This window comes from Meriones unguiculatus, chromosome 18 (genome assembly GCF_030254825.1).
Source record: "Meriones unguiculatus strain TT.TT164.6M chromosome 18, Bangor_MerUng_6.1, whole genome shotgun sequence".
Lineage (NCBI taxonomy): Eukaryota > Metazoa > Chordata > Mammalia > Rodentia > Muridae > Meriones > Meriones unguiculatus.
Genome location: NC_083365.1, coordinates 9,560,147 through 9,694,748, shown reverse-complemented (window position 1 = coordinate 9,694,748; position 134,602 = coordinate 9,560,147). Strand labels below are relative to the sequence as shown.

The window sequence follows — 134,602 nt, the reverse complement described above, 5'->3', positions numbered from 1 at the left end:
GGTTCTCCTACCTGTGCTTCACAAATGATGGGATAACAGGCCTACACCACCACACCCGGTTCCTGGGGGGCTGGAGGCAGGTGCTCTGTCGCCGGAGACACAGTGCAGCCCTGCACCAGGGTCCTGTGAACAAATCCCAGGCACTGTTCTATCGCACAGGTAAGTCCGGCAGATATGTCCGACAGGTGAGGTTTTGGGGACGGGGGATGGAGCTAGACTAGCCCACACTAGCTCAAGCTTGGTGTGCGGCTCAAGACAGCCCTGAACTTCCAATCTTCCTACCTGGAGTGCGTTGATCACTTGTGTGCACCCCCGCACCCGGCCTCTTTCTCGAGTTCAACCACAGTGTGATTAATATTCCCAAGGAGATAGTCAGTTCCTGGACACCAGCTAATCCTGAGTCCGTGTGCTCGCCGGCTGAGGCTCACTCCTTCCATCAGCAAAGCCGCTGCTTGGAGTTCCCGCAGGCTGCAGACAGCACGCTCTCAGCTGGTGCCTGTTGGCGCTGACTGTTTGGGGAAGATTAATGGTTTGCTGAGCGTGAAGACTCCTGCATCGTAAAAACTCATGAGCACCTGTTTGTCATGGTGTTAGGCTCAAACCTAGGCCTTACACATCTGGGCAGTCTCTCTACCACTGAGTTATGTCCCCAGAGCCGTGACCTTAATGGAATAGAATATTTCTCTTCTCTGGGGAAGAGATGGGCTTCCCACTCTTCTAGAATGTGGGTTGTATTTGCCTAAACTAAGCTTTAGCTATGGGTGGGCAACTTGGCAATGTCCAAGAGCAGCTGGGAGTGGTTTAACGTAGCAACACTTGGTCATTTTGGCTGGAGCATGGACACCCTACTGACGTATCCTAAATGGGCTTAAAAACCCATCTGAGGAACTTCCATGCAATTTTGTATTAATGAATAGTCTGGTTTGTTTGTTTGCTTTCTTGGTTTTGTTTTGTTTAGTTTTTTCAAGGCAGGGTGTCTCTGTGTAACAAAGCCCTGGCTGTTCTGGACTCACTTTGTAGTCCAGGCTGGCCTCGAACTCACAGAACTCTGCCTGCCTCACAGAGGCCAGTGTGATCTACAGAGCAAGTCCAGAGAGAGAGACAGACAGACAGACAGAGAATGAATGGGTTCATTTTGGTTCCCACTTCCTGACGCGATCATCAAAGCGGGGATGTTGTGGCAGCAGGGTTTGAGGCAGCTGTTCACATCTACAGCCTAGAAGCAAAGAGCAATGCATGAATGCTGGGTTTAATTCTCTTCCTCCACTTACAGTCCACCAGCCCAGCCCAGGAGCAATGGCACCCACAGTGAGTGGGCTCTCCCACCTCAGCTAAGGTAGTGGAGATAATCCCCCACGGCACGTCCAGAGTCCCATTTCCCAGGTGACTCTGGATTCTGTCAGGTTGACAACACTACCCATCCCAGATGGACAGACATGAGACAATCAAGCACTGTAAACTGTTAGCAGTAAAATCTAAGATGTATGCACGCAGATTTTATTTGCTTTTATTCAAATTTTTGTATGTTTGAAACTTTTATAATAAAATTTTGGGGTATATCAAGTGCCTACCCATGTCTTAGTTAGGGTTTGTACTGCTTCACTGAAACACCACGACCAACAGCTGGCTTCCACCTTGTAGCCCATCACTGAAGGAAGTCAGGGCAGGAAACACTCATGGAGGGGAGGATCATGGAGGCAGGAGCTGATGTAGAGGCCATGGAGGGGTGCTGCTTACTGGCTTGCTCCCCATGGCTTGCTCAGCCTGCTTTCTTATAGAACCCAAGACCACCAGCCCAGGGATGGCACCACCCACAATGGGCTGGGATATCACCCATCAATCACCAGTTAAGAAAACGCCCCACAGCTGGATTTTTTTTTTTTTTTTTTTTTTTTAAGACAAGGTTCCTCTATGTAGCCTTGGCCTTCCTGGACTTACTTTGTAGACCAGGCTAACCTCGAACTCACTGCCTCCCTGGGTGCTGTAATCACAGGGGTGTGGCACAGCTGGATCTTATAGAAGCATTTTCTCAACCGAGATTCCGTCCTTTCAGATGACATAAAACTAGCCAGGACAACCGACATACATCTATTTATAAGTTGGAGTTCTAAATCATCACAGTTTTTCTGAAGATAATCTATGCTTTTAGTAGAAACTATACTAGAGGGCTGGGGAGTTGATTCAGCGGTTGCTGCAAAAGTAGGAGGAGTTGAGCTCAGATTGCCAGAATCCATGTAATAGCCAAGTGTGGTAGCTTGGCTATTAATCTGTAGTCCAGGGCTGGGCAATGGAGATGGGCAGGTCCCAGGACAGAATGAAAGAGCAGGAGTGCTGGTGTTCACCTCACACATTCTCTGCTTTCCAGCCTCTCAGGACGGAGGACATCTGGTGCAGACACAGCTGGCTCAGTTTGTCCCCATGGAGGAAAGGATGGTGTTCTGGCCAACGAGGTCTGACTGGAAACCATGCAGTGGGTATATGGGGAGCTGTGAAACCCACTGCTTCATGCACCATCCTTGAGCCTCCGAGAAATTAAGACCAGACAAGCTCACAAAGCTGTGAATCCCTGGGGGCACAGCACCTGGATTCTGCCTTCCCCTAAGTGTTTCTCCTCGGGAGAGCTGACCTGTCAGTCAAGGCAGAAGTAGAATGATGCCTGTGAGTGCAACTGAGAATGAGGAAAGTGAGAGCAAGAGGAGCAAATGCAGAGACTCCTGCGGGACGTCTGCTTCCTGCCGGAAACCTGTGGCCTCTTGGAGACCATTAAGTTTACTCCAAGAGTAAGGCTGCCTCTAGGCACAGGTTCCAAACAGAGTAACCTTTTTATGTTACTATGTTTTTTCAAAATCCTCCATTGGTATTCATCCTTAGGGCTTGGAAGAAGCCAGAAATTCTTTATTTTCTTTTGTTTTTCCTCTCTCTCTCTCTCTCTTTCAAAGATACAGTCTTTGAAAGCTGTTCCTTTCCTGGCTGTCCTGGAACTCATTACATAGACCAGACTAGCCGCAAACTCATGAAAATCCACCTGCCTCTGCCTCCCAAGTGCTGGGATTAAAGCAGTACACTACCATGTCCAGCTCAGAGGTGTGTTGTTTTTTTTTCACTGCTAAAGGTTTTTAAATTTAAAAAATATGTAAATAACCAGGCAGTAGTGGCACACACCTTTAATCCCAGCACTTGGGAGGCAGAGGCAGGTGGATCTCTGTGGGTGTGAGGCCAGCCTGGTCTACAGACTGATTCAAGGACAGCCAGGGCTACACAAAGAAACCCTTTCTCAAAAAATCTCCCTCTCTCTCTCTCCCTCCCTCTCTCTCTGTCTCATTATATATATATATATATACACATATGTATGCGTGTGTATATATATATCGACATACATATATATTTGTTCGGTAGTATTTGTGAAAAACTATATCCTATAACAAACATCCAAACATTACAAATGCTGCCAAAAGTTACTGAGAAATTTTAAATAATCCAACATTTACTCTAACCTAGGAATGTGACAGTATTACATAAAAATCACTTTCTAAAATGATAAATTTATGAACATTTTAGCTTTTAAACCTGCATTTCTTAGGATCCACACTTACGGTCAAATATATTACACTGTAAAGAATATAAAGTTATTAATATTTACTTTATTTATAATAATTTCTCCCAACTAGCATCAGGGCCAATAGTATACTTAATATAATATAATATAATATAATATAATATAATATAATATAATATAATATAATATAGTATTTATAATATGGTGATGAGGCAGAAGAGTGGAGCAAAAAGTGCAACCTGTAAGGCTTTGTGCAAAGCCTCACAAAACTTGCATGTGAGAAGAACAAGTTGGCAGGCCAGTGAGAAGGCTGAGCCGGCAAAGGCACTTGCCACACAGCATGGTAACTTGAGTTTGATTCCCTGGCATCCACGGTGAAAGGTGAGAAACACCTGAAAGTTGGCCTCTACAAGTGCCCCACACTGATCTCCTACCTAAGGCTGGGGGTGGGGGCTTGGAAGGGACACAAAGGTGTTTAAGAACTCTAAATAAAGTAGGTTTGGTGAAAAATCTAAGTCTGCACTGCAAGTATAATTTTTAAAACCCATTGAATTTTGGACTTTGAAAGGCTGAGAGTGTTTGGATGGAATCATATATCAATAAGTAGCAATGGGAGCCACCATGTCTTGGGTGTTCCCAGGTGTCAGCACAGCAGAGCTTAAAAAGCTACTTCACTTGCTCCCTCATTCTGCCTTCTGAGGCTCTCGATCAGAAGAACCTTACCCTCCTCTTTGAGGTCAGGTCAAAGTTTCACAGAGTGAGGCTACGTGTCCAAAATCACACAGCTTAGATCAGTGACCTAAATGGGATTCGATCTGAGATTCCCAAACCGCTTAACCCCACACTACAGAATCTTTGATGACAGTGAAATTGACTAGGGCAGATGAGTCATAACCAAGATGAGTCACCATGACTCAGAGTCCAGACTGGGCAAATGTGGTCTAAAGCTCAATTCTCTGCATCTCCTCTGACAGAGGCTGCAGGAGGCCCTGAGACTCAGGCCTAACTGAGGCTCTAAGTGCATATATCCTTAGCCCCCAAAAGGCAAACTACCTGGTCCAGAGAGTGCTCACTGAGCTTAGACCAGATGTCGGGTACAGAGATTTACAGAGCATTCTCTCAGGAGCTCTGAAAGGCTTCCCACCCTCCACCTACTCTGAAGGACTCACAGAGATATTCATATCAGCAGCTCCCTGTAGCTCAATGATATAACGATGAGAATTATTCTCGCCGAGGGGAGCTACAGAAGAGTTAGCCCACTGAGTGGTCCATAGCTCAACAGTTATGAGTTATTAAAGGCATCCCTCACTGGCCCCTGCAATGAGTCTGTAGTTACACTCATGGACAGCCTCCCCTTGGACATCATCAGGAACAGGTTGTATTGAATGGCTCCAGGATTATTTCAGCTTGCTGGCACTTTGTAATAACACTTTGTGCCTCTTCAGTTTTATGTCAGGTATGTGTGTGGTGTTAGAGTCTTGCAGACTGGTAGGTGATGTCATTATAGTACAAGGATAGCCGCAGACTGACCGCTCAGTCACCAGACTCAGGTGGGTGGAAGTTTAGTGAACACTCAACAAAGACTGACTGGTCAGGGACACAGTCTGGATTCGGGAACCAAGAACTGTGATGCTGGTCTGCTTTTAAGACAGGCTTTTTTTTTTTTTAGAAAAACCGTAACCAGGTAACAACCAGGTGTGGGAAGCAAGGGGAGGCAGCACTACATCATTCTGACCAGCTAAACAAAGCGTTTCCAACTGACCTTTAATGGCAACTTTACAGAATGCACAGACAATAAAGTCCACAAAGTTTGAGGAATGAAACCATAGAGACATGTTGTGGGTGTAAACATGGTTTTGTTTTGATCCCAGGTGTAGGATATGGGCTGATTCAGGCGGTCCACAGCAGCAAACTATCTGCCTCATGTGGGCTCTGAGAGGAGCCCTTTGGCAGCTGCATAGTTTGTTTCTGAGGACTCTGAAAGGGAGTAACAGCCAGAGCTCAGAGAGTGTTGGGGTGGGGGAGGCTCAAAGAAAGAAGGTGCCTGCTGGTGCTCCCCCCTGGTGCTCCTCGTTGCTGTTGATGCAGTTTGAAGAGAAGTCAGAGATATCCTGAAACGATGATTGGACTTGCCCCAAGGAACCCAACAACCCAAACCAGCAGGAAATAGCTAAAGAGAACTCTGTCCCCTCGCCCTGCTAACCTTTCTCTCCTACCTGGTATTGGGGTGTTGGAAGGGATAGGGGTGGTGGAGAAGAGAGACAGAGGCATTAAGAAATGAAAATAAAATAAAGTTAAGAATTACACCAACAGAGACATAAAAATGTAAGAGGTTATTCTGACCTTACAAAGTGTCAGCATATTAATCATTGGGAGACAGAGCCTGAGAACCTGAACTTAATTTTACCTTATGATCAAGATGAGACTAAAGAAAAAAATGCCTTCAGTTATACTAAAGACAAAAGCAGATGTCAACAGATGAGCTACTGTTATGCTAAAAACTAAAGTAGGTATCAACAGTGGGGCAAGAGTTACACAAAAAGTTAAAGCAGGCCTCAACAATGTAAGTTGAATCATTTATATGCATCTACTAGAACAGAATAATAAAGAGGCAGGACATTATCTCTTGAGTTACTTCTTACTCATCCCTCAAAATTGTTTTGGTGTCTTAATTTAACTGGAAAGAATCAAGATAAATGTGAAAGGGGTATGAAAAAAAAAGGGAATTTGGGGGGCAATATTTCAACTGTTCTGAGCTTTGAATGAAATTCCTTGTTTCCTCAAAGCAAAAAGATGAAAAATCCAAAAATGGCGTTGTGCAGTTCACCTCATGCAGAGGGCACATACTCAGGTGTGATCCTGCTTCTTACATAGTTCCACAGGCAGAACACTTTCAAAAGTATTATGATCAAATATTGAATTTCAAATTTTTGAAGAATGCTGCTGCTTTGTTTCAGGAAGTCTAAGAAATGAGGGACTTTAGCAAAGACCTTTTCCCCTTAGTCAGTTCTCACTTTCATGTTTCCCTGATCTTCAGTCCCTCCTCGGGATGAAATTGAGTAGGCTGCTGTCTTAGTTAGGATTACTATTGCACAGCATGAAACACCATGATCAAAGCAACTTGAGGAGGAAAGGATTTACCTGGCTTATGCTTCCATGTCACTGTTCATTCCTGAAGGAAGTCAGGACAGGAACTCAAGCAGGGCAGGAATGTGGAGGCAGGAGCTGATGCAGAGGCCATGGAGAGGTGCTGCTTACTGGCCTGCTCCTCATGGCTTGCTCAGACTGTTTTCTTATAACACCCAAGACCACTAGGCCAGGGGTGACATTGCCCACAGTGGGCTGGGCCATCCCACATCAATCACTAATTAGGAAAATGCCCAAAGTGCTTGCTTACAGTCTGATCTTATGGAGGCATTTTCTCCATTGAAGATCCTCACTTTCTGGCTTGTGTCAACTTGGCACAAAACCCACCCAGGACAGGTTGCTTTGAAATTCTCTGCTTTCTTTTCTGCCTCTGGGCTGGGATTTGGTACATGCTGGAATAAACTTGAATCTGGTAAATCTTAATAGTCCTGACTACATCTAGAGCTGGGTCATATTTCAGCCCTTCCTATACAACAAAGGTGTGTTGTCTTGTGAATTCTGTGAACTTTTCTTCCACTGTGCCTCTGGAATGGAGTGAGGGACAGAAAAGACCAAATTCAGTAAATGTTCTAATATTTTTAGTGCTTCATAAGATAACATGTCTTCTAAAGGTCAAGCAGATTGTGTTGAAATGAGCATGTGCCATTTTAGACAGCATCATGTTTATGTGACAATATAAAATTATTTCTTCTTTTTAGCTTTATGAAAGTGAAAGAAGGTAAAAGAAAAGCAGGTGAGACAGAGACAGAAAAAAAAGAAAGGGAAGGAGACAGATAGATAGACAGGAAGAGATCCTTTATCAAAAGTTACATTTGCATATTTGTTACCCAGAACTAAAACATAGGTAATTATATCATGAGAGAACTTAGGTTATGCATTTTTACTTAACAATAATGGTTCCTTAAGGGCCATTATACATTATTGGGAAATAAAGTATTAATAGGTGTACAAGACTGAAATTCTCCCATGTAAAGTTTTCCCTGGACATTAAACCTGCAGAATGCAGTTTTGTTAGGAGAGAGCTGCCTGGGTTGCTGAGCTCAACAGTCTTCAGAGATAATTTCAGCTTCAGCACTAGCAGAAGGGGGGCCTCCTCAAAAGCAAAGTCATCAAGTCTCAAACTCAATTTACATTTCACGGCTCCTTGGCATGAGCGCAGAGGCTGACCAATGGAATTCAGCAGGCAGAGGAAAAATGGAGACCCCATCACCATCATGGCAGGACTGCTGGGGCATTGTCCCTCGTGGCTTTTTTAGCCTGAGAGTGGAGTCATGGCCACCCATTCTTGGGGCCACTGGAAACACCACATATTTAAATGGTTGTTTTAGACTGTGGCTGAAGATCAAAACTCCTTAAGAAGACTGCTGTATCCAAAGGCTTCCTCATAGGAAGCAGGAAAAGTGGCTGTGGGTAGCCAGGCACCAGGGACACAGAGAGGGTGATAATAAGAGATGGAAAAATTCCCCAAGAGAACACCTTGGCCTCCCACTGCTCAGCATTAGAGGAATCAGATTTCTTTTTAATCTGACTGGGGACTGAATTTAGAGCCGGACACAAACTAGGCAAAGGGTCAACCGCTGAACTATGCCCAGATCTCGATTTACTTGTAGTGTGAGTCAAGGTCTCATTAAATTTCTCAAACTGTACTCCAACTCACTCTTTAGTAGCCTGTAACCTTGTCATCTCTTGTCTTTGACTTAGAGTAAATGGGACTACAGGCCTGAACTCTTGGGATTGGCCAGACTTAACAGTTACTTCTAGCTCCCTTCTGCTTTGTGGCTAGGAAGAACCCCAAGGCCACCCAATCTTTGCATGAACCCTGCCTGTGAGAATGCAGGGCACCCATGTGAGCACTTTTCTTTTTTTAAAGAATGAATGCATAAAATTAAATGATCTGTATGTACACCTGCTCACCAGCAGAGGGCACCAGATCACATTATAGATGGTTGTGAGCCACCATGTGGTTGTTGGGAATTCAACTCAGGACCACGGGAAGAGCAGCTTGTGTTCTAACTGCTGAGCCATCTCTCCAGGTCCAGGTGAGCACTTTTCAACCCTGTGTTGCACACACAGCATGTTGCCAAACTTGTGGGTGCACTGAGGAAACAGATTCTATGCTTATCTCAGGTTTTGCCAACTGTTTCCTTTTGGTCACTAGACAATGTTCCAGGCCTCATTAATTCTGAACTACTCAACAGACTTATTTTAACCCAAATTTCCACGTAGGTGCAGATGTGTAAATGTCCGAAGCTTGAAGTTAAAGAACGCTGAAGCATCCTCTCCCTTGGCCACACTGACCTGGTCTTTCTGCTGGAATTTCTAGAAAAGCAAAATACCAGTGTTAAAAAAAAAAAAATGGGTATGATTTGAATGGAGAATGTGTCCTCCCAGTGAGGTTTGTTGGTATAATGTTCTTGTGGAACGTATACAAATTACCCTTTTTCACTGAAATGCTGATTTCTCCACCTCACTATCTGCTTTCAATCTGGACATTGCATTGTGATGCTTATTCAAAGCATCACCTGTATCAAGTTTGTGTAAACACACCACCATTTGTTCTCTAAATTGTCAGTTAAACAACCAGCCACAATGTTGCACAATGGAGAGGATAGGGTGAGACATCCTGGTCCGAGGTGGGAGGAAGAGGAAGGGGGCAGGAGAGGAGAGGAAGAGAATCTGGAGAGGTCTGGGAACCACGTGGAGAGATGGGATCAGACCTAAGATATGACTAAAAGCAAGTATAATGGGTGAATCTGAATGGTAGGAAACTATGCAGGCTTGGAGGTGTAGGATGGAGTAACTATTGCCCAGCATTGTGCTCTAGGTTAATTACATAAATCCTAGTCTCTCTGTGGTGGTTTGGTTATGCAGCTGTTTAGGAATAACGGCTCATTAACTAAAAGATAAATCAATAGTAAATAATACCCACAACAGAAGTTTATTATCTTCCTGTCTTGTCTCTGGGCATTACCACTGAATGAGCAAGAATAACCTTTGTCTTAGGTTTATGCATATCTGGAAGGAAATGACACGTGCTTTGGCCTTAAGGTGTCCTGGAACTAAGATGGCCACCCACCAACTCTACAGAGTTTGTCTTCTGTGATGTTCCCTCTCTGCCCCATTTAAATCGCAGTTCCTGAAGCTCATTTCAGGAAGCTCGGAGTGTCTACTGAAGCTGATGTGACAGACTCACATTTAAGCATTTATGACATATTTATTTGTAGCATTTCTAAGCTGGACCCTACTGTGCTACACAATGATATGGCTTTACCTCCGGACTCTTCTTGGGAAATGTTCATCTTATGACTATATATCTGCACGAAAGTTGTGTGGTGTTACATTAGCCACAGTTTGGTGGATTCAAAAAAGTAAAACGCATTTCTTGAGACTGAGGATTGGCTTGCTATTTCTTAATTATTTCAAAATACATCAGAAATCTTACCTGACAGCGAGACTGGATACAGTTAGTATTCCAGAATCAAACTTACCCAGGGGAAGTTACTTGCTGACATGGGTGGAGTTTGAGGGGTGTTGATGAGGTCAAAGTCACAAGAGAGAAAAAATGGTCATCTGGTGGCTCCCAACACGGGGAGTTCTGAGGACGAGCACCTGCAGGGCAACAGTTTCTATGCATGTACCATCCCCCAGCAAGCCATTCTCTCTCCTTCAGTCTCCAGCCTTGCGCTACTAACACTGGCCTTGACCACAGGCTCTGCCACAGTGCCTGACACACAGCCAGCAAGTCATATAAACAGAAGAGTTGGATTAGTGAATTGGGAAATAAAAATCCACAGTTAGTGCCCGGGCTCCAAGATGGTTTGATCTATCATTTGTCTGTTTGCTTTCCAGTTTTCTCCCTGATCTGATCTTCTCTATGAGGAGACTGTCCCTCGGAGATGATTTTCCTGGTTTGCCCTGTTGTTTCCAGGTAGCTTCAGTTGCTAAGAGGCACTGGCTTTGAAAAGAAGAAAAAACTAAGTATTTCTTCCCCTCCCCCTCTTTAGAGGAAAGACATGATGTCTCTGACAGTGGCTGCTTCTCTTGTTTCCAGCTGCTGCCCAGCAGCCTTTCCCAGGGCCCCAGATCTTGCCTTCTTTAGCGGCTTCTGTGTCTGGGCTGCAGGGTGGATATAACCCTCCACTCCTAGGGAGGTAGCAGCTACCTGCAGTTGCTAACCTCGGGATTTTCTCAACTTCATACCTGCTCTCTCAGTATTTTTAAACCCTGTGTATTATTTTCACCATCAGATTCCCTTTGTTGGTTTCATTTTCAAGGCTAATCATCTCAGAAGCCATATACAAAACTATGCTTTTCTGTTGGAGGTTGGTCTGATGGGTATTACTGGCCGTCAAGGCCTACTTACGTTTGTCCTTGTTTTGTAAACCTGCCTAAGACATACCTGATTGGTTAATTAAAGGCCTATACCTGGGCAGAATGAGGTAGGCATGGCTAAGGATCCCGGGCTTTAGAACACAGAGGAATCTCAGGAAACAGAGGGGAAGAGAGGAAGAAGGAGGACACTACCGTGAGTTAGTGTGCAGAGGAAATCATGTGGGCCTGGACTCCAATAATGGCATAAAAAGGCCCAGATGAACAATACAAGCAAGTACCATGGGATTATGGATGGGTTTAGATGAAGATGGTTAAGGAGGATGGCATTGGATGGGGGCTAGGAGGTGAATGGTGAGGTTACTGAGACAGCCAGTGTAGGTAGAAATGTCTGCCCCGCCTACGGTAAATTATAAAATCTAACAGGTGTCTTACTACCTGTGATGGTGGGTTAGATAATACCACCATGATAATCTTAGGGCTAATAATAAACATAGCTCAACACTCATTTTTTTTTTAATTTATTACAACACTTTTCTTTTTTAAAAAACAATTTATTCAATTTTATTTTATGTGCATTAGTGTGAAGGTGTCAGATCCCTTGGAACTGGAGTTACAGTCAGTTGTGAGCTGCTATGTGGGTGCTGGGAACTGAACCCAGGTCCTTTAGGAGAGCAGATGGTGCTCCAGCCCCCAAAACCATGTTTTCTTTAAATCCTAACCTCTGGAGCTAGCTGCGCTTGGTCCCCCTTAGTTCTTTGAGAGAATTCCTGGGAAATACTGTTTCCCATTATTTCCTTTCCTGGTATTTTGTTGTGCTATTTGAGATAAGATTATATCCAGAATATTATCAGTAATCAAACAAGTAAATCTTTTCAATATTGTCAGGATGCCAGCTGCTTTTATATTGTTACGTAGGTATGGTGTCATTTCTGTTAAGATCCCAGCAGGGTTTGTAAGTGAAAATTGACAATTGATTAGATATTTTGTATGGAAGTATAAAGCCCTGATAATGGCTGACAGCTGAAAGAGAAACATGAGCTGACCTTTGCCATCAGATGGTGAATCATTAACATGATGCAGTATGGAGAAAATGAGCACCGAGTTAGTGAGAAACAGGCCTGAACCAGAGCACATCAGGGCCTAAGTCATCTCTAGAGATATATCCATACACACACAAATGCTGGTTTCTTTTTCAAGGTGAAATTATAGGGGAGTTAGGAAAGGATCACCTCAAAACAGGATTCCCAGGATAGCTGGACCATGGTATCATTAAACACTGTGATTGTATCTCTACTTCAGCGTCTAAGCCATGTTTCCTGTGGTGTTCCTCCTTTCTTTCCTCTGAGACAAAAATGTGCATCCTGGCACTCCACTCCCAGCACTCTTTAACCCAGTACAAAGAAATCTAGATGGGAACGCCGAGATTGGCTGCTGGCCAGGGCTGCCTCTTTGCCCTTGACTAATAGGCAAGAACGAAAAAGGCATTCCTTCACCAAGGTTGTCTTAATGAGCAACAAACTTAGCCCAACTTGAGCGGCCAAAAGACAAATTTAACATGATTTAATCCCATGGTTTTCTAGGGGAAAAGAAGAGAGGGAAAGTATTGGAAAACCTGTGTGCAAATACTTCAAGGGAAGAGCAGGTTTAAGTAACTCCAGTACTCGGCACACTTAAAGAGTCGTAGCAACAACAGAGAGAGAACCTCTCACACACTGCATCTTCCCTGGCTCCTTTCCTCTTCTCTTCCTAGCCTAGGCTACCCTGAAGTTCACTACGTAGTCCAGGCTGGCCTCAACCAATGGCAAGCCATCACACAAAGTGATCTCCTGTTTCCAGTGTGCACTGCTCTACAGAGCTTTTAAACAAATTCTTTTGGATCACAAACGTTCATTCACTTTAAAGCATAGCCTCTTCCCCCCTCTCCTTCCAGACTCCTCTTCCCCTCTCCATTTCTCCCTAGAAAGGAGGAACCCTTCCCCACCCACCCCATATAAAAGATCCCCACCACACCAAGTCACATCAGGACTAAGCACATCCTCTTCCGCTGAGGCCATACTGTGTCTTTTCTCTCTGCTTGTTACATGTAGCGCAGGTGGGCAAGAGTTCCCAATCTTTCTCTGCCAATAGTGTGTGTGTCTAATTCCTTTTTTCATAACTTTTGTGTGTTTTATGATTTATTTATTATTTATACAATATTTTGCCTGCATGTCAGAAGAGGGCGCCAGTGGCTCCTGGGAACTGAACTCAGGACCTTTGGAAGAACAGCCAGTGCTCTTAACCTCCAGCCCCTACCAATAGGCTTTTTTTCATGTTCATATTTTACTTTCTTTTTAAAACAGTTTTGAAAAGATTTATTTACTTTTATATGGGTGGGAGTTTTGCCTGCACGTGTGTCTGTGTACATCTGTGCAGTTCCCAAGGAGGCCAGAAGAGGGGTCAAATCCCTTGGAATTGTAGTTATGGGCAGGAGGTTGTTAGCCATAATGTGGGTGCTGGGAATTGAACCTGGGTCCTCTGAAGTGCAGCAAGTGCTCTTAACCACTGAGCCATCTTCTTAGATCCACCCCTTGTAGTTCTCTTATGTGTGTGTGTCTGGCGAGCAGGCTTGCATTGTTGAGGGGTGTTCACCATAGAAGACTGTTCAGACATGGGTTAAAGCCAAGGTACCCAACAACTACACCGAGTTCTCAGTATCTCAGTGTAGCCCTGAGCCTTTCTCAGGATGAGCTTTTGAGCACAAAAATCCTGATCCAGGTTGTCATACTTCTATTAATGAGAACAATTAGCCAGAAGTGCAACTACAGAAGCTAAAAATCACGGTTAGAACATTTAGAAACTTTCCCAGAACTTTGGACTTTGATTGATTAGGCCTTTGTTTTAGTTTTGGCTTCTGGTGCTGTGTAGGTGCTGAGTTTTACAGCCTGAATGCTACTTCCATCATGGAGACAGTTATGCTAAGGCCTGGGGTCTGCTTAGGTTTGGGGCCATCATGTCAAGCATTGCACCTGCTGAGCCAAATCCCCAGCCCCTCATATGTTAATCCTGATGTTGCTTCCAGCAGTTTCTACTCTCCCATTATAACACAATAGGGTGAGGTAATCTGTATGTCTTTTCAAATTTTACCAGCATCTCAGAAATACCATTTCAAGACTATTCTGGTATTCTGAATTTGATGATATAGAACAGTGCTAGAGTGCTTGCCTGGCCCTGTGTTCTCCCCAGGAATGCAGAAAAGCCATAAATAAAAATATTAAAACATATTATATTCTGTAGCTGCAGTTTTGGTAAAATGATCTTCCAGGAAGGTGCATCTATCTACATACTCAGATGTGCAAAAATAATTCGAGCCTCATTCTTTCCAGGAAAAGGAACTGGAAATCTCTCTTTGTTGTGTCCGTAGACAACTTCATCACCTTAACCAAAGAGAACTCAAGTCAAGCTTCCCTGTTCCTCAAAATCTGTTATCCGAGCAGATTGCATCTCTCTGGGCAGGACGCTTGCCTGATGCATTTTCCTGATTCCTTATTAGGCTATCAGAATCCACGTCAGAAATGATCTGGAAGATGTTATCATCTCCCTTGCACACATAATTAAAAACGTGTTTCTACCTCAACTTAAAAGCAAGCAAAGATGAAAAGGTTTTCAAGGACGTACTAGTTCCTACGAGGGTCACTCCATCCCCTGCCCAGAGCCTGCTATACAAAGGGTAACAGACTAAATAATTGTCTATTAGGAAGAGCTGGTTAAATACCAACATTTCCATTAGGTGCAACATAGGGCTACCATTTGCGGGAAAGAGGGAGAGGGAGGAGAGGAGCACCGGTTACATATCCTCCGAGCTAAATTCGGCCTAAGCCACAGAAAGTGCTTACAAAGGAAACCGAACTTGGAAATTGAGGTTAAAAGAGGGAATTTTATAGTGCATCCTTTTGGCCTGTCTGATTTTTTTTTTAAATGCCCATCGGAATAAACTATGCACATGGGGGAGGAGGTCTCCACAAATAGCCGGCAGAGTCATAGATGGGAAAACACAGAACATCTGAACCAAGAAAGGATCTTTCTCGTTTGGCAGAGGACACCCGAAGCTGACCTCGTCGTTTACGCACTTGAGAATCACACGTACCCCACAGCCTCAAACTGGGGACTGCAGGCCCCGAGGTCTGAGCGAGGGGCGGGGGAGAGCCGGAGCGCAGGCGCCGCAGCGCGAGCCTCTCCTGGCCAGCTTCCCGCACCCCTGCCTGCACCTGCTGGGACCCAGCGCACGGCCACGCGCGCGGCCCGAGCTTCCGCTCGCTGGCGCCGCCCCGGGGCTGCTCCGTGACGTCAGGGCTGAGCGAGGGCGCCCCCGCCCGCCGCTCGCCCCCGGGCGCTGCACCCCGCCTGCCCTCCATAAGAGCCAGGCCCGCGCCCACCGCGCCGCAGCTGCTCTGCGGAGCCCGCACGCCCGCGCTCCTCCTGCGCTCCTCCGGCGAGCCGCACCATGCAGCCGGCCCTGCTCCTCGGCCTCCTGGGCGCCGCAGCTCTGGCCGGTGAGTGGCCTTCAGGACCTCGGACAGCTCCCGGCGCTGGCGGGCGCGGTTTCCCCTCCGCCTCGCCTCCCCTCTCCAGGGTGTCCTTTGCCTCACCCCTCTTTGCGTTGGGGAAGCTTGTCCTTGCTTTCCCCGCAGGGGCGGTGCGACCCTGGCCAGCAGAGCCGCATTTTGTGTTCTCTGCAGAGATGCCAGGCTCTCCGTAGCCTTTGTAGTCTGATTCTCTGTGTGTCAGTGCAGTGGGGTGGGGGCATCTGCAGAATTTCCTCTATTATTGTAAAGACGCTGAGTTAGAACTAGATCCGTGTGCATATAATGCATTTTCCTCAGCATGACGTATATGTGTGCGCAGGTCTCCGTGTGTCTGTGTTTACAGGGTTAGCATGTATTTACGTTTCTAAAGAGAGGTAATTCATGTGTAAGTCGACCGTTTTTTAATTTATGAATTTATGAAGCTGTTCTAGATAATTCCTTTTGTACTCTAGAGTAAAAACAAACAAACAAAAAAACACAAAAAGACTGTGTTATGCCCATAAAAGTACCCCCAGAATAGTAAACTTAATGTTTCAGTCAGTTTTGAAAGATGAAAACAGAGGTAGTTTATATTTGACAGTTTGTGTGTGGATGGTTGTGGGGTTGAGTATCAAACTACTCTAAATTTACTCAGAGATCTCTGATGACTTGAAAAGTGTGCTTGTATTGGGACACTAAAAAGTAAGGATAAGGCCAAATTAAGCTAGCAGTTTTCTTTGGCTCTCTGAATGGCCTCAGAGACTCAGTTCTGAGACTGAGATTCCTGACTAGAATTGAGATGTCCATATCCTTTTCATGAATATGAACTTTTGATAGACAAGAATCTCTCATCTTGAATGAAATCACTCAATGTGATTTCATTGACAAAATGAAAGTCAAAGGTCATTTACTTTATTGCATTTACAATGTTCTCAATTTTTAAGAAGCACTCTTATGACTAGCTAATACATATTATTGATTTGGTTACAGAAAACAAACTGAATAATGTAGAATTCTTCAAGTCCAAAGTATTTCAGAAACGCATTGATTGCTTAAGAGGCCACAATCCTACATTGTTTTTTATATTACAAAATAGTGAGTAAAATTTAACTGTGGTGGTTAAAGATACACATACCTCCTATGAAGGAATAGTCTAATAAAAGCTTATATTTAATACTAACTACTTTCTCAGATTTTAGGCTATAATTCACATATCATGCAGCTGCTGCTTAAAAGCGTCTAACTCAGCGCTGTATCAGCTATCCACAGACTGTAACCATCTCCACTATCAAATTTCAGGACATGCTCATCACCCCAGAAAGACAGCACAGTATCTCAGTATCTCCTCATCTCCTCCTCCCCAAATCTGGCAAGGAGGACTTTGAGTAATTTGTTATTTAGCAAGATCATGATAGATACAGAGGCCTCAGGGAGTCATCTAGTTCATTTTCTGCCGTTCAGGGCTTCTTGAAGGAGATCCACCACTATGTATGGTAAGTGTTGCATACTTTAAACATCTATGAATAAACTGACGCTTTAAAAATTAATACGAATAGATCAATGGCAAGACATCCATAATATATGAAGGATTTTTTTTTTGCTATGCAGATCTTGTCTGACTTGCAACTTAGGTGGAATTTGGGGGTGCCCGTGGCTCACTAGCAGAAGAACATGCTTAACCTGTTTTGCAGCTGTAATTTTCACCTGTGATGAAACCTTAATAGTCTTATGGATTCTGACACTCTCAGATTTATTATTTTATATATATATATTTACCATTTGATTATTTTACTCTTTCATAAGCATTATGTTTACTTGTTATTTGCTACAAGATAAGTTAAGCCAGTTTAGGGGACTCAGTATATCTTTAGCTATTACTTTGCTATCAGAGATTCTTTTGGAAGAAATGTACATCACTTAGTCTCACCGAGGCACACGCTGCAGCTCCATAATAAGACCCTAGTTCCTTTCTAGTGAGCAGAGTCTGAGGAGCCTCCTTGGGGAAACTGGGGTGCTCTATAATAGTAAGTTGTAGATTGCTAATTGCCTAGGACGATGAGACAGCTCTTGGCCATCAGATCTGACAACGGTTAATACTTTGGCAGTATGGGTAGTTAAAGTACTTACTTTATATTGGGCAAATAACAGACAGAAGGATGTATGTTGGGCTGCAGTGACACAGAAGGTCCGGGTGACTCTTCAGTCATCAGGGGAGTAATTCTTCCACAGTTACTCTTTCCAGAGAATTTCACAGATTTCAGGTGAAAAAAAGGAAAGTGCAAAAGTGAGTATGTTCTCAAAGTAGCTGTCGTCTGCAGCACAAAAGGCTGGCTCTGGGTTGGGGCTGGGCTTACCTGGGGAGTGACAGCCTGTCATGTCAGTCTTTAGCACTGATGAAAAGGGAAAACAACAAAACCCCCAAAGCTAAGGAGGTTTTGTCTGACCTACATTTGAGGAATAACTTGAAGGCTTCCTTCATAACTAGGCACTTTTCAAACTCTCCCCCACCCCCAGACAAGGTTTCTCTGTTTTGCCTTGGCTGTCCTGGACTTGCTTTGTTGACCAGGCTGGCCTCTAACTCATAACAATCTGTCTGTCTCTCCCTCCCTGCGTGCTGGGATTATAGGTGTGTACCACCGTATCAGGTACAAACACTTAAATGATGTCAATAAAGTTGGATAACAATGGGTCCCTGAAAACAGTTTAGTAAGCTCAGGAGAGAAGGTCCCCTCACCTCCTCTTTTACTTGGTGCAGAGGGTAAAACTTAAGACCTCACGCATGCTAGGAAAGTGCTCTACCCCAGCACTCTACCCTGAGATATATCCCAGGTCCCGTGTATTTTATTTCTGGGTTGATAGGCAATGGATGTGATAGGAGTTTGATGAGGCTTGGAAAGCAAACAATTTGGCAGAAAGATGAGGGTGCTGGTTATAAATAAACTGCATTTGAGTAGCTTTTGTGTCTGATACCTGAGGATTTTGCTCTTGTCCTAGCTAGGTCTTCGGTTCTGGGGACCAAGAAGAAATCTCTCCTCTTTGAGTTTCTTCCAGCATGGTGATGCCTGTACTGTAGAGATGGGAGAGTGGGCAAGGCTTTGAGCTTCTCTAACAGAAGTGATTGGACATAACAAAGGGAAAGTGGAAAGTAAAAGAATGAAGCAGCATTGGAAGAAGGAAGACAAGACACAGGCAAATGCTAGTCACTGAATAACAAAGATGCTTCAAATGCTGATTTAAGTCAAGCAGAATCCCATAAAATCTGGAGCACTATTTTTTTTTCCTTTGAAACATATTGTCATGCACCAGCTGTTAAATGCCAGTTTGGATACTCTAAGCTCAACAATGTGCTAGAGAACTTGATACTTCTAGTGGTGTTTACACAATTGTATACAATGCAGAACATTATAGCACTGAAACAAATGCAGAAGCAAACTGCTAAGTCAAGGTCTCGGGTGATTTATAATCTAATACCCATGTTTTTTGCTGTTGAGGTTGACTTTTTTTTTTTTTTTGAGATAGGGTCTCTCTGTGAAGTCTTGGAAATCCTGTAGACTAAGCTGGCCTTGTTCACTCACAGAGATCCTCCTGCCAAACCCCCCCCCCCCCGCACAATTCTGAGTGCTGTAATTAAAGCTGTGCACCTCCATGCCTGGCCTTTAATATCTGTGTTTTTATGAAGTGAGTTTAGGGGAGGATATTTCCTTGGGAACAGGAGTAGTCCGAGAGAGAGCCACAGATCTGTAGCCATTCAGTAGAGACAGAGGGAAGGGATTGCGGAGGGGACCTGATTCTATCTTGATTTTTTTTTTAAGTTATTATAGCACAGAATGTAGAAAACTGTATAGAGTGAGTGTACAGCTTAACAAAATTTTCACAAATGCAGGACGTCTGTGTAACTAGCACAAGACATGGCAAACTGCCAAAACTTAAGCGCTTCCTCAGATGTGATCTGGATTTGGTTTATATTGCCTGTAAGACAGCATTTGTTTCCACGTATGTTTAAGGCATTGCTGGGGAAACAGCTGTGTGTTTGTGCGCGCACACGTATGTACATGTGCACGCGTGTACAGCAACTAGAATGATGGCCGTTGCCATGCCAACTATGGGTTCTTTGAAGTACTTGCTCTGTATCCCCGCCAAGGGAAACAGGGAGATTTTACAAACTTGGTTCATTCCGCCTCCAAGAAATCAACTCAACATTTTCCATTTTTTCCCTTCAAAGCTGTCCGCTCAGTTCCAGTGGATAACAGGAATCACAATGAAGAAACGGTAAGTTGAGGTGTTAGAGTCTTGACTTGCACGTACGCACTGGATTGCCTCACTCCCTTGGACAGCACTCTCCCCCATGGTCTCTCACAAAGACAAACTTTTGTCCCTTCGAACCTGGGATAAATGACGTCCCTCCTGTAGTCAACACACACATTCCGAGAGGATTCACTCTTCCTGAGGACAGAGGCAATTTCCCTCTAGCCTGCTTAGAAGTGGGCCTTTATTTCCCTTTGATTGTGCAGTGTCGTACCTTGGAGGCTTCCTCACGGTCCTCCGGTCCTCTGCCCTGAGGATCTTCACCCCTTCCAGTCAAGTGCTCAGGCCTCCTGGGACAGGTGCTCCTGGTTGAACAGCGGTCTGGTGACAACAGCTTTCCAACCTGCTTTTGTGCTCTCTCACAGGTGACTCGATGTATCATTGAAGTCCTCTCAAATGCCCTGTCCAAGTCTAGTGTTCCAACAATTACCCCTGAGTGCCGGCAAGTCCTGAAGAAGAGTAAGTGTCCATACTTCAGAAAGACCTTTGTGCCTGCAGTGACTCTTTTCCCTGAAGCCTCCACCTTGCCTGCAAATGCATGCTTGTGGTATAATTCAACAGATAGTGTTGATTGATTGGACTGGTACCTGGAGAGACAGTGATATGATTTCTGGTTCCTTTGTAATTGTCTGACAGTGGGGAAGATCCTTTCTTCCCTCTAGACTTATTTTTTTTTTTTTGCAAAAGGGAAATTGAGGTTGACTGTTAGGCTTCGAGCTATCTGCTAGTTCTTAAATTCCTTGATTTCCTCAGGGTTGGAGAGATGGCTCAATGGTTAAGACACTGGCTGCTCTTGCAAGAAGACCAGGGTTCACATGGCATCCACATGGCAGCCCACAACTGTCTGTAACTCTAGTTCCAGGGATCTGACACCCTCACAGGCATAGAACAGGCAAAAATGCCAGTGCACATAAAATAAAAATAACATACAAATTTAAAGAAATTCCTTGAGTTCATATTTTAAAAAATTTAAAATAGGTCTTCATTTGGGTGGGGAGAGGCATGGGTAGATGAGGGCGTGACTGAAAGAGGGTCAAAAGGAGAGGGGAGGGCAAAACTGAAGACTTGTTCCGAGGCTAGCGGAGTATTTTGCGGAGAATTTTGTCTATACTAAAGAGCTTCTATGGAAAACAAAGTTTGAACAGTGACATAAGCTGTATCTCCTGTTATCAGTTCTTTTTTAAAGTTATTTATTTATTATGTGTACAATATCTGTATGTATGCTTTCACATCAGAAGAGGGCGCCAGATCTCATTATAGATGGTTGTGAGCCACCATGTGGTTGCTAGGAATTGAACTCAGGACCTCTGGAAGAACAGACAGTGCTCTCAGCCTCTGAGCCATCTCTCCAGCCCCTGTTATCAGTTCTTACAAAGCTCTCTATACAGTCCTTGTTATTTGGGAAGTCAAGCCGGTTCAAAGAAACCCTGCTCTGGTGAACCCCTTCCACTGCTCTGGAGGTTTGAGTTAAGCTGGGAACGGCGAGTTCTTCCTTTTTACCTTTAAGATTTCTCAATACAAGGCAAACACTCTTGTGGTTGCAGTACATGAGGGTTCATGCACAAAATGATTCAACAACAACCGTGGACAATTGGCTCAGAGTAACCTGGGTTAACTCACTGTGCCTCAGAATCGCGGCGGGTTCGGGGTGCTGTGAGCCGTGAGGAACCTCACTGCACAGGAAATAGAAGCCTCCCCATCCCACTCCAGGCAAGGCACTCCTGTGTTTTTTGAGTTTATTTTCTGCCTGTAGAGGCAGGGGGTTCCAAGTCACCGCAGGAAGCAAATGCTGCTGCTCTGGCCCATCAGTTCTGTAGCCGCCCTTTCCCTGTCTTCATTTACTGGATTGGTACAAAGGGAAGGGTCTGGCACCTAAGGTCAGCAGATAGCCAGGACTGCTCAGGAGAAAGTCACCGAGTGCCGCACTCCTCTTGTCTCCAAATCCAGGTCCTTAGCGCTCAGGCTATCGCCACCGTAATCCCAGCTTGGCAGCTCTGCCCTCAGACGTTGTTCGTTGGTCCTGCTCCAAGAGCAAACAACTGACTCAGATCTCTAACGAGAACACCGAACAGATACAAGCAGGAGGGCCAGGAGGACAGAAGTGCTCCTCTGGGGTTGCAGCTTCAAGTGTCACCCAGGCTAGATATGAAACCACAGGGATCAAGAAGGACTCAGAGCAGAAGAAGAGCCACACAGCAGAGCCGGGGGGGGGGGGGGCGGGGGGGGGGCGGGGGGAAGGATTCTTAGGAGTTCGTCCTGCTATGCGCTCCTCCTGTGGGGGAGAGCTATACACTCTGTTACCATATGCTGCTGTTCAGACCTTGCATATTTTCAAAGGAAGTTAAGAATTTGAATTTTTATTTGTTTTTGTTTGGTGGTGGTGAAGATCAAGCCTAGGGCCACACTGGGGCTGTGTAAGCATTTCACCACTGAGTTAAATCTCAAGCTAATTGTCTGTCTGTCTGTCTGTCTATCTATCTATCTATCTATCTGTCTGTCTGTCTATCTGTGTATCTGTCTATCTTCTTTCTTTCCACTATTTATTTATTTATTGACAGGATCTTACTGTGTCTTACTGTGTGGTTCTGGCCAGTGTGGAATTCACTATGTAAACAGGAGGTTGGCTTTAAACTCACAGAGATCCACCTGCCTCCTTCTCCCCAGGTGCTGGGATTAAAGGTGTGCACCACCTGCTTAACATTTTGATTATCTAACGTGACACCTGCTATTTAGATATCGCCTCTGAAGTGAGGTCACAGGGAACTCAGTTCTGGGCCACGCCATTCTGTCCTGTTGTAGTTTTCTCTCTCTTGGTCGTAGTCTTTCTCCTAACCCGATGGGCAGCCTGGAATGCTGAGCTGAGTGAAGGAAATGCTCTGTTTGGCCTGTGTTCCATCCAAGCCTCCTCTGTACTCCCACTCTCCTGTACCCTCCTGAACAAATAAGTATTTGGGGAGAAGGAAAGAATTGAAGGGTTTTTGTTGTTGTTTTGGGTTTTTTTTTTTGTTTGTTTGTTTTTTGGCTTAAAGAGGCCTTAGAACATTCCAGTTTCTTACCAGGTACGAGATTTTTCTGGCTAGGGTTGACCCTGGTTGATCTGGTCAGTTTTGCAACACGATGGATGAAACATTCTCCCCTTTTACCCGGAAGCAAGAGTGAGTGTCACGCTTTGGTTACAGATTGGCTAAGACTTCTAATCAGCCCTCCCCCATCTCACCTGCTGGGCTTAGAGCTAAATTTAGGCAGGAGTGTTCAGCTTCAGGCACAAGCTGCTATAGGAAGTACACATTTAACACAGAACAAATAAAAATACTTCTGTTCTTGACACTTAAGACACCTCAGCCCCTAAATCAGATAAAAGGAAGAGCGTGTGGCCTCCACTGTCCTCCAGCAGTTTCTGAGGATGACATGAGAATCTGCCTGCCTGTGTCAGCTGTGAGAGCTACAGACAATTGTCACAGATCCATTGGCTTAAACAATACACACTGATTTCTCATAGTTGTAGCAGCTAGTATACAAGATCAAGGTCAGGTCCCATTTTTTGGTCACCTCACCACCTTGTTAACATGTCCTCCTGAGTGAAGGGAAGTTGTGGCTCTCCTGTGTCGCCTTGTTAGGGCCCTGCTCTCATCACGAGGGCTCCATGTGGGACTTAAGAACGCCCAGCTCCTCAGCTCCCCAAACCATCATAGCAGCGATTAGCATCTCAACATAAGAATTTGGAAAGGGGACACAGGGGGCCAAGGCCACCACCCAAAGTCTCCCTGCTTACTTGTGCCTAACTAGCTCTGCCCCAGCACTGTATGTAATACCATGGGACCTACCTTTTCTCTTCCTTCCTTCCTTCCTTCCTTCCTTCCTTCCTTCCTTCCTCTCTCTCTTTCTTTCTCTCTCTCTCTTTTTGACAAGGATTGTTTGTTATTCAGGCTAGTCTTAAATTCACTCTGTAGCCCAAGCTGGCCTCATAGTCATCCTGACATCATCATGAGCTCTTACATGGTGCAGGGGCTGTGACAAATGAGCTGCCGCTCAAATGCCTATATATAGAAGACCGGAAATATTCCCGCAGCCTTGGGAGTATGAGAGCATTACTACCATGACAGGCCGTGCTTTAACAGAGAGGTGCAAACCAGCTACGGCTTCTTGAATATTTTATAAAACAGATAAATTTTGTCCTTTGTAAATATCAGTTCAATGTGACTCATGAGATCTGCTCCTGCTATGCTTGCTTGCTTTCTAAGCTCTACCTATTAACGAATAATAAACCCCTGTCTAAAAACAAACAAATAGGCCCATCAGTGCTGTTCAAAAGAAATATAGTATGAACTACAAATACAGTTTCAAATTTTCTAGTGGACATATTTAAAAAGTTAAAAGACACAAGTGAAATTAATGTCAAATGTATATCTCATTTTATCTACTTTATCCACTCAATAAATATAAAAAAATGTTATTTTATTACATTTTCTCTCCCTCTCTCTGTCTCATGACATCTTGGGCATCTGGTGTGTATAGTAGGTTTCAGTTCGTCAAACCACATCTCAAGCGTTCCATAACCACAAAGAGCTAATGGTTCCCATGATAGATGGTGCTGATGTTGATCTTTAACTGCCAGTGGCCTTGGCTCCAGGTCTTCTACCTGATCTTGGTGGAGGAGGTTGGAATCTAAGCCTTCCCAACCAACAACAAAGACAGTGTGACCTCCACATCTCTTTTCATAGAGTTCCCTTGGGAGGATGTAGTAAAGGACTTACTGACATTTGGAAAGATGGAAAAGAGCAGCAAATGTCAGTTCTGTCATCTGCTGCTGACTCATGAAACTCAGAGACAGCCCACGGCACTGAAACTTATTCTCAGCATCAAACAAAATGGGGCTTGGGTGGAACCCGAGTGAAGATGAATAGAGGCCCCTTCCATTCTTATCACCAGTTGCAGCCACACATCATTTCATGATTCTTGAGAAGGACATTGTTAGGGCATCTTCTTGCTGTACAAACACCACTAAAGGCACTTATGGAAATCAAGAGGGCTATGGCATCACCACTTGATAAGATGGTGTAGGACCACTGTGAAATCCACAGTCTGTTGTAGGATGAAATGCACTGCACATGACTGAGCTAAGTTAAACTGTTATTTCCTGCTGGATAGGGTCCACACAATTGACTGCAGAATAAAGTCTGATGAATAAGTTTTGAATCCTTCTTTGAATCTTAATAGTTGCTATTTTTGCTACTTAATGTTATTTAGTTGGATTATAGTTAGAGCCCTTCATTTACACAAAGCTAACCTTTCCAATGTACTCAAATATGGAAAGAATGGCCAGGAATTTTATCACTCTTGAGTCTCCATGTCTTTTATACCTGTAAAACAAGGAGGCTGAACTGGATCAATTGTAAGAGTCCTTCTGGTTCTGAATTTCAGTCTTTCCTGAAGTTACATGGGAATTTCAACCTGATTATTGGAAGTCACAAATAGAGAAGCTGGGCAGGTAGTGTGAAAACTGAAACATGTTGAGAGCTCATTAGAATTAAAGTCAAAGAACTTCCATAACATCAGCTTTTCAAAGAACTGAACATATCCTTTAATTATAGTTATGTACCCATTTTCCAGGGGCCGCAGGATTTGTAGTGATCACTGAGGCTGGCACTTGATCCTCAAGCATTTCTGAGGTCGTACTTACTCCTATGTTTTCATTCTAGGTGAGAAAGAAGACAAAGATGAAGAGAAAGGTGAAAATGAGAACACGAAGTTTGCGGTACGATTGCTAAGAGACCCAGTGGGTGCCTCATTAGCCCACAGGCCCTCCAGTAGGGAGGAAACAGGAGCTCCAGTAGAAGACACTCAAGGCCAGACAAAGGCAGATAGTGAGAAGTGGACAGGAGAAGGCGGACACAGCCGAGAGGTAGTGGGTGAACCCCGGGTCAGTCTCCGTACCTCCAACCAACAAGTATCCAAAGAAGCGAAGATACAGCTTTCAGAAGAGAGGGGCGGAGAGGAAAGGGAGGAAGAAAAAGAAGAAAAAGAAGGCAAGGATATCCCAAAGGGAGAGCACAGGGAAGATGCTGGTGAAGAGAAACACCTTGAAGATTCTGGAGAGAAACAGAGCACCTTCTCCAACAAAAGAAGCGAGGCTACAGCTAAGAAAAAAGAGGAGTCAGTGGCCAGAGCAGATGCACGCTCTATGGGGCTCTCTGAGAAGACACACAGCAGGGAGCAGAGCAGCCAGGAGAGTGGGGAGGAGGCAAGGACACAGGAGAAACTCCAGGAGCTTAGCAACCACAAGGAGAGCCAAGAAGACTCCGAGGAAGGGGAGGAAGATGAAGCCTCTGAAGTAGCCAAACGACGGCCCAGACACCACCATGCAAGAAGCCGGCCCAGCAAGTTGTCTCAAGAAGGGCATCCTCTGTCTGAGGGAAGGAGGCATGCTCCTGAGGAGTCGGAGGAGGCAGATGTGACCACAGCCAGCTTAGGGGAACAGAGGGGCCACCGCCCAACACACTACAGGGCTTCTTCAGAAGAAGAACCTGAATATGGGGAAGAAATGAGAAGCCATCCGGGTTTCCAGGGTTCTGAGGGCCTTCAGGGACCACTGTATGGAGGCAGAGGAAGTGAAGAGGAGAGCCAGGAAATGGAGTACAAGACAAACCACCCCAACTCTGAACTTGAAAGCACGGCAAGCAGATACAGTGAAGAAACTGAGGAGGAGAGAGGCTATGAGAGGGCAAAGGGACGCCAACACAGAGGCAGGGGTGGTGAGCCAGCTGCCTATTCTGCTCCTGACACCAGAGAAGAGAAAAGATTCCTGGGTGAAGGGCACTTCCCTGTTCCTGAAAGCCCCATAGATAAGGCAAAAGGGCATCCACAAAGAAAATGGCAAGAGCAGGAAAAAAACTACCTCAGCTACGGTGAAGAAGGAGACCAGGGGAAATGGTGGCAGCAGGAAGAGCTGTTAGAACCAGAAGAAAGCAGGGAGGAAGTCATGTTTCCAGACAGACAATATGCACTCTACCCCACCACTGAAAAGAGAAAGCGGTTAGGGGCGCTGTTCAACCCCTACTTTGACCCTCTCCAGTGGAAGAACGGTGACTTTGAGAAAAAGGACAACCCAGATGACCGTTTTCTTGGGGTTGAAGGTGAAGATGGAAATGGGTTGACCTTGACCGAGAAGAGTTTCTTCCCAGAGTACAGCTACGACTGGTGGGAGAAAAGGCCCTTCTCCGAGGATGTGAATTGGGGATATGAGAAGAGAAGCTTTGCCAGGACACCTCCCCTGGACTTGAAAAGGCAATATGATGGAGTGGCTGAGCTGGACCAGCTCCTCCAGTACAGGAAGAAGGCAGCTGAATTTCCCGACTTCTATGACTCTGAGGAGCAGATGGGACCTCAGCAGGAGGCCGCAGATGGAAAGGCCAGGGCTGACCAGAGAGTTCTGACTGAGGAAGAGGTACAGTTTGAGGCTTTTGCTTAAATTAGATGATGATGATCAATGCTGTCAACATGTCTGACAACGGGGAAAACCGGGTGGGAAATCTCACTGTGAGAACGTGATACCCTAGTCACAGAGCAGGGCTGTTTTCCAGTCACCATCAAGCCATGGTGCCTATCCCTGTCCTTTCTCTCTCACTGTGTTTTCATGTCTTGCTTAGTGAACTAGGAATACTACTGTGTCTGGGATCCAATCCCAGAGATTCTGTCTGAGGAGTACCAGGTGCTGCCTGGGCATGCAGTACGCCTTAGTGCTTGGGCACCTGGTGCCTGCCATGTGATCCCAATGCACATGCAGACCACCCAAACAGCACCTTTACCTATTTTGATCGTGTCAGGTGGTGCTTGAAAGTACCTTAGAGTCACAGGGATTTCTGACTCCTAGAGTTTCTCATTCAGCAAATTTAAAGGGGACCCAGGAATCCTTATTCCTGGGCAGTTTCTTGGGGTGCCCAGTCTGTTGGTCAGGAGAGCACATTTTGGAGATCCCTGATGTTGGCTGGCTCAGGCAGCCTCCACAGTCCCTACCATTCCCCGTTCTCCTTAGAGCACCCTGAACGGGAGCAGTATGAACTGACCTCAGTGCTCCACTTTTCTGTTTCCCAGAGAAAAGAACTGGACAACTTGGCTGCCATGGATCTGGAACTGCAGAAGATAGCAGAAAAGTTCAGCCACCGGGGCTGACAGTAGGAGAGACCGGCCGTTCACTGAAAGACGCCATTGAATCACCCAAACACAGAAAGCAGAGTTTATCATTTATTAAGTGTCCGATGCAGTTGGAAATATCATCCATCTCTGCCAGAATGCTAATGCTGTGTGACTAGTGTGACTTGTAGCACATTCTTCCTGCAAAATAGATGTTCATATGCCTGTGACAATGACTATTGCTGTCTTTGGAACATAAACAATAAAGGATTTACCTGAAACAGAGTTCTTCTTGGTTCTTAGCTTGCTGGGGGCTAGTTAGGAAGAGTGTGATTTTGAAATCCATTTCTCTAAGTATATTCTCAAAGATAGCATTAGAATTTGTTGGTCTTTAAATGTATAACAGAAAAAAGCAAGGTTTTTGAAGCAAAATATTGCAGGATATAAAGAAAGAGAGCGAGAATAAGACATCTGTCCCCGATCCCAGGCTAACAGAGATCAGACGGACTCGAAGAGCCCATTCTATATGCTAACTTAAATTTTTATTGCCTTTTATGTGTTCATTGTATGTGTGGCAGGGGTGGTCGAACAGTGGAAAACCTTCATGAGTTGGTTCTCTGAGATTGAAAAATCAGGTCGACTGACTTGGTAGCAAGGGCTTTACCCAGCAAGCTATTTCAGTAGCCCAAAATATAACTTTTAAAATTCTGAGGGGGCTGGAGAGATGGCTCGGAGGTTAAGAACACTGGCTGCTCTTCGAAAGGTCCTGAGTTCAATTCCCAGCAACCACATGGTGGCTCACAACCATCTATAGTGAGATCTGGTGCCCTCTTCTGGCAACAGGCATACATGCAGGCAGAATACTGTATAATAATAATAAAAAAAAATTCTGCAAAGTAGGAGAGAGAGGGGACAGCTTACTGTAGAGGCCTTATCCAGCGTGTATGATACTCTGGGTTCCAAAATCAGGAAAAAGACTGGCAAGGGGCATGGAGGGGGACAGTACACAACAGAAACACAGGCAAATCCCCTTACTGGCTGTCTGCAGATTGGCCTTGCAGGTCAGGGCCAGCCTAAGCAATAGACTGGAAATCTTAGAAATGCAAATAATTAGATTCCTGCAAACCAGAGACCTCTAGGCGTGAACAGTTAAGGACCGGGCTGAAGACAAGGCCTTGATAGTGGAAAGAACTCTGGGTTGAGAATAAGAACACCAGCACACTATCCCTGTACTTCCCTTGGTACTTGCCAGATTTCTACCGTGTATTCAGAGCTCTGACTCTGTTGTGTGACTTCTGTTGTGTGGCTTCGAGAGAGTTGTTTTCCCTCTTTAGCATTTGGAATTAGATGATGATGATCAAAGTTGATGTTAGCATCAACAAGTCTGACAGCAGGGAGAAATGGGTGGGAAATCTCACTGTGAGAACTGGGATTACAAGCATGCACCACCATGGCTGGTCTCCCAAGGTTATTTCTAACAAGAGTTCATGTGAAACACTCAGCCTTGTGCCTGCTGTGGACCAATGGCATAGGTTATGTTGGCCTCCGCTCTTATTGTCTTTGTAGCTTCTTGTCCCAAGGCAATCGGACAATCGCCTTCTCCCTCTTTAACCACCTCATTTCTCACCAGTGGCAGCCTTGGCTAGGCTATTTTTTATTGTTTTCTGGAAGGTGGCAGGATGTCTGAGGGTAATTTTTATTAACACTGGAGGCCTGGTTCTCCTCCTCTGGCAAGCCGAGACATGCTGTACTAATTCAGCCAGATCCTTGACAGATTAACACCAAACAAACTGAAAACTGAGACCTTATTACATAGGGACCAAGTCAACTGGTGCTGTGCAAATAGTTCTAAACACAGGCACATATTTCAGGAAGCTTTCTTACTGTCTCTTCTCTGAGGTCTTTCTTCCTGGCATTGAGATCAGGACCAGGGTGCAGGGAGTCTCATGGAAGAAGAGGGATGTGAGGATAGAAAGACATGGAGGGGACAGGAGCCCCATAAGAAGACCAACAAAGCTTAAAAAAAATCTGAGCCCAGGGGGTCTGGAAGATACCGATGCACCAACCAAGGACCATACATGGAGAGGACCTAGACCCCCTGCTCAGATGTAGCCTATTGGCAGCTCAGTCTCCATGTGGGTCTCAGAGTGAGGGGAGATGGGGCTGCCTCTATCAGTTACTTGCTCTTTGATCACTTGCCCCTTGCCAGGTCACGGAGGAAGAGGGTCCAGGCAGTCCTGACGAGACTTAACAAGCTATGGGCAGATGGCAATGGTGGAGAACTCCCCTTTCAGTGGACTAGGGGGAGGGGGATAGGTGGGAAGAGGGATGGAAGTGGAACTGGGGGGAGTTGAGGGAGGGGGCTTCAATCGGGATATATAGTGAAAAAATTGTGAAAAAAATTAAAATAAAAAAATTAAAAAGAAGTGAAGCTGTTATTGCCATAAACCTAATTATGTGGTTCTTAGGTCTAAGAGACTGATTTGCAGGAGGAATGTCTAAGTGTTTGAAACTTTGGGCTAAAAGATCCTTACAATGCTGTAAGCAGAGCCAAATGAAGCATTCTAGTGGGAGTCTGGGATTCAGGAATATGGTGAGAAACGTGGAAAGTGGAGGTTTAGCTCATGGGATTTCAAAGGGGAACAAGAAACCAGGAATTGGGCTAAGAGGCCATTTGTGTAATGTTCTGCCACAGGATCTGGCTGCATTCTGGCTGGGTTCTGAGAATCTGTGTAAGACCAATTTAAAGCCTAATGGACAGACTTCTTTGATGGAGGAAGTCTCAAGTCAGGATAGTGTTCAGTTTGGGACAGGGTTGTTAGTTACTGCAATTTTCTGGTTCTGCAGTGAAAAGGAACAACCGGTTGGGAAGAAAGATACAAAATATATCCAATTTGTCAAGGTGGCCGAACAAGTTTACAGCTGCACCCAAGGTAAGCATTTAAGAAGCACTGCCTTGTAACTGGTTGTAACTGGTAAAGAAGAATCTAACACTGGGTCCACTGGATGTTGTCATGAGGGCAAGACCCCACCCACTGAAGGCTCCATATTTTGAAAAAGCAAACTTACTTGAAAGGAGAGAACTTTAACCTAGGATGCTAACGTGGGTTCCCTGCTCTGGAACAGTAACTTCCTAGAAGAGTATTTCTCCAGGGTTAGGAGACACAGGCTGCTGCACCTGTTAAAATGTAGCCAACTCCATTCCATGCTGACAGCAGAACTTGGCAACATTATCGTGGCACTGGTTTTGCAGGATAAAACATGCAGGCTTGAAGAGATCATCATGTCTTCCTCTGGTTTTAGAGAGCTGTTGAGACTACACAACGTGTGGCAGTCAGAATCCCAGCAAAGAAAGAAGCCACTGTGGGAAGCTGTGAAGATTAAGCCCAAGTTTTACTGGAGACTCTAGGATGCTGGACATGCCAGAACCGTTGGACATCTGGGGAGGAAAGCTGCATGCAACGAAGATGGTTCAGGAGACTGCATGTGCTCCAGACAGTAGAGGGGGAGGGACTGCTTAAGTCCCTTGGAGCCCAAATAATCTTATCCCAAGTCTCAAGTGCTAGACATGGACACCAGGATTTGGTGTTTGCTAAGTACAGTCTCTTGGAATAGGAATGCTTTACTCTATGTAACTGTATTACAATTATGGATCTTCTGCCTCCTGAGTGCTGCAGTTAAAGGCTCGTTTTAGTTTTATAGGAGCTCACAGTTACAAGATTGCCTTGAGTCTCAGGTGAGACCTGGACTTTGAAACAGTGTTGGAAAACAGAAAGAGGGCTCAGCAGGTAAAGGCTCTTGCCCTCAAGGATGATGGCCTGAGTCCAATACTCACAATCTACATGATGGAAAGAGAGAACCAACTCTTGCCAATTGTTCTTTACCTCCACATGAACAGTTACACCCATGCCTGCACACAAACACGCATGAACATATGCAATAAATAATGTAAAATTAAAGTGTTGGAAATGTTAAAGACTTTTAAAGTTGGAACAAATGGATTGTATGTGATGGCCAGGAACCCATGAGGAAAAGGTTGTGGCTTAAAAGTGACATGTTTGGGGCCCAGTGAGATGGCTCAGCAGACTGAGAAGATCCCTGAGTTTGATCCCAAGATCCCACTAGGTAGCAGGAGAGAGCCAACACCCTAGAGCTATCTTTTGCTCATGCATGCTTCGGAACACAAACACCTGTACACACACACAAGGAAGCATTTAAAAAAGTCCCGTTTGCTGGATATGGTGGTACCCTTCTTTAATCTCAGAATTTGGAAGGCAGAGACAACAATTTAAGGCAAGCCTGGTCTACATAGAGAGTTCCAGGCCAACCAGAGCTACATAGTTTGATCTGTCTCAAAAAACCACCCCCCCCAAGCAAGCAAAGAAGCAAATGACAAAACACTCCACAACACAAAACTCCTCCCAAACAAAAAGTGTTAAACTTTGCATGAGTAGACAATGGATGGGCTTGTTATGGTAACACTGTCATCAACACTTGATCTACAATAACTAACGAGACAAGCCTCTGGGGGAGCCTGTCCCTGAGGGATTATGGAGATCAAGTTTTCTGAGGTGGAAAGGCGCACCCTAAATATGGGGGCACCATCCCCAGGGCTGGATCCTGTTCTTGGTAAAAAGAAAGACGAGCACCGGGATGTGTGGCTGTCTTCTTCCTGAGCATCCTACCGGCAGCCTCCACTCCTTCTCTGCCAGATTTTCCTTCTCCTCAAACTTACGGTGAGACAAAACAGCTGATAAAGCAATTTAAGGGTTGATTTTGGCTTACAGTTTGAGGATTCACTATATAGACCAGGTTGGCCTTGAATTGCTGCCTCTGCCTTCCAAATTCTGAGTGGTTCTGGAACTTCAAGCATCATTCATGGTGGCAATCCAGTGAGCCATTGCCCCAGTACTTACTGTGATTTTTTTTTTTTTTTAAGTTGCTTCAGGGATGGCAAGATGGCTCAGGGAAAAAAAGTACTTGCCGTCCAAGGCTGACTACCCACATGGAGGAAGGAGAACTAAGATGCTGTCCTCTAATCTCGAGACGTATGCCATGGCAGGCATATGCCATCAGTGACATACATCATACACACATACAATAAAATGCTTAGAAACTGCCTGAAGTACGGGGGATGAGAACTCTGGGGTCAGTATAGCTTTCTAAAAGCCCTATTTAGAAACCTCATATTTGATTAAAATATTTATTCCAATGAGAACTAGGTAAGGGCTCAAAAAGCTGTGGGAACCTTGTGTTAACACAACAGCTAAGTGTGTCCCTTGCTTTTTAAGTAGCTGTCCAGTCTTACAATCTGACCTGTGCTCAGAGTAAAGTGCAAATAACAATTTTGTGTATGATGTTTGGGAGTGAGCAAAGGGTGGTTTGTGGAGCTGGTTCTGTCCTGTTTATGGGTTCTGGAGAACTCGAATCAACAGGCTTTGGAGCAAACATCTTTACCCATTAATACTGCTGGCCCACGCAAATTTTTACTCTCTTAATACAAATTAGTATGTATCACCCTAGAGGTCAAGGTGTTAGGTCCTGGCACTGCACAGCGCTCACAGGATGAAGTGTCCCAGCGCTGAACACCTTGGATCTTTAAGAGGGTGTCTCTGGTATTTGTTTTGTTGCAATTTTTACAGCAAATACTGTTGATTGTTTTCACATGTACTCAAACTATGTCAGGGCTGGTGAGATGGCTGGCAGGTAAAGGCACTTGTACAAGTCTGTACAAGCTTGATCCCTAGAATCCTCTTTTTTTTTTTTTTCCTTTTTTAAGGTATCTGCTAGTGTTTGGTAGGCACGCAGGGCTCCGGTAGCTTGGACCTTAGACCCCAACCTTGGAGGGCACTCGGGGATTCGGAGAATGGAATAGGACATCAACTGAGGTCATTTAACGGCGACCAGCCCCTACTGAGTCTCATGTGTGCAATCCTTCGTTCTTCTTAAACGTGACTTGCCCGTGGCACGTTCCAGTGTGATCTCTAACAGAGACCACAGGGCACCATCAGCTCAACATGGTAACGTTTATCATCTTATTAATGACACGTGGCTCAGAGTAGGAAAATTTTATTCTTTAAATGCAACTGTTTAGAGAAAAAGGAATAAAAACCACGGGTGGTAATCACAGCAGCCATTATCAGAACGGCACATGCTATTAGGAAAGCAATTTTTTTTTCCTCCTGAGATGCTCCTCCTGGACAGGCTTCCTCTAGTGAGCAAAACTTGAGATTCTAAAGTGGACAAGAGTCTTGGGTTTCTCTAGACAGTTTTATTTCTTACAATGGAGATGGGAAAATAATGATTATACTTTTTCAGAGCAGATAAAGGCCACCCCTCACTACAGCAGACCTTTAGAGACCAGTATGAGCAATCCCCAGAAAAAGGCACTTGAACCACACTTGACAAGGAGTGATACCAACACACTGAGAGCTGCTCTGCTTTTCTCAGGTCTTTAACACAATTCAAATAAAGTGTGTATTCACTCTCTGTCACCACAGGTCTGTGTTGACACACACAGATCCTTCTATGGACATCTATCTATGCCAACACCAATACACACTTCTGTATGTCTGTGTCTAGAGAGGGAAAAACCTGATTGTTTAATAATATACAGAAGTTCAAATCACTTTATTTAGAACAAAGGAGAAGATGGGCAAATCACTGCAAAAAGCACCTACTAAACCTTTCTATGCACCAAAATGGGGAGAGGCAGTAAAATAAATACCCAGTCTTCCTCAGACTGTCAACTATTAAAATAATAACTTTAGTATCTAAAAAAGCTTATTCCATTGCAGGGCCCCAGGGTACACATTTTTGGTACTATAAATCTCACAGGCTCACACATTATATTGCTTAGGTGGAAGAGAATGGATGAGAGGAAATTTCCTTTCATTGCTCCCCATGTTTTAGCTAGCTTGTATTCGTTATCTTTGCTTAAAATGTAAGCAAAGTCTTATATATCAACATTTCCAAGGTGCTGACATTCCCAAGGTATTTGCAGACACTTTACTCTGGGTCTGTTAGGAGCAGAGCTGCTGCACCCTTGCATTCCTGCATGTCGGAGCTGCAGCACTGTCTGTATCAGAGGCAAAGGAAAGACTTACTTCTTCCCAGGAACAGGTGCACACATATACTCTTAGGACTGTAAAAAACATTTAGTGGTGACACAGAGAGCTTAATTACCAGCTGCAGAATGCCTTGGACTAAATGTTAATCTCCCAAGAGTTAAGAGCCTGATTCCAAGCACTTCTGTTTTTTAGATGCTGGCTCCTCAGCCTTGTGTGAGTCTAAAGTGCTTGCACAGGACTTGAGGCTGGGGTCTGCGCGAAGGCTGTCAGAGACAACAGTGAAGCCTGAAAGAAGGTACCCTCCACCTCCACTCATCAGCAATTTGGGATGACTCCGATCTGGCAGAACCTAACCAAGACAGGTTTAAAAAAAAAAAGAAAAGAAAAGTCATTCATGTCTTTCTGAATTCTTACAAACTATGTCAACAATGTAACAAAAATCAGACTTGAAATGTCAAATTCTCCTGATGATTTAAAATGACTAACTTTTAGGAAGACCACTTCTTCATAAAACAATGCAGAAGGAAGTATAAAAACAAAGACATTTGTTTTAAACAAAACATAACTGAAGCCCCGGTTCTGTCAAACTCCATGCTGGTTTGTGTGAGGGTGGGTGGGTGCATGGTTTCTTTATATCTGGCCTGTGCACTGCTGTCTCCATCCTGGCTCCAGGAAGCTTCATGGCCAACTATGGGGTATAGGGTATATGGAGAAGCAACACTGATGTTCCCTTCCCTGCTACTGTTAACCCAGCAAGGGTTCTTCTCACTTGTACCCTTGCCACATAAAAAGGCAGAGTTACTTTGGACTCAGCAGCAAACCTACTGTGGTAGGAACAGATGCCAACCAGCAGGATGGGGCTCACAGTAACACAGAAATGACCCCTCTCATCTCCCTTCCTGAAGGAACTGGCTGTGAGGCATTCAGACACCAAATCCCTCCAGCTGCTGTGACTTCAGGGTGTGCTGCAGGGATCATACTGAGGGAGACCAAACTGAGCCCAGGGACAGGAGCTGTCTAGGAGCCCTGAGCGTGGAGCAGTCTTCTACTCCCGGCTCCCCCTGGCTGCCTGAGACTTCCTCCCAGTACCTGATGTAGGCAGCACATCCTTTGCAAGCACTCACCTACGTAACCCCATTTGCTCTCTCTCCGTACTTTTCAAAGGCCCCTTTCCCCTAAAAACGCTCTTACAGGACTTCTGCTTTGGCATGTATCTGGCGAGGATGTGGCTCAGTGACAGAGTACTTGCCCAGCATGCCTGAGAGCCTGAGCTGGCATCTAACACTGCCAGAGAGATGGGAGGTGAGGAAGAGAATGAGCACAAGCCCACCTCACCGTGTGCGCTCTGGAATAGCATACATCTCACTAGTAAAGCCTGGAAATGGCTGAGGAGATGCTCTGCAGAGGATAGGGTCCCTTCATGTTCAGTGACCCACTCTATAGAGAGCAAGGACTTGAGGGTAGCATAACTAGTTATTTGCATTTTAAACACCTCTGGACAAGAGGTGTAGAACAGTGTACTCTGATATGAAAAATGGTTCAGGAAGCCAGGATATTTTCCTTGAGTGATAGGCAGACATTTTCACCATTGCCACTGTAAACAGTGGCTCTATTTGACAGCATTGTTTCAAGGCACCAGCAACCCTGAAGACCAACTCTAGGGCCTGGTGGTGAGAATGCTTACCTGGTAATTTCTGAGCCAGGTTTCAGACAGCCTTAGGTTAATGACTCCTCCCCTCTCCCGAAGTTTTGTGTAACATTCCAACAAAGGCTAAGGGCAAAAACAGAGCTCTGTTAGATATGTCCCAAGCTGTAGTATGAGGCTCAAAAGTCAGATGTAGGAATTCTGTCCATTTTGTCTCAGAATTACCTCTTTATACTGACAGTAGACCACAAACGGCCTTGACGGGGCCACGAAGTCTAGCAGAGACAGCAGCAGGGGAGTGGGGTGGAAACGGCTGGCCACAATCAAACTGCAGGGAAAACAGAGAATGTTCCTCTCCACACTCCAAGTGGAGCATGGGTTTTCAGTGTATTTAAAATGACCACAAACCACCAGGCATGGCTGCACATGGCTAAAATCCTAATACTCAGGCCTGGGTAGGAGGGAGGCCTTGAATTCCAGGTTGACCTTAACTATGAAGACAGTGCTAGGCTAGCAGGGGTTATGCAAGTGCCAGGCACTACACAACACTCTAGAAATTCAAAGCAGAATGAAATCATGAGCTTTTTACTTCAGGGAAACTGGGTTCTAAGTGTGTGCGCACCTCTATGTAGGATGTTCTCTCATTTTTGTTTTTAGATCATATGGACAAATCCAACACTATACTTCGGAACCCACCTCCCACTGCCAGAAATTTAAAGGCATATTTTATTTTTTAGTGTGTGTGCATGTGTGTGCACTGTCCCCCCTCCCCTGCAGTGTGTGTGTGTGTGTGTGTGTGCGCGCGCGCGCACGTGCGTGCATGTGCATGAGTTATAGATGGTTATGAGCTGCCCAAAATGAGTGCTGGTTACTGAACACCAATCCTCTGTAAGAGCAGCAAGTGCTCTTCCTTAACTACTTGGCCATCTCGCTGGCCCCTGACAGAGGTTTTCATCAGCTCTTGTTATCGGTCAGTGTCATAGGCATCTTAACGCCCTACCACTATACCTAGTAGGACTACAGTCCTATCTGACAGTCATCACTCAATGTTCAGACTTCTTCTCAAACCATTAAATGACCATCATCAACTCCCCTCTCTGCCAGACTTGGCCTTTCTTTAAAAACAACCAACTAACGGATTATTTTCACTAGCCTTGAAAGAAAAGCTTTGCTAAATTAACTTGTTTTTAAAATTATGCATGTGAATACCTGCATGTAGGCAGGATGTGTGAGTGTGCAGCTGTCCGAAGAGGCCATGGGGGCTGGGTTCCCCAAAGCTGGGCTTCCAGGCAGTTATGAGTCAGCAGGAAGAGTGCTGGGAGCCTAACTCTGGTCCTTTGCAGGAGCAGTGTGTGCTCTTACATGCTAAACCATCCCTCCAGCCCAGACCCAGCCTTCTAGCCTTCCTTTCCTTCTTAATCTGGAGTGTTTCATAAATTTGCATGTCATCTTTGTGCAAGGGCCATGCTAATCCTCTCTCTGTACCATTCCAATTTTAGTCTACGTGCTGCCGAAACGAGCACGTTCCAGCCTTTCTTAAGAAACAAAACAACCAAATAAATAAATAAATAAATAAATAAAATCTCCATCTCATTTCTCACAAGAATTAGAGCAGATGGTGGAAAGAAAATGCCAATGCTTTCGAAGCAGACTGCAGCAGCACAGAGTGCCCGGCAGCCTTCGTCAACATACCCATCTACATTCCTCTCTCCCAGCAGAGCAGCGGCCTCCAAATGTCTTTTCCTCTGCTCTTCTTGTCTCCTCTGTTTTTCCTGACTCTAAGAACAGCAAGAAACCAATGTACTGAGGTCACTCAGCCAGGTTTACAGAAATGTCCTGCTCTCTCTCAGAGCAATGCAGATATTTAGTATACAACAGAGGAGGGGGTGGTCTAAGGAAGGTGAGGATCCTCAAGGAAGCTTGTCAACCCTCAAGCTGCCACAGCACTTTGGAAGTTGCCAATAAAGCCACCCAGAGATCCAACCCAAAGACTAAGTCACACAGCTGTGTACAAACACACCCATTTCCTTAGTTGTTTTTGATATGTACCAACTAGGGAACTAATGCCTCGAAATTAATCCAAATCTCACAACTTAACTGACTCACTGAGGCTATTACAAGGATAATGATTCTTGACATACTTACATAATCTCTCTTGCTTCCTTTTTCTTTAGGGTCCTTATTCTCTGGGTCCCCAGGAACAATTTCCATTGTTCTCTGCTCTCCTTCAATGCTTTCTGGGGCATCTGCCATGCTGTCCTCATCGGCTTGTTCAGCTATCTGTTTCTCTTCAAGTTTACCATTACTTTCTTCAACTGGAGTGCTGTTTTTAGGCTCTGAGGACAGCAGCTCAGCAGAAAATGTTCCATCGAGAAGACTGTTTACTTTGTTGAGGGGGAATTCATAAAGACCACTGAGGAAAGATTTGGGAAATCCAAAACAAGCTGTTGCTGCCCGAACAGGTCCGTCCCCAGGGTACAGCTGAATAATGGAGCCAAAGCCTGAACGGAGAAGACACACAAACATCAGCACATGGAGGGAATCTAGACTGCGAAGACCACATCTTCTTCCGTGTGTAGAGGACGGAGAATGCCGAAGCCTGTGTGTGCGTGTGTCCCTGAACTTTATGGATAGTCCATTCTCTACAGAGAGAATATAATTCCAGAGCAAAGAGGGAGTCTTGAAGTTTGTCTCCTCAGGACACCATGGAAGACCAGGTGATCTAGTTCAGAGGTCACATGATTTGGGACTATTTGCTTTCTTCTTTTTCATCACTAGCCAGGCTAGATAAAAGCTCCTATCTTCCAGAGTCTGAGAAATCGCAGACAGGTGAGCCTGTGTCTTCCATGAGAGAAGGCCTTCTGAGAGGCCTCCCCATTCAGCCCCTCAGTTCGTGACAACAGAGCCAGCATCATCCCCACACACCAAGGCAGAAAGACCGACATCCCGGGGCACCAACATAGCCTCCGTGGGGAGAAATGGACCGCCCAGAGGTCTACTGAGGTCACCTCACTGTTCTTAAGAAACTCAACCGGCTTCTCTAACTTCCAGTTCTTGGACATTTTCCTCACATTATAGTAGTTTACTGAATTTGAAAACATCAAGTCTTTACCTCCCATTCGTTCCATCATGGCACCTAGCACCAAGCCCGAACACGTTTCCATGACAATCATTTTATTGCCAGCTCGGACATTTCCCAGCGTCAACATCTGGGCTAGTGTATCATACCTCATGTGGCTAAGGAAAAAAAGGACGACTCATTCAGTTTTAGCTAAGAAAAGGCAAATATTTACTAATAGCTTTTCTAGTTGTTTAGTAAGAATTATGTTGGTAAGATTATTGTTTGCTTGAGGCAACAGTAAAAGGACTTACAATTTATGAGGAAGGAGGACACTTTATGCAGGTGAGCAAGCTTTTCATTTTACTTAAAACCATGACTCTCTTAAAGACAGATTTCCCCCAATTATATTTTTGAAAGGAAACAAAGCGTACTTAATTTTTCCAGGCTCTCTTGCATAATACATAATTGAGAGAATACGGGTAGATGGCTTCAAAATAGTAATGATGGCTTCATATCTAGGGGAATTAAAAGCAGAATAGCAATTTGAAACAAAAAGATTTAAGACATCTTATTTTTAGTAACAGTCACTAAGTGAATATATTATTTTCAATCTTTTCAAACAAAATGACTTACTTTTTCTTCTTCTTTTTAATATATTTATCTTGCGCAAATTCTGTCTTGTCTCGGAATGTTGTACTGTTTTCAATTAGCTGCTGAACTATTTCCTGGAAGAAAAGGAGCAAGCAGATTTCTGAGGCTTCCCTTTCTTACCCCAGCACTCTTCCAAAGGTCTGCTCTCCAGGCCCTCTTCCCCGGGAGTCTGAGGGATCCACTCTGCATTTCTACACTCTACTCAGGATCTGCAATAAGTGCATTACAACTCCATTTAGACTTTTTTTTCCTGGTGTTGGAAATGGAACCCAGGGCCTTGTTCACACAATTTCCTTTAAACCAAGCAAGGAGGAGAAATAGCCAAGAGAGGAAGACAGCACACAAAGGCCGGCCACAATGAGAACAAGGGAGGCTGCCAGCTTCTCCTCCACCAATGCTTTCAGTGCCGCCATCAAGTCCGCTAGTCCTGTGTATAAGAGACAAAACCCCAATGTGCTGGACTGCACACACTCCATCTTACCTCAAGATCGGCATCAAAACCAAACCTGTTACACACAAACAAAGGGAAAGACTCCATTTACCTCTCCTTTAATGCCCTTGTCTTTCAGAGCTTTTATGTCGTCTTGAGTGAGTTTCTGGGACTTTCCATCATCAACTATATTTCGATTATCAGTGCCCGCTTCTTTAGTCTCTAAGGAAAGAAATTGCTCTATGATAATTTTGATATAAAACTATTATTAAAAATTACATTTCAGTGCCTTAATTTAACATGTATCTGTGTATGGGCCTGCACATGGTATGGTGCATGTATGGTCCAAGAACACGGCTCTTCCCTTCCACCATGTATGTCTCAGGGAGCAAACTGAATTCAGGTGGTCAGACTTAGTAGCAGGTACCTTTAGCAGTTAAGCTACCTTGCTTGCCCTGATTTGGAATAATTCTGCAATGTTTCCTTAGGGGGATTTTTTTTTTTTTTTAAAGAGCTGGGCATAGTGGCACCTATCTTTAATCCCAACAGTAGGAGGCAGAGGCAGGATCATCTATGTGAGTTTGAGGCCAGCCAGGGCTATGTAGAGAGACCTCAAGAAAAACAAAAAAAACCAAAAAAGTGTTTGAGAACTCCGTAAGGGGCCTCAGATCCCTGGAACTGGAGTTAAGATGGCTGCTGAGCCACCACATGGTGTTCAGACGTGAACCTGGGCCCTCTAAAAGAGCAACAAGTGCTTATAACTGCTGGGCCATCTCGCTAGGTCCTCAAAGTTTCTTTTTGAGATAAGGTCTCATGTGGCATAGGTCAGCCCCAGACTCACTCCACAGTTGATGTGAATTCTGATCCTTTGACCTCCATCTCTCCAGCACTTCAGCTACTCGCTAGTTTACGGAGTGCTGCAGATGAGCCCAGGGCCTGGTGTACGCTGGTCAGCACTCTACCAACTCAGCTCCATGCTCGCACGTGCCATCCTTCTTTTCCTGAGGGCCTACCCACACCTAGCCCCTTAAGTCTGGCCTTAGAGTTTTAGGACTACCTCTTGTTTTAGCTAAGTTTCCTGGAGGGCATACAAATTAAATGGAAGCCTGCCTAGCTAACTGGACAGCATCCATCTCATACATCCAAAGAGGTGTACCTGAAGCAGGCTCTTCCTTCTTCTTCTTGAGCTGAAGACTCCCTCCACTGCTCACCTCAAATGTTGACCCGTAACTATGGCCAACAGCGTTATCCAGGTAGAACCACTGTTTTTCAAAAGTTACTTTCCTGAGGAAGGAAGAGCCAATCAATGGATTTCTTCTGCACTGACACTATGAAAGGTGCATTCATTCTAGTCTACTTTATTTAAAAGAGTTCTCATGATGAATGGTTAACAGCACCATTTCTGTAAGTATAAACTGACAAATGAACTAGAGAGAAACAGGTTGGGGAGAGACATAAGCATAAATAAAGAAGCTAGGAAAACATCGACTTTCAGAAGAAAAAAAGACATTTCTTTTGAGGGGTAGAGGTCTTATTGTATTTTGCATCATCACCCAGAATGCTTAAATGTAGATTCTATAGAGTCCAACAGAGGTGTGACTGATAAGATTTCCAGACCATGCATGAGTATGCAGCCAACACTAGAAAATCCCCCCAAAAATGATCACTGAGATGAAGACAATTTTAAAAATGCCTTGGTCTCTGCTGAACTGGCTAGTCTATTAGAAAAGTAGCAAGCCCAAAAGAGCTGTCTTAGAAATAAACAGTACCGGTAATCTCCACACGGGAGAAGGACTGAACTGATAACGAACTGCTGTGGCTGGGCATCAGACTTTCCTATCACTCAGGCCTGGACCTTACAGCCACTTCAAAGGGAAGCACACAACAAAAGCCCTTTCCTTTCAAAGAAAGAAGACGAGCACCTGAGCATCTGAGTCACAACCAGATGCTAAGCAGTGTGTGCACACTTTTCGCCTAGAGTCATCCTCAGATGCCCCTTTCCAGGACAGAAACCTGAGGCCCAGGGAAAAGCATACTGTTCAAGATTCAGTTACCTGGTGTGGTCCTACACACTACGCCCAACATGGAGGAGGCAGGGGTGGAAAGATGCCAAGTTGTAGGCCAGATTGGATGTTACAATTCTGTGAGTTATAATATCCCCTTCAAACTGCATATGTCATCTAGGAGGGAAGGAGACACTCACCAGCCTTGGGGGCTAAGTAAAGGTCACATATCTGGGGAACAAAAACTTGGGAGATTCTTGAGGGTCCCCTGGCATACGTGGGTGAGTGTAGAGAGTAGAACTGATCAGTTAGGCTGCTGAGAGAAATTCAGCTTTGGCGCTGCGAGCAGCGTCAGGGTTGCAGGTTGCTGGAAGTAGTCAGCCATGTGGAGTGGGCTTTCTAATGATGCAGCTGCTTTTCAATTATCCCTGCTCCTGGTAAATAACCCCTTCCCATGACTCCAACTAAAAACTACTCATCAGCCCACCAAACTCACCGTCCAGTCATTACTTTGGTCTGTTGTGGGTCGCATTTCTGGGATGAACTGATGTGTGCCACATAACATACAACGACACCTGCTGTACGTGCGTGCATGCGTGTGCGTGTAGCTAAAGCGGTGGGATTCACACATATCTGCAGTTTTCTTCTGTATCGCATGGCACCATCAACACAAACAAAAGCTTTGTACCTAAGGAAGCTCCAGAGCCTGGCTTACATGCACAGAATTCCGATTTCGGGGACCTGCCCTGTCCAGCTGAATACTGTTTGTGCCCCACTCACTGTTCTCTTCTCTCATCTTTCCTTTTGGGCTCTCTATCCTGCCACATTTTGTATATTCATCCTTTAGGAAAATGGTATCTACTTTTATTGTGTGTGTGTACTACAATGTGCATGTGGAAGTCAGAAGATGAACTCAGGTGCTGACTGCTGCCTTCCATCTTTGTTCCAAGACAAGGTCTCTCTCTCCGTTTGTCTGGCTTGCAGCCCTCAGTCTCTTGTTTCTGCCTCCACCTTGCTGTAGGAATGCTGGGATTACAGGTATGTACTCCCACACCCTTGATTATGTGGCTAAGAGCTTTACCATTTACCATCTCCCCAGCACCAGTCATCACATGTCACTTGAACCTCCTGAACAAAGTTCCTTGTACTCTTAAAGTACTCTTGACACCCAACCCTTATTCTCGCCTGGGTTTCCAGGAACTAACAAAATTTTGCTCATCTCAGGCTGGATTTGTACCTGTTATTCTCATCCTTTAAGCACGTAGGTGCTAATGAAACACTAAAGCTGGGTTGACTTAGGCCTCAGCCTGCCTATCTTATGTGCAAAGGCAGGGAGGGAGGTATTCACTCAAACTGACTGGCCTCAAAGCTCAGGCAGGAAACTGTGGGAGGCAATCTGATGAATAACTGAGCTGTATGTCTCCTGAGTGAGATCTGCAGGGAGAATCAAAGCTCAAGTGAGAGGGAATCTGGCTTGGAATGCAGCTGGGTGCAGCAGGTCATTTTCTGGATGAAACAAAAATTACCATCAGAGGTGTGGTAAAAAGAACATCCAAATAATTTAGAAAGCTGGAGAAATGATTCAGCAGTTGAGAACACTTACTGCTCTTCCAGAGGACCTGACTTTGGTTTCCTGTAGAGGAATTTTAATTTAGAACATGGGTGCTCTGGCAAAAGACCACATCCAAAGATCTCCTAGGTCTGTGTGATCTGGCTGGAATACAAAACACGTCAATAATCCAGGAGACAGAGGCAAGCAGATTTGAATTCAAGGCCAGCTTAGTATAGAGCAAGTTTCAGGTAAAGAAAAGCTTAGGTCTAGGCATAGTGGTATATGCCTTTAATCCCAAACAATGAAGGTAAAGTTAGTTTGTAGGATGCACTCATGTTTGAAAGTGGTGTCTAATTAAGTGGCAGAAAAAGTGATGAATCAGAGAAAGACTTGGCAGAATAGGATATGCCCAACTCTCACGAGAAGAGAGAGGAAAGGGAAACTACTTAACGGGCAATGGGTGGCGGGGAGATACAGACAGTTTTACTGGGACAATAATAGACATATTGCAGAGGAAGAATAAGCTAGACTCAGAAGACCAAAGGAGCCAGAGAATGAAAATGAGCCAGGAGATTACAAAAATTTGCTGGAGTTAGTTTGAGGCCAACCAGAGTAATTCAGAGGCCAAGAAAAAAGCCAGACTGAGTAAGTTAGCTGGGAGAGGAGTTTGAGCCAGAACAGCTGAATTGAATGAGCCAGCCAAAGCTCAGAAAAACCAAGAAAGTGTGAGATTATTCAGCAGTTAAGACTCAGAGGGAGAAAACATTCTAGGCCTAGGTTAGATAGTACAGAGGCTAGAAGCTTCCAGACACGGCCTAGGTTAGCAGACAGAGGCAGTGAGCCTCCAGGACAACAATTGAAACAGGCGAATAAAAGTTCCTTTTACAGTTCCCAGCATCCACACTGCGTGGTTTACAAATGGCTGTAACTCCAATTTCAGGAAATCTAAAGTTTCTGGCCTCCGAGGGCACCTGAATTCACGTACACATGCACAAACATACAAAAATTAAAAAAAAATATTGTTTTGGTTTTTGCTTTTTGAGACATTTTCTGTGCATCTAAACAAACAAACAAACAAACAAACAAAAGTACTTTTTATAAGTAAAGATACTGTCCGTCTCATTGGGAATGAAAAGGATCATCTAATAGAGCCACTTTATAAAAAGGACATTGAAAGAGCTGGTGTCTGAATATGAAGCAAGCCGAGTGTGGTGTAGCTAGCAGACCTGAGATCCCACCACTTGGGAGGCAGGAAAGAAAGTGTTTAAAGAAAACTATGCTCCACCTGGCCATCAGCCAGCACAGACATGCATGCTGGGCTCACTCGTCAAAATATGTGCTTACCACCCAAGCACTATGCTTTGGCTAAAACGTGTAAATAATTTACAAGTTGGAAATTTCTAAAAACCTATGTCCTTGTAAGTAGCCAGTGAATTTCTAATTTAAAATTCTGAAAAGGAAAAAACAAAAAAAACAAACAAAAAAACAAACCACTAGCTTCAAAAATAATATATATATATATATATATATATATATATATATATATATAGCGGCGATGAGGACAACTTTCTCTAATTTCAAATACCAAAATAGAATCTCACCAATGGAGAATTTAAAAATGCTCAAGACTGGTGCAGACAACTGAACACCCTGCCCCCCTGATTTTTTTTTCCTTTATCAAATTGTGCTTGTGCCAAAAAAGGTTGGCTACCAACCAGCTTGATGCACACTGCTGCCTGTCTAACCGGTTTTATTATTATCATTTTTGAGACAGTGTCATGTTGGCCACCACAGTCCATTTATGCAGTGCTGGGGACCAAACCCAGGGCTTTCGAGCTTGACAGACAGCCCTCTAGCAGGTGAGCCACACCCTCACCCATCTTTACTGTTTACTGCTGCTCTTCAGACACCATGCAATGGTTTGAATCAAACAACAGTAAAAATAACTTATGCGATGTAAGTGTTAGAAGAGATTCCAGATCTCACGGTGTCCAGTTTTCTGACCCACACAAAGCTGTTCTCCCGACCTTGCGTGGTTTACTTCTTTACAAGGAGTATTACAGGACTGGCAATGTGACTGGGCAGCAGGGCGCCTGCCTAGTACGCACAGAGCCTCAGAACTCCAACAATCAAGCAAATAAAGCAGCATTACAATCAGCTCAAAAGAAAACTTCAGTGTACCCAAATTAATCTAAATAACCCAATAAACACTATTAAAAGCTATTAGGAGCAAGTAACTTAATCAGCTCTGTCAGAAAGTTACCAAGCCGAATTATGCACTGTGCGCTCGAATGAACTGCTTGGGAACAATTCGATTTTCCTGGACCTTTAATACCTTGGGGTAAAATGAAGGGCTCAGAATGACCGCACACTGTAGGAAGTTGCCTTTTCTTACAGTAGACAGATAGCCAAGCTAGCCGTAAGAGATCTCTCTCAGTCCTCTTCCTTCTCTTTTACGGAGAAGATGAATTTGTGGGGAAGGTGGGGAGCTGGGTGGAGAGTGGATATAATGAAGAGATTTGAACGCAGAAAGGCTGTAGAAGTTCTGTAATAGAGACGACCCTAGGACTAGGGAGATCACCGTCAGGGGTGAGAGCACCAAGAATGGAATTCTTGGGAAGGGAATCTGGCGCTGAAGGTAGAGGCGTAGAGGCGAGTGCTGTAGGACGAGAAAGGTGCAAAGGAGATCCCATAGGCTGAGGATGCAAAAAGGATCCGGGTGGGAAGAGGCCTGTGTGATAGGAAGACTTGAGTGGTGGCAACAGGGGCTGGGGAGCGGGATTCAAAGAGCCAAGAGCGGGACATAGACGGAGTGACTCTCAGCGTGGTGGTGCGCGCTGCCCAGGGCCGGTAGCCTGACTCACTTTCTCCGCTGGACTTGCACTGCTTTGAACACATCTTCCCGCTTCAGCACCACGAAGTCGCCGTCGTGGATGCAGTGGTCCCCGGGGGGCGGGGGCTGCGGGCTCGCCTGCTCCGCTGATGGCTCCATGGACTCCGGACGGCCGCCAACCTCCGCCTACGCTCCAGCCGCCAGCAGCGCGGCTCGGCCGAGAGAGACCCGTGCCTGTGCCGGCACCGGGCCTCGGGGCGGCTTCCGGGAGCCCTGAGACTTCCGTCCAGCTGAACGCTTTGATTGGCTACAGCTCGCCCCGTCCTCCAATCGCGTGGCTCCGTAAGCGGACGCGCGTCCTGGCCGCGCGGAAAAAGAACCTGGAGGGGCCGCGGAGTTTAAGCTGAGGTGCGGCGCCGGGCCTTGCCGCGCGGGTGGCGCGGGGCGACGCGGGAGGGTCCGCGAGTCCGTGCGTGGGAGTGCGCGCCGCCCGCCGCCGCATCGCGGACTGGGAGGGCGCGGGGATCTCCTCGAGCAGGACGCGAGGAAGGAGGGGATGTCAATGAAGTCGAGGATAGCGGGTGGCTCTTCTCAGGCCTGTTTCCCTACACAGGTGTTGGAATTGCCACCATTATCAGTATGTTCTCATGTTGGGTCGGAATGTCTCATTTCGAGGGTCCTGAAGACGAGTTTCTATCCCAGGGCTATCCCGAACAACGTTAAATTTTGTTAGTTTGCTCATCTGCGAACACATTAGTTATCAACTAAATCCTCTTCAGACTAGAATAGGCTCTTCTGATGCATTGCACCACAGTGCATCATTAGTAGTTTGCATCTATGGGATAAGAAGTTTTGAGCGGAATGGTTAGAACAGTTTTAGAACAGCTTGCCACAGAAACTAATACAACAACGATTGGCCGGTAAAGTTGCCCTAGTGTCCTAGTGAGGGTTAGCTTCAGCTAGTACTGCCCAGTGTTAGTCTCCAACACAGCAAACGCGTTACTGTCTCTGTTTCTCTTAGTGGTTCCTGGAAAACTGGTGAAGAATAAGCATCTATGGTGTACCTTCAATTGTGATGGAGATTAAAAGAATAACTACACAACACAAAGTTTATGCTGTAGCATGGAACTTTGCAAACCTAGTCTCAAACAATACATTAATTTCCCCCTTTTTACTATGTTGATAAAGCTCCAGGAGTGCTGGTGACTTAGCATGAGTGGCGCATATAGAGGGAGGGGTTTTGGACGAGGAAGATTTCAAAGCTGGAGAAGAGGTGGTGGGAACTCAGGAAGGTGGAGAGAAAGAGAACACGGAGCTGGTGTGAGGAAAGCTACAGGAAAGCATGCTTCTGGTGAGTGCCATCAACAATCAGTGGTTTTCTCTCAGGAAAGAAACAATTCAAGGGCTGAGTAGGTAAGGGGGCCTGCCACTGAGCCTGAGGACCCTCAGTTAGGTCACGAGAGCCCACTCCAGCAAGCTGCCCTCTGACCTCACATGCACTGCTGCCATGAATGGGTCTACAACACATACACATAAAACAAATGTAAAAGATAATAATAATGAAGAAGCAATTCATGCCCAGTAGACAGCAGGACAGTTTAACTCAAACTTCAGCCTGAAAGTTAATATTCATACTTCTTAGTGAGATAGCCAAATTAGAGTCTACTGAGAAACTCATGTGAAAGGAGAAACTAGCTGAGGGGAACAGTGCTCTGTTTTTACTGACATGCTCTACTTTTTCAGAACAAGCTTCGTCACCTTTACTTCAGCAGTCAACGCTGGATCAGTTTATACCGTATAAGGGCTGGAAGCTTTACTTCTCCGAAGGTAGAGTTAAAGCAGAACCATGAAGTACATACTCATTTTCGGATACTACATTTTATGTTACCATGATTCGGTTCAGCTTCTGCTGTATGCCTTTTGCTCTTCCAAACATTTGTCAGAGTTTTTTTTTTTTTTTTTAATATATGTTTCAGGAAAACAAACTGGTGTTTCTAAAAAGTATTAATTGGATATGTATACGGAGGACTCAAAAAGCAGAAAGGGAACAGTGAGGCCACCTCCCAGAAAGTAGTGAGCAGAACAGAGATGAACGAAGCTGGTTGTCACTAGTGATGGAGGATGGATCAGATGTTGCTGGGGCAAAAAAAAAAAAAAAAAAAAGAATGAAAACAAGAATAGTTTCTCCCATACATCTTCCCACCTTCCGGTCCGTACAGTGTCTCCAGTTGGCTGAAGCTAAGGCTGTGTGGGAACCTGGGCACAGATGCCAGTCAGTGCCACAGCAGGAAACAGTAACAGGCTTGGGCCAGTGAGATGGCGCTTAAGGTTGTGTAGGGAAGAACACTGTCTACTACCAGACACGTCTGTGAGGTGTGGCGATGTTGCTCTTCTGACTGCTTATGGTTGTATGTTATAGACCATATCATATCATAGATGCTACAGCTCATGTGAGGTGTGGCTTCTTTCTTGCTTTTATTTGTAGCCGTGGGTTTTCCCCTCCAGTATACTGTAGTGCTTGTAGCCAAGGATCTTGTCTTGTGACAGGTTTTCAGTGTTCTAGGAATAAATGCCTTTTCTCCTCCCTATTAATTTAATATATGTGTTTCATAGAAGACCCTTTGTTTCTTTATGCTACATTAACCACCAACATTTTCATTATTGCTCTAGTAGTTAGCTCAGAGCACTGAAGTGACCTTTAGATTACTAAAGCTGGAGTTCAAGAGATCCCTTGCTTAACGTTGACCCAGCTGCATTTCATTAGACTGTTTCTGTGAGAAATTTAACTATAAAACTTTGTAATATTAAAAAAAATAGCATTACAATTCTGAGATTACAGTTAAGCGTTGGTCTGTGTCCAGATCTTGGGAAATAATTTGACAAGTGGCAGTTTGAACTAATAGAATTTACTTTGCAAAGGTAGTGATTGTCATGTGTATACCTTTGCATTTATCACAATGTTGAGTTTAAATTTGTTGTATAAGATATCTGAATTGATATATTCTTTGATGAATCTAAGACTCAGTTGAAACTTTTTCAAATATTTGGACTTTTATATATATTTTAGATTATTCAGATATTAGTTTTTTTAGAATCTCAAGTATTCATACCAGTATTTATTCAAATGTAACCACAATATAAAGTAAGGAGGAAAAATTTATGGTGTTTCTAGGGATCTGTCTCACAAATACGAAAATGCTTCCTTGTGTGATCATTGGTGCTAATGATATATTTGTTGGATTAGTTTACAGTACTAACTCTCCTTTTATTGAGAAGATTGAAGCATTTGAGAAATTTTTCACAAGGCATATTGACTTATATGATAAGGTGAGTGCTTTCTGTAGCAATGTTGCAGTCTGTCTTTATGTGACCTGGACAGTGTTTGAGGTGCTAGTTAGCATGTGCACTGGAGTGCCATGGGTGTCACTGAGATCCTGGCTCTGCCGTCTACCGGCAGTGTGGACTTCAGGGAATTACAGTCTCTGCTTTTCTCATCCTTGGAGATACTGCTATAAAAACCAACTTCAAAAGTTTGTTAAATATATTTCCAGTATTACACTATGTAATAAGACAGAATTATTACCATATGATTATCATATGCATTCTGAAAGTGTATACTAAATGCTCAGTTATGAACATTGACTCAAAAAAGCAATTGTTATATTTAAATTTTAATATTTTATAGGATGAAATAGAAAGGAAGGGAAGCATTTTGGTGGATTTTAAAGAACTGACAAAAGATGATGAAATGACTAACTTGATGCCAGATCTAGAAAATGCGCTAAGAGATGCCCCTGAGAAAACCTTGGCGTGTATGGGTCTGGCAATACATCAGGTAATCTGGTGACGTTTCCGAAGGAGATAGCCCAGTGTCTGCACGTGTTAAAAGGTGCTTAGCTTTCCCTAACAGAAGGGGGTAAGAATTTAATGATTGAGGTCCTCCCCTAAGAGACTGTCTGTGTACAATTACTTGAATTAAATTTACTACAATTGAATTTAATGAGTAAGTGCAGTTTACTCATTAGAGATACCGAAATCCAACTTCCTTTTTGAGGAAGTGTCTGCTTTCATAGGAAATAAAAAACAGGCGTGGTGTTAGGAACTTGGAGCAAAAGGACTGACCTTAGATGAAGTTTCTTTGGCATCAGGAAAATCACTTATTTCTCTGAGGGTACCATATGTAAACTGGAAGTAACAGTATGTTCTATGTTAGTATCAGTTTTTCTTAGGGACATACAACATGTTAAAGTATCCACATAAATGCTTCAAGGTAAAGGGAAGCGGATCCCAGGACAGGCCTCTGGGTTCCTTCAGAAGTTGGGGTAGAATGGGAAGGGTCAGAGGAAGATGTGGGCTTATGCTAGGTCTTCAGGGGATACTTAGAATCTGGACACAGCAAGGGAGGGGAGGACATCCGGGTGCAGTGAACAGATGATCACACAGTTGTGTGAACTGCTAGAAACGCTGCATTGATACCTTGCCTCTTGCTTCAGCCTCATCCGTCCGTTATTTCTCTAGCCAGGCAACCCCATCATCTCTTTACTCTAACATGCTCTAGAGCAAATTCCTTCCTATCCTTCCTGCTCTGGCTTAGGTTAAGACATGCCATACAGAATTTTTTATTTCTATTTTTTCAGATTTTTTTTAGTGGAACCCAGTGAAGGATGGCTTTGAAGGCTGTTACTTTATTGATTTATTTTGTCTTTTTAAATTTTAATTAATTTATTTTTTTATTTATTACAATTTGTTCACTTTTTATCCCAGCTGTAGCCCCTTCCCTTTTCCCCTCCCAATCCTGCCCTCCCTTCCCTTTTCTCTTCCATGCCCCTCCCCCAGTCCACTGAAAGGGGAGGTCCTCCTCCCCTTCCATCTGACCCTAGCTTATCAGGTCTCATCCGTAGTGTCTGTGTTTTCTTCCTCTGTGGCCTGGTAAGGCTGCTCCCCACTTAGGGGGAGGTGATCAAAGAGCCAGTCACTGAGATCTTGTCAGAGACAGCCCCTGTTCCCCTTACTAGGGAACCCATTGGACACTGAGGTGCCATGGGCTACATCTGTGCAGGTGTTCTAGGTTATCTCCATGCATGGTCCTTGGTTGGAGTATCAGTCTCAGAAAAGACTCCTGTGCCCAAATTTTTTGGTTCTGTTGCTCTCCTTGTGGAGCTCCTGGCGCCTCCAGGTCTTTCATCTCCCCCTTCTTTCATAAGATTCCCTGCACTCTGCCCAAAGTTTGACTATGAGTCTCAGTATCTGCTTTGCTCATGAAATTTACAGGCAAGTGGTGGGGACTAGAAAAGATCATCCTGAGTGAGGTATCCCAGAATCAGAAAGACACACAGGGTATATACTCACTTATAAGTGGATATTAGACATATAATATAGGATAAAATACTAAAATCTGTACACCTAAAGAAGCTAAGCAAGAAGGAGGACCCTGGGTAAGATGATCAATCCTCATTCAAAAAGGCAAACGGGATAGACATGGAAAGAGGGAAAAAATAGGGAACAGGACAGTAGCCTACTACAGAGGGCCTCTGTTATTTTATATTTTGTGTATGAGTGTTTTGCCCACGTGTATATTGTGTGTGACTAGTGTCCAAGAGATCAGAAAAAGGCATTGTTTCCTTTCGAACTGGACTTATGGATGGTTTGAGCCACCATGCTGGGAACTGAACCTTGGTTCTTTGTAAGAGCAGCAAATGTTTTTAACTGCTGAGCCATCTCTATAGCCCTTGTAAAGACCGTAAGGACTTTTGATGTTTATTTGTGTCAAAAGGTAGGAAGTAGGGATGCTGAAGTTCTCTGGTGCAGGTACAGGAAAATCCCAAATAAAAGTCTACTGCAAAATAAATAATCATAATGAAGGATCAGTCTTTCAAATGTCTGTCAGAGCACTGGTTGTTTGTTTGTTTCTGGGATGTTCATGAACTTTGGGTTCTCTATGAGAATTCTGCTTAAAGAGAATATTTTTCAATTGTCATCTAAGGTATTAACTAAGGACCTTGAAAGGCATGCAGCAGAATTACAAGCTCAAGAGGGATTGTCCAATGGTGGAGAAACAATGGTAAATGTGCCACATATCTATGCAAGGTAGAAACTTGATGCTATTTTTTTCCTCAATAACTTTTTGATTATTGTACAAACAAGTGGGTTTCATTGTAAAAATTTTTCTACTTTATTTTCCTCCCATCTCCCACTGGTGTTACTCATTTCCCCTCTCAGCCTTTCACTGGACTCCTTCCTCCCCTCAGATAGTTCCCACTTCTCTTTTCATGGCATAGAGATTCATTCCATTACCCTCTCTTGCTCACCCCTTCCCACCTCCCTTCAGACTTGCTCCCTCACTTGCATGATCCTTTCTCTCTGGGTGTGTCTATACGTCTAGATCTCATGTGTAAAAGCATGCAGGTATATGTTTCTGAGTCTTGCATATTTTGCTTTACAATAATGATCTCTAGTTCTATCCATTTTCATGAAAGTGTTAAATTTCATTCTTGCTTACAATTTAAAACGATTCCATTATGCACCACATTTTCCTCTTTTACTTCTCTATTATAGGCATCTTGGCTATTGTGACTAGTGCAGCAATAAACTAGAGTGTGCAAGTATCTGTGTATGCTCACTTAGGTTTGTATGTGGTAGTGATATAATAATATAATAATCCTATTTTTTTTTTTTTAGGGATCTCCATATTGATTTACCAGTTTATGTTCCCATCAGCAGTACAGAAGGGATCCCGATAGCATTTGTTGTCATCTTTTTCTTATTGATAGTCATGCTGATTGAGATGAAATCGCAGCAATTATTTATTTAGTTATTTTATGTCTATGAGTGCTCTGTCTTCATGTACATTTGCACACCAGAAGAGGGCATCGAGCCCAAGTATAGATGGCCTTAAGCTACATGTGGTTGCTGGGAATTGAACTCAGGACCTCTGGAAGAGCAGACAGTGCTCCTAACCGCTGAGCCACCTCTCCAGCGCCTGAGATGAAATCTCAAAGCAGTTTTAATTTGCTTTTCCCTGATGCCCAATGACAGTGAATTCTTTCCAAATATCTGTTGGTCATGTATATCTTTTCCCTTGTCAAACATATTCAGTGTTTCTCGCTCACATTAAATAAAGTATTTAAGAACAAGAACCTTGGGTTGCTGAGATAGGCCGGTGGGTAGAAGATGCTCCTTCACGTTGTCCTCCGACTTCCGCGTGCACACCTCATGCATGTGCATGCACATAAGTCAGTAAATGCTAACCACAACGAAGAGCACAGTAAGAGCCTCAGTTTGTATAAACCAGTGTCAGCCATCTGAGGATGACTCAAAGACATGATGATACAAATTAACATTTTTCTACTCAAGTAAGATGATTTCCCACCTGAATTCTTTTGTGAAGATTGCTTTTTAACTTGTCAAGACTACTGTATAAATGTGATAATTCATGGAGTGTACTTTGTTAAATTCTTAGATTTACATTGACATAAGGGAGTAGTCTTCAGTTATTCTTTGTAGCATTTTCAGATTTGTAAATTCTCTAAACTTCAGGGTTTCATTTTTCTCTTCCAAAATTTATAGAAGATATTTTGTAACAGTTCTTTAAGACAAAGGTAGACCAGATACTGTGGTGCACACCATTAATCCCAGCACCCAAGAAGCAGAGGTAGATCTCAGAGTTCAAGGCTTACCTCGAAATGACAATAAAAAGCAAGCAGATAAAGACATATAGAAATAGATGGATGGATGGATAGGTAGATAGATAGATAGATAGATAGATAGATAGATAGATAGATAGATAGATAAATGGAAAAAAATTAAGAAACCCATAGAATTTTCCTTTTGGATGTTTTGGTTTTTGAGACAGGGTTTCTCTGTGTAGACCTGGAACTCGCTCTGTAGCCCAGGCTGGCCTCAACCTCAGATCCACTTGCCTCTGACTCCCAGGTGCTGGGATTAAAGGTGCACACCACCCCACCGGCTTCCTTTTCTCTTCTGGAATCTCCTCCTCACACCTTTTCCCTAGACAGCAATTTATGGGTTTTAGCATTTTTCACTTTTAATAAAACTTAAACCATGAGATTTCTGGTATATAAAGGCATGAATTCTGTGGCTGTTTTCAAAAGGATCTTGTGAAAATACAACTTTCTGTTCATTGTAAATTTATAGATACATGTTCTCGTTTTATTTTTAGAGTGTATAACTATGAGCCCCTAACACACCTCAAGAACATCCGAGCAACTTGCTATGGAAAATACATCTCTATAAGAGGAACTGTGGTTCGAGTCAGTAACATAAAGCCTCTTTGTACCAAGATGGCTTTTCGTTGTGCTGCATGTGGAGAGATTCAGGGTTTTCCTCTTCCAGATGGAAAATACAATCTTCCTACAAAGGTGAAATGTTCATTAATTGACTTTATCGACTTATCTTCTTTACCGAGAAGCTCACAGAAAACACTTACCAGTGTTTTTGAACAGAGCTGTTGCAGAGCAAATGGCCTTACAGTTAGATCTCAGAACCACAGGAGTTTACTGTGTCTCTTGATTTCCTCCTTCAGAAGGCTGGAAGGACTCTCACCTGGGTAATTCCTCCTCTGTCTCTGTGGAGTTGCCATCACATAAGGGTGGAGCTGCTAGAGCAGAGCCCCACTTTTCTCGTGGGCTGGTTTTGCCTTTCCACACACATTGTGGCAGTCCAGAGCTTGTGGTCTACGCATGGCTGCTGACAGCTGCTCTGGAAAGAGATCAGTTGTTAGGCAGAACGTTGCCTTTCCTAAGCCAGCCTTGAAAATCATGTAAAATGACTTCTGTCACAGTTGTTTAGAGTCAGTCACAGGCTGCCCAGATTCCAGGAGAAAACTGACCCCTGCTCCTGAACAGGAGTTATACTGCTACCATGTCTTAAGCTTGTAAATTCATCTTGAGCTTCAGACACCAAACAAGGAAAATGTGAACCCAGCTTGCATAGACAGTGAGAGTTACGTGTCAAGTGACTGTACCACACCACCAGTGCAAAGGGGGCTAGAGGAGAGCTGAGGCTTAATGAAGATTCTTAGTGAATTCTTTCCAGAAGTACAAGATTGGGCCGAAGCGTGTAGACTGAACGAGGAGGGGCAGTCGAGGCACCAAGGCCTTGGGAGACTACCTGCGGTACAGGAAGGCAGAGGCCTAGGGGCCGGGAGTCAGTGGGGAGCTCTGGCTGTTCACAGCTAGAATGTGCGCACAGGAGGTGCGAAGGCTCGGAAAGGCCAAGAGTGACGTCTAAGGACTGCAACAAGGAGTGGGGAGACTTAGCTTAGCTTTCTTAAGATGTGCTCATGGCTTGCCAGAAGCTGACTGTAACTCACCTCTGTTGCAGTGTCCTGTGCCGGCATGTCGAGGGAAGTCATTTGCTCCTTTGCGGAGCTCCCCTCTCACAGTTACAATGGACTGGCAGTTGATCAAGTAAGCACTCAGACCATTAAGTAAAAGAGTAAATCCACTGAGTAAATCTATGGTTTTATTATATGTATCATGGCAGTACTTATTTGATGAGCCTGTGTTTTAAAATGATCTTATCCTTTTGAAATTGCCTGGGTACTGGATTCTAGAAAAAAATTCAGCTATTACATCGATTGTTACTGAGAAGTGGTTCATTTTCTATCTAAATGAAGTGATTGATTGCAGATTCCATGATGGACTGTGATAAAGACTCTTTTTAAAGTGGCTATTTTATGATATACTCTCATGTTACACCATTTGCTATTGGCTTGTTTTGCAAGTCAGGTATCATTTCTGTATTTTTAAAGAAGACATGTTTTTCATGTGTAGTATGTGTTTGTGAATGCATGCTGTGAGCGTGTGAGTGCCCATGGAGGTCCGAAAAGGGGCATTAGAAGCCAAAAAGAAGGGCATTGGACCCTCTAGAGCTGTAGTTACAGGTAGTTCACAAGTGCAAGGAACCAAACTTGGGTCCTCTGGGAGAGCAGTAAGGGTTTTAACTATTGTGCTATCTCCCCCCCACCCTCCTCGTGTATACATTTTTATTATAAAGATTTTGACAGCTCCTCAGGTCTATGTAGTTTTAATTTTCCTGCTGTTATGAGAAGTCTGATGCTGTTTGGACTCTCCCCCTCCTTTAACTCTTTATTAGTGCAGTTATGAAATAGTTAAGGGATATTTAGTTACCCTCGTGCCCCTTGACACTTTCTGTCCCTGAGATGTCCAGCTACGTCAGCTGTCCAGTACGCTGTCCACTCTTTTCTCTTTGGACCTCCTGTCAGATGCATCCCTTAGATTACCCATTGCCTTGTGTTTGCCTTTCCCTTTCATTTTTTTTGCATGCTTTCTAAATTAAATCAGCATTTTCTAGAAATGTTTGCTTTTGGCGTTTTGTTGCATTGAGACAGTAAGTTTGGTGCCCATGTGTTACTGTACCCACAATTCTTCCTTAGCTTCTCGAACACTGGGCTCAGACACGCACCACCCGAACTGACTGTGGTGATGTTAGTTTTCTGGTTTCATACTCCTCCCTATGTTCCAGTATCAGAGCACTTTTTATTTTTGTTTTATGACTTGCCCTTAGACTCCAGATTTTTTCTTTTCTTTTTGTTTAAGTGTTGCCATTTCTAAGATAAGGTGAGAAGTTGTTTGGAGAGGTGGGGTTATCTCTGCTGCTCTCTATGGGTTGGAGGTTCTCCTTGGGCCTTCTTCCTGAGTAAGACAGGGAGTTCTGCTTATTCTGATTGTTCATGAATTGGTTTAGGTTTCTCAAAAGCTGAAATGAGATGGTATTAGCCTCATGGAATACCTTAGCCCCTTAGAATTTGCCCGTTTCTATAGGACAATGCTCCCACTGCCTGATGGTAAATTCTCACTTTCCCTACCTGACTGCCCACTCCTTCCAGAGAAATTCCAAATTCTTATTTCAGGACTAGCCATTGCTGCTCCCTGCCCCCACTCCATTTTGAGAGCCTCTTTGGGCTCTGCTGAAAACCTGGGTTGTTGCTTCACTATACCCTTGTGAGTTTTGTCTGTGCATTTTGGACTTAATTTTGCTTCATCCATCGCTACTTTACTATTGGCTGTTTTCAGAAATTTCACTAATGCCTCGTTTGTTGATGCCACTTTTGCATGTTTCAAACTTGTCTTCACTTCTTTAATGAGTCTTATTTGTTGGATTCTTGAGGGGTGCTCGGTGAATGAATATATGTGTTCGTTCTGCCCTCCTGAATTGGAAACTGCTAATGTGATTTTTACTCCTTAAAAACAAGTCTGCCTTCATCTAGAACAGCATTCTCTAGATCCTGAAGGAATGACTTAAAGAAAGATGTATTCTAACTGAAAATGTGGAATGCCTTAGAATCCAGGAGCTGATGTCCGATGCACAGAGAGAAGCAGGTCGCATCCCTCGAACGATAGAATGTGAACTTGTTCATGATCTTGTAGATAGTTGTGTCCCAGGAGATACAGTGACTATTACCGGAGTTGTCAAAGTCTCAAATACTGAAGAAGGTATGTTGTAACTTTCATAAATGTCTTTCAGCAGTGTTGTGTTAGCTTTTTTCTCTGTATGATATACTTCTGCATCTCAGATAATTTAGGAAATTCCTTGTTCCTTAAGATGAAGTGTTTGGTGGCAGATGCTTGTAGTTCTAGTCCTCAGGAAGCTGAGGCAGAGGGATTGTCACACTTTGAGGCTAGTCTTGAGGCCTTGTCTCTAAAAAGCCTCAAGTAAGTGAGTAAAGTCACTGAGTCATAAATCTTGTTTAACACTTTAGTCAAGTTGTATGGAAAATGAAAACAATACATTTAATATTTTGAATTTACAGGTTCTCGAAATAAGAATGATAAGTGCATGTTCCTTTTGTACATTGAAGCAAATTCTGTTAGCAACAGCAAAGGACAGAAAGCACAGACTGCAGAGGATGGGTGTAAGCACGGTGCGTTGATGGAGTTCTCACTTAAAGACTTGTATGCCATCCAAGAGATCCAGGCTGAAGAGAACTTGCTTAAGCTCATTGTCAAGTATGTAGTAAGTTACCTGACTCTTCGTTATGTCTATGCATGTCAGCGTGCCTTGTTGCCAGTCAAAAAATCCGGGCATAATGGTAAACAAATTTGAATCCATGGACCAAACCTAGCTCGCTGTCTTTTGTTCTAGAACTGGTAAAGATTTTTATGTTTTTGAATGGTTAAAAAAAAAGAAGAGTACTTCATAACATAAAATTCTATAAATTCAAGTGTGGGTACCCATAAATAAGGCTTTATTGGAACAGAGCCACATTCAGTCACATGATATTCTAGTTGCCTTTGGACCATAGAGACAGAAGTGAGTAGTAACAACAAAAAGCATACACTTGGCATGGATGTCTGCGCTGATCCCTTTTTAGACAAACGTGATTCCTAGCTACATGATGACTCTCATACAAGTTTCTCTGCAGCCTTTAGTTTGTAGTACACTTACCATAATTAGTATAGTATGCTTTTGGCACTCGGCAGTTTGGGAGTAATTTTGAAGAAATGGGGAAAAATCAAGAGACTGAATTTACTATGCCTAGGAGAGGTGAAGAAAGAAGACTTGGAGTGGTTCTGTGAAGAAACTGATTTTGTTCTGCTTTTTTATTTTGAAGGCTTTATGCCCCAGAATTGAGGCTTTTTCTTTGTTTTTCTCTCAGTTTGCCAGCTGAGCAAAGTTTTGAGTTACTTGAGTTCTTGTCCTTAAACTCTCAGACATTCCATCCAAATAGCCATCCCGATGCACTCTGGGAAATGTACTCTAGGCCTGTGATGGGTCAGCATGTGTTGGCTCCTTTGGAGTTGTCTGTTGTCTAAGCAGGTGGGCAGGTGCCCAGCGAAGAGCCATGCTGAGGCTCAGACACCTCTGTTGTTCCTCTAAAAAGTGAAGTGGCCTCTTAGTGGCCTTTTCACATTGCTCAACTGTTTGCTTTTTAAATTCTGTCTTCTTGTTTGTGATTTCATCATCCAAACTAGAGTTTCTCAAGGCCTTTCACTCTACTTACCTGGCAGATTGGCAAACAAGTTGGGCTCCCCACAACTGGCAAACAGGTGGGGTGTGTTTTGGTGAAACACACCTGTTTCACGTGCACGTTGTTAGTTGCTCTTCTACACTGCAAGTTGAATGCTTGAGACTGATCAATAAAGTCCGCAAAGCTGCAATTACTTACATCCTGGACCCTCAGGGAAAAGTTTATTGACCAATACTAGATAAGAGAACAGAGAAGACAGTATTAGAATTGCCAGTATGTGGCAAGTTATGCTTCAGTTTAGATTTCTTTGGAAGCAATGACTTGGTTAAATGTCATCTATTTGAGAGAAGAGCTCAGAAATAGCAGGCTGGCAGGAGTAATACAGAGAAGGGATGGCAACCAGGTTATGATGCCCTAATGAGGTTACCATTAGCTGCCTCAAATCTAGGTAACCTGGGGACCTATATTTGAGGAACAGCCCTGCACTTCTGTTCTGCCCTATGTCTACTGAGGATGCTTCTATGGCCATAGAAGAGTCCATGATAGACAAGTACAGGTGCTTGGTAGGAAGTGGGTGGCAATTAGCCTGGGACATGGTAAAGATGAGTTTCTGTTTACATTTATTAAAACACGAGGAGGATTTACACTTTACTATCGATTTTTATTTGTTCCTTGCTTACAAATTGTCTGTATGCGAATACTGTGTAGCTGTGTGTGTCTGTGCTGTGTTTGTATCTGTATTTGTATATGTGTGGCTGGAGAGATGGCTCAGTGGTTAAGTGTACCGTTTGTTCTTCAAGAGGTCCTGAGTTCAATTCCCAGCAACCACATGGTGGAGCATAACCATATATAATGTAATCTGATGCCCTCTTCTGCCATGCAGGTATATGTGTGTGCATGCATTATGTTGACAATTAAGTGTGTTCCTTGTGCTTTCATCACTAAGCATCTTGTGTTTTGAGCCTGTCTCTCAGCGAACCTGGAGCTTAGAGGTTGGCTGGGCTGGACAGTGAGCACTACCTCCAGTGCTCACTCCTATACCTGACTTTTTACACTACAGGCTGAAGCATCTCTCCAGTGCTTGTAGGTCTCTTTCCTTGTATTCACATTCTTCATCTGACCTTTTGAAGTGAAATGGAAAGAAATGAAATTTTATGCCACCTTCAAATACTAATATGTGTGCTGAGCTCACTCACTGGTGGCCCCCTTCCACTACTATACAGGTCTACAATGTCTGTTCAAAGAAAACAACTTGGGAACATGGAAAACCTGATCACAGTACATTTTAAGTGTTAGTTCTGTCAGATCAGCTGTTTATTAAATTACGTTAAGTTATTTTGCAAGTACTCTCTCAGAGGCACATGTATTTTAAAGCATTCTTCCTTTTATAGATTAAATAATACTTAAAAAATTAGTATAAGAATAAAATTTATGGGTTGCGTGATATAAAATTTGTTCCTCCTATGGATACTAAATAAAGGAAATTAAGCAAATTGTAAAGTAGATCTAATAAATCTATGACATAAATTAGAACTTAAAAGTATATTCTATTTTTCAGCTCACTTTGTCCTGTCATTTTTGGTCATGAAGTAAGTATATTACTTCAGTTTCATTCAAAAGTATATCAAGTTGGCAATATTAATACTTAAAATAATGAGGTTGTCTTACCAGTTACTAATATTTTCGTACGAATCCTCATTCTCTGTAATAGCAGTTCTTAACGTGGGTGGGGGGTCGTCGCATATCAGATATTTACATTATGATTTATAACAGTAGCAACGTTACAGTTATGAAGTGCTGTATACTGATATCATTTTGTGGTTGGGGATCACCACAACATGAGGACCTGTATTAAAGGATCACAGCATTAGGAAGGTTGAAACCAGTGCACTCTAAGTTGAGTATGTGGGGGGCAAGTCAGACCCCTGAAGCTGCCAATAGTTACTGGCACAGACACCTCTCAGGTGACAAGATGCTAAATTAAACAATAGGTGCGTCTCACTTTGGAATGGATTGTTGCCTTACAAAGTTGTTGCCTTACGAAGTTGTTCTTAGCAGTTCCTAAGATACTGCTGACTTAAATATTTTCAGTCTTTGATTTTAATCACTTGTGCTATAGAAGTTTGTTTCTAGATAGTTTTGCTTTTTGAGACAGACTTTTGCCGCAGGTAATCTTGAACCCGTAATCTTCCTGCAAATGTATCTCAAGCACTGGGATTGCAGACATTTGTGACTTTGTTTCTCAGCTTTATTGTAAAAAAATAAAATAAGATTCAGTCATGTTTAAAAAGCATCCTGGCTGGTGGTGTAGCTCAGGGCTGAGCACATGACTAATTAGGCACCAGTTAGCCTTGGGTTCCATCAGCACTGCAAAGGGGGTGATCTCCAGACAAACCAGTGCTGTAAACATGCCGGAATGCCTCTTGCTAGTCATCTTTATGTTTCTCTTTTTGTTCTCTTCCACACTTGAGCTCGTTAAAGCAGGTCTGACTTTAGCCCTTTTTGGCGGTAGCCAGAAGTATGCAGATGACAAAAACAGGATTCCCATTCGAGGAGACCCACACATCCTGATTGTTGGAGATCCAGGCTTGGGAAAGAGTCAGATGCTGCAGGTAGAAAATTAACTAATTAGTATTTTGCCTTTTGCTTATATAATTAGCAGGTGACATTTCTCAAAGCATGACACGTTTGGGTTGCAGAGGATCTGGTTTGTCTAGGGTTATGGAGGAATGGAGTTTGGTGATTCTGGCCAGTTTTCACATCAAGCTAGCTTCCTGCCACATGGAATACATAGGCGTCCTGGTCTACAGAGATATTAACTATGATGGGAGATGCTATTTTCCTGACTCCATTATTGCACCTAGTAATGCTTTGCTAGTCTATTGTGATGTGACTACAGCAATGAACAGATAATGAAGGAAATAAAGCTGGGTCATGCATTCTCTCCATACAAGTACATAAGCATCTTATTACCCCTCAGAATATTCTGGTAAAGGTATATGTCTGTCTGTGTTTATCTCTACTGTTCCTCTGAATCCAAAGCAAAACAGCTTCTCTGACCAATCAGATTTTAGCCACTGAAGAATCCATCTCTGCCAGCCGGAGCCTGCTGGTGTTTCCCTCTTAGGTTCATGATGGCTCTAGAAGGTGCTATTTGTTGGAAAGCTTGTGGTTTTTTTCAGAGTAATACCTAGTAGGTCCTTCTTAAGGATGCTCCTTTCTTACCAAGGACTACTTGGAGCTTTGGTGAGTTGTAGTCAGTCCTGAGGTTGCTGAATGTTGTCCAGCAGTTGGGCGATCAGGTTGTATATCACAGTTCTCTTTGAAGATGGACGAGGCAGCCTGAAGCTAGTACTTGTGCATATGCAGTGGCCCAGAGGCCGTCCTGAAGTGCAGACAGGATTGCGTCAATCCTGCCATTCCATTGTTACCCCACCATCCTTCACATGTCATCTTTGTTCCTTGTGGTTGACTATTAAACCAGTCATTTCAGGTCCTTTAAAGCATTGCATCCTTGTTCGGGTCTCTTTGTCCAGAAGAGCCTACTTTAATGTATTCTGAGCACTTGCAACAGCCTGATGTTTGAGGCAGTTGTAAATAAAGTTTACAATAAAAGTGAAAAGAGAGACTGAAGAGGTGGCTCACTGGATAAGAGCAGCCAGCACCCATGAAAAGAGCTGGGCATGGCCGCACATGCCTATAACCCAGTGCAGGTGGGCTCAACCCTCAAAGCTTACTGATCCCAGCCTGGCTCAGTGCTAAACTTCTGCTTCAGTGAGCAGCTCTGCCTCAAAACAGTAGAAAGTGATGGAGGAAGACAGTCATGAGCCGCATGGGCCACACACACACACACACACACGCATACACCAACACACACCACCAAAAGTGGAGAAAGAGGAAGATAGTCGTCCCATCTCCTGAACGTGCGCATGTGCAAAACAAAAACAATTTTTAAAAGTGATGATATTAGAGGCCAAGTTTTTAAAAATTAGATTAGCATTAAGAGGAATTAATGTTAAGTATGCATTAAATTTATATTTCTACTTTCTTTTAGCCACTTAGGAAACCACCCACTCAGAGCATTGCAAGACTTCTCAAAAAAGACTAACCAAGAGGGCTGAGAATGTGGCTTAGTTGATAGAGTGCTTGGCTGCCCACACAGAAAGACTACTGTGGTGGTGAACTCCTGTAAAACCAGCACTTCAGGTCATCCTCTGTACCATACAGTGAGTTTGAGGACAGCCTCAGCTACATGCGACTCCTGTCACAGGGAAGAAAAAACAGTGGCTAAGCAGTTAAAAGCATCTGCTGCTCCTCCAGAGGACCCGACTGTGGTCTCTAGTGCACAGGTCAGGTGTCTCACATCACCAGCTCCAGTGCCCTCTTCTGGCTTCTGTGGGCATCAGCACATTGTGGTGTACACCACAAATATACATCAAAACCAGAGAAGACTAGCGGAGAAAAGGGGTTGTAGTTCAGGGATAGAGCACTTTCTTACCATATGCAAAACCCCCGAATTTGAGCCTTTGACTATGATGGTCAGTGGATTCTTTTTTTACTGGTGTACGTGTGCCTCTGTGTGTGTGTGTGTGTGTGTGTGTGTGTGCGCGCCTGCCTGTATGTGCCTGTGTGTGTGTTATTGTGTGTGGGCAGTCAGTTGTCACGTTTCTTCCTCTTTCATTCTACACCTTATTTTTTGAAGTGGAGTCTCTCACTAAACTTTGGAGCTTATTGTTTTGGGTAGACTGTCTGACCAGCAGGTCCCCAAGGTCTTCCTGTTTTTACTCCTGCAGTTCTGGGATTATGGACTTATGTATGTTTCAGCCTTTACAAGGGAGCCGGGGGTCCAAACTTAGGTTCTCATGCTGCATGACAAAAAAGACTTATTCACTCAGCTGTCCTTCCAGCCTTCTGAATGTTTTTTAAACCTTTTGTTTTTAATAGGCGGCATGCAATGTGGCGCCACGTGGCGTGTATGTTTGTGGAAATACCACCACCAGCTCTGGTCTGACTGTGACTCTTTCAAAAGACAGCTCCTCTGGAGATTTTGCTTTGGAAGCTGGTGCCCTGGTACTTGGTGACCAAGGTGAGACACCAGAGAGACTAATGATTCTGGGGCTTAAAAAATTCTTAAAGCAATGGTCTTGCTGAGTAGGTTAGTTGCCTCAAGAGGTAATCCTATCGCCTCTGCCACCTAAGTGCTGGAAGGAGAGGCATTTTAGTTTGTGAGTTATTTTAAACACAGCACTGTCCCACCAGGAAAGTAACCATGAGTGTCAATAATTGAAAATATAGTGTTATCATTTTTATTTCTATTATATAATTGAAACTGATATTATTCATTTTCAGAATCTTATGGCAAATATGTCAAAATTAAATAATAATGTGGATAGTTTCTATCCCCTTCTGTTAAAGTCTTCATAACTGCTGAGCCATCTCTCCAGCCCCCTGGTAAAGTCTTTTAAACTTCTCTTGCCAATGTCTCTCTCTGTCTTGGCAAGGTTCCAGGGTCCAGGGCAGGATTTGGGTTGCTTGAGCTGTTGGCTCAGGCAGCCAATCATGATTGAAAGAAGAAACAGGGGATTCCTTTTCTAGGTCTTGGGACTAGCTACACTGCTGCTAAGGAGAAAAACTTAAACATTTCTCCTAAAACCAGGACTGTAAAAAGCAGCTTTTAGCCAAAATTGCAAGGGGGTTGAAAAAGGGTTCTTTGATCTAAGATTAGCTTCTGCATATGAGCAGTCCACTGTGGAGGCCTCCGCAAGCTAAAGTGAACTTTTCCTGCTTATCTTAGGCTGATAGATCCTGAATCTGCTAACTTACTTGTAAATCAGTAAGAAAAGGAAAGAGGAGAGAGAGTAAGCAAAGACCATTCATGTATACACTCTCAAGGGAAAGGGTGGATGAAACTAAAAACTTTAACTTCAACTAATTCCCACAAGCTTACATATGAGATGATGTTGATTTTAGCTAGCAGCTCCTCTGCAGAAACTGCCGCAAGTTTAGGCTGCCACTTCCATAGTGTCAGCCCATACGTGTATATATAGACAAACAGTCATATAGACATGTACATATTCATACACACATTCAATGAACAATACAAGAGGAGCTCCTTACATACACACAATTGACATACACTCATGTAACATATACAAAAAACGGAGAGATGGACATATTTACATGTAAATACACATTTATATACATATTTACAACTCATGGATGAAATGAATTCCAGCAGGCTTCTACCACTGGGCTTCTACCATCTGGGTTCTGCCTACTTTATTGTATTGTCATAGCTTTATGTCTCTGAGACAAAGCTCTCAGAAAAGAAATTACCTCATAGTCAAAAAGGCAATTAATCACAAGAACAGATGAGTTCTAAAATACAATAGGTTACATGTTTTAAAACTAAATATTTCCTATGTGTGTATCCATTACATAAGTTCATAGTGAGTTCAGAGTGACAAAGTTTGACAAGGCCTACAGGTAACAGGGTCCAAAAGTTACAAGAGCATATGTCTTTTCAATTAGGACTGACCTGGCTACACATTTTCCAGCTATCTCTTAGTTCATTATGAGTTCAGGCCAATAATTTTATCTTTCCTTCATTCCAAGAAACAAAGTAAATTTAAAATGACAGTATATAATGCCATAAGGTGACAAGGCATAAGGAGTTACAACAGAACAGTTTGTATATATTTTGACATTAGGGTTTGTACTTAGACATTGCTTGGTAGCCCCATTATAATTTAGGTCCATGGGAAGTTTAAGCCAATGCACCTATATTTATGGTGTATACCAGGATTCATGAGTGAAGGCTATATGAGTCTACAAATCTGCCTTAAGCCTGTTTCCTAGTGAGGCATCTGGAGGGTTTATATATTGCAGCCATAAACTTTCTAAAATTGTTTAAGAAATTCAAAAACAATTTAACTTTTAAAATTGTTTGAATCAAATCAGGAATTCCATAATCAAGAATTAATTCAATCTGAACAGCAGCACATCTTCAATAAGATCCCGTAGGAAGTTTGTTCAATCAGAGTGGGTTAATTCACAGAAAATGATGGTTCACACTGTGCCAGACTTTAGAGAGATGCAGCAATGCACAAATGACAGGGGTATCAGAAGTTGGAAGCAGTTTTGGGGTGCTTCATGGTACAGACCATGCAAAAGACCACCTGCCTAATGAGGTCCGTTAACAGAATGACTCCTGATACCCCCTTCCTTCATAACTCCTGTCACATTTGTGATCATTTGTTTTGAAGTTTTATGGTAAGTTCCTTATGGAGTCAGATTGGACAATTTCTGTGGACGACCTCGTTCCCGTGGCCTAGTGTATATGTGTGTACCTTGCCGAGTGAGTACTTGTTGAGAGCATTACCGTTACTTAGCATAAAATAGTTCTAGTTACCTTGAAACAGAAGAGAAGATGGATGCCATCATTAGCTCTAGGTTTGCCCCATGGGTTTAGAGCTGTAACTTTAAATGGTTTACTGTAGTTAACTTCACCTCAACCTTTTTCAGTGGCAGAATCTGTTCTCCTTAGCTGGCTACCTTTTCTTTCCATAGCGATTATCATGACCTTTTCAATTGTCTGTCTCTTGTGGGCCAGATATAATGTAAGCTTCCCAAGGGCAAGGAGATTTTATCTTTTTTGGTGTTGTTCTGCATGTCTGGAACATAGCACTGGTGTACAATCAGCAAATCTCCACTAAAACAGACGTTCACCTGGTGTTCGTCGGAAGGAGCAATGCTTTTCCTGAGCTAGCAGGTGAAGGGAATAATGCAGGTGAGGATACTAACTGCCAGACTGCCAGGCTGTATTCATTAGAAGTTGGAGGTGGTAGAGGTTTAGCTATATAAACAGCTAATGGAATTTAAGGTGTGAAACAGTAAGTCAGTGCCATGGCTCACTATATTTAAAAAAAATAAACATTATGAGACTAAACAGCACTATTAAGATGGGTAGAAGGGATTTTACAAGTACAACAGAAACAAAATATAAAGCTTTAAAAAATAGTATTTTTCTTCAGCATCTGTTGAAATAGCCAGAAAAAGTTTACATATTAAATTTTGTGACTTAACATTTCTATTAAAACAGGCAAGAGAGTTGAGGATTGCTGCTTGTTTCAAGTTTGTGCTTTATAACTGTGGGTCAGGGATGGCTCAGCACTTAACATTTGCTGCTCTTCCAGATGACCCAGGTTCAGCTCACAGCATGCACATGAAAACCTAAGCTGCAGGTCCAGGAGGGCTGAGCCCTCTTTTGGTCTCTACAGGTACCAGACCAAAAAAAAAAAAAAAAAAAAAGCAAGCCAGTAAAAGTTCTCTGAGAAAAACTGAAATCCAAGCAACAAACGAAAATTCCCCATGAAATGTTTAATGAGAACATGAATTTAATGAAACAAAATGGGATAAGGATACTAGATAAAAAATTGTTGATTACCAGGCAGAGTGGCGCCTACCTTTAATCCCAGCACTTGGGAGGCAGAGGCAGACAGATCTCTGAGTTCAAGGCCAGCCTGGTCTATAGAGCTAATTCCAGGACATCCAGGGCTACAGAGAAACCCTGACTCAAAAAATAAACAACAACAAAAACAAACAAAATTGAGCAGTTTACAAAACTGACCCTGCCAAATGAGAGGATAGAGTAAGGGCTTGCAATAGCGTCAATGAATACAAAAGAAAAGAGCAAAGTTCTAAGTAACTAATCTTCCGGCAGTTGTAGAGATAAAAAAAAGTAAATGCAACATACAGAGTAATTGGTTTCGTGATGTAGGAATTTAGAAGTAGCACCACAAAAATACATCTGTAGGTCTTGAGGTGTAGACAAGCTAAGGAGCAGCTACTTCTTTTGTATGCGTAGCTGGCAGGGATTACGTGGCCATAGAGTCCAGGTGGGGTCAGCCATGGAAAAGTCCTCCACAGACTCCCGTAACGGGTGGAGAAGTGGGATCCCCAGTTACTTGTGCTTTAGGAGTGACATTCCTGGTACTCAAAAAGCCTTTGGTGGTAGCGCTTTGAGTTCTGCATGTGCCATCAGTACTTCCTGTTCCTGAGTTCCTGAGCCTTGTTTGAGTCTTCTGACTGTGGAGCCACCCGGATCAGGCTGCCTACCGTCTGCCCAGAGACTCAGCTCAAAGAGTGTCTTTTCTTGAGCATTTTCATTCCGTATTTGTGAAAGCTACTATATAATCCTGCATATTGTTATTATTTTTTTCAGGTCAGGGTTTCTTTGTGTAGTGCCAGTTGTCCTGGAAGCCCCTCTATAGTACAAGCTGGCCTCGAACTCTGAGAGCCAGGTGCTTCTTCCTGAGCACTGGGACTAAGGGTGTGCGCCACCACTGCTCAGCAATCCCGAGCATCGTACGTGGTTTGGGAAGTACATTTCTTGCATGTTTGTATCTTACCGAAGTGGTTAAGTCTTGATGTAGTTTAAGACTTGCATATCTTCATTTATGGAGCTACCACATAGTGTGTTACCCACGGAAAGTGGTGAAGAGATAAGGCCACAAGCTTAGTAACAAGACACATGTATCATTTGCTGTAAAAAACAAATGGCAGTTCTCATTGACATTTGGTAATTTCAAATTGTAGAAACAAATGGAAATAATGATTGTATAGTAACTTCTGCCAGAGAAAGACATTTTTGTCTATTTTTCTACTGTGTTTGTAGGCATTTGTGGAATAGATGAATTTGATAAAATGGGGAACCAGCATCAAGCCTTGTTAGAAGCCATGGAACAGCAGAGTATTAGCCTTGCTAAGGCGGGTGTGGTTTGCAGCCTCCCTGCAAGAACTTCCATTATTGCTGCTGCAAATCCAGTTGGAGGACACTACAATAAAGCCAAAACAGTTTCTGAGAATTTAAAGTAAGTCTCTTCAAATCTGTATTCTATGAGTCAGTAAGGAAAAGATAATTGAGTGTATGAATGGATAGCCCCATTCATGTGTATGAATGGATAGTCTCCAGTATATGTACAGAAATGTGCTTAAATCTTGAGAAAACAGTGCCAGTGACAGCATGTAGCTTAGTGGCCGTGGTGGGTGAGAACGACCACACCCACAGCTACCAGGCATTGAGTACGTACAGCAGCTGTCCTGCATGTGTGAAGAGCTGGAACACGTGGCTGTACTGAATGCTTATTTCTTTAACCTAAAGCTAGGTTTTAGAAGTTCTGCAGGGGAGAACTGGTAAACAAATAAACAGCTCTTAGGTTTTCTGTTTTGATTCCGAACATTGCTTCTTCTTTCTTTCCTGCTCCTAGGATGGGGAGTGCCCTGCTGTCCAGATTCGATTTGGTCTTTATCTTGTTAGATACGCCAAATGAACAGCATGACCACTTGCTCTCTGAACATGTGATTGCAATAAGAGCTGGGAAGCAGAGAGCAGTTAGCAGTGCCACAGTAGCTCGTGCGCTCAGTCAAGATTCAAATACTTCTGTACTTGAAGTGGTTTCTGAGAAACCATTATCAGAAAGACTAAAGGTAATACTAAAGGTATACATGTTCCTTAATCACTGAGTCTCAGCTACTTAAATGTGCAAGTTCAGTGTGTGATGGGGCTGCAAGTAAGTCATAGTGCTATAATGAGCTTAGCATGCACAGGGCTCTGGATTTAAACCTCAGCACTCCCTCCCAATAGAATTCGCCTTCCTCCCCATACCTAGACGTTTATATGGTACTTTGGAATCATCTAAGGCAGCAGATTTCAGCCTGTGGGCCACAACTCCTTTGGGGGTTGCATATCAGATATTTACATTACAATTAATAACATTAGCAAAATTACAGTTATGAAGTAGCATCAAAATAAATTTATGGTTGGGGTGGGTCACAACAACATGAGGAACTGTATTAAAGGGTTGCAGCATTAGGAGGGTAAGAACTGTTGATCTAAGGTGATTGGAACTATAACCATAGTATTTGGTTTATTTGGAGAGGCTTTGGAACTTTTTACTTAAACAAGCTAGTATTTGTTATCCATTTTTTTCAACCTCTCAGGTGGCTCCTGGAGAAAAGATAGATCCGATTCCACACCAGCTGTTGAGGAAGTATGTTGGTTATGCAAGGCAGTATGTCCACCCAAGGATATCCACAGAAGCTGCTCAGGTGCTTCAGGACTTCTACCTGGAGCTCCGCAAACAGAGCCAGCGCACGGGCAGCTCACCCATCACCACCCGGCAGCTGGAGTCTTTGATCCGGCTGACAGAGGTTTGCGTCCCTTACATTCATGCTGTTGTGGCTGGGGGAAGAGAGGAGCTTAGCCTGATAACACAAGCCTGTAAGCTCAGGTACTCAGGATGCTGAGGCAGGAAAATTGCAAATTGAAGGCCTGCCTGGACTTCAGAGTGAGAGTCCAAGGCCAGACTCGCTACTTTGTGTGAGACCGGTCTCAAAGTAAAAAGCAACAAAGAGTTTCAGTGTTCTTCAGTGCTTGCTCAGCATGTGAAAGGCCCTAGGTTCAGTCTCCAGTACTGTGAGAGGGTGCATAGGTGTGTGTGTGTTGTGTGTGTGCGTGTGTGTGTGTGTATGTATGTATGTATGTGTGTGCGCGTGCACTTGTATGTACTACACTTGATTTCTCCTTTAATCAGTTTTACTGTCATCTAGCAGACATTAAAAATGGGTGAATAAAAGGTTTTTTGGAGGATTTAGTCACTTTTGTAATATATTAAAGGTACAGATTTTTTTCTAGGCATAGGACCAGTTGTGCCACGCAATAGTTTTTTTAATGACACTGTACTTTCCTGAAGTGTCTGAAAAGTGGTTAGGTTACCTAGAGACCTTGGCCTATGGGAATGTGGACTATGTGAGTCTTGTCTGTGACTTGATTATGTGACAGGCGGAGGCAGCCTTTCTCCGAACAGTACTGTTTGTCACACTGCCTATGCTCCAGTACTGCTGTAGTTAAAGTTAGCTCTGCTGGATGTTAAGGTTCTTTTGATTTTAAAATGATTGAGTCATCTGTTACTTTACTTCAAATAATCTGATTTCCTGAAAGTAAAAGGCAAGGAAAAAACACATTTTCATAGCCAAATCTCCTGATGGAACACTCAGAAAACATATTAGTAGGTAAAAGTCAATTTCAGCTGTCCAGCTATTTGTACACTTTTCTGATTTTTAAAACCTTTCTCTCTTCTTTAAGAATTGCACCACGTATACAGTGTATTTTAATCACATGCACGCCCCAGCCCTCCTTATGCGATGACTAGGTTTAAATACAAGCACTGGCACACATGGCGAAAGTATTTCTCTTATCTAAAAATCGTTGTTTTCTTTTGTAGGCACGGGCAAGGTTGGAATTGAGAGAGGAGGCAACTGAAGAAGATGCTGAAGACATCATTGAAATTATGAAACATAGGTAAGCTTAGTACTTCGTATTTTGCATGGGGGCAACGTCGGGAAGTCAGGTCTTTCCCTCCTCTGCATGGGTCCCAGGGATTGAACTAATGTCAAACTTGGCAACACCTGTACCTCCTGGCCCCTTAATTGTGGTAGGATTCTGTTTTTTTTTCCTTTCTCTTTTTCTTTCTCACCTCCCTCCCCCATCTTCCTCCCCTCCCCCTTGTCCTTTCTCCCTATCTCCTTTCTTCTTTCCGTCCTTCCTTTTGGTGTTTTTATGTCTTCAAAGGTAGATTGTATAGATCCTGAGTTTGCTTCATGTGAATCAGGGTGCTTTGCCAGTTCCTCCCTGACCCCGAGTAACAGTTCTATATAGTTGAAGAACAAGAGTTCTACAGTCCAACTTGAGGCTGCCATGGCAAGTTACACCAGAGGCCACAAGGTGGCTCAGTGCAGAAAAGTACTTGGCATACAAATCGGATGACTTGATTCCTGGCAACAGTATAAATGTGGAAGGAACCAACTCTACAAGTTGCCCTCTGACTTCACGCTTGTGTGTGTGGCATGTGTATACACAGTAATGGTGTGCCAGTGCTGGTGCACACTGTCATCTGTGCCAGATTTACCCGTGTGAAGAAGAGACTGCAGAGATCTCTTTCTCTGACTCGTACTGTAAACTGAAGTACAAAGGTTTAGGGTCCCGCACTCGGTGCTGTCCTTCTCATTGGTTGGGAGCATGGAGCTGATGATCATTTTCTCCCTTTCCCAGTTGGAGACTCACCTCGCTTTGCTTAGGATAGTTCTGGTCCATCCCTGGCTCCTTCCCTCTGCTTATGGGTAGAAGGGCACCCTGCTGTCCCCTAAGGCTTGAGCAACGATCTGCAGCTTGTTTCCTGCTTCTATAGGCAGTCTGTGGAAGGAGAACCTCTCTAATTGGGTCAGCAACAAGGGGAGAGAATAGTTGGATTCTCAGTGGTTAGGATCACCTAGCATGATGAGAGATGGGGAGCTGGCTAACCACATCAGGCTCAGATCTCTTCGACTTACCATACTTCCCTAGGCTATGAGAGCAAGGACCTCATCTCACTCACCACTGCTTTTCCAGAGCCTGGAATACTGGCTGGCATGTGGTATTAAATGTCCTTTATTAATTCTAATGTACACTCTAAAAAAGTTTGCCCTCTCCAGTCCCTACTGCTTCTGTTTCATTGAAACCACCACTAATGTGGTGTTACACCTGTAAAATTACACTCTGAAGCGGGAAGCAGAAGCCTGAGCAAGAAAAATCTGAACCCTGACATAGCTCATCTGAATTAGCACGTACATACTTGCACATTTTTTGAAAAGCAAATGTTTTTATTTAGTAAGCAGTTTGTGTGAGTATTCTTACAAACTTGAAAATATTATAGAAAGAAGAATAGAGCCACCTGCTGAGATTAGGTTGCTGTGCGCTCCTCCACTTCAGGTGAGTAGGTCATATGGCTCAAATACCTGTTTTTCAAATGGAAACAATGTAGCGTGATTAAAATCCCAAGTGTCACTCATTGAAAGTGTAACATTTGGAAGTCATTCATCCTTACTGCCAAAGCTGTCTTCATCTGTAACAGGCATGAGGTTGCTGGAGAATGCCTGTGGTAAGCAAGTGTAATTACTATCTGTCAGTAACTCAAAGCATTTCTGGCAATAAAGGGACATCAATTTATTTCACAGTGCAGGTGGATTAAGCCTGAAGGTAGCGTCAGGGAATGGGTAGACCGTCAGGTGCTCCTGTCTTCCTTTGTGCACAGTTCTGTCTGTACAGTTTCTTATCTACTCAAGGGACAGATCATACCTGTCAAGATCATTCCAAAGGACTCCTTAAGAACAGTGATTACATTTGTTTTGTTCACTACCCTGCTCTTTCTAACTGGTTACCAATACATATTTGATAATTCCTGAGTAAAAAAATTGGGATTTTATGTCCCATTGTACAGGTGGGAATCAGCAGTAGAGCTGGATTACAGTTAATTTCATCTGTGATGGTGTTTGCAGGCTCCAGTCCAAACTGTCAAATGCTTATTTCACTTTTTTGGTGAGTCTGTAAAATGAGACAGAAGAGAAGTATGGTTAGTGTCTAATGGTCACCACTGTCAGTCAGCACCAACTGAGTTTATTACCAGAGTATTTATTTCTAAGATTTTAAAGTTGGCATGGGTGTTTTTCCTGTGCATATCTCTGTGCACCACATGCACAGTGCCCTCAAGAGGGCAGAGTAGAGAATGGAATCCTGTTGTTGAGTATTAATATTTACTGTTGATTTATCTTTTAGTTAAACAGTAGTTATTCCTAAACCAGCTGTATACCCAAATCACCACACAGAGACTAGGATTTGTTTAATTAACTAGAGTACAATGCTGGGCAATAGTTACGCCATCCTAAACCTCCAAGCCTGCATAGTTTCCTTCCATTCCAATTTTCCACGTTATCTTGCTTTTAGACATATCTCAGGTCTGGTTCATCTCTCCTGGTGGTTCCAAGTCCTCTCCTGCTCATCTCTCCTTTATGACTCCTCCCACCTGCTTCTTTCTCCTTCCTTCCAGACCAGGATGTCCCACCCTATTCTCTCCATTGCTTAGCATTGGCTGGTTGTTTCATTGACAATACAGAAAACAAATGGTGGCATTTTTGTACAAACCTGAGACAGGTGATGCATCACAATGCAGTGTCCAGATTGAAACCAGATAGTGGGGGAGAGAAATCAACCTGTGAAGGAACAAGGGTAAGGTGTATACATTCCACAAGAACATTATACCAACAGAATCCCATGGAATTACAGGTGCTAATAAGCTGCTATGTGGGTGCTTTAAAACCTTGGTCCCCTGCAAGAGCAGCGTGTGATCCTAGCCACGTTCTCCAGCCCTTCAGAGTACTTTGAAACATCTTTTCTTTGCAGATGCTGTGGTAGGAAATAACACACCTTTATCTAGGAAGGCCTAAAATATCATGTTGGGAAATTTTAGTTTTATAAATCAGAAAGAATGACTTTGCTGTTTGTTTGTTTGTACAGCAGTCTGCCTGCATGTATGCCTGCAGGCCAGCAGAGGGCACCAGACCTCATTATAGATGGTTGTAAGCCACCATGTGGTTGCTGGGAATTGAACCCAGGACCCTTAGAAGAACAACCAGTGTTCTTAACCTCTGAGCCATCTCTCCAGCCCTGACTTTAGTGTTTATAATACTGGTTTTCAACTGTACATTTTTACATTTCATGTTTACAATTTTGTTTTGGTATTTTGAGATAGACTGTCCCTCCATAGCCCTGACCAGCCTTGGTATGTGTTAAAGTATTTCAGTCTGTCTTGAAACTCAAGGAAGATCTTATGCCTTAGTTTCTGAGGGCTGGGATTGTAGGCATGTACTGCCACAAGTTTTGTTTTTGTTTTAAACAGTAATTGTGTTCAAAATATTATGTCAATCTATATTATAATGAGTTTCAGAGTAGCTAAATAAGTCTCACAGCCACTCCCAAACATCTGTTATGACTTGGAAGCCCAGCCTAAAAATTTCTGTAGCCATATCACATGAAATAATCCTTTCTTCTCCATCTTTAAGCATGCTAGGAACTTACTCAGATGAATTTGGGAACCTGGACTTTGAACGATCCCAGCACGGCTCTGGAATGAGCAACCGGTCAACAGCAAAAAGATTCATATCTGCTCTCAACAGCATTGCTGAAAGAACTTACAATAATATATTTCAATTTCATCAACTTCGTCAGATTGCCAAAGAACTAAACATTCAGGTATGATGATGTAAATACTTAACAGGTCATATTTTGTATCAGAGGGTTTTCATTAATAGAACAAAACCACTTATTTTGTTTGTTTATTTTTCTAGCTGGTTTCTTTGTGCAGCCCTGGCTGTCCTGGAATTTTGCAGACCAGGCTGGCCTTGAACTCCGAGATCCACCTGCCTCTACCTCTGCCTCCTGAGTGCCAGGAGTAAAGGGCGAGCACAACCATGTCCATGAATAAAATCACTTTATAATTTTAAGATTCTTTGTTAACTCTTCTCAAAGGTGTTAGGGGAGATTTTGTTTGTTTGTTTGTTTGTTTGAGCAACTCTTGGGCTCTGACTATTCTGGACTGTCCTGTGGCTAGTCAAGATGACTATGATTTCTCATTTGTTGAATAGATGTAATCCCACCTGCTGCTCCTACTTTGGAGTTCTGGTGGAAACTTGTAATTGAGCTTTAAACATGAGTAGTTTAGATGTAAGACTGCAACTTCAAAAGCCAGTCTAAGTTGGGTCTTTAGCTAAGACAAAGGATTCTTTGTTTATTGGAGTGCTGTAGGAAGCACATGCTATTTTACTTGGCAGGGAAACTTGTTAGGTATATGTCTGTTTAGATATTGATGTAAAAGTCATATTTGGCATATTACTGACTGACTTTTACTGCTTGCTTTTAGGTTGCTGATTTTGAAAACTTCATTGGATCACTGAATGACCAGGGTTACCTCTTGAAAAAAGGACCAAAGATTTACCAGCTTCAAACTACATAAAAGACTTTACCAAGTCAGTCTCCTGTGGTTTTAAATAGTTTAAAATCATCTTAACTTAAAATAAAAGTTCTGAAAATGATACAACTTCTATAACAGAAAAAAATGTACATATAATTTATCCAGAAGGCTAAAAATAGTTTCCATTATTTTATCTAAACAGCATAAACAATATTTATACTTTTGACTTGTCATATTTTTATTTGTATTTCTTAAGTTTTATATCAGATGTCTAGCAGACATTCAGATAATACATAAACAAATGACTGTGTGTTCTGGTGAAACTTTATTTCAAACATTAAAGTTTGAATTTCATAAAATCTTTAGGTCACAAAAACTATTCCTTCTTTTTAACTTTATGGTTAGGGGCAGGGGTCTGGCTTGGCTTGAAAGTAGTAAGAATTTACTGACATAAGTAGAGGTCCTGAAAAATAGCTTACAGAATCGCAGGAAGGCTGGTGAGTAGTGTGTAAAATAAAACTAGCCAACTACCGTTGCATTTAAGGCGTTCTTCCCCTGTGCCTTGAAGATGCCGTTCCTATGCCTGGGCCCGCCCTGCAGAAGGTGAAGGAGCGCCTCACCTGCGCCTCAGCAGTAGGCAGCAGCACTCTTCATTAGACCCCCTCATGTTGCCTAGTTCAAAAGAGGAAGCACATTTAGAAACATTGGTTTGAAAAAGCTGGAGTACACGCTAGGGAGTTTCCTGCAGTCTGCTTCAAGGAGACAGGGCCAGTGAAATCAGAATTTACCATATTCTGGGAGAGGCTTCATACGGAATTGGACCTCTAGCCAAAGCGTCCTTCAAATATATAGCTAACAAACACGTTAGCATGTGAGCACTCATGCAGTGATAGCCACTGATTGAAAATTAGTTTCCAGGAAGCCTGATGGATGAAAAATGTGTAAAACAAAACATACTCCAAAACTGAGTTGGGGAGGTGGCTTAGTTGGTAAAGCTTGAGGACCTACATTCAGATCCTCTTATAAAAAGCCCAAGCGTGGTTCATTTGCAACCCTAACGCTGGGTGAGTGTGGGAGAGAGGCAGTTCCCTGAAGCTCACTGGCCAGCCTGGACTCATGAGCCAGTTCAGAGATAGACCTAGTCTCAGAAAAACAGACTGAAGTCATTCAGCATCAACCTCTGCTCCTGACACCTACGTATGCATACAGAAAGGGTGGTGTACATTGAGTAACCAAAAAAAAAAAGATTCAGTATTTTATAATAAATATTTAACCATAAATACACCCAAAATGAAAATGAAGTGAGGGATAGTATGCCAAAGAATACCATAGAAATATTAAAGCCCGACTTGAAGGAAGTGAATGCTAGATGTTCGAATATATATGATCAAAGTTGTTTGCTTAGATTTAGCTGTAGGCAGCTGCATCTGTTGAGCCATCTCATCAGTAGGTAATGTTTACCTTTTTGTTTTGTTTTATTTTTTCTTTATTAATTACACTTTACTCACTTTGTATCCCTGCCCCTGTGGTTCCCTCTCTCCCTCCTCCCATCCCAATCCCTCCCTTCCTCCACCCTCTGCATGCATGCTCCTCCCCAAGTCCACTGATAGGGGAGGACTTCTTTTCCTTCCTTCTGATCCTAGTCAATTAAGTCTCATCAGGAGTGGCTGCATTGTCTTCCTCTGTGGCCTGGTAATGCTGCTTCCCCCTCAGGGGGAGTTAATTAAAGAGCAGGCCAAACAGTTCATGTCAGAGACAGTCCCTGTTCCTATTACCAATGGAACCCACTTGGATACTGAACTGCCATGGGCTACATCTGTGCAGGGGTCTTAGGTTATCTCCATGCATAGTCCTTGGTTGGAATATCAGTCTCAGGAAAGACCCCTGTGCTCATATTTTTTGGTTCTGTTGCTCTCCTTGTGGAGTTTCTGTCCTCTCCAGATCTTAATTGTTTTGGTTTTCTTTTTTTTTTTTAATAGATAGTTTCTCTGTGTAACAGCCCTGGCTGTCCCGGAGTTTGCTTTGTAAACCAGGCTGGCCTGGAGCTCAGACACATAGAGATCTGTCTGCCTGTGTTCCTCCTCTGCCAGAGTGCTGGGCATAAGGCACACACAACCACACCCAGCTTAGCCAGTGATGTTTAAAGCCTAGGGTGAGGGTTGACGGGCAAGAAGAGCTGATAATCTTAGTAGAACTAAGAGCGAGTGCTCTTTCTCTTTTGTAAAAGAGAAAGATAGAACACATAATTGTTCAAAGATGAACCTATCAAATTGTTATAAGGGGATGCAAGCCTGATTATGAAGAGAAACTTTTTTTTTTTTTTTTTTTTTCAAGACAAGGCTTTTCTATGTAGCCCTGGCTTTCTTGGAACCCACTCCGTAGACCAGGCTGGTCTTGAACTTGGACATCTGCCTGCTTCTGCCTCCCAAGTGGCGGGGGTTAAAGGCGTATGCCACCATTACCTGGCAAAACCTTTCCTTCCTTTCTTCATTTCCAGACAAGATCTCATTTATCCCAGGCTGTCCTTAACTTTCCGTATAGCTGAGGCCTCCACCTTCAGAGTGCTGGGTTATAGGCATGTGCTGTCAGACCCTGGTGTTAGGGACTGATCCAGGACTTCGTGTATGTAGGCAAGCACTCTACCAAATGAGCCACATCCCCAGACAAATGCTTTCTTATAGTCTGTGTTTTATTTGCTATCTGCTCACACAGGGCTAAAGTTAGATTGAAAGCTGTTTACTTCTTCCTGCCAGCCAGCTTTTTTTAACTCCAAAGAAATTAGAAACCCTGCAGCCCAAACCCCGTTTGTGTTTCATCTGCTTGCCACCTACCAGCATCTCCCCATAAACACTCTGGCCTCTGCTCTCTTTTCCTTCCTTCTGCCCACTTCTCACCAGGATTACCAAAGTTTGTGCCCATGTCTGAGAAACACAAGTAGTTCTAATAGGAATTTAAAAATTGAAAAGAAAAAAAAAAGCCTTACGTTGCTAACGTAACATTTTTACACTTCCTTTTAATGTGTATGGATTTTTAATTTTTGTTGTTATTGTTTTTTCCACATGGGTTTTTTTTTTTGTGTAGCCCTGGATGTCCTGGAACTCTCTCCATAGACCAGGCTAGATATATACTCACAGAAATCTGCCTGCCTCTGTCTCCCAAGTGCTGGGATTAAAGGTGTGCACTGCCACCAAAAATTTTAATGTGTATGGATTTTTTAAAGCATGTATGGATTTTTAAAAGATTTTCTTAATTTTTAATGTTTTGCCTGAATGTGTATCTGTGCACCATGTGTGTGCCTGGTTCCCTTGTAGGACAGAAAAGGGACCAGGTCCCCTGGAACTGGAGTTAGGTTGGAACCACCATGTGAGTGCTAGGAATCTAACCTGGGTCTTCTGGAAGAGCAGCCAGTGCTTTTAATCACAGAGTCATTCCTCCAGTCCCTGGATTTTCTCCTAACAGGAGTGTTCCAAGAAAGTAAAGATAGCTGACCACCGTGGCACAGGCCTTTAATCCCAGCAGAGTTAGGCAGATCTTTGAGTGCAGGCCCAATCTGGTCTACAAAGCAAGGTCCAGGTCAGTCAGGGCTACACAGGGATATACTGTCTCAAAAATAAAAACAAAATTAAAGATGATCTTGATAAAGTACTCCAAGTCTATGAATTTAATTTGGTATTTAAGGACAACCTGAAGGTGACTGTATGCCGCACAGCCTGGGCTGAAGGAGATTAGTGGTAAGACGGCAGGACAGTCCATCCACATGGTGGCCTTCCACTGGTGCTGTTCTTGCCTGACCTGGGAAGGCCCTGGGTTCAAGCCTAACGCTATAACCGTTAGAACAGTGAACTGACTTGTTACTAGTTTCAATTTAGAATAAGCGACTTTCTTCTGTTATACCAGTTTCCATACCTGTCAAAGTAAAGGCAACAAGAAAACCTGTGTTAGAGTTGTTGCTAGGGTAAGTAATACACTATATCCAGTGAGCACTTTTCCCAAGTAAACAACTAGTCATTGTGTTATTTACATTTCCCATTGCTGCTTTGCACCTGTTCATCTGTATTTAGTGCTCAAAAAGCAGGGTAGGTACTTACTTTCACGCCAGCACTAATTCTTTAAATCTTCTCCAACAGTCATGCAGAGCCACACACGCCTGCGGGCCACTTGGCACCAGACAGCTGCGGGCCCGGGCCTGAGATAACAGGCTTCCGACTACGTGGCACTCGTAGCGCTCCCTCTCTCGGTCTTCCCAACCTGTCATTTTTCCTAGCCTGCAGGCGCGAGCTTGCACGGCCGCCCAGCCACGTCTTCCCAGCCCTCCGGCCGGAGCCGCACGTGCTCGTCCCCGTCGCCCGGGAGCGCTGTGGAGCCGGGCTGCGGGGTGTCGTGAAAACGTCGTGAAAGCGGCCTTCCTTGGCGGTTCCGGGCCACCTGTATAAGCGGGACGTGCTGGAGAGTGGAAGTTAGTATGGACCCATCCGCGAGGCCCCGGTGCTGCTCGGTTACACTGGGGAGGCCGGCGGCCGGCGCCAGCGGCTTCTGAGCTCTCGACGCGTGGACTCGGCGGCGGCAGCAAGGCCATGCTGGCCTGGCGCGTGGCGCGCGGCGCGTGGGGGCCCCTCCGCGCGGCCGTGCGGTCCCCGGGGGCGCGGCTGGGCAGGGGCGGCTCCCGCAGGGCCCTGCTGCCGCCCGCGGCCTGCTGCCTGGGCTGCCTGGCCGAGCGCTGGCGGCTGCGCCCGGCCGCGCTGGCCCTGCGGCTGCCCGGCGTCGGCCCGCGGAACCACTGCTCGGGCGCGGGGAAGGCGGCCCCGGGGCCCGCAGCCGGAGGGGGTGCCGCCGCCCAGACGCCGGGCGCCGGGTGGGTGCCTGCGAGCGCCGCCAACACGGTACGTTCGGGGGTCGGCGGAGCGCCGCAACGCCGGTGACGGGCTCGGCGCTCTGTCGCGACACTCGCCTCGGTGTTCTGGGAAGCTACAGGCAGCCGGGGCGTTCGGTGCTGTGAACTTCAGGGGCCCCAGCCGGGTACAGTCTCTGGCCAAGTTAGAACCCACTCTAATCCCCTTCTGCCCACACCGGTTGTAGGAAGGTTTGTCTGCACGTTGCATTGGTAAAAATAACTGTCGCTCGTCTAGTTAAAAATCTATTTTTAATTTTTTGAAGTATATTCAATGTATAGGGTAAATTCGGAGCAGTCTTAAGAACGGGCCTTTTGTTTGCTTGTGCAGATTTGGTTCATCATCCTTTGGCTTCAGTAATCATATACCTTAACACGAAAAATAATTAGTTTAGATAGTAATTAAAAGATCTTTCAGGTTTGTGTTATAGAAAACTTAAGACTACTTTACCTGATGAAATAACTTCCCAGGCAGGAGACCGCTGAGCATGAGTGTGGCACAGCTTTTGATGTCATGTTAGCAAGCTCATGCAATTATTACATCTTCAATTGTTAGGTCTTCAGAGGCCACTGTACTGCTCTGTTTTCATCAGTTACACAGCATGGGCTGAGGTGGCCACACCCCGCCAGGGGTCTCAACTTCAAGAAGAGCTTTAAAGCCTGTTGGAGCTTGAACGCTGGATGCTCTGAAGTTGCCCTCAACCTGGCTGCAGCCCTTCCCAGCACAGTTGGCCGAGTATGCCACAGGTTATCTGGTTGGGTAATCTGAGACTAAGTTTTTTCAGTGTTGATTTCTACAAATGTAATAGCTAGATATTAATGAACTTTGTTTTGTTTTTTTGCGACAGAGTTTCTCTGTGTGGCTTGTAGACTAGGCTGGCCTTGAACTCACAGAGATAACCCTGCCTTGGCCACCCCAGTGCTGAAGGCATGTGCCCCCATGCCAGGCCCAATGAACTTTTGTTTCAGGGCTCAAACCCTTGCACCGCCCAGTAACTATCCTGTTTAGTTGTGTCTTTGCCAAGTGAAGTGATGACCTTGCTTGCAGCTTTTCATTTAGTCTTGCCGCATGGGTATGTCAGACTAACTTGGGATCTCTTCATTCCTGGCTTTTGCCTTGTATCATACCTCCTCAACCATAAGCTGCCTTTCCCTCCTCCCAGCCTTTGTAAGTTGCTGAGATAATTCAATATTTGATTTACTTTGTACCACAGTGTGGTCAATAGACTTACCCTTTTCCATGCAGAGGTCAGGGCCTGAGCTGTCTCACAAGCCCCACACTTTTTCTAAACTTCACAAACATTCCAGCCCTTGAATGTGGCTGTAAATGAGCATGCTTTCATACAGCTATATAATATACCCTACTTGAATAGAAGATTCCAGAGTAGAGGGCTGTATTGCTTCTGATTTGGCCATTGTTTTCTGTAGAATTTGAAGTTGTTCTATAACATTTAGTAGCAGCATTTTGCCACCGACTCCAGCAACCACCCTACTATTCTCTCTACACCTATATGCTTTCTGTGGGTGGGGTTCTATTTATTAAATAGGTGGGTGGTTCGTGAGATTCGAAAAGATATCTTGAGACATGAGCATTGCCACTTTTTTCCTTTGGTGTATGCACACACACATAATACTATCAAGCACATACAAAGATCATGGCAACTTGCCTGGAGTGTGTGCTCTCTTTCTACCATGTGTATTCTGGGAATTCAGGTTGTCAGAGTTGGCAGCCAGTACCCATACCTGCTGAGCTCACCAGCCTGCCCTCCTTTTTTTCCAAAAAGGTTGAGGTTCAGTTGAATTGGTTACTGATTTACTGATTTACAAAGATATTAAAATGGTTCTTTGAAGACAAAGTCCAGGGATGGAATCAGCTGTCTTGATGAATTGTGGAAACAGTTTAGGCTCCAGGGAAAGACATTTTCTTGCTGTTTCTGTACCATGTGGTACAGGGTGTTTCAGCCTTGCTAGGCTGGAGAGTGTTAAAGTCAGGGTACTCTCAGGAATTTTCTCTTTGGTAAAGAAGTATTGTCCTTCAGAACAGCTGCCATGGAGCTCTTTTGTTATTGCCATTTTCTAACAGCTTTGCTCCACATGAGATTTCAAGGACTCAAAATCCCAAGTGGGAGCTGTTAACAACCTCAGTTTTTTACTTGAGAGAGAAGAAGGTATCTGAACATCTCTGTGGCTGTTTGGGACAGACTTACAGAGCTCTCCATTGCCATGGATCTCTTTCTTGGATTTAGCAGCTTTTTCACAAAGAGTACCTGGAACTGATAATTCAGTCTTATTTCTGACAAAATTCTAGTCTATTTGTCTCCTTAGAGGATCTTTCGCTTTAAAAGTAACATTCTGCTTCCATGGCAATGGCAAAGACAAACCCTGTTGGTGGTGGTGGTCTTACATCAGTCAGGGGCAGAGCAGATGGCAGTCCTTTGCTCATCCTAGCTTGGTACCTGGCTTGGTGGCCAAAGCTGTTTTATGCCTAGGACTCATTAAAAACCAAAGCAAGTCAAATCCAGGCAGTGCAGTGTGGGAGGAAAAAGATAAGAGACCTGTGGACCGCCATGCCACTCACAGACCTGCTCTCCAGCACATGACACAAGTGGGCCATAGACACAGCTTGCCACCACACCATGCAGTGTGGGTGGAGGATGTCACCCAGGGGCCACCAGCCACATGGCCAACCTGCAGTGGCAGCCACCCCAGGGTTCAAGTATGCGGTGGACAGATGGGAGGGAAGAAGTGGAGCAGCTTGAGCATTGTGAAGAGAGCTGGAATTAGAGACTGAGGGTGGCCTGCTCTGAAGGACCAGTCCTGCCACCTGGGGCCATGGTGAGGTCCCAGCCCTAGTTGCCGCTGAGGGCTCTGTCTGGGTTCATGGTTATGCCGCAGCAGGGATCGGTGTCGACATCCATGTTCACATTACCACTAGCGTACATGGAGATGACCTGGTTGTGGCTGGCAGGGGCCGTGTGCATGCCTAGGGCCGTGCAGAACTGCCCCACCTCTTACTGACTGCAGTGCCCTGAAAAGTAAGCCCTACCTCTCACTAGTGGCAGCACTTTGGAGAGTGGGCCCTCCACCTCATGCAGGCAGCACAGTGGAGCTGGCCCTGATGGCAGAGGTGTGGGTAAGCCAGTCTCAAGGGTGTGAGAGTGGTAGAGCTGATGACTCTGGCAGTTAGAAAAGCTGCCCACAGGATTGTAAGCACAGGAGAACTAGCCTTGCCCTTTACCAGCTGCAGTATTCAGAAGAATGGCCCCTGCATCTCTCCTGGACAGCACAGCAGAGCTGACCCTGGTGAGTGAGCTGGCCCCTTCACTCCTCGGCCATGAGGTGGTATGGGTACCTCCTCCCCTCACTTACCTGGCACAGTTGGGAGAGCTGGTCTGGGATCATGAGTGGGTGAGTGGGTCCTGCACCTTGCCTGGACAACACAGTGGAGCTGGCTCTGATAATGAAGGCACAGGGGAGCCAGCCCCTAGCAGGCTTGTACTTGAGAAAGTGGATCTCTTATCTTGACTGGGCAGCACAGTGGAGCTGGCTCTGGAGGCATGGGTCTGGGTGAGCCAGCCCAGAGGGCATGAGAGCAGGAGAGCTGACCCTGCCTCCTGCCCATGGCAGCAGTAGGTGGCCTAGCTAGAGAAGTGCTGGAGAACTCATTTTGGTGGTATGGATAAAAGAGAGCCAGCTGACCATCTCAGCTACCACCCAGGCCCAGATCTAGTGCTCTGAATTGGCCCACCCCAAAAATCTATATTAATCTGTGAACATATAAACCAGTCCTGTTGATCCAAAGCTGCAGGATCTCCATGACACAGGGCAACACCAGGATAATGAGGAAAGTTCCACTGAGGATCTAATATTGATGGTGTCACAGAAGCCAGAGACCTCGAACCAGACCAGTGACACTACAGTGAACATTTGCAAGTAAAGATGTGTGCACAGACGGATATACTGTGGGACACACTGTGACACGCTACAGCTTCCACGATGAGATGTTTTCTTTTTTTTCTTTTTTGTTTTTTTTAAAGATAATTAAGCCTTTATTTCCATGATTTTCAAAGTAAGCTGGCTGAATTGGTTGCCTTCGGAGGTTGTTAAGTCAAAAGAGAGCAAATCCCATATCCTCATCTGATTTCTCTGATTCTTCCTTGGCTGGGCAGCAGTGGCAGCAGGAGCAGCAGTGGTGGCTGCAGCCACAGGGACAGCAGCCACAAAAGCAGGTGGATCAGCCAAGAAGGCCTTGACCTCAGCAAGTGGGAAGACCTCATTCCAGGCCCACAAAGCCAGGACCCACTTGTATCCATTGATAGAGTGTGGCACTGAGGCAACGGTTGGGTAACCAATTTGCAGACAAACACTGGCAACACTTGGACACACTCTAGGAAGCGAGTGTGCAGAGTCTGCTCTGTGATGTCAAGCACTTCTGGGTTATAGATGCTGCCATTGTCAAACACCTGCCGAAGAAGGGGGAGAGGTTCAGCATGTCCAGCAGCGTGGACTCACTCGGCTCCCACTTTGTCTCTGGTTTTGATCAGTTGCACATTGCTCAGAATTCCAATGGTGCCTCTGGAGATTTTACTGGTGATGCTCAGAGCCTGGAAGAACGAGGTCTTCTCAGGTCCCAGACCAATGTTCTGAGCTGCACAGTGACCTCACATGGGTGATGGCATCAGCTTGAGCAGCAGCTGGCACCTTATTGGCCAGCAGTATGTCCCTAATCTCAGTGAGGTCCTCCTAGGTGAACACAAAGCCCACATTCCCCCAATGTGAGGCAGCAGTTTTTCCAGAGCTGGGTGGTTCTCCAGGTGTCCCCTGATGGCCTTTTGCATCATGGTGTTCTTGCCTTCCCTTGTAGGGACATGTGTCCCTGCTGCATCTGCTTGGAGCTCACATTATCTGCTCCCACAGTGGAGCATTTTGGGTAATCATCCAAAAGTTGGATGATCTTAAGGAAGTAGTTGGACTTCCAGGTCGCCCTGTCCTCCCTGGTCATCACGGCAGTGCCTCAGGGATTGCCACGCAGGGTTTAAAGATGATGTCACTCTCCTGAGGATGCCTGGCAAGAGTGAGATGCTTTCTCTGCTTTGTTTTTTGTTTGTGTTTTTTATTTTGTAGGGGAGGTTGCAAGAATGAAGGGTAGATATGAGATAATGGGGAGATGAGTGGGACTGTAGTATATGATGTGAATGAAACTCACAAAGAATAAACAGTTGAAAAAGCAAAATTCTGAATTTTAATGAAGTCATTAAAAGCTTAGTTTATATGTTGCATAAAGCATGTTCATCTTTTTATACTTTTTTCTTTGTGTATATGTATATACTTATATACGTGTACTTACAAGTATTAAAGTTTATCTTCTTACCCTTTAGTTAATGAAGTATATTTTTTAAAGTAGAATTTATAGTATTTTATTCAGATTGTGCTGTTCTTGTCTTTCAGTATGAAAATCCATGGACAATCCCAAATTTGTTGTCAATGACAAGAATTGGCTTGGCCCCGGTGTTGGGCTATCTGATTCTTGAAGAAGATTTTAATGTTGCACTAGGTGTTTTTGCTCTAGCTGGCCTAACAGATTTGGTAAGTTATGAATATATTTGCTTCTGCTCCCTTTTAAGACCCACTCTGTCTGTAGCACAGCCGTAGCTTTTTCTGAAGGATGTCGTCAGCATGAGTATGATCTAGTACTTCATGTAAGGACTTGTCTGTAGCGTCCATGTGGAACTGCTTTTATGAAATCTAAGGGAGAGGGTAATCTAAAGTTTTTATCTTCTAAAAAGTGCTGGCTGTAGAGGTAGAATGAAGAAGAGAGGATCTGGATTTTGTGTCCATTCTAAAAGAATAGCCTGTCTGCACTGAGAGAGAAGGGAAGTAGTGGACGTTCATTATGGTCCCAGAGAACAAGACTGTACCCTGCAAGCTGGTGCAGGCCAGCGTTCTGCACAGCTCTAATGCCAGTGTGGCTGCCGTCCTCCCACCACACTCCTATGACTGCTGTGCAGTGAAGGCCTTAGTTTTCATCCTTTCTCCTACTTCCTTAGCACATGGACAAAGAGAGAGGTTCTTTGATACCACTCTGTCAGTTTGGAGAGTGTGAAATTAGAATTGGGAAAATAATTTTATGATAGAAGGCTCTATTACTTTTGCTGACTGGCCACTACCATCATCTATGACTGTATATTTCATCTACCTTTTTACAAAGGATTTGAAATGACTTATAAAATTCCAAGCCTACAAACAACAGTTGGGAGAAGTGTAGGACAGAGGAAAAACGTGAGATCAGGGCAGTGTGGGCATGTGGAAATGGAAGCAATATCTTCTCATAAAGGATCAGTTGGGAGATATGTGAGCATCTGGATAGGAGATAATTTTTATATCTCCAAACCTGTGTGTTTTTATTTTTGCTCAATATTTTTCCAAAAGTAAAGGTTATATGGCATTTAAAAAATATTTGCTTTTCTTTTGTGGTTCATAGAGACAATATTTGCGTAGTTAGCAGTAGCATTAGTGATCAGTGTAGAATTAACTGAAGGTTTGAAGGTGGCCAAAAGTGAGTATTTGCATTGTTTTGTAGTGTTTCTAAATATGTATCAGATAAAGCCTTTCCCATGAGCTCTTGCCTTTCCTTTACAGGTGTTAGTTTTCTTTGTTACCATCTGTCCCATTCTTCCTTCTTTCTTCAGTGCCTGCTTTTCCCTCTGAAGCCTGAAGGTCTCCAGTCATTGATATGGTCTGAAAAAAATCTGTCCTAGGACATTAGACTGATGATAAAGTATCTTAGATAGTAAAGTTTTTTGGTTTTTCTTTTCAGATTTTGGGTTCACCTTTTATATCTGTTAATTTGTGAGGGCTTTGTGGGGTAGCAGATCAACTGCCACATGAAATGGCCTTATTGAATGAGAGAAGCACCTCATGTACAAGTATGACATAATGTGTTTAGAAACCAGAATTAACTGGTACCATGTTGTGTACCTTTTCCATGGAGATTCTGATGCTTCTGCACTCAACCAGTTTTAAGCTGGGGAATTTGCAGGATCTGATTGTGTGGGAAGTAGGCTCTAGGTCAGCAAGAGTTGGAAGCCAGACCACTGGTGAGGAAGTAGCTTAGATAGAGTTGGAGTTTGGAGTTAGCAGTGCCTGGGTTTGGATAATGTTCTGAATAAAGTATTGGTATGTTGATGTACTGGACAGGTTGAATGGGAGTGAAACAGGATCACCAAGGTACATAGAGGGGTGGGGAACACTTGAGAAGAGGACAGAGCTTAGGGGAAAACACCAAGCGTCTGTTACCTGTTTTTCAAGGTCAGATTGGGAGCTGGCTGATAAGAGGCAATATTTAAGTGAGATAAAGTAAGTGAGAGGGAGAAGTAGGCCATGAGCAAAGGAACAGAAGCCTGGCTGGGCATTAGAACTAGTGAGAAAGGAAGAGGCAGTGAGTAGCCCCAGAGACAAGGGACGAGAGTGCTGTTGCTCTGAAGCTGCAGAGCACATTGCTGATCTGCATGAGGCCTTTCTAGAGGTATGAGGAGGGCTTGCCCAAGTTGATAAGCAAATGGGGGTGGTAACTAGCACTGCTTTTATCTCAGTTTGCTCTCTAGATGACTAGAGAGAGGGCCGTGGAATGGTGGGTTTAAAGGTAGGTGTACTGGGAAATATTTTGCATTAGCTGAGTAATAAAAGGCCAGGTGGGAAGTGGAAAAACTGATGATGCAGAGGGAGAAAGAAGGGAAGGAAACAAGGTGAGGGGTAGGATTTGAGTAAGGAAGGCAGAAGATGGATTCAGCTTGACCACGTATTAGGTGCAAGATGCAAAAGTACTGGTAGTCTTTTCACTTTTCTTCCAGGAGTGTATCGACATGGCCATGGGCTAGAGTAAAAGCATTTCTAGGAATGAAGTAGGTCATGGGTAAAAGCATGATAAGAGGAAAGTTTATGGTCATGAATTTGTGACGTCAGGCAGCCCATTTATGTGTTTTTCTTGAGCATTGTTGAGACATTTGCATGCAGGCCTGAAGTGCATGGTAATGGTATTGTGGGAAGAGTGAGGTGTTGTGAAGGAGTTGTACATGTATGCAAAGGAATGCTGTGAGTTAGAGGAATAGTGAAGAGTAATAATGCCAAAAGTGGGACGTGAAGAACAGAAACTGCAAAAAGCTGGGTCTTCAGGGCCTTAGCTCCCCATTATAGACACGTTGTTAATCAACGTTACTTGTAATCCACTTAAGAAAATAGCTGGGCATGGTGTGCAGGCCTGTGACACCAACACCAAAGGCGGGCCGGTAGTTGCAAGTCTTGGACCAGTTAGGTCTACAGGTGGGCTCCAGGTTGCAGAGTAAGAGGACACACCTCAAAAACAAAGCAAAAAACAAAACCATATAGGGGAGGGAAGGGGAAAGGGGTGAGGAAGAATAGGAGGAAGAAGAAGAAGAAAAGAAGCAGAAAGCTGATTGATAGATTGTTCTGGTTCTTATTAGAATAGTTGGTAACTGCCTTTTTGAGGACTTGCTAAGAAACTGAGTAAGTATTAATCATATTATGTGCTGCAGGTAGCCAGAGCTTTGAGATAGGTGGGTATTAACTGTTTTACACAGAAGGAAAGCCAGCTCAAATGCCTGTTCAAGGCCATGCAAGAAGGGAATGCAAAGCCAGGACTTGAACCAGTTCTGCTCTGCTGTTCTGTTTGTGTTGTCAGTGGTGGGTTTTGTTTTGCTGTGCTGGGGATCGTCCCTGGCCCTGTGTGTGTCAGGTGAGTGCTCTGCCCCTGAGCCGTATTCCAGGCGTAGACCTGCTTGTTAGCCACTCGTGTATGCCTTTCTCCACTGACTTACTGGAATGCTTGCAACACGGGGACTCACTGTCTTTAGAAGGAATCGTGCTTAACTGCACACAAGCTAGTTTTATTGTTCTCTTGGAAATAAGAGTGGAGGGACTGGAGAGAAGGCTCAGCAGTTAAGAGCACTGTATGCTCTTCCAGAGGACCCAGGTTCAATTCCCAGCACTCATATTGCCATGGGTCACCACTGTCTGTAATTCCAAGTTCTGACACAGACATACATGCAGGCAAAACACCAATGCACATAAAATAAAAATAGATAATAAATAAATAAGAGTAAAAATTTCACACATTTTTTGAAGTATAAAGTTAAAGAAAGTGACCACTGTACCTTGGAGCCTGGCATAAACAGGGTATCTCTGCCTTGTGTTACATAACTAGGAAGCACCTGCTTTTGATCCTTTTTTGTGGCCCCAGTGATCCAGTCTGGCCCTTTCTCAAGTTGGGCTGGAGATTCAGTTTTTATGGTAAAAAGCTTAGCAACCAAGTGTGATCTGTGCTTTAAAATATTGTTTATAATCAAAATAAGTAATAAAAGAAGTAATTTGCCAGGTATGATGGTGACACCTTTTATTCCAGCACTTGGGCGACAGAGGCAGGTAGATCTGATTTCAAGGCCAGCCTGGTCTACAGAATTTTAGGATAGCCAGGGCTACACAGAGAAACCCTGTCTCAAACAAACAAACAAAATCAACAACAAAAGTAATTTAAGTATTAGCATTTTAACTGGGGTAGGTAGGTGATACAAGCATAGTCAGAACATTGAATTATTGACTATTAATTCAATAATTGTTAGTAGTACTAACAATATATATATGTGTGTAGTATGTTCATATGACACATAATTTAGCATCTGTGTGTGTGTGTGTGTGTGTGTGTGTGTGTGTGTGTGTGTGTGTTGCAGGTCATCAAACCCAGGGCCTAACAGAAGTTAGCTAGTCAGCATTCTTCACCGAACTACAGCCTAACCCTCTGAACAAATATATTATAAAATTGAAAAGTGATTTTACAATGAGTTAGATAAGAGAGATGGCTCGGCCATAAAGAATTCTTCCTACTCTTCCAGCAGAGCTGAGTTTGAATCTCAGGTCCTACATGGGACAGCTCCCAACTGCCTATAACTCCTGTGCAGATGGTCTGACAGTCTCTTCTGGCCTCTGTGGACACCCCAAACACATGGCTTACAGTCACACACAGGGATAAATTTAAATACTGAACGCACAAGAGTCAGATACTGCAGTGAACAGGTAGGGGTGTGAAAGGCGAGTGTCTCACTAGTAACTTTTTTTCTCAAGAGCAGGTTCCTAGGCAGTCTGCCTTCTGTGAGTTTTGTGGGGGTTTTTCATTTCTACATTTATGTTTGGGTTCGTCCCACATGGGCATGTTGTGAAAACAGTGAAAAGTCAGTAGGATATCTTGAGAAAGAACAGTACTATAAATATTTGATACTCACTGGGCATGGTGGTGCATGCCTTTAATTCTAGCACTTAGGAGGCAGGTGATTGCTGGAGGCCAGCCTGGCAACAAAGTGAGTCCAGGACAGCCAAGGCTACACAGAAAAACCCTGTCTTGAACCCCTCTCCCCACAAAAATTTGATACTTGTTTCAGACAATTGCTATTTTAAACGAAAAGAATAACAATGCTTGGGGCTAAGAAACAAGATTTTACTGGCATTTTCTGAAAGCACAGTTGTTTTTCTGGTATCTCTTAAACTTCAAGTTATCTACTGTGTTCCTATTATGACGTTTATTTAAAAAACGCTTCTATTTTCAGTTGGATGGATTTATTGCTCGAAACTGGGCCAATCAAAAATCAGCTTTGGGAAGTGCTCTTGATCCACTTGCTGATAAAGTTCTTATCAGCATCTTATATGTTAGCTTGACCTATGCAGATCTTATTCCAGGTAAGAACACTGTCCTGTGTACTTTAAATAACAGGGAAGAACAATGAAAGTGAGCTTAGGCCTTTTCTTGAGAAATAGTTTTTCTTCCAAAATATATTTTCAGCTTTATAGTGCTCAATTTCAAATAAACTGTTTTGCTTGTCACAGTATTTATTGTAGAATTTGTGTCCTTGTCACACGAGTAGAAAGTTTCTAACTTTATTTAAAATTAATTGAGATAATAGTTCATAGTGCCAATTCATAATATTCTAGAAATTTTTGGTGCTACATTGTGTTTTTAGTGCCCAGATATTTGGAAGTAACTTAAAATCACTTGATTTTTTTTTCAGTTTTTATTTTATGTGTTGATATGTGTGTGTTTTGCCTGCATGTCTGTGCACACTTGATGCCTGTTCCCACAGAAGGTAGAAGAGGGTGTTGTATCCCCTGAGACTGGAGTTAGAGACAGTTGTAAGCCTCCAGAATAGTCCTGGAATTGAACCCAGGTCCTCTAGAAGAGCAGCCAGTGCTCTTAACTGCTGAGCCATCTCTCCAGCCCCATGGTTATCTTTTTTAAGTACAGTTTATTAATAATGGGAACTCTGATACTATGAGGCTATCTGTAAAAATTTATATTATTACTGTACAGTTTCAAGTCGTATACACATAGAGTGCGTTATCTGAATACTCTGAAATGTCATGTCTTGCTTTGCGCATCGTGCATGTTTCCCTGGCTCTTCATTTTGTGCTTAGGCTGTATTTCTCAAGTAGTTTTTCTCCTTAACCCCCAAGAGTTAAGTGGGGTTTGAGAACAGAAGCTACTCCATTGCTGGTGTCTGGTGGAAGTATAGTTCTGGTCTTGTATTACCACTAGTGTCCACTGTTAGCATCTGGTAGACCGAGTGTGGTGATGCCTCATCCTTGCGTGTCCACTGTTGGTGTCTGGTAGGTGAATGTAGTGATGCTAGTCCAGCTTGGTGTTCTTTTTAGTCTTTGGCTTTCTAAGTGCTCAAGACAGATTATTCTCAAGTATGTGGTAGTTCTTAATGTTCTTACTGTGATAATTGTTACTGATACTGACAGCTAGTTCTTTTCTGATGTTAACCTGTGTCTAGTCAAACTCTCTACTTCTGACTATGTTGAAGTCCTCTGGCCCAAGGCACCCTGACTTTGGTTAATGACCATTTCTTTTCTCTCTCTGACTTCCTCACTGCACTGTGTGTCTAGAGCTGAGCAGGAACAAGCTCTACTTGCCCCAACTCAGACATGGCTTTTCACAGCCACTTTGTGGGGTGATTTCTGTAGGGATTCATAGAGATCCTCTTTTCACGCACGTTAAGTAGTTTTTCTTGGAACTTTCTCCCAAGTGTTTACTATGATGGAACACCGAGAACTCTTTCTTGGCATATTATTGGTCTACCATTTCTCCCCTTTTAAGCTGTTATGAGGTGAGTTACATTACTGTTTTTCTAGTGTTAAAGCAGCCTGAAGTTCCTGATATAAATCCAGTGTGGTCAGGATGCATTCTGGAGATATTGGTGGATTTGGTTTGACTGTATTTGTTGAAAATTTCTCATTCAGATTCATGATACTAGCTTAGTATTCTTTGTGTGTGTGTCTGTGTGTGGCAGGGGTGTTCTTTGTGTTTTTACCCTACCAGCGGCCCTATAATGCTAGGCATGTTCTACTACTGAGCTAAATTCCCAAGCTCTAGCCTGGGAGGTTCTTCCCCAAAAGATTTTTGTTGGTTTTTAAATTAACTTTTAAAGTTATAATATAAAGTAATGGATTTCATCATGGCATCTTCATTACACATGGTTCTCAGTCATTCCACTCTTTGCCTCCAGCGAACTCCTTTTCATTTTCAGTTAGTTCCCCTCTGCTTCCTGCTGTACATGTATGCTCTTACCTGCTCTGTGACTCACCTTGCTTAAGGTCTTCTTTCCTCCTCTCTAGCTTTTATGACCTACAAAAGCATACTCACATATATTAAATATGCATGTGCATCTGTGTAAAATTTTAAATTTAAAGTTCTATGTGAGAGAGAGCCTGTGGTTTTGAGTCTGGCTTATTTAGCCTAATAATTATTTTCAACCCATGTGCTGCAAATGTCGTGACTCTAACTGCATACAGTTTTGTTTATCATTTGTTTTTGAGCACCGAGGCTGGTTCTGTTTCCTGACTTCTGTGAACAGTGCAGCAGTACATGTGCAGGTCTCTGGGTGCCGACTAGAGTGCTGCTGTGTACTCAGGAGTGGCATAGCAGGGTGATGTGTCCTTCTGTCTCTTGAGGAAGCTTCATGCAGTGGTATGCTATAGTGGTTGCATTCCCACCAACAGTGACTCTAGGGTCCCCTTCACCACACTGCTCGTCAGCATGTGTTGTCATTTTTTTCTTGGGGATAGCCATTCCGCTAAGTCCCTGTTTGTAATGTCAGTGTTGTTAGTTACTAGCCTCCTCAAACTCGTTAGTGGCTCTTTTTTCTTCATTCTTGGTTGGTGTTCATGTGACACTGCAGTTTTTAAATTTTGATATTTGATAAAATTTGTTGAAGCCAGTGAGGAGATTTTTGGAAGGTGATTAATTTTTCTTTAATTGTTCCAGGGTTTAGTAATTCATCTTATGTATATTTTTCAAGTTGTGATACTTTTTCCCTATGAACTTAACCATTTTACTTACATTATTAAGAAGTTTCTTTTTTGTTGCAACTTTTTGTTCATACCGTAAGATATATGCTATATAATAATGTTCTAATTTTCACCTTGAGTCTTATTTCCTTCTGTTTTTTCTTTTTATAATTTTGCCACATGTTTGCCAGTTCTTTGACTTCTGATGAACCAAATATGGGTTAGAAAAGACTCATGGATTGTTTCCTTCTTCATTAATGGTGCTCTCCCCACACCCCTTTCTGGGCTTTTCTTGATCCTTTTTTGTATATCTTCTAGTAGAATTAAAAAGAACCACATGTAATGAAACATTCTTTAGTAGCTTTATTAAGAAATAAATAGATTAAAAGTTTAATGATATTTTATTTAACCCAGTGTATTAATGTCATTATGCTGGGCTGGTGAGATCACTCAGTGGCTAAAGGCTCCTCTAAGCCTAAAGCTTGAGTTCCGTCCTCTGGACCCACGTGGTAGAAAGAGAACTGATTTTCAGTTCTCTAACCGCCTGTGCCATGCTCCCACCCCACATGCTTATACACAAAATAAATCTTTTAAATGTAATTCAAAAAGCTTAGAATGTGATTCTAGCATATAATCATTTAAAAATTACCAAATTGAAGTATGAAACATCAGAATCGATTGTTTGCCTTTACTGTACCTTTCTATTCTGATTTAGGTTGTTGATAGTATTCATGCTGTGTGTATTGACAGTGCAGCCTTACGGATGGGCACGTTGCTCATTGCTTCTAGCTTTTCTGAAGTTTATTTGCGGCTGCATTTTTTGTTTATGTATCACTTTTCATTGCATTTTGTGTGTTTGTTAGTGTTTTTGTCATTGTCTGTACAGAGTAGTTTCCTGTTTTCATGACTTTTTTTTATATGTCTGGTTAATAATTATTTCATAGGTTGGGAATGGGGCTAAGTGTCAGAACACTTGCCTAATATGTACAAGACCTAATAAGCAAAATAACAATATTTTTTATTTGGAAATTTGTGTGGATTCTGAAGGTGTCTTTTGTTAATGATTTCAAGCTTAACTGCATGTTCAGAGACTATGTATGCTCTATAACTTTAGTCTTCAGCCTGTATACAATCAGATTTTAAAAGCATGTACTTCAGTGAATGGATTTTCTGTAGTATTATTTTTTACTGTTTTGTGTATAAGTTCAGTGAGTGTAACTTTCAGTCTTATTGAAAATTTTAACTTCTTGACCTTTTCGACTCCTTTTTGGTCTGCTTGTCAATTACTGAGAGATTGGGTTAAATGTTTTCTTCTTTGTGTCTTGTTTTACTCATCTCCTCTCTCGCCCAAAAAGTTTAATTTTCCTTTGTTATTTTTAAAATCATGCTATTCACAGCACGTAAGTTGGAATTGTATACTTATGACAAGTGGAGTGTTTTGTTTGAAAGTGGTACACCATATGATTGCGGTAGTAAAATGACTCCTGCCCAGTCTTCATTCAAAGACACTGCCCAGTCTTCATTCCATAGACCTGTAGCCCTCCCAAGACCTCCATACATCTTCATGGACCTCCGTAGACCTCTGTAGGCCTCCATCCTGCACAGATTTCTTCATAGGCACTGGTTTTGATGTGCAGAGGCTGACTTCATTTTAAAGTGTGGTTGTTGTTAATTTATCAGTCAGTGCTTACTGAAGAAACATTTGTTTAATGGCATAAACGATGCCATTTAGAAATCATGATTTAGAGTAGCCTGGCTATTTACTACAGGGACCATGATCTGCTAGACACATTTTCTCTTTGAAACAGCACTGTTATGGAGAGTAAGGCCAAAGCAAATTCAGTTTAATCTGCAGTTTCAGGTTCAGAACTGGAGAATGCCCTAAACACAGCTTTGGGTTACCTTTGAGCTGTTTGAAAATAGCATGAAAGGGATGTCTGTGAACTATGATTTGTACCCAGAATTTTCTCCATTGAATTTATTTTGTAAAATAAAGGATTGTGAGGGCTCTAAAGTAAAATAAGTTCTCTGTCCTCCCATCTAAAATATCTTTTTGTTGCCTGTGTCCCTGGGACCATGTTGGAAAATCTGAGGAATATGAGTTGAGTATCCCAATGACAAACACTTTGGGGTTTTGGATTGTTGGAGATTAGTGATTCTCAGCTGGCAATATGCAAATATTATAGCACCCAAGAAACTGAAATCTGAAACAACTCTCGTCCATGCACATTGGATAAGGGAGACCCTGCCTGTCATAAGAATTGAAGGACAAGGCTGGGCAGGAAGAAGAAAAATAGTTGTCTGGGTAGCAACTAGTTCAACGAGTGGAACTGTTTTTATACTTCTGTAAACTGTATGTGTAAAAACTCCTTAGAGAAGAGACTGACATTCAAATACAAGAAACCCTAAGACTTCCAGGATATTTCAACTCCTTTGAACACCCCTTTAACCTCCGTATCATTGTTTTGATCCAGTGAGCATGATGTAGTTTTCCTAGAATCACAAAGCTGAGAAGAGTGGGGTGTGGGAAGGCTGGGGGTAGCTCGTACTATTACATACCAACTTGCAGTTTATAGACAGACACACGAGAGAACGAAAGTGGTGAGCTGATGAGAATTCTGGAGGTACATAAGTCACAGAGCCAAGTCTGCAGTTCATTCTGATTACAAGAGGGAATGAAAGACCAGAGCTTCACTGTAGGTGAATAAGTATTTATTACAAAATTTTATTGACGGGAAACACTGAGTAGTGTGAGGCTGAATGAGGCTTTACTGCAGTCATAATGTCTATTAGTAATTTTAAACTCATTACTGTTATTTTATATTTGATTTTCAGTCCCACTCACTTACATGATAATTTCAAGAGATGTAATGTTGATTGCTGCTGTGTTTTATGTCAGATACCGAACTCTTCCAACACCGGTAAGTTTCAGAGTATATTCTGTTAGCATTACTGCTTATAAATATTCACTCTATTTAATGCAGTTTCACTTACTTATGAGGTTTATTTATGGCAATTATTTCTTAACTTATTTACCAGGATTTAGAAAAATTGCCCTGCAATTTGAACACATGAATAGTCCACTTTAAAAACTGGATTTCTGGCTGGGTGTGCTGACACATCCCGTAATCTTAGCATTCCAGAGGCAGAAGCAGAAGCAGAAGGATCTCAGTGAGCTTGAGACTAATCTGGGGTCTAAGAGACTGCAGTGAGATCCTAATGAAAAAAGCCTGATTTCTGTTTCAAGGCCAGCTCTTCAGTGTGAAGCCAGGGCGGCTGGCAGGCTCCACACAGCTTAGTTACAGGCCTGTCAGCTCCCAGCTACACATTGTTTCATTCAGCCTCACCGTGGGGAGGGCCAGAAGCTGTTTTTAAAATCAGTCATAGAAGAATGGAATGGTTTGCTTCTATACTAGTCCTTTGGGTCCTGTAAATATTTGAGCACATAAGTATTGGCATTACCCTTTTTTTGATTCTGAGGAAAAATAGTTATACTGTATTTATTTTGTTTTTTTAACCTGTAAAAGAGAATAACATGTTTCTTTACTGAAAATGTGATGAAGCAAACTTTGTTAGACCGATTGTATACAATTTTGTAGGACTTGACAAATTTACATTTTTCTAAAAGATTTTATTTATTTATTTATTATAGATACAATGTTCTACCAGCATACCAGCAGAGGGCAGCAGATCTCATTCTAAATGGTTGTGAGCCACCATGTGGTTGCTGGGAATTGAACTCAGGACTTTTGGAAGAGCAGCCAGTGTTCTTAACCTCTGAGCCATCTCTCCAGCCCCACAAATCTACATTTGGAAAAAAGTTATTTTCAGTAATCCAGAATGATTAGCTAAGTGTGTAAATAATGCTCATTTAACATGGTAAGGAAGGTAAACACACACATATATACATATACTGGAGCTCAGCATAGGGTGAGCACTGGGTAACTTTTGTTTGAAACCTGAACAATAAATTAAAACTTCTTTTTCTTTTGCCAGAGAACACTAGCCAAGTACTTCAATCCTTGCTATGCTACTGCTAGGTTAAAACCAACATTCATAAGCAAGGTAAGAGACTCAGCAGCCTTTAAAGAAGCCAGTTCTTTTTTTTTTTAAGATTTATTTATTATTTATACAGTATTCTGCCTGTATGTGTGACTGCTCACCAGTAGAAGGCCCCAGATCTTATTATAGATAGCTGTGATCCACCATGTGGTTGCTGGGAATTGAACTCAGGAACTTTGGAAGAACAGCCAGTGTTCTTAACCTCTGAGCCATCTCTCCAGGCCCAAGAAGCCAGTTCTTTATGAATGTCTCAAGAACAGCGTAGAATGAAAGCATTCTTAAAAATTTTTATGCAAGTGTGTACATGCACGAGTGTGGAGGGCAGAGACATCTCATTCAGGGTCAGTTCTTTCTTTTCATCTTGTGGGTCCTGGGACTTGAACTCAGGTTGTCAGGCTTGGCCACAGGCACGTTTGCCTGCTGAGCAGTCTCACTAACTTGAGAATGAGATAAATTTAAATGCATTGATCAGAGGGTCTAGAGAGGGTCAGATGGACAATTTTAAGTTCTTCATCTTCTGAATTTTTAGATCCTTCACATATGCAGTTTGTCTGTGTTGATAGTCTAAAAAGTGTATTTTGAATGAGATCATAGGTCAGGTAGAAGTGAGATGTGCTTCTTGATTGAGGTGCAAGATTATCAAGAGTCTCTTATGCTTTTCCCTGTCTCCCTGTGGTCAAAACACCACATGTAAGACCCATTCATTCATTCATTTTAGTTGCAGGTACCTGTGCAGTGAGGGGAGGGGGATGGTGTATGTGTGTGTGTGTGTGTGTGTGTGTGTGTGTGTAGATTGCTGTTGGGAGTCTTCCTCTCACTTTCCACATTTATTGATTGAAGCAAAGTCTCATAGTTGAACCTTGAGCTTCCCTTAGTTCTAGGGATCTCCTGTCTATTTACCCAGCTGAGCCATTTCTCTAGCCCCAAGCCTTTTATTTTTAAGAGTGTTAGATGAAAATGGAATAGACAGTTTTATTTACTAATAAAGTTAATCTAAGTTGTTTCTTGTGTTTTGCTAAGTCTTTTTTAGGATCTTATGATCCTAAAAAAATGTACATCAACCTTTGTACAGAAAAAAAGATATTAATGCCTTGAGAAGTTCACTGAAGTCATCCTTCATTCTATTTCTTGTGACAGAGATGTAACAGCTAAGGTATCTTTGGAACAAAGGGACCATTGTTTTGTGTTAGACTCTGGCGCAGAGTATTACCAACATAGAGCGAGCTTTTAGCTTCATGTGACTTTATTTGTGTTAAGTGCAGCAATTTAAATGTAGTACTCCATAGGAAATCACTGAAGTGCTGGGACAAACGCACCAATAAACACTTGTTCTCACAGGAAGTTTCTCATCAGATTTTATTACTATTTATTTGTAAAAATTTATTTGTTTTAAAGAAAAAGTGTGATATAAGGGTAACTTATTTGTCTGATGCAATTGTCATTCTCCATCTGGTAACCTAGGCCTTGTCCTGGAAGCTTCTATCCTTCGTATAATCTTTTTTTAGGCCTAGAGTGTTTTCAGCTTCTGAGAGTTAATGCTGAGTAAGCTCACCCTTTCGTGTTCTTTTTGAACTCTGGCTGGCTGGTTCAAACTCAGCTGTTCTGGCTCAAACTCTTCTCCAAGTTGAATGATTCAAACTGTCTTCCCTCTGCTTCTGACTGAATTTCTCTGCTTGGCCTCAAACTAACTTCAGCAATTTGTTCTAATCTCGCGGCTCCTTCTCATTCTCTGGCTCATCTGTCTTCAGCTGTGTCTGCAAACTGTCTCTGTACAACTGTCATGGTGTACCCCCGCCCCCGCCTGTGGGTGTGTGTGTGTGTGTCTGTGTCTGTCTATGTGTGCATGTGCTGATTCTTTTTAAGTTATCTCCTTTCTGTTTTCGTGAGAGTTGGGCATATCCTATTCTGTCAAATCTTTCTCTTGATTCATCACTTTGCCTTAAATTAGGCATCAATTTAAAACATGGGTGCTTTCTTCTGTCAACTAACTTAACTTCATTGTTTGGGATTGAAGGTATATATTAAGAATGTGTCTGTATTTCAGCCAGAGTAGTCATGTTGCTGGGTTAAAATCCCTCTATAGTGTGATCACTGGAGGATTTCATGGCAATGAATGCATTTCAGTTTCCTGATCTCAAAGGGTACAGCAGGCAGCAAGTAAAGTGGCCTTGGAAGTCTGTGTTCTAGGTTTGGCTCTACTGCTGTTGTGATCTTCTCACCCAAGGAGAAGCCGCTTCATTATTTCTTATTTACAAAGCTGTTTGAATGGGCAGCAAGGAAAAAAGGCAAAGAATTTTGTAGCATCATTGAATTGCTGTGGGATTCGAGGTGTGATATTTCCTGATAGCTTTCACTACCCTCATTGTAAATGGAGGGGCTGTGTAGACAGATAGGTCAGTTGGGGACTCTGATCTGTGACATATTCTCACCGGGGAATGCCAGCTTTGGTTAGTGTCAGTCAGTATCCAGAATGTTTAGAGTGTGTCATGGTGAGAATACCTTTACCTCAAAAGCTTGAAACATTTGGCACTGCTCATTTACAATGCCTTTTATTTTTAAGGTAAATACAGCAGTCCAGTTAATTTTGGTGGCAGCTTCTTTGGCAGCTCCAGTTTTCAATTATGCTGACAGCATTTATCTTCAGATACTATGGTAAGTTAAATTTAGAATTACTCAGAGAATATTAGTACACTGGCCTATTGTGATAATCCTAGAATGACTTTGATCTTGAAGTGTTTAATGAACATTAGGTAGACAAAGCTATGGCCACCCATCTTTCCTTCCACTACTTTTCCTGATTTTATTTGACTTCTTAAAAATAACTCATTGAGTCCACTTAATGCATCTTGTGTTGCATGGGTATAATACCTCTACTAAAGCATATAGTCTCTAAGGAGCCATTTCCCTGAAGAAAATCAATTCTTCCTTACCCCCAGCCATCAGTTCCCAATAGCTCCTCAGAAAAGAATTTCATGAGTCCCCAACAGTATCTATGCAGAGATTTTAGCTCACTTGTACAGGTCTTGTGCTTGTCTGCAGTCATAGCCACTGTAAGTTCATGTGCACAATGTCTTCATCTTGTTGAAGAAATACTGTTTTTTTTTTGCAAGTACCCACTACCTCTGGCTCTTACAGTTTTCCCCTGCTTTTTGTATGATGATCCCTGATCCAATTGGGGAATGGGAGTGTGATATAGCTTTTCTATTTGCAGTTGGGCACTCCATAGTCTCTTATAAGCAACAGTTTAGCCAGTGTGAACCCTGAGAGCCATATAGCAAGTAGCAAGATGTCCCCAGGTGTGCAATAGTGGCACAGATGTTATGGGAGTAACTAGCCACTTTCAGATTGGATTTAAGACCTATTCCACAAGATGGAACTAAAGCCTGGTTCCATTATCAGGACCCAAAACCAGTGGTTGGCTAAGTTATGGGCCTTCGGAGACAAGTTCGTACTATTATTCTACTAAATGGGCATAGTAATGAGTTCTCCCCTATGTTCCTGTTGTTAGTTCCATATGTTAGTGCATCTCCCAACCCTCATCAGAGAAGCCTCTTTTTACAATAGATGGTGATTAACATCTAGCCATTGTGCACTATCATCCTTAGGCATGGAGCATAGACGTTAGCAGTCACAGCTTGGAGCAATGAGAAAGATTGCCAGTGTGTTAAGAGTTTTGGAGGAAAAGAAAGTAAGAAGAGGAATAACTGCAGGAAGGAAGTGGCATTTGAGCCGTAACAATAGGTGAGCTGTCTCCTCAACAGACATTTTGGACAGTGGTGTTGAGGATCCAGCCCTGTAGAGGGGTGCAGTGGGAGAACACCCATTCAAAGCATTTTGAATCTTATCTTAGTATGTAATTACTCATTTGTAAATGTCTTGAAATGTGTCAACAGTCAGACTTTTATACATTCTAAACAGGTTGCCATGTTGATTTTTAACTATTTTGGTAAACTTTTAATTATACTTAAAACTTGATTTAGCACTCTGAACAAAGGTGGTTGATTAATCAAAGTAAGTTATGCTAAAGACTTAAAATGATACAGTCTAAACTTTATTTTCTTACATAAAATGAAAATTTTTTTCCGTTGTGTTTTTGTTTATCAATGGAGTTTCTCTCTCTCAAATAAGCTGCATCAGTAGATAGCCTGTCTCTCCTGTTTTTGATTAAAGGTAATGCATGACTTTAGACATGCACCAAGCAGTCCAAGTTGGAGTGGTCTAGATTTGAGCCATATTCCTCCAGTCTTTTTACAGTTGTCTCCATTCTGTCTGTGTGAATGTTTTTTTTTTTTTTTTTTTTTTTTTTTTTTGTGGAAGAAAAATGAGAACATATAGCACCTAGGGTTGTGTGTGGGAAAGGACAGTGCTAGTACTGCTGATCTTTAGGCCTTGATAATTAGATGGCTTTTATTTGGCATCACCAATTCAGTTGATATCTTAAAGGAAGAGGAAGCAGGGACTTAGGTTTTGTAATTAGACAGTTCCTTTACAGTCGTGTCTTCTTAGTCCATCTTTTACATGTGTACTTTATGATTTCTGCTGTTAATGTTTTCAGATTTGATAGCTGAGTCCCATTTCTCTCCTTCCAGGTGTTGTACGGCCTTTACTACAGCCGCATCAGCATACAGTTATTATCACTATGGTCGGAAAACTGTTCAGGTGATAAAGGATAAATGAGAGGCACCCAGATCCAGCAGCAAGGAAGCGGCTTGCATCATCGGCAGCAGCGCCAGTGAAAGCTACAGGACGTTCCCAATCTTGGTGTTCAGCTTGCGAAAGGACTTGTCAGACAAACCATGTCTTAAAAACGGAAGTAGTGTATGGCGAAAATAAGCTCGATCATGGGCCTATGCAGAATTTCCAGTGTATTTTTAAATACAAATAAAACTATAATGTGGGATTTTTAATCTTAAGTTCTTGATTAATTTGTGAGATGAATTAGTCTAGTTATTGTCTTTTTAATGTTATATGTAAAACAAAACAAAAACAAAGGAAAGCAGGAGAGAGTTTCCTGAGATTAGGTATATTCCCTACATAGAATGGCTTCACATCTTTATGTTTGAATTTAAATCTGTATACACATTAACAGTTCATGTGATTTATACTTGATTGTTTGAAAACATGAGAATAAAATTAGTTGTGGGTAGTATAAGGTGTTAGAGCTTTAAAATGCAGTAAGTTTGGAAATAAAAAGATCAAACAAAACAGAAGGTACTGAAATTCACCAGTAGTCTTCCCACCTCTCAGGACCAGATAGTTTTTGTATCAGGATAACAGGTAACACAGGAGTCAAAAAAAAAAAAAAAAAAAAGGCAGAGAATTACATCTGTGCCTTCCCACTGTTTCTAATGTGATGCTTTAATGATATCGGAGCCTGTACTTGTGTCATATAAATAATACGAAACTATATTTTTTCAAAGTTCCTTTTTTTTTTTTTTTTTTAAACTTTGGGGAATCTTCCATTGTTAACGTGATAAAAGAATAAAAGAGATTGGGGAAAATATGCCTTCCATGTGGCATGTTCCGTGGTGTGTCTTTGTGCAGCTGCCTAAGTTTCCCGATGTTTGAAGTGCACTTAGATGCAGCACATGTCCTTACATTGTAAAAATGACTGGTTCAGAACCATTCTGGTCTTAAAGACCTGCTGTACCCTTGTGTTCAGGGTAGTGGGGTACAGGTAGGGTTGGAGGCTGGGGGGTCTTCCACATTCTAGAGGCCTTTTGTTGCCCTTTCTCTTCAGCTCTAACCTAAGTATAATGTGGAACTGTGTAGTAAGACTCTGAAGTCAGTTTGTTGACCTGTTAAAATGGAGGTTGAAAACTCTAGCTTTCTTGCATTGTGCAATCCTGTTGCTGGTCTGGGCTTCTGTCACCCAGATCACCAGCTTAGCCACTGTGCTGGCTTGGATAAGAATGTCCCCTAGTCTCAGGTATTTGAGTATTTGGTCCCCAGTGAGTGGCACCACTGGGGGAAGTTTGGGAAGAATTATGTCACTGGGGACAGGCTCTGAGGTTTCAAAGCCACATGCTGTTGCCAGTTCTTGCTCTGCTTTTGCTTGTAGTTCAGGATTTGACCTCTCAGCTCTTACCTCCAATTACCATGCCTCCCTGCTGTCAGCTTCTTACCGTGACAGATTCTTACCCCTCTGGAACCACAAGCTAAATAAACCTTTCCTATGTGAGCTGCCTTGGTCCTGGTGTTTTGTCACAGCAATAGGAAAGTAACTGACGCAGCCCCTGGGCTTGGCCCATACTAACTAACTAAACCCTACCACCGAATCACAGGAGCAAGAGAAAAGGATGGGGCAAGGCCGGCCATTGCCTCTCCCTCTCCCAGACAGCTTTCTAACTGGGAGCTGCTGAGGCTGGAGACAGGACTGCGGAGCATGCAGAACCCTGAGCCCACAGGAATGTAAAAAAGATTGCAAAGTGCTGATGGGGGAAATTAGATGTTTACTCTGCTTTATTATGTTTGCTTATTGTGGTTGTTGATCCGTACTATATCGTTAGAATGGTTTTTGATATTCAGGATTTTTTTTTATATTGAATGGTTACAAAATACATTCTGTCATTAAATGTTCTAAAATTGTATTTAAATGAGAATATTAGAGTATACATTTGTGCATGTAGATTGGCAAATTTATTTCAGTGTCTCCACACAATAGATTCATCCTTGAGAGTATGAAGGCCCCTAACGATGCTGGGGTTATTTAGTTGTGTGTCTTAGGACTTAGTACTAATTCACATTTTTGGCTTTTGTAGCTTTTAAAGCAGGATCTAGGGGAGGTCTTTCAAATGCTTAGTCCAGTTCTCTTGAGCATACATTTGATGAAACTAAGTTTAGAATGTTGGAAACATGCTTGAATACTTAGCCACTTAGAAGTGTGGAATATGAATCATGTGTAGGTCACCTTGGCTATGCTTGCTGTTTGCAGCATGCTGTTTGGGTTGCAGCCTGTTCTGGAGATGACAGATGTATTCAAACAACTTTTTCTTTCAGTAGAAATAAGCACTGTTGTGAGTTCGATTTTGCCTCCTCTCCAGAAGCTTATAATCCCCGTATTTGGAGGGACAGGCAGAAAGATCCCAAGTTTGAGGCCAGCTGGGCTACACAGTAAGGCCTGTCTAAGCAGTGAATTTCACACTACTTGTGTCTGTTAAGTCTTGGGTGACATGCAGGAAGCCCTAGAAGCAAAGAGCCTTCTCCTGTGTCTCCCAAATATTACCAGAAGGCCAGTTTAACTGTAAAGCATGTTTTGACACACTTTGAAATACAAGTAATACATCCAGAAAACCTCAGGAAACCAATAGCTCTCCCGCTGGCCAACAGAACTCACTGTGCCAAAATCAGGGTCCGTCAAAGAAACTTAGGGATAGCATTTCCTAAGGAAGTTGTGTTCCTTGTTAGAGTTTCTTTCTTTGTCTTAGTCCATCTCCTTCCATGCAGTAGCGCCTCTGCAGCTTGGCACACGGGGTCTGCAGATGCCTGCAGGGGTGGTATTCACAGGAGACATCCTGGGTACTGAGGGAGACACTGCCGAAAAACTCCAAGGAGACTACACAGCATGACAGGTGCCAGTCTGTTGCCCATGAGGTTAGTGAGAACAGTTTTGGGAGGAAGGGTCGCACTCATTAGAAGGAAGCAGTGTAGAGTTCTGTGTGTGCCTGAGGCATGCTGGCTTCAGGGACTTTGGAGCTCAGGTTGTCTTTAGGCACTCGATCATTTCTGCATGCAGATGTGGTTTGACTAGAAGAAAGAAGCTGCGATAATTGAGGGTTTGGAGGCTCATCAGGTGGTCAAAGTCTGGTTGGTTTAATTTGGTGCAAGAGATAAACCCCAAGGCCTTACATGTGTCTGATTTGGATGTTAGGGATAAACCCAAAGCCTTGTACATTCTAGGAAGCCACTACCACTGAGCTACTTCCTCAGCCCTGGCTGGGTTTTTGAAGGCCACCAGGTTTGTGTCGTAGAACTGCCTGTTTGGCTTCCAGCACCGCCTCCAGAGACACACAGATAGCACCATGGTGCTAACCAGTAACACGCCACTGGCAGTACACAGTCCCCAGAAGACCACCACGGAGCTGGGCTTGGTTGTGAAGGCGGCACACGACCTCTTCCAGCCTGAGGTCTGCGGCTGGCTCAGGCCAGCCCCGTTGGCTGCCAGCACACACACATGGTATGCGGTGCCCGGTGACAGCTTGTAGAGGGGATGCTGTCGGGCGGTAGCATAGATGCCTACCACTGACTGGTTGCTAGACCCTCCTTCTGCCAGGTAGTGGATCTGATACCAGAGCACCACTGAGTTGGGGGCACACCAGTGGATGAGCACCGATGTGTCAGTCATTTCCGACACCCCCTGCAGCCTGGGAGGGTCTGGGATGGTATCCTCCCTACTGAGACCAGGGCAGCGGCATCTGAAGCGCCTCTGCAGCTCGGCACACGGGGTCTGCAGATGCCTGCAGGGGTGGTAATCACAGGAGACATCCTGGTCAGGTGCTGCCTCCTGGTCCCGGGCCTCATCCTCCTCGCTGTCGTCCAATAGCAAGACTGGGATCTCGTCTCGTGGAGTTTCCGAGGGGAGAGCCTTGGGGCTGGCTTGTGTCCTCTGGTTGGTCTGAGATACGCCTCTGGGGTTCAGTGAAGTAGCCAAGGGTCCAAGATACTTGCTGACCAGTGGGGTAGATGCAGATGAGATACTGGGCTCAAGCGTATGTGTGGGGGTTTGTTCTGCCCCTGTGCTGACAGCATCAGGCAGAGCCCTGGGGGGACTGTGGACTGCCACAGGGTCAGTAGTGGACTGGGCAGTTTCCTCTGAAGTATCTCTATGCAGCCACGATCCTTGTGTGAGTGAAGCCATGGTGAGGGAGGGGACCTTGGCGATGTTTTGTTGGCTTCCTCCAGACTGAGTAGACAGGGCTATGCTCTGTCCAGCGGAAGGCCCCTGTGTCCATGCTGCGGAGACTGAGTGATGAAAGCGCAGTGGGTTTGAAGCCAGGGGGCTGGTGCTTTGATCTGACCTGCACACACTGGACAGCTGGGAGAGGGAGAGAGGGCCTGAGAAGGGGCCTTGGGATCCTGAGGCAGGCTCACAAAAGGTATCTGCTGCCCTGGAAGGGAGACCAACCATTAGAAGATAACCTGGGGTTCGGGGTTTTCAATCCTCGATGGGGTGGGGTTTCCTCTGCCAACACACCTCCACCAGGCACCGCCTAGTAACATCGCTCTGTTGGCCCAGGAGACCTCTGAAAGAAACTCCTGCCGTCTGTCCTCCTGTGCAGGGAAGGAGACAGGACGCCGGGGCTCTGCGCAGAAGGCCATAGCCAGCAGTGTCCGAGCGAGGTGTTATCCCCTACCGTGTAACAGTCACATCCGCAACACGAGGTAGAGTGAAGTCAGGCATTCTGGCTTTTAGCCTGTGCTCTCAACGTCTTTTTTAACATAGTGAGACCTTGGCTGACAAGGGTTTTGGGGCTATCCCTTGCAAACAAAGTGGGGAGTGGACGTGAAGAGCCCCACCCCACACTGGACTTTTGAAGATGGGTGACTCCCCCAAAGGAGCAATTAGCTGGTGGAGGTGGTCATGACTGGTGCTATCCCTGGATCCTTAGCACACATCTTCTGATGCCAGCTTGGGTGCAGTTCCCCTGGTGTGTCTTAGCTAAAACCCCTCTAAGCAAAAGAGACCATCAAAATTTGTTTCCTGCTAGACGAAAGCTCTGTAAGCATGCTGACCTTGGGCTAAATGGCCAAGAGTGGGAAGCTAGGCTGTCTCTTGGGTAGACAGTGAGCCGAGTGGTTAAGAGCACAGATGTAGATGAAGGTGGATACTGCCTCCTTCACCCAACAGCTACATGAATTTATCAAGCACCTCGCTTGTTTTGGCTCCATTCCCTTGTCTATAAAATGGGGAAATGGTACAACTGGTCTTCCTTTGCCCACAGGGCATACAAACTATGGTTCCCCAGGCTCTTTTGCAATTAGGTGTGGCCTATCCACAAATTGTTGGCCAATGAATGAGTGGACATGGTAAGCACCACCTGGCAGCCTGATCCATTTTTTCCATTTTTTCTTTGCCCTTTCTGACTGTATGGACTAGAAGCAGAGCCTCCATCTCCCACCCCTGTGTGACTACACTGAGCGAGTGACCACATGACCAGAGGGGCAAGACACAAACTGGGGCAGCTTCAGCCCAGGAAGGTTGGTCCTCACCTCACAGACATCTGCTTGGTAAAGTTTGTGTTACCTGTGTAAGATAGTTTTGTTTGTGTCCGCAAGAAGCCAAGCCAGCTCACAGCTGCAAGTGAGAGGGTTGCCAAAGAGGCTGACAGACAAGACCTGGGAGGAATTCACAGTCCAAGGACCAAAGGAACTCAAGTTGCAGCTGAAATGACACGTACATGTGCACACAAGTCAGTTAAGTCATGCTTTTAGGTTTAGTTTCAACAATTAAGTTCACAATGTTCCCACGAGGGCTGGAGAGGTGGCCCAGTCGGTAAGAGCACTGGCTGCTTTTCTGGAGGACCTGGGTTCAGCTCTCAGCACCCACGTGACGGCTCACAACCATCTGTAACTCCAGCTTCAGAGAAGCTCACATCTTCTGGCGTCCATGCTGCACAGACATACTTGCAGGCAAAGCAAGCATGCATATAAAATAAAAACAAATAATTAAATCTTTAAACAGTATCTATTTATGTATTTTATGTATACAAGTGCTCTATTTGCATGTCTGCCTTCGTGACAGAAGAGGGCATCAGACCCTATTATAGATGGTTGTGAGCCATCATGAGCTTGCTGGGAATTGAACTCAGGACCTCTGGAAGAGCAGCCAGTGCTCTTAATCACTGAGCCATCTCTCCAGCCCCCAAATAATTAAATCTTAAAGAGAAAAAAAAAATGTTCCTAAGAGGCACTGTAGTATTACAGAAAGACAATTTTGTTAGTGGTAGAACATTGAGTAGAACCCAGAATGAGCTTAAACCTCCAGTTTTGCTAACCAACCTCTAAGTCAGTGAGAAAGCAGTTGAGGACCAGAGGTGGGCCGTAGCTGATGGTACAACGTCAATACTTATACAATAAAGAAAACACCCCCATGGCAAGTGCTTTTATCAACAGTCGGTGATAAAGGATGTGTGAATAAATGCAAATATCTACACAGAAAGTAGAGAATAGATGCTATTGTTATATATCAGTGCTGGGAATTGAACCCAGGGCCGCACACCTACTAGGGTTTTACCGGAGTTATATATACTGAGGGGGGTTGGTCTGGTGCTATGTATTCTAATGTTAATTATTTTGCTCCCGGGTCTGCTTGCTGTCTTTTGTGAGCGGACACTCACATACCCAAAATGATGTTTGTAACTCTTGCCTCTCAAACTATTCCTGATTAGATGATAAATTGCTGATACTGAGCTGAACAGGTAGAGGGAGGTGGAATGAGGGGCACAATTTTCATGGGTCGAGAAAGGGACCTCAAGAGAGAGGTGCAAGATAGGAGGAGAATGGATGGATTCCAGAAACTGGGTACTTTGAATGGGAGGAAGATAAACTGATAATGGGGTAATAGACTAGTTATTATGCTCAGCTCTGTGCTTAGCTTTGAATGAATCATAGTTGCAATGTGTGGTTATTTGGGAAAATTATTAAGGAGTAAATGAGGATTTACTAAATATATAACCGAATGTTGATTATTATTATTCATTCAACAACATACCCTTAATCCAAAACTCTTAGTGAAAACACTGCTGAACAAGGCATGACATCAAGAGTAAAGTGAGTCTAGGACAAAGCTTCTGTTGAACTCCAGGGAAGAGGAGAGAGCCTGGAGTGGGTTAGCCACGGCCATGTATGGTGGACTATTTGTAAAAATGGCCACAGGTCCTCTTTTCTCTGTAGGCACGTACCTTTTTGGTGTGATTGCATCTCTCCCCATCAAAAACTAGTATGTAGTTCTCCACCCCTTGAACCTTGGTGACATACTTACGCCAGTAGGATATTAGCAACTGTGATGTAGACAGAAGTGAGAAGCAGTTGAATACCAGAGTTGGGCCATCCCTGACGGCACAATGCCAACAGTTATACAATGCCTCAGTCAGGGTGCCGGTTAGCTCTTGTTCACCCATCTCCCCTCACGGCCTCTTGTGAAGCAGGCACAGTATCTGTAGACGACATCAAGTCTTTCCCCTGCACTGTAGGAAGACGCAGCTGAACAAGCCTTGAATGTAAGCTCACTTGCAGGAGCCTGTGAGGACGGCCTGAGTCCATAGGAAGCCACGCTGGCCCCTGGCTCTGCAGTTCGTGCCCTGCAGCCCTGCCTGGTGTCAGAGGCCCAGCCCGTGTTTCAGCTCTGCTGAGACTTCCTTCTGAGACTGTCAGTCCTCACGGGTGGCACTGAAGTTCAACATCACTGCTGACTGCAGCATCCTGCCAGAATGATGCCCTCAAGTCGGCACCATCCCCAGTTGCCTGAGAAAGGAGCTGCCATCTGGAACTCTACAATACACAGCTCTCGGTGTATTTTATTTTAATTATTCTATCTATCTATAAATCTATCTATTTATCTATCTATAAATCTATCTATCTATAAATCTATCTATCTATCTTAGAGACAGGCTCTTACTATGCAGCCCTGGCTGACCTGAGGTTGCTTTGCAGAGCAGGCTGACCTTGAACTCACAAAGATCTATTTGCCTCTGCTGGGATTAAAAGCATGCAACATTATACCCAGCTTTAGGTGCATTTTTAAAAAGGCAAGGAAGGAATTGACAGTTAAAGTCACCTGCAAGAAGTTCATCCAGGAAATAGTTTCTAGGTTTTAGTAGCTCTTGTTAAATAGAGGAAGTCCCTCAGACTTAGAGGCTTACACATGCCTTTTTTTATTTTTTTCATTCACATGATTTTTGCAGTGAGTTGGTAGTTCCTGTGGTCTAGGCAGCCTTACCAGAACCAGATGATGTAGGGCTACATGACTGTACTGGCTGGTTTTGTGTGTCAACTTGACACAAGGGAGAGTCATCAGAGAGAAGGAGCTGTGGTTGAGGAAATGCATCCATGAGATCCAGCTATAAGGCATTTTCTCAATTAGTGATCAATGAGGGAGGGCCCAGTCCATGGTGGGTGGTGCCAACCCTAGGCTGATGGTCCTGGGTTCTATAAGGAAGCAGATGAGCAAGCCATAGTGAGCAAGCTAGTAAGCAGGACTCGTCCATGGCCTCCGCATCAGCTCTTGCCTCCAGGCTTCTGCCCTGTCTGAGTTCCTGTCCTGACTGCCTTTGATGATGGACAGCAATGTGGAAGTATAAGCTGAACAAACCCTTTTCTCTCCAGCTTGCTTTTGGTAATGATGTTTCCTTCCAGCAACGGAAGCCCCAGCTAGGACAAATCATCTATCTACAGAGAGCCTCTATAGATGCGGAACTCTTTCTGTGAACCTCTCACCACCTGGGAGCTCAGCCTAGACCATGACATGGTAGTCCAGGCTCTGAGAGTGAGAGAAACAAGCCCCAGCTCTCAAAGCTTTCTCTGTTCTGTCTACACTTCACGAACACAGCACTGGCTTAGGTTAGTCACCGGGCTTCACGTGCCAAGCTTTTGGTGGGGTAAGACGAGCCACCACGGTGTGGTGGCCGTGTCTACGGAAACGGCGGAGAACCACTCTAGGCGTATTTATAGCTTCTCACGCCCAGCAATGGCTCTTTCCTGTTTCTTCCCTGGAGTCTAACAGAATGTTAGACTGGGCTCCTCACACTTTCTGAGCTTCCTTGACTCTCTTAGATTTTTAACTCCCCACCCTTCACATTCAGTTGCAGTTCATCGTGACGACATGAGCTGCAAAGAGCCATGGCTCACTCCCATCCTTCCTGGAAAAGCCTCTCTTCCCCAGCCTGATGGACCATTGCCACCACCTGTTTTATAACACAGTGCAGGATGTGCTTCTGCTGTGGGGTTCTCGGTGGCTTGTGGTAGCTGGCAGGAAACTTCTTCCTATGCTAAACTGTGTGGTCGTCTTGAAAGCCAGAACCATATCGTCACCATTACAGTTACGACCACCATCTTCAGCAGCAGCAGCTTCACCAACCACCACTATTATCGTAGTCATTACCATCATCATGGCTACCACCATCATTACTGTTCGAGCACCATCATCACTTCCACTAGTTCATGTTATCATGTGTGTTTGGGGGGAGGGAGGGAGTCATGCTGACGTGTATGTGGGAATGCATGTGCCTGTGGAGGTCAGAGGTTGACATCAGGATGTTTTCCTCAGTCACCTTCACCTACGTTTGGAGACAGAGTCTCTGCAGTGAACCTGAAGCTTGCTGTTCAGCTGAGGCGGGCAGGCCAGCAAGATCTACCTGTCTCTGCATCCCTGTGCTGGTGTTACGGATGTGCACCACCATGCCTGCAGTGCTGGAGACTGGGACTCGGGTCCTCCTGCTTGCACAGGCAGCACTTTTCTCTCGGAGCCACCTCTCTAGCCCCACCTTTACCAATTCTAAAGACAGCTATTATACTCCAGAAACTGGCTCAGGGCTCCCATTTGCCTTTCTTATGTGAAAAGGCCCAGAGGGAGAAACATTGTTCTATTTCTGTTTCACTTCATGTCAGTTTCCATGTGTTTTTCTTTTCCTTTGTGTTTTTTTTTTTAATTTTTATCAGCTCAAAGGAGTCAGAGCCACAAAATGTTTCCCCTCCACACCATGTGTGCTCAGTAGTTGTTTACTGAATAAATGAATGACAACTGTTCACGCTTAAGGAAAAAGGGTTCCATCTTTGGCTCCTGCATTGGGCAAAAGAGAACTAAGAAGACCCACTCCTGGGCTTCCCTAAGATTGCTAGCTGCGACACCGCACTTATCCATCATCTGCTAAGCCTTTTAGTGCCTTTGAGACGTCATCACACTGGCTCCTGGAGCAGGCATTCATCCTCTGAAAAGCACTAGGCTCACGTATGTCAGGGAACACAGACCTCACAGCAGAACAAAGGTTCAATGCACCTGCTTTTAAGCTTTTACAAATGGCCAGTGACACAGAACAAACTGTTAAATAACTGGATATTTGAAATTGACTGTTTTAGGCTTAGGTTCAACAGAAACCATAAGGGCTGAGAGCACTGAGTAAGGGTCCTGGCTGAGGTGCCCAGATGCCAAAAAGAATTGTTCTACAGTCTGTTCAAGATAAGAGGAGACTGAGAGATGGGATTTACTTGTCCATTACCCAGCTGTAAACTCAATTAAAGAGAGGAGATGAGACTGGACAGTGCTTCAGAAGCTCCTCTAATTCCCATTCCTACCAAAGCATGAGGGAGAAAAGAGGATGCTTCTATGTCAAATGACAAGTCCCAGATGTTGGCCCCACTGACAGGGGGTGGCCTGGGCTCGTGTTCAGCGTCCTGCTACTCTGAGAAGTCAAGCCAATGGCTGCTACTAGAATATGAGGCCCAACTCCAGATCCTGTTGCATGGCAAACCTTCCTGCCCTCTCTCCTTCCCTCCCTAGTCCTGCCCTGGGGAGGACTGAGATGGCATCATCTGGGGAAAGGAGGGCGTTCCAGTGGAAAGAAGGCCTGGCATCCTCATCTCCTCATTGCCAGTTACAGGCTGGGGAGATTAGAAGCCCATAGTAGATCTGGAAGAGCAGTGGCAGAAACAGTAAGGGCTGGTGAGCCTTAGAAAATTCAGGATACTCTAATGGGCAGAACCAGCTCTGTGACCAGGCTGGGCTTAGAATCACTTACTGCTGGAACAGAAGGAGCTGTAGACAGGGTGTGTCTTGAAAGATCTCCGTGTGGACAGAGCTAAGCACAGGGGATTCTTGACAATCCAGCTGCCGCAGGTTGGGAGTCATCCTGAAAATGTCTCCCTCCAGTGTCTTCAGCCTGGGCATCTTTCTCAGGTAGAGGGACTTGAGCTTTGGAAGGTTTCTGATCCACCCAGACTCAACTGAAATGAAAGGGAATTAACCTGTATTAGATAACTGTGTATCTATAATGGATAATTGCTATAGTGCAAGGCACAAAACCCCAGGGGACCAGAAGAGCGATGAAGAAAAGAATGATAGGATGAAGTCACCTCCTCAGCTATGCCTGATCCTTTCTTACAACCCAAGCAGGTTACGACCATCGAGACCCACGGATGATCCAAGGCCAGACAGCTGTAAGCCTCTACCTGGGACATTCTCTTCAAACCTGCTGTCACAGACTCGGGTTAAACACCGGATAGCTCTGATGCCTCCTGAGGGTGGAGAGCCTTCCGCCTTCGGGAAAGTAAGAAGGAAGGAAAGGGCACACAGTTGGAGGAAGCCCCAAGAACTCAATTTTGTCATCTAGCCCCCTGCCGCCTTTCCTCACACCACTGCGGCGAACGACTGATTATAGACACAAGAAGTGCTTTTCGAAGAACAACAAAGCACCTCCCTCCTACATCCTCTTGGAGCGACCCAACATCCATTGAAACAATCGGAGGGTGTGTGTCAATGAATTCCTCCTCAGCATGTTGGGGAGAAGTTTGTTCGTTCATCAGTCCCAATGCCAACTTCACCTCGCCATGCCACGGCGTTCATCCGGCCACAGCTCCGTGACTGGGCTGTTAAGCTCTGCCTGTGGCATGGATCTGGAGACTTCGGTCACGTCAAGCCATCCTTCTGTGCGTTAGTTCCCTCGTATATAATCTGAAGGTGGCCAGCAGTTCTGTGGTTGTGTGGTATCTCAGGCAGCCAGCTGGGTTCTGGGGCCGCCTCTGAACGCCCTGCGCTGCAGCCCTCCCGTCCTTCCTCTCCCCCTTCTCCCGCCCGGGCTCGAGCGTGGCCCTCACCTCGATCGAGGCGTGTGCCGCTCAGGTCCAAGACCTCCAGCGCCGCCAGGGGCCCGCCGCCCTCTCCGGAGAACGCCTGCTGAGCGACGGTGCGCAGCTCGCTGCAGGAGAGGTTGAGAAGCTGCAGCGCGGGGAAGCACGCGAAGGCCCGCGGCTGCAGCGCCCGCAGTGGGTTCCCGGCCAGCGCCAGCGAGCGCAGGCTGGGCGCCGAGGCTCCCGCGCAGGGCGGCAGTTCCGCCAGCAGGTTGTGGCTGAGGTCGAGGTCCTGCAGCGCGGTGGGCGCGCCGCGGTCCCAGCGCAGGGCGGAGATGCGGTTGTGGTGCAGCGTGAGCACGCGCAGCTCCGGCAGGCGGCCGAGCTCCGCGGCGCCGAGGGCGCGCAGGAGGTTGTGGCTGCCGTCGAGGCTGCGCAGCGCGCGGGGCAGGCAGCCGGGCAGGCTCTCCAGGCTGCGGTTGGCCAGGCTCAGGGCCGTGGCTCCCGCAGCGGGGAGCCCCTCGCAGGGCGAGTCGGTGGCTCGGCCGCCGGGGCTGTCCCACGGTCCCTGCTGAGTGAGTCGGAAGAGCGGCGTCTTCTCCCAGGGAATTCCCTCCAGCCTCTGGCTGTGCACCATCAGGAGTAGCAGCAGCGCCCGCCACATGCCGGATCCCTAGGGAAAGACCGCCGACGGCCCATGATTTCAGAGGAAGCCCCGAAAGACAGGAGAGAGAGAGAGAGAGACCCTCACCTCGGATTTGTCTGCAAGCAGGTGGAGACTAGCTTTTTTCTCATCTCTGGTCCGGGACGCACCGCACTTGCTCGACCCTGCTTTGTCAGCGGGAGGCCTCTCTCATCTTTCTGTGCCTGACCCGACTCTTCCAGTCCCGCCCCTCCCCCATGCTTTCTTGTCTCTCTTCTATGAGTTTTCGAAAGATGGTTGCTTGTTCTCTTTTCCTCTGTAACACCCCCCCCCCCCAGGTCAAGCTGTTGCGTCCTATTTGTGAGCGCCCTTAGACTGAACCTTTGCTGAGATTAAAAATATGGAACTCAAGGAAGATTCACTCATCCCTAGAAACACTCACTGAGCTAATTTTTCTCATTACAAGTACCCAGCCCACTTCCTAGTTTGTATAACATAAGTTCTGGGGTCCCTCTCTGGGGAGGAAGCTTGGGGTTGTGTTTAGAAGAAGGAAGCAGCCCAAGACACCTGTAAGACTTGGAAAACCCTCGAATCAAGCATTTCCTGGTCCCGTATAGGTTCTAACAGAAGCCAGTACTGGCTGTCAGCCCTCTGCAGGAGAGATGGCCCAGCCCTAGCTGCGCTTCTGCAACAGATGGGAGAGTAACCCCGTGGCTGGCTTCAAAGCAGGCTCTGGGCATGAAGTCACCGCAGATTCCCGCCCTGGCTCCCTGCGGAACGCCAGCCTCCGAACCATCAGGGCGCCTAGGGAAAGGCCACCCTCTTGGTGGTGAGAAAGCTGCTGGGAATCCAGGCCAGGCGCGAAAGCATCCCGTGGTGGTAATGGTAGTGCGCATACTTACCTGGAAGCTGTGTGGAATGTGGCACCGCTTTAAGGCCCTCAGTCTTTTGAATAGCGCAGGAAAAAGTGGCTTCCCGGGTCAGCTCTGAATGCCGGAGGGAAGAAGCCCAGTTCCCTGCTGCCCCTCCTTCAGCTCCATCCAGGAGGAGCCTGAGATTCTCCAGCCCCGAAGCCACTCCTCCTCCACCAAGACTTATGTTGTTTTACCCCACTCTTTCTCTGCTCACTCACTCGGGTCTTCCACAGACCTGGCACTCCGAGCCCCAGCCCCACCCCAGTCCTCCCATCCTTGTCTCAAGCTTGAGAAAAAGAGCCAGCGGCAAGGGCTGGTGCTCTACCCCCTCCCGGGATCACCTCTTCCCCTGGGCGATTCCTATCTCCCGGGATGGCCGGAGGATGGCTAGGAGAGAAAGAAGCCGCCTTTCCTGAGGGAGGGGTGGTTTTCCAGAGAGGCTTTCAGGGATCCGTAGGGAAGTGGCCACAGACCTACAGAGGAGTCTTCAAGCTGGACCTGGCTCAAACAGCATCCAAGAGTCTCCAAGAAGAGCGATTGCTCAGCGACCCAGTTCAGTGACAACCTGGTGTTTGCTTCTGAAAAGTGAGGAGAATAAATGGAGACCAGAAATGCAGAAAGCACATTCCTGCCCCAGGGCTGAGATGGCGCAATTATCCCAATTATCAAAACCTGCAGCCCCCAGGGAACCTACGACACAGCTTCGTCTCCAGCACCTGTTGGGAGCAGACAGCGCTCTTCTCCCACTGAGCTCCTGGACCCTTCCCTGCTTCCCCCAGGCCCACGAGGAAGACCCAGAGCAGGCTGGGCTGTTATCCTCAGTTCTTTGTATAGAGACCCTGGGACCAGAGGCTCCTGTTTTTCTCCCTGTCATTGCTTATTGGGGCAATCTGAGCAGTCCCAGGAACCTTGCAAAGTGGTCTGTTGAAATGACTGATGAGCGCCTGGTAGTTCCCTCTGAGGTCATCTTCATGCAGAGCCTCAGTTAAAGGTGTTTCAGTGCAGGCCAGCTGGGGCCGCGCTGTCAGAAGCATTCCTCCTCTGCCTGAGCCAGGTTAGACCAGGTCTGCTCTGCGCTCTCTGCTGGGGAACATGCCAGGAGTCTGGGTCCTGGCCTTAGTGCTAGAAAGACTGGGATTGAGGAGTAGGAGGGAGTAACAGAAGTAGAGGGAAAGATGGGAAAGGGAGGGGAATGGAGGTTGGCTCCCGTGTCCCAGCCATGAGACCCTTAACCTTTGCTTTGCACAGAGCTGCATAAACTTGCCCCACACTTCTCCCAAAATTAAACACGCTCTGTTCACTCTGGCCAAGCCATTGTCTCTCGAAGCCAGCAGCAGAGTGCTGAGTTCAGTCAGAGACACCAGATAAGAAGAACCAGAGCCCACTGAAATGTAAGTACCCTGTTCAGATGGACCACAGGGAGGAAGGACATTCATATACCTGGAAGACAGGACCTTGAGGAACCATGTTGAGGCACTGCTCTCTGCACTAGGGGGGAAGTGGTAGGAAGAGCCCCTGGGCGGAGATTATCACCTTGCACTCTCCTGGAGCTCAGACCCTCTTCACCAGCTTCCTGTTGCTTGCTGCCTGTGGTGCCCATGCTGGCCAGAGCTGGCCTGGGCTGAGGGGCTGTTTAAGCAGGGTCCTCTGGGTTGCTCTATTGTTTCAGCATGTAGCTTCCTGGTGCTGTCTAATTGGGCCCCTGTTCTGGGAAAACTGATGTCAGTCCCTGTGTAGGTTTGTTTAGGTTCTTTTTTTATGGATGGGTTAGCCTTGGCCTTGCACAGTACTTTCTGCTGTTCATCACTGCCTCCCACTTTACAATTAGGTACTTTCCAGTGCTGGACCACAGGTCCATGTGCATTCTCTCACTGAAGCTTCTCAAGGTACTGACTACTATCCCATGATGAGGAAACTGGTTCTCAAGGTTAACTTGGTTCTGGAGTGGATGATGGGTGAGCCATCTGTGTGTCACTGGTCCTAGGACCAGGAAGTGCGTGCTTTTCAAATACCCACCACACCCTTTCCCCCATGTGGTGCCCCTTGAACTAGTCTCCAGATGGGTGTCTTCTCTTTGCTGTTTCCTCAGAAGCAGACCTTTAACTAAAGACTTGGGTGCATGGAGTTTACTTTGGGGGTGATCTGAGGAAGCTCGGAGAGACTGACACTCATGAGCGCTGCTGTGCACCTAGAGGCTTAGTTGTGTGGGAGGCTTCATCCGTCAGGGCTGAGGAAGTGTGGTATCCACCCCCAGCTTCTGTACCCCGCCATCCCAGGGTCCTCCTCACTGCTGCAGCTCCCAAACATACCTGCTTTTCTCTGGATGGAGCCACTCCACAGAGGCCAGCTGTCTATGGGTGAGTGCTGGGAGCACCTGGGGTGGCTCCTAGCAGGATTGTCCCTTCCTTGCGCACTTCCTGGGTGTTCCTTCCCAGGTGGTGCTGGCTGTGTGCCACAGGCGATGGGTAGAGTCCCTCCATCTCTAAGACTGAACTTCCTGAGAACTAGCCATGTGGCCCATCTCACTAGCTCTAGAGTGCAGGGCAGAGTCGCTTACCTGGGGAAGAAGTTTGACAAATGGGGAACGGCACAATGAAATCATGGTGGGAGGGTTAGGGCGAGGGTGGAGAGTGGGGAGCGGGCTGAGGCAGAAATAGGAAACTGAAGAACCATGAGGCTGGACAGCTAGCTGAGTGGTTAAGAGCACTTACGGTGCTTGCAGGAAGACCAGGGTTTGGCTCCTAGTACCCACACAATGCCTCAGAACTATAACTCCAGTTCCAAGGGATCCAGTACCCTCTTCTGACCTTTATTGGGTTTCTGCATGCATAGGTTGCATATACATTGACATAGGTACACACTCAAACACACACACACAAATTAAATAAGTATTTTAAAATAAATGTAAATCCTAAGGGTTTTGTAATCCTGGGTTCCCAACACACTCTAGGGCTTTGCAGTAGGGGATTTCTCCTGGAAGATCTCATGTTAGAGTGTTAGAAATGCATGGCCCCCGAGGAAACAAACAACCAGTAATTATACTTTTCCGGTTGTGTGTAAAAATCAGGGTCAAAGATCCTTGCTTTTAGAAAGGTCGTGACCATTTGTCTGGCCCTGCCCCCACCCTGTCCATTATGGAGATTGAAAACTGAGTTCCAGAGAGGATCAAAGAGAGGTCACATGGTGGTGAGTTTCTAGTTAGTGAGGAAAAAGGTGACCTCACTCTCGTAAATCCTTCAGGCCATTTCTTCACAGTCCACCCTGTCTCTCTGGTGTAGGAGTGGGAGCCTGAGCTGCATGGATGGTTAAGTAGCTCACTTCCTGAATGCCAAGCATTAGTGAGAACTCTGGGACTTTGGACCTGTGCTGTTCTGTCCCATTCTAGGACTGTTAGAATGTTTACCTTGGATAAATAGGCTGCCCTAGAGATCTTCCACGGGAATTTTGTCTGGCAGTGCTCACAGCTCTGGCAGCCTGGAGCGGGTTGACAGGGGCTGGCCAGGTGACTGCCCAGCCAATGGGTCTGGCTGGCCTTCCAGATGCCAGCTGGCTCTGGTGCAGGCTTCCCCTCCAGTTGCTGGAGTTGGAATGTGCAAGAGTAAAGTTTCATTCTTCTCTGACACTTGAGATAACGGTGAAACGGGAGGGTGATTGTGGGAGGACGCGGTACCTGGCTGTCACGTCTCTGGAAAGGGCCGGCTCTCGTGAAATGGTATGCAGCACAAGGCTCAAGAGTTCACGGTGTCCGTGTGGACTCACTGACAGCCAGCAGTGAGAAGGCGGTCTTAAGGACTGAGATGGTGACAGCTGAGACACGGGCTTTACCTCTCAGTGTCTGTAAGGCTTCAACATAGGGCTTTGCGGAATGTCTAACGTAGGGACTCGTGGGATGTTTAGAATGTGAAAGTGCACCATGTTAAAAAAAAATCCATCATTGAAAAAATTCAAACTTAATTGAAGAGGCAGGCATAAGTTTTTCACTTTCTTCTGCGTGTAGATGTAGGAAGTGAGGTGAAACAGGCACAGGCTGTGTTCATAAACTGATCCTGGAGTTCCCCACCGCTGGGGCTGCGCTAGAGAGCAAGAACCTGAAAGCAGGGCCTAGGGTGCAGACTGTCATCTTGGAAGCTGCTGTTTACTGAGGACACATGGCTGTACATTCTACCTGTTGCATATGGCAGTTGTCAACTAGATCAGCTGGATTAGCAACTCCGTGTATGCACGCCAGCCAAAGTGTGGGGGTGCTCACATAGAAAACAGAGTCCCAAAGCTGAATAAGTCTTTCATCTGGCCTCCAGCAGAAGACAGAAGCCACCACTCATGTCTTAGTGCGAGCTCACTACCAGACCACAAGGAGCTGAGCTGTGAGCTGTTTTCACTTGTTCACTGCTCCTCCCTGTATGCAATACTCGTGCAGAATACAAGCGCTGTGTGTTGGACATGAAAAGCACCAAAGGCCTGAAGGCTTGGTGCCTTGTCCCTGGCACTGCTGGGGGTACTTGGAAACTTTAAGGGTAGGGATTACTGGTAGAAAGCCATCTTACCAGAAATATACTCTTGGAAGAGATGTTAGAATTCAGCTCTTCCTGTTTCTTTGCTTTCTGGCCAACAGGAAGTGAGCAGATTTATCCCACTATTGCTACAACCATATTGTAGTGCCTTCTATAGACCCCCAAATAATGAGCAGTCTACCATGGACTGAAACCTCAAAAGTGTGTGCAAAAGCACATCTTTCCTCCTTGTAGGATGGTGGTCATCCAGGTTTTGTTACAGTAACAGAGAGCTAACAACACACTTGCTTAACCAATACTTGCTGAATGTGTGTTTATTAATTATTCTGTGCCGTTCTGTTTCTGATTAGTTATGTTTTTTTTTTTTAAATTTGTAATGTTTTGGAGAAGAACACTGTAATTTTTTCAGTGTATTTAGACTTCTGATATATTTAGGAAATCCTTTCAAAATAAAAGTGCTCAAGTTACACAAGCCAAACAATGATTTGTAATCCTAAGAAACTTGTGTGTTATTTGTTATCATTTCCTAAAGCAACTTGCATGTGCAATGTTTGTGTTAAACAGTGTTTTTTGGAATAAGGTGCAGTGACCTGCACAGTTTAGGGCCTGACCTAACTGGGGTGATGGTACATGAAGGAAGGATACACATACAGAAAAACTGGGATGGGCTGGGCTGTGTGCCCTCATGGAGATGAGCCAGTAGCAGGTCAGAAACTCAGCAGGTTTAGCACCAACAAGGAGGAGGGCAGGTTAGCGAGCCCTGGTAGAAGGCGTCCTGAGGAGGTCTGTGTGGGAGAGCAGGCTGTTGTTAACACCAGCTTCAACACTACAGGGTAAACTGAGTCAGGGCGTAGATCGGGCTGCTGGCTGGTAACCCAGCAGACTTTTCCGGAGGGCAGTTCTCCAGGCTGAAACTGATAGTTACCCACCGAGGCTTCCAGTGATTGCGGCAAACTGAATTAAATGCTGGTGGCAGGCCAGTGCTGGTACCTTGCTGGCATGATGGTAAGCGGGGGCTAGGGCTCTTAGCTCTAGAAGCGGCTTTCCCCTGGTAGTGGCAAAGCATCTAAAAAAGAAAGAAAGGGGGAGAGAAAAAGACCACACACAGGCACACACAGGCACACACAGGCATACACACACACACATACACACACTCGCGATGAAGTAAGACACACTCCAGCAGGTCGGTTCCAACAAGCTTCTTCTTGCTTTATTTTTTTCTCCCACAGTTTATATGTCCCAGAAAAATCTTTGAAGCGGTATAAAAGTTACAGTGTGATTAAATTTTATTTTCCTTTTAGTAAATGATCATAAAAATAATGTTTTCCCAACATCCTTACCGAATAACATTTTAGGTATTACTGGTGAATAAAAACATTATTCCTAAGAACCCACATAACATCTGTAGCTAAACAACTAGTCACAAATTAACAAGATATGAGCAAGCAAGGTAATTTTCAGCCAGCTTTAATTTACTGTCAGGCTACATGTTGTGGTTACAAAGAATCAAGTATCTTAAAACATAATCTTATAAAAACCTTAAAAGAATCATAAACCTAAATTTTTATATCAAAATAATCAGCCATCTCTACTTTAAATCTTTAAGGAGTACATTTACTCCTTAATAATTTTTATTAAGCATATTGGGAAGCTGAAGGCAAAAACAAGTATAAAGAGATTAATTGTCTCAGTCACTGGCCCAGCCTAAGAGTGTCATGTCAGCCAGTGTTATTCTGGGCTATTGTCTTTGTTCACCAACCTCAAGAAGTCCTGGGCTTCACAATAGAGAGTGTACTTTTTCTTAACTTCAAATTGTTCCTTAAGATTTTCTGCATCAGAGCCACTAGCAAAAACATCTTAACCTAACCTTGCTAAACAACCTATTTTTCCAAATTCTTTCTAAGGGTAGTGATCACTGCTAGCAATCCACATCTGTAGGTTCTTTTCAAGGGTGATGACTGAATCATAATTCTGCTCCAGAGATCATGCCTGAAAGAGATCAAGCATTGTTCATTGTAGGTGCCAGTGACCCTGCCCAGTGAGGGGCTAGAAGGCACCCTTACAGTGTTCACACAATTCAGATATTAGGGGGGTTATGAGGACCGCAAGGATAACACACAGGGCAATGCCCCGTAACAGCGTGAAGTCCTCCGGACACGTAGTTCTCGGGGTTGTGTTATGTGAGTCCATCATGGGTCTGCTGACTGGTGAGCTGTGTTCCATGAGTTCTGGAGCCGTCTGCTGTTCCTCTAGCACGAACCCTGGCATCATCTTCGGGGAGGAGGAAGATGCTGTGCTTGGTAGTTTCTGTTCACACTTTCAACGTTCTAGAAAGATGAGGATGCCGTAGCTGATACTTTCTGCACACATTGGTTTCAGCTAAAGTTCAATTAATTGTTCACCAACATTTGTAATGGGACAGGGGAAGGCTTTGTCATTACTGTGGGTCCAGGCACTGGCACCCTTGATATGGCTGAACCCATGCCAATAATTCACATTCACTCAGGGTTTTATCTGCTCCCACAATAACGAAATGCATGTTGCCCAGTAGGCAGGAAAGTGCTTAAAATCATTAATCACCACGGAAATACACATCTATGCCACAATAAGAAACTACTGTGTAACACCACAGTGGCTAAAATTGGAGAAAAAAAAAAGCTATGGAAAACCAACATTAAGTATTGCCAAGGATACAGAGCAAAAGGAATCCTTATGAACTGCTTATAGGAATGCCACATGATATCATACATGTAGTCTATTGCTCAGAAGTTATACGCCTAGCTTTATACTCAAGAGAAGGAATGTTGATAACAACTCCATTTACATATGCTGCAACTGGAAACAACCCAGAAGACTTTTAAATAAGAAAACGGATTTATAAAATATAGTGTAGACATACAATGGGCTACTGCATAGCCACAAAAGAGAAAAAATAATGCTACACTCAAAACCACAGATGAATCTCCGGGACGTTGTGATTGACAGACATCAGGCACACAGAGTATATATTGTTCCCATGTATATGAAGCTCAAGGAAACGATAAGTGTGTGTAGTGATTCATGCCTTTAATCCTGGCACTCAGAAGTAAAGGCTGGTGAATCTCAAAGTTCGGTGCCAGCCTGCCCTATAAAGTCAGCTCCTGGCTAGCTAGGGTTCCGTAGCGAGACTCTGTATCAAAAAAAGGATTGATGGTCGGAGAGGTGGTTAGCGCTGAAGAGCCCTGGGTAGAGGATCCGGTATGTGCGGAAGACTAGAGGTATGATGGACATGGTGCGAAGAAAGTGGCAGGAAGATGGCAGCAGCGTGAGGAGTGAAGGGAGAAGTTCCGAAAAGGCTCTATGGGGCCATTTCGAGAAAGGCTTTGAATTGGTGTTTGGTGCAGTTTCACATCTCACATTCTCGTTTATCTGGCTGTGTGGTAGGATTGTGCCTCCTAACCCTCATAGTTGGGTAAGGGCATGGTGCAAGCTTTGCTTCATCAGTGATTGTGGAAAGTGGCATGGGTTGCTTCTAGGATCATATTAAAAATTTTCTATGAGATCCTGGGGTGGGTGCGTGCCTTTTACATAACTGTTCTTCCTTCCCTCCCTCTTCCCTTCCTTCCTTCCTTCCTTCCTTCCTTCCTTCCTTCCTTCCTTCCCTCCCTCCTTTCTTCCTTTCTTACCTCCCTCCCTCTCTTTCTCCCTCCCTCCCTCCCTCCCTTCCTTATCTATCTATCTATCTATCTATCTATCTATCTATCTATCTATCTATCTATCTATCTATCTTCCTTCCTACCTATCTACCTGTCTATTTGTGATGATGGTCGCTCCATCTGCCTGGGCCTCTGGGCACTCCCTCTGGATTGAACACTTGGAAAGGTAGAAATAAGTGAATTACCACAAACCTATTGTTTAGATAGTTGCAGGCCTTGGGTCTGGAGTCAGGTTCATTCATTCAAGACATTGAATGTCTGTTGTATACTCAGTACTGATTTGAGTCTGGAGTCAACACAGTCCTTTCTTTACTGACAGCAAATAAACAAGATGGTTACCGACTGCAGTGAGCATTATGAAGGAGATAACCAGGGCAATTTAATGTAAAGGAATTGGGAAAGGGAATGGAGATGGTCATGAGGAGGCATTGCTTCTTTGGAGACCCTGGAGGAGGTAGAACTGTGTCCTGTTCAGGGTCATAGGCTTTGTGCTACACAGCATGGTAAGGAAGAACCTGTTATGCCCAGTTCACAAACCCCAAAAGACCAGGAATAGACTCCACTGTAAATACATGAGGTTTCTTAAAATCGTATACGTGATTGAACAGGGGACACAAACTTCCTGTGAAAACAGGAGAGGAATGTGTCTCTGCAGTATAGGGGAACAGGGTTTTTAAGGGGGAAAAAACGCAAGCAGGAACTTACATGCTTTGGCGTTACATGATTGGGTAAGGGAGATTGACTTTTGAAATGGTTGGTCCACTTTAGGCGCCAAGGCCACAAACAGTTCTGGCCTGGTCATATGGGCCTGTTTCCTAGCAACTGTATAATTAGTGCGGGGGAAGGAACTCATGAAGCTAGGTTCTTTTCCCAGGTGGCTGGACATATCTCCATTTGCTGGCCTCCGTTTAGGCTTGTGCTTTAAACTTTAAAACAATGTCCACTGATTCTTAATCCTTTGGTCTCTCAATCCTGTGTCTGAGTCACAAAAGCAGCTCTTAGTCGCTACCTGGCTAGCAGATAGTGAGGGAGGAGAGAGGTAGGCAGGGATGCTGTCATGTGACTAAGACGGGCGGGCCATGTATCAGGTGTTCAAAGGTCAAAGGTCGCTGTCGTGATTGAAGGAAAGAGCAAAGGTAGAATTCCATTACATTAAAAACTTGCGAATGCCCTGAGCGGAGGTGCTGTTTCTGGCCTGAGAGGGATGACAGCAAGCGTGAAGACAAAACACTCAGTCTTGGAGTGTTTGGCAATTAGAAGCAACAATTATTGCTAGGTGGGAAGTGAATGTGGTAGGATGAATACTAGTCTGAGAAGTTTTGCTTAGTTTCTAGAAGAGGTAAATGTTGCCTCGTTTAGCAAAGAGAACACTGAACCTCGGCCCGAAGGGGCACCACCCGCAGTTAGCTGGGTCCACCCACATCAACCACTACTCAAGAAAATGCGCTACCGACTGGCCTCCTGACAGGTCCTACGGAGGCATTTTCTCAACCAAGAGTCCCTCTTCCCAAACGGCTCTAGGTAGCACTTTCATCCGTTCCGGCAAACTGTACCCATTAAGCGATTGCTCCCTTTGCCCCGCTACCTAGCTCCTGGTAACTTCTACTGTATTTTCTTTTCCTTCATTGCCTATGTAAAGTACTTCTTGTAAATGGAATCATATACATTTGTCCTCTTTTTTCCTGAATTATTTCATTAAACATATTTCCAAGGCCCACCCACATTCCCTTTTGTGAGTGGATAGCATTGCTTGTTATTTTAAGCAACCGAATTTGCATAATTTGTTACCGTTGCCATGGGAAACTAATTTATTCCATGAGAGAAAAGACAATGTCAAGAGGACTCCTAGGTGTTTGGTTGGACCTAGGCAGGCACCTAGAGAGCAGCAGCTTAGGACTGGGCTCTGTTCTGGCCTATGTTAGATTGGAGATGGCCATTTGTCTTCAAAGGACATGCTGAGGAGGCAATTATGGAACTCTGGAATTCTCCCTAGTGCTGGGGAGCTGCTCTTGGGAGGCATCAGCAGATAGATGCTTCTTAAGGAAAATTGATGGGCTGTACTCACCCAAGGAATGTGTGTGCGAAGAGAAGAGGAAAGGTCAAGCCAGCATCGAAAGGTGAAGCAGGATAAGCCAGGACAGCTAAGAAGGAGCAGTCTGTGAGGGGTGTGAAGGGGGTGGGGAGTGGGGTGTGAAAGGTGGGGAGTGGGGTGTGAGGGGTGGGGTGTGAGGTGTGAGGTGTGAGGTGGGAAGTGGCAGGAAACTCAGGGAAATTTGGCTCAGTAAATTAAGACCCATTTTACCTAGAAAAGCACGGCCAGTCAGGTTTTGAACAAACAGGTAAGGGAAAGCTATTCATGACTTTAATAAGAGGAGGGTCCTGGGTCAGCAGGGTGGGGGCAGGGATGCAGACATGAGCGGAAAAGGGTGTGAGTTAACTAAAGGAGACAGTATGTGTCAGCTTTCTTGGTGCTTCTCTTTAGGGAGTTAAAACACTTGGACAAGTTTTAAATAGTTTTCCAATTTTATGTGTATGAGCGTTTTGCCTGCATGTACATCTGTGTACCACATGTGTGTCTGGTATCCTCAGAGGCCAGAAGAGGGCATTGGTTCCCCTGGGACTGCAGTTACCAACGGCTGTGAGCTGCAGTGTGGGTGCTGGGACTCGAACCTAGTTCCTTTAGAACAGCTAGTGCTCTTAGCCGTTAAGCCAACTCCGCAGTCCCACTGGGGCAAGTTTTGAAGATGAGATGACACAGAGTTTTGAAATCATTTGAGATGGAAGAGACTGTGGACAGTTCTGGCTGTCTAAGAAGACCCCAACCCTTACTGGATTTAACCCAGTCTTTGTAGTCTGTTCCACGATTTTCTAGTTAGGAATTTGGTCACAGCTTGGCTCTGTGGTTCATTTACTTCAGCTAGCATCAGCTGCAGTCACAGGTAAGAAACAGCTTTGAGTGGGCTGCGTTTGAGAACTCTGTTCTGAGAATGGCTACATGGTCTGTCTTATTTGCTTGGCTAGGGCTCCTGAGGGAGATGTTCAGCCAACGAGACACAGCACATGGTCTGCTGTTACGTGCCTGGAGGCTGTGCAGTATGGTCAGTCCAACCATGAGCCCACCCAGATCTAGTAGGAGATGAGCTAGACCCCATCTCTTCATGGGAGCACTGTTACATAGTTTATAGTCATGAGTGACAGCCCTACAAGGCAGAACACATTCACAGGCTGGGAGGAACTGAGCCAGGAACTGGGAAAAATCAGCCGTACTTAAGAGAGAGGAGACGGCGGGAGTGAAACCGTTCAGGAGCCTCAAGGGGACACTGAGAAGCCTGGAGATGGATGCTCTTCTCCCTGAGACAGGAGGGAGGCAAGTCCCAGAGAGGCCAGACACAGTGGCAGCATGATGCTACACTGCTCAAAGCGACCTAATGAAGACATTGATGGGGTTAATGATGCATGCTGAGAAGAAAAGATAGAGTGGCATGGCAGCCTCAGGGCTAGGGCACCAGGTTTTTTTTTTAAGCAGATTTTAATAGGGATGGCATTTGGTCACCACTGAAAATAACATCGATTAGAAATTGATTACTAATTGATTACTAATTACTAAATTGATTACTAATCCCCAATAATGTACCGGTAATCTAGCAACTTTATCGCTAATTACTGGTTTTCTGAAACATTTACGGAACCTGTGAGAGATGGCCCACATTCCAGGAGGAGCTGACTGCACTGCTTAGTTTTGTCAACGCGACATAAACGAGAGTTGCCTGGGAAAAGGGATTCTCAACTGAGGAACTGACTCCATCAGACTGACCTGGAGCACACACACACACAAAGACATGCACATATAAACATGATTTACAAAAATTAAAAACCTTTTAAAATTTATGTTTATTTATTTTATAGGTATAAGGATTTTGCCTCTGTGTGTATGTGTGTGTGTGTGTGTGTGTGCCACATGGAGAGCTGGTGTGTCTGCATTTAGAAGGGGGCGTCAGACCTTCTGGAATGGGAATTACAGGTGCCTGTGAATCACATGTGGGGCTAGGAACCAAACCCAGGTTTCTGAAACAGAATCAAAGGTTCTTAACCACTGAACCATCTCTTTGGACACAATAATTTTTTTTAAAACAATTTGGCTACAATTAGCCCTCAGAAATACACTCAGTAGGCATTGTCTCTTTACAAATGATGCAAAAACATGTTTGTAATTCTTTTTGATTATGTCTATTTATGTGAGGTGGGAACTAGGGAACATACTATGGCATGTATGTGGAAGTCAGAGGACAACTCTTAGGGATCAAGCTCAAGTCATCAGGCTTGGTGGCAAACACCCTCACCCCCCCCAAGACATCCTGCTGACTTCCAGAATTGTAATGGTTCTGAAATTCCCTGCAGGTATTTATCACACACACACACACACACACACACACACACACACACACACACACACACACCACCAATCATCAGAAAGAGCTTTGTTTTTTAAAATCACTCACTAAAATCACTTTATCATAATCTCATTACTCACCTTAGTCTTGGATATTTCCAAAGATTGGATCATCGTGCGAATAATGTAGTTTCATTGGCAGTGAGAACATTCTAACATAGATAAGGCCTTGCTGAGGATTTTTCCAAGGGGGGAATTCCAAGAATGTCTAGACCAGCATCAGGGTAAAAGTTCACAGGGTTCACAGAATTGCACCATATTTGGCTGACTAATGTCTTGTCTCCTCCCCAGCAACACACTGGGGACCCGCTGACTCTGCCCTCCATGCCCTTCATACTGTGCATGGCACACTTCATGTCTGTTTACCGGGTTTCCATCTATTCAGCTGGCTGAGCAAGAAATTTTAGGTTCAAGCTTGACTCTGTTCCCTCATTGTGAAAATTCACTTGTTCAAGTGTTGGGGCAATCAGGAATGTGTTCAGTTTTAGGTTCCAGAAAAACTGCTTAATATGGCCTAAATGCACTGATGTTTAATGAAGCACTCAGAAATGTCCTCGGTTCCTTGTCAGTCAAACTGATGGAAATGAATAGTCCCACAAATGGACAAGCAGGTGCAAGCCACTATTTTCCCTTCAGCGGCTCCATGTTGCCACATGAGTGTTCTGTGTGAGAGGTGTGCCGTCTTAGAATGTTCCTCTCATTCTTGTGCTTATTGCCTTCTGGCTGCAAGACGACTGCAGAGCCTCCAAATACTGCATCCACGTTCAGGACAGGATGAACTACAAAGGTGAAGTATAAACAAACAGCATTGCCATTTCATCAAGGTGAGAGATGGTCACAGGCGTCTCCACAGCACACCTCAGGCCTCACGGGTCAGAACTAGGTCAGATGTACACCCTTATCTGAAAAGGTCAAGGAGAGGTTGGGAAATAGGATTGTCATGATTGGTGTAAAGCAGTAAACATCCACCGCTGGAGCTAGACACATTGGCTCCAAAAATTCAAGTTCTGTTGCAGAGAAAGAAAGGAAAATGTGTTTTGCATGTAGATAATAGTCCTGGCCTCTGCAGCAAACTCTGGCTTTGAGATGGCTTGCAGTGTCTTAGCGCTGTCTTAGCCAGCTCTGGCCGTGTATCTGGCCATCCTTAGATTAACCACCACAGCCTCTGAACTGCCCCTCCGCCCCAGGGTGGCCTGCCTTCCATTGCTCCATCAGTTGCCACACTTGCTTTTCTCCACGCCAAGCTGACTGTGGGCCGTTATGGAGGAGAACGTTGCCTACTTTTCTCCACTGATGACGTCTGCCAAGCTTGACTGAACTCCTGCCCCTCTCTCTACTTGGCAGATATTTTGTTGACCTTCAAGGTTGAGAGTAAAAATTCCCCGAGAAAACTTTTCTGATCTGCCCTTGACTCTGCTATCACAAACTCTCCTCTACTCGGTTTCGGGTGTTTTTCCTTTGTTGTGTTTGTGCTTATTATACTGCATTGCAAAGTCTCTGCTCTGCCCCAACCCTGACCCTGACCCTGATCCCCATCCTAAGCCTGTCTCTCACTTATTCATGCACTTTGCCTAACCTTAGCCACCAGCACAGCTCCTGGTACATCATACATGGCTATGGAAGAGGCAGTCGTTTGTTTCCTGATATCCATTTTCACCATTTTTCCAGTAAAATAACCCTGACTTCTAGCTGAGCAAATACTTCAAATTCCCTTAAGGGGGGCTACAGCCATGTGACATGCCTGGAACCGTAATTGCTTTGTTAAACAAAGGGATGACTTTGGGGCTACCAGCTGTACATGGTGGGACAAGAAGCTGCAAGTGTGTGGACCCCTGACACGAATACTAGCGTTCATGTTTAGCATTGCCTACCTGAGGAGGTTTAGGTGGAAGAAAGGAACGTTTTCCCAAGTAGAGACTCAACAGAGAAAATTTTCTGATAGGAAAAAAGTATGCTTTTTAGGTAAATTGATTTAGACCAAACATGGTGTCCCATGCCAGTTACCCAAGCACTCAGGAGGCTAAGGCAGGAGAATCTGGAGTTTGAGGCCAGCTTGGGTTGAATAGTAAGAGTCTAAAAATGAAAAAAGACAGGGATGCTGTGAACGGGGGTACAGCTCAGTGATGAGAGTTGGCTTCCACATGCAGAGCCGGGACTCTCTATCTCCAGCACTGCAAGGGGAGAAAAAGTTGATTTGCTTGAATTACAATAGCTGAGACTTACCACAGGTTGAAAATGACTGGATTCTAGGTCTGTTCTTTTCTTTTTTAAAAAATTATTTTTATTTATTTATTCACTTTATCAAAGCCCCTTCCCTCCTCTCCTCCTGGTCCCACCCTCCCTCTCTCTTCCCCATCCCCCCTTCCCTACTCCTCAGAGAAGGGAAACTCCCCCACCAAGCCACCTCTTGCACATCAAGTTGCATCAGGACTGAGCACACCCTCTTTCCCAGTGGCCTGGCAAGGCAGCCCTGCCAGGGGAAGTGACCGAAAAGCAGGCAACAGAGTCCATGTCACAGCCACCCATTTACCCTACTAGGGAATCGATTTGATGACCAAGCTGCCCGTTGGCTACATCAGTGTAGGGGGCCTAGGTCCAGTCCATACATGGTCCATGGTTGGTGCTTCAGTCTCCACGAGGCCCCATGCTCTGGTTAGTTGACTCTGTTGCTCTTCTTGTGGAGCTTCTGTCCCCCCTGAGTCCTTCTATCTCTTCCCCCAACTCTTCCACAAGGCTCCCTGTGTTCCACCCAGTGTTTAGCTGTGACAGCATCTGTTTCTATTGGGTTCTGATATCTATTCATGTGGTATGTCTACGAAAGATTTTTTTAAGTTTTTTTTTTAAGATTTATTTTATTATGTATACAATGTACAGTCTGCATGTACACCTGAACACCAGAAGAGGGCACCAGATCTCATTATAGATGGTCGTTAGCCACCGTGTGGTTGCTGGGAATTGAACTCAAGACCTCTGGAAGAGCAATCAGTGCTCTTAACCTCTGAGTCATCTCTCCAGCCCTTATTTTTTATTTTTAATTATGTACTTAAGTATGTCTCTGTCTGCCTTCTTCCCTCTCTCTGTGGATGGTTGGGTCCAGGCACCTTTCAAAATGGTGAGTCCCATTAATTTAATGTCAGCTGGTATCAACTTTATACTCTTCCGGGGTCATCTGGGCCAGGGGTGGCTGTTAACTCAAAACACATGCATCATTAACAAGACATGTGCTAAGCTATTAATAACGTGTACATGCCAATTCCTTTTTATGATATGCAGTACTAGAGCATCTTTATAACACAGAATACAAATGTGTTTCTCTCAGTCCCTCTTCTCCTCTACAAATAGTAGGCAGGGTATGTCTCACAAATGGCCTCATATCTGACTGACTACATGCCTGGCTTTTTCCTGCTTCCCAGTGATTTTTGGGTTTGTGACACTTCCTGATGAGCACTTGACTTTCAGAGTCAGCTACAAAGGGAGGGAAGGTCAGGACAACATCTCTGTCTCCTCCCCCAAAAGGGACTTGGTCCCCAAGGGAAAGTTGTTGCTCTCTGGTGTGATTTGGCATCAACCATTTGTTAGCAACATCAAGGTTTGGGCCAAGTGTTTGTTGTAGATCTCTGGTTGGGGGTTGGCATTCTTTCCTTCCCTTTTGAGCCTACCCCTGACCCAGAATTGCAAATGAGTGTCACATTGGACAAGTACAGAGACACTTGGCATCTGAGGAGTTGTGTGTGACACTTGGCATCTGAGGACTTGTTTAGTAAAAAAAAATTGCATCTGAAATCTAATATAAAGTAATTAGAGTGGAAAAATGCCATGATTTTATGATTTCATCAAAATAACTTCAGTGAAAAATCAACTCAGGTGTTACCTTGCAAATGTAACTTTTATTCACCAGATGTAATTGTCATCTTGGAGGCTCACTGCTGAATAAGCTTACACTTTCTAGTTCTTTCTGAACTCTGGCTGGCTGGTTCAACTCAGCTGTTCTGGCTCAAACCTGACTTCAAGATGACTGGTTCAAACTTGCTTCTCACCGAATGGCTCTGCTAGGCCTCCAACTAACTCTGGCAATTTGTTCTAATCTTCTGGTTCCTTCTTATTCTCTGGTGTTAATGTCTTCTTTACAAACTCATGAACAAACTCAACTCCACCGCACTGCACTCACTCAACCGCCCGAACTCAGCTCCACTCAACTGAACTGACTGAAATTTTCTGCCTCCCTCTCTCTGCACTGCTAAGTCACCTCTTTCCTGTCTGT

General features: G+C 44.3%; 5 protein-coding genes, 2 long non-coding RNA genes, 2 other non-coding genes and 1 pseudogene across 18 annotated transcripts; 4 read left to right on the top strand and 6 right to left on the bottom strand.

Annotated features, from left to right (window-relative positions):
• The first annotated feature begins 15,273 nt into the window (after nt 1-15,273).
• Nucleotides 15,274-28,296, top strand: Chgb (chromogranin B). Its single transcript, XM_021651208.2, has 5 exons — nt 15,274-15,564; nt 19,799-19,845; nt 20,247-20,340; nt 25,581-27,325; nt 27,973-28,296. Exons 1-5 carry the CDS (start codon nt 15,516-15,518, stop codon nt 28,048-28,050), a joined length of 2,013 nt encoding a protein of 670 aa, XP_021506883.1. The 5' UTR covers nt 15,274-15,515; the 3' UTR covers nt 28,051-28,296.
• A 5,768-nt stretch (nt 28,297-34,064) lies between these two features.
• Nucleotides 34,065-47,528, bottom strand: Trmt6 (tRNA methyltransferase 6 non-catalytic subunit). 3 transcript variants are annotated; one of them, XM_021651216.2, is made up of 11 exons: nt 47,288-47,528; nt 42,025-42,152; nt 40,981-41,090; nt 40,421-40,512; nt 40,219-40,302; nt 39,839-39,963; nt 38,872-39,227; nt 38,419-38,504; nt 36,952-37,054; nt 36,766-36,852; nt 34,065-35,430 (listed from the first exon to the last, which is right to left on the bottom strand). In XM_021651216.2, exons 1-11 carry the CDS (start codon nt 47,413-47,415, stop codon nt 35,239-35,241), a joined length of 1,491 nt encoding a protein of 496 aa, XP_021506891.1. In that variant the 5' UTR covers nt 47,416-47,528; the 3' UTR covers nt 34,065-35,238. The 3 variants fall into 3 exon arrangements, with proteins under 3 accessions (XP_021506891.1, XP_060228225.1, XP_060228226.1); XM_060372242.1 differs by lacking the exons at nt 40,981-41,090; nt 42,025-42,152 and having other exon boundaries at nt 47,288-47,419; XM_060372243.1 differs by lacking the exons at nt 40,421-40,512; nt 40,981-41,090; nt 42,025-42,152; nt 47,288-47,528 and having other exon boundaries at nt 40,099-40,229.
• LOC132649117 (U6 spliceosomal RNA) lies at nt 38,141-38,249 on the bottom strand. The gene has a single exon (XR_009587551.1). It is a non-coding gene; the product is annotated as a U6 spliceosomal RNA (small nuclear RNA).
• A 34-nt stretch (nt 47,529-47,562) lies between the features above and the next one.
• Mcm8 (minichromosome maintenance 8 homologous recombination repair factor) lies at nt 47,563-77,273 on the top strand. 4 transcript variants are annotated; one of them, XM_021651234.2, is made up of 19 exons: nt 47,563-47,664; nt 48,445-48,607; nt 49,000-49,083; nt 50,501-50,583; nt 50,942-51,091; nt 53,240-53,343; nt 55,436-55,634; nt 56,599-56,684; nt 58,582-58,733; nt 59,051-59,246; nt 61,767-61,797; nt 62,680-62,820; nt 65,153-65,294; nt 69,885-70,080; nt 70,477-70,696; nt 71,210-71,419; nt 72,493-72,569; nt 76,142-76,331; nt 76,999-77,273. In XM_021651234.2, exons 2-19 carry the CDS (start codon nt 48,469-48,471, stop codon nt 77,089-77,091), a joined length of 2,493 nt encoding a protein of 830 aa, XP_021506909.1. In that variant the 5' UTR covers nt 47,563-47,664; nt 48,445-48,468; the 3' UTR covers nt 77,092-77,273. The 4 variants fall into 4 exon arrangements, with proteins under 4 accessions (XP_021506909.1, XP_060227502.1, XP_060227503.1 ...); XM_060371519.1 differs by having other exon boundaries at nt 47,621-47,664; nt 48,278-48,607; XM_060371520.1 differs by lacking the exon at nt 47,563-47,664 and adding an exon at nt 47,677-47,893.
• LOC110557119 (uncharacterized) lies at nt 73,886-81,275 on the bottom strand. Its single transcript, XR_002476934.2, has 5 exons — nt 81,138-81,275; nt 77,581-77,721; nt 76,158-76,269; nt 75,225-75,292; nt 73,886-74,627 (listed from the first exon to the last, which is right to left on the bottom strand). It is a non-coding gene; the product is annotated as an uncharacterized LOC110557119 (long non-coding RNA).
• Nucleotides 81,276-81,368: 93 nt separating this feature from the next.
• Crls1 (cardiolipin synthase 1) lies at nt 81,369-104,262 on the top strand. 3 transcript variants are annotated; one of them, XM_021651256.2, is made up of 7 exons: nt 81,369-81,505; nt 87,386-87,523; nt 92,551-92,680; nt 98,123-98,208; nt 99,284-99,352; nt 101,910-102,001; nt 103,939-104,262. In XM_021651256.2, exons 2-7 carry the CDS (start codon nt 87,422-87,424, stop codon nt 104,024-104,026), a joined length of 567 nt encoding a protein of 188 aa, XP_021506931.1. In that variant the 5' UTR covers nt 81,369-81,505; nt 87,386-87,421; the 3' UTR covers nt 104,027-104,262. The 3 variants fall into 3 exon arrangements, with proteins under 3 accessions (XP_021506931.1, XP_021506921.1, XP_060227507.1); XM_021651246.2 differs by lacking the exon at nt 81,369-81,505 and adding an exon at nt 81,624-81,929; XM_060371524.1 differs by lacking the exon at nt 81,369-81,505 and adding an exon at nt 84,273-85,240.
• LOC132648950 (uncharacterized) lies at nt 82,171-82,795 on the bottom strand. Its single transcript, XR_009587350.1, has 2 exons — nt 82,389-82,795; nt 82,171-82,306 (listed from the first exon to the last, which is right to left on the bottom strand). It is a non-coding gene; the product is annotated as an uncharacterized LOC132648950 (long non-coding RNA).
• Nucleotides 84,291-84,435, top strand: LOC132649139 (small nucleolar RNA SNORA48). Its single transcript, XR_009587568.1, has one exon. It is a non-coding gene; the product is annotated as a small nucleolar RNA SNORA48 (small nucleolar RNA).
• On the bottom strand, nt 86,030-86,939 carry LOC110557111 (large ribosomal subunit protein uL10-like; annotated as a pseudogene).
• A 2,323-nt stretch (nt 104,263-106,585) lies between the features above and the next one.
• Nucleotides 106,586-118,266, bottom strand: Lrrn4 (leucine rich repeat neuronal 4). Of its 3 annotated transcripts, none has more exons than XM_060371522.1 (5): nt 118,159-118,266; nt 116,156-116,801; nt 115,081-115,285; nt 109,593-109,730; nt 106,586-108,456 (listed from the first exon to the last, which is right to left on the bottom strand). In XM_060371522.1, exons 2-5 carry the CDS (start codon nt 116,790-116,792, stop codon nt 107,256-107,258), a joined length of 2,181 nt encoding a protein of 726 aa, XP_060227505.1. In that variant the 5' UTR covers nt 116,793-116,801; nt 118,159-118,266; the 3' UTR covers nt 106,586-107,255. The 3 variants fall into 3 exon arrangements, with proteins under 3 accessions (XP_060227505.1, XP_021507047.1, XP_060227506.1); XM_021651372.2 differs by lacking the exon at nt 118,159-118,266 and adding an exon at nt 117,674-117,883; XM_060371523.1 differs by lacking the exons at nt 109,593-109,730; nt 118,159-118,266 and adding an exon at nt 117,674-117,884.
• Nucleotides 118,267-134,602: the final 16,336 nt, after the last annotated feature.

Excerpts from the sequence above, each read along its gene's own strand:
- Chgb (XM_021651208.2), top strand. The coding sequence starts at position 15,516 with ATGCAGCCGGCCCTGCTCCTCGGCCTCCTGGGCGCCGCAGCTCTGGCC. Across the intron at positions 15,565-19,798 it reads GGGCGCCGCAGCTCTGGCCG|CTGTCCGCTCAGTTCCAGTG; the intron begins GTGAGTGGCCTT and ends TTCCCTTCAAAG. Across the intron at positions 19,846-20,246 it reads GGAATCACAATGAAGAAACG|GTGACTCGATGTATCATTGA; the intron begins GTAAGTTGAGGT and ends GCTCTCTCACAG.
- Trmt6 (XM_021651216.2), bottom strand. The coding sequence starts at position 47,415 with ATGGAGCCATCAGCGGAGCAGGCGAGCCCGCAGCCCCCGCCCCCCGGG. Across the intron at positions 37,055-38,418 it reads GGAGAGAGGAATGTAGATGG|TTTGATTGTGGCCAGCCGTT; the intron begins GTATGTTGACGA and ends TTTTCCCTGCAG. Across the intron at positions 36,853-36,951 it reads TCTACTGTCAGTATAAAGAG|CCTTTGTTGGAATGTTACAC; the intron begins GTAATTCTGAGA and ends TTTTGCCCTTAG.
- Mcm8 (XM_021651234.2), top strand. The coding sequence starts at position 48,469 with ATGAGTGGCGCATATAGAGGGAGGGGTTTTGGACGAGGAAGATTTCAA. Across the intron at positions 49,084-50,500 it reads GAAGCTTTACTTCTCCGAAG|TTTACAGTACTAACTCTCCT; the intron begins GTAGAGTTAAAG and ends TTGTTGGATTAG. Across the intron at positions 70,081-70,476 it reads ACAGTTTCTGAGAATTTAAA|GATGGGGAGTGCCCTGCTGT; the intron begins GTAAGTCTCTTC and ends TCCTGCTCCTAG.
- Crls1 (XM_021651246.2), top strand. The coding sequence starts at position 81,624 with ATGCTGGCCTGGCGCGTGGCGCGCGGCGCGTGGGGGCCCCTCCGCGCG. Across the intron at positions 81,930-87,385 it reads CTGCGAGCGCCGCCAACACG|TATGAAAATCCATGGACAAT; the intron begins GTACGTTCGGGG and ends CTTGTCTTTCAG. Across the intron at positions 92,681-98,122 it reads CTATGCAGATCTTATTCCAG|TCCCACTCACTTACATGATA; the intron begins GTAAGAACACTG and ends TTTGATTTTCAG.
- Lrrn4 (XM_060371522.1), bottom strand. The coding sequence starts at position 116,792 with ATGTGGCGGGCGCTGCTGCTACTCCTGATGGTGCACAGCCAGAGGCTG. Across the intron at positions 115,286-116,155 it reads CGGCACACGCCTCGATCGAG|TTGAGTCTGGGTGGATCAGA; the intron begins GTGAGGGCCACG and ends CTTTCATTTCAG. Across the intron at positions 108,457-109,592 it reads AACAAAACTATCTTACACAG|GGCAGCAGATACCTTTTGTG; the intron begins GTAACACAAACT and ends TCTCCCTTCCAG.